The sequence below is a fragment of the Erythranthe guttata genome, chromosome 12 (assembly GCF_056151865.1).
Source record: "Erythranthe guttata isolate IM_541 chromosome 12, IM_541, whole genome shotgun sequence".
In the NCBI taxonomy this organism is placed as follows: Eukaryota; Viridiplantae; Streptophyta; class Magnoliopsida; order Lamiales; family Phrymaceae; genus Erythranthe; species Erythranthe guttata.
The window spans coordinates 7,423,369-7,567,547 of NC_142544.1; the positions used below are offsets into that span (position 1 = coordinate 7,423,369).

Below are 144,179 nucleotides of genomic sequence, written 5' to 3' on the forward strand. Positions count from 1 at the left end.
AATTTTATTAAGTCAAAGAAGCAAAGACGTTTGTTTCGAGAAATGCCACCTTTGTAGAAAGGGAGTTTCTATCCGATAGAAAAAGGCAGCATGATAGAACTTGAAGTAGTTCAAGAACCACAAAGTGAAGTTCAAGCGCAAGAACAAGTAATTGAACCAATACAACAATCCACTAATATACCTCCTGAACCTACAGTGCGTAGATCCGAAAGAGTTCGGAAAATGCCGGATAGGTTATTCCTCCTCGAAAATGATGAAGATCATGTTGATATTGAACAAGATCCAAGAACATACAATGAGGCCGTATCATATGCGGACATGGGACATTAGCTAACTACCATGAAATCCGAAATGGACTCCATGACTCCAACAAGGTGTGGACCTGGGTAGATCCACCTAAGGGAATAGTTCCCATATGCTGCAAGTGGATATATAAGAAGAAATTGGAGCGGATGGAAAGGTATCGACCTATAAAATAGATTGGTAGCGAAAGGATATACTCAAAGGCAAGGTGTTGACTATGAGAAAACCTTTTCACCAGTCGCGATGCTGAAGTCTATTAGGATTTTGCTGGCCATAGCTGCGTGGTACGACTACGAGATATGGCAAATGGATGTGAAGACCGCTTTCCTTAATGGAGACATTGAGGAAGAAATTTACATGGCGCAGCCGGAAGGCTTTATATCTTCTGGAAGTGAGCAAAAGGTTTGCAAACTCTAGCGATCTATTTATGGATTGAAACAAGCATCCCATAGTTGGAACATTAGGTTCGACACAACTATCAAAGAGTTTGATTTTGAGAAGAACCCGGAGGAACCTTGTGTATACAAGAATTTTAGTGGGAGGGCAGTAATATTTTGGGTGATTTATGTTGATGACATTCTACTCATTGGGAATGACGTAGGAATGTTGCAACAAACGAAAGCATGGTTGTCCACACGTTTCTCAATGAAGGATTTGGGACAAGCATCTTATGTATTAGGAATACACATCTATAGAGATAGAGCAAGAAAGATGCTTGGGTTATCCCAAAGCATGTACATAGACACAGTTATAAAATGGTTTAGCATGGAAGAATCCAAGAAAGGATTCTTGCCAGTGTCCCATGGGGTTCGTCTCTCGAAATCTATGTGTCCTCAGACACCTAGTGAAATCGAGGAGATGAAAAGGGCGCCTTATGTTTCTGCCATAGGAAGCATAATGTATGGCATGCTGTGTACTAGACCCGATATTGCGTATGTTGTGAGTGTCACAAGCCGATATCAGTCTAACCCCGGTCCAGCTCACTGGAAGGTTGTGAAAGATATCATCAAGTACTTGCGAAGAACTAAGGATATATTTTTGGTCTACGGGTGTGCCGAGTTGAAATTAGAGGGCTTTACCGACTCTAGTTTTCAATCGGATGTGGATGACTTAAAGTCGAACTCGAGATTTATATTCATGCTTAATGGTGATGCCGTTTGTTGGAAGAGTTCCAAGCAAAGCACGACGGCCGATTCCACTACCGAAGTTGAATACATTGCAGCGTCCGATGCAAAATAAGGGACTTGGATAAGGAAATTCATCCAAGAGTTGGGTGTCATTCCTAATGCTAATGATCCAGTACCGTTGTAATGTGATAACGCCGGAGCCGTGGCGCAAGCTAAGGAGCCGAGATCTCATCAGAAGTCTAAGCATATTCTGAGGAAGTATCATGTGATCCGAGATATCATTGATAGAGGTGAAGTTAAAGTAGAACGAGTCACCTCAGAAGAGAACGTTGCAGACCCTTCACGAAGCCTTTACCAAGGTCGGTCCACGAGAAACATCGAGAGTCGATGGGATTGCGATTCATGGGTAGTTGGCTTTAGATCAAGTGGGAGATTGTTAGAGTAGGTGACCAACAAGCCAACTTGTGGTTGTGGTCTTTCATATTTATTATTGTAATAAACAAACCTTTTTCGTATTAATGATAAAACACATTGGTATTCTATATCTTTGTCCCTTTGTCACAAGCATAGATATAGTCCTTACAGTTATTACAAGTACTAGTAATTGATCGTTAGGATCGTGACATATTTACTTTAGTATTATAACTGTTAAACGTGTTCCTAGTCGAAGGGTTACGCCACCAATGAGGATATCGGCCTTTCCCATTAAGAGACTAGCACTTAGTGTATGTGTACTGTATCTCATCAGCAAACAGTATTGTGGTATCGGCATGCATAAGTGGGTTCTCGTAAGTTGACGAGTTCACTGAACTCCCTCACCCTAGAAATCTCTAAGTGGTTCTAAATAATCGAGTAGAGATATCTATAGTATAGTTGTACACCATTAGTCCTTATGACCTATACATCACCGTGACTTCACTAGAGGACCAGTTGTATCGTTGCATGTCCATGAGTTCCACCGAGGACCACCCCAAGGGTCAGTGTTCGTCCAGTCCGATATCTACTGAGAAGTTTGTGCATTGTAGTCAGGGATTCGATCGCTAGAATAGTCTTGGATATAGCCAGAGCTGACTAAGTGATGATTAGAGAATTCAATTCTCTTAGTCATGCACGTACCGATTACAACACTTAGAACGACCGCACAGTCATTGAACTACTAAGGAGGTCTCGATGAACCAATGCCTCTAGTTCAATCGGGACATATGAATCGAAGGGATCGTACTATACGCTAACTATATCAAAAGGTTCTTGCAGGCACTTCATTTATATCTAGGGAATCATGATTCGTTGGGTGATTAAGGTAAAATGAGCTTCATCTTAATCGTAACTCTAAGGGACGAGTTTTGACCACAAATGGTTGTGGGCCCACGGCTAGCTTACACCTGAACCATCGAGGGTCACACTGCTCGTGCACATGAGATCTTTGAATGAACGGTCAGAGATAAAAATGTTTTATCTTTGCATGATTGGAAGTCAATATGATTGGGTTCAACATTCGTAATTTGGAATTAAGAATGAGAATAAGAAAAGGAAAAGAATAGGCGAACATCTTAGTGAACTTTCTAAATCGGGCAGTTTCCAAATTTAGAAAGGTGCACTGAATTAGGGTTTCCACTTTTAGAAAGTTGGAAATCGAGAATTGGCACTCGTAATGACGAGGACATTATAATGATTCCGAAAATGTAATCCTTACAATTTTCAAATTATAGAATTGAGAGAAACGAGCGAATAAAGAACTAACGATCTTAAGTTGTTGGGCCCTGTCCAACTTAAGCCCGTTAGGGCTTTTATACAAGACACTATAAATACTTGATTTATAGGTCTAGCACTAACACACACAACCCTAGAAAAACCCTAGCCACTCTCATCTCTCTCTCGGCCGATCTCTTCCGCGGCCACCACCGCCGCCGTCGCCGTCCATTCGCCGGAATCGGCCTCCCCTTGGCCGATTAATCGTGGTAGATCCTTTTCCTTTTTATTCTTTCCGTTTATTCTAACTATTGCGTGTCTAGTGTGTCTAGTGCCATGTTTTAGTAGATCGAATTATACGAGGTGAAATCCGAGAAGAGGATGATCGAAGAATCGAAGAATCGAGGAGCAGCCACCGAGCCAACGACGCACGCGCCGCCCGAAGACAACGCGTGAACCACAGACGCCGCCGTTGCTCATGCCGTCGCCACCGCCGCTTCGCCGTCGTTGCCTGGGATTGCACGGATTGGTTTCTGTGGCAGTCTTGCTTCGTTTCGTGCGCCTACCTCACGCTTCAAGAGGTAAAGTTTCGAATCCGTTGTCATTCGATTCGATTTAATTTAGATTAAATATGCATGTTCGTATAGTAAATATGTTGTATGAATTTATGTATATGATATGATTACATGAAATTCGTTATTTAGTGCGAGCATGATTAGTTGATTTAATGCGAGCATGCTATTTGATTAAATGTCGATTAAATAATTCGCATGTATATTGTTTTTAATTTCTCTAGAAGCGCAAAGGTACGCAATTACTTGTTTTCAATTATCGGGCATGTGATTATGTGTTTTAAATTCGTTTAATTCGCATAAAATTTTTGTTTTCCGTTGCGTACACGGGTCTGATTCCCAACATTTATTTATTTTTGTTTAATTCCAGTCATGATTTGTGAAGGAGAAAGTGAAGACAGTTGGAATTACTTCTTTGATTGCCTGAATACTTACTTGCAAGATCAAAGGGTTATCACTTTCATGATTGATAGACAAAAGGAATTGAAGAAAGCAGTGAAGTCCATTTTTCCAGTCTTAAGACAGAGATATTGTGCAAGGCATTTATATGCAAACTTCATAGCCAAATTTTTCCAGGCCCTAAATTGAGAAAACTCTTTTGAATTGATGTGAATGCTTACACAGAAGAAGACTTCAAGATGCAATGAACTCAATCAAAGCAGCTGATTTTGGAGCACACAAGTGGTTGATAGAAACTTGTAAAGAAGATCCAAGTACTTGGTCAAAACATGGATTTGATAGAATTATAAAGGTTGATCATATTACAAATAACGTGACAGAATCATTCAACGCTTGGATGGGGAAAATGAGGCAGAAACCAGTGATATCTATGTTGGAATGGTATAAGACAAAGGTTATGAAGAGTTTTTTTACTAGGCAACAAAAGGCACTGAGTTGGCAGAGTAGATTACCCCCTAATGTGAATGCAAAGGTTGAAAAAAATCAAAGACAAGGAAGATAATTTTTGGCAATTCCTACTTTTGCTTCTGAGTACTTGTTTGAAGTCTATGATGACAAGAAACATATTGTCAATATTAGAGAGAAGACTTGTCAATGCAATGAGTGGCAAGTGTGTGGAGTGCCATGTAAACATGCAATGAGTTGCATTTTGTACATGAGATATGATCCAGTAGACCATGTCAGTCCTTATTTGACTACAGAAGCTTATTTGAGAACCTACAGTGGTATGATCAATGTTATTCCTGATGAGTCTAAATGGCCAACCAACACTCAAATTCCTCCATTGAAGCCTCCAGTTCACAAGAGAAAAAATAGAGCATTTAAACAAGGCAGATTGCAAGTAAATAGAAGAAGAGAATTTAATGAGGTTCCCAAGGTACACAAAAGTTCAGTTCATGTCACTTGCAAGGTATGCAAAGAAGTTGGACATAACAAGAGGATTTGTAGAATGAAGGATGCAGATAATGTACCAATACAAGTGTCAATGCAATCCACTACAGAACAGGTATTATTTATTTCATTTTACATATTTCAGTCATTTTGATCATTCTAATTCTTTTTTTATTTCTTAATTTGCAGGATCTTGGTTCTCAAATTTTAAGTGTAGACAATGGCAGAGGCTCTCAATCAAGGATTTAACTTATTTTGTCTTTAAGGTAACTGAACAAAGTATTTTTGAATTAGTGGTTTATCTTTATGGAGTTCAATTAGCTCACTTTGTCTTTAACTGAATTTGGCCTATTTTTTTAGTTTGATTTTATGTGGTCAGATGATTTTTTGCTTGATATGATTGGCCTATTTTGTTGTTAGTTTGATTTTTGTAATCAGATAGTTTTTACTGGATATGATTGAAATTATTCTTTTGTTTTAATTATGAAACCATTGCTTAGAAAAATTACAGTGGATTTTTTGCTTCCAATATTTCATTGATGATTTCCTGTACTACAATAATCAAAGAGAACTTAGACATTAATACTTGAACAATACAACAGAGGCTACAAGGGCAAAAATTGAGCATGTAAAACAGACACGTGTTAAATATCGTAATCATCTTAAGAACTTCCAAACTCAGAGCTAAATGTGGACTGTGTAGTATTAGTTTCCATTGTGGCTAAAGGTATTTTAGCAGTTGCTTGGTTATTGTTGCTACTCATAGATATTTCTTCAGGCATGCTTGCAATACTTCTTTCTTTACTTCATCTTCATCTGGCTCCCAGAATGTGTTTAAAATTACACTTCTTGGTGTAACAATGAAAATAGAGTTTGTGGGGATTAAGTGTGGATTCAGATATTTTAACTGCAGCCTTCCTTCCACAGAAATAATTTCGATTTTTGAACTTGATAGCTTCTCCATTAATGCTGCTGTTGTCAGTTGAATTTGAAGAAGGCATTTTTTTCCTAGAGATTTGGTATAGAAATGGATTTTTTTTTTTTGGTTAGTTTCCCCTGTTTCTATTGTTATTCATGGATTTTATACAGCTTTTTTTTTTTTTGTCCTGTACATCTAAAGGTTGAATTTCAAACGGTCAGTTAAAAAAGTTGGGTTGTTGGTTGCAATTCATTTTAGTCCCTCTGGTTTTGTAAGAGTAGTGTGGGGATTTTATGAAAAAATGAGAATTTTGGCAGATAAATTGGCTTGCAGGGACGAAATTGAAGGAAATTAAAATCACACGGATGATTTTGCTTTTGAATGCAAAGGTCAGGGACGAAAATGAGTTTTACCCCAAATTTACCACTACTAACTAGACACGGATCAGAACATGTCCAGGTCCGAGTTTTAGATGGCCCATAACAGACGTGGGGGGAGGCGAGTCCGGGTGGGACAGGTCCCGACTGGTCTGGATCAGGTCCGGGTCCCAACCAGATTTTTCCAAAAAATAATTGTTAACAATAAAACACAATAGAGAAAAAAGAAATGAACTTGAAACTTTAGAGCACTTGAACATAACTTTAAATTGAAACTTACAAAAAAAACTGAATTTATAACGGTTACAAAAGTTGAATTATAGATCAACAATAACAATAAAAAAATTTAACTTCAAATAATTATTGCAGAAATCATCCACGTTTAGTACGAAATATTTTCTTTACACTGCATTGCACCGGTGTCATTTAATGATTCAAAAAAGCTTATATCAATATACATATATTTAAACATGTTTTAGATCGACGGTAGCATTTGAACTTGAGGGGAGACGAATACAATCTGACGTTTCTCTTGTACATACAGTAGTAATGAACCATAATCAATTGTGAATTCAAATTTGTATTATTTCTGTTAAAAGAAATAGTATGCAATAAATATTTTAGAAAGTAAATCAGTAATAAATGTAATTATCGTGCAATATTTGCATTTTGTTTGGATTTATCCGGGTGTGAATTGTATTTTGTCAAACCGAATAGAAGAACTTCTTACGGACATTTTTAGAAAAATTGAGAAATGTACTAAATAAAATGAAAGTTGTGAGAGTGAATTGATGAAGATTGGATTGAAGGTATTTATAAGTGAAAATAGTAATTGAGACTTGACAGATTTTTCAAACTTCAAACTTTAAAAAAATTCAAAATTCAACATTTCTTTTAAAGTACACAAGTCGTACCGTAATTCTTTATATTTTTCAAAATTTATTGTGTATACATTTATTATTAGTGAGGATATTTAATATTAATAACAATGAATATGAAAATTAATTATTTATCAAAAAACATTATATAACGATTATAATATTTTACACTTTCTTTTTCAACTATATAGATTTATGGTTAGCATAATTTTAATGAGTTTCTTTGTCTGAATTGTTAGTACTCTAGAAATGCAAGCAAATGTCTCGCAAGCAAATGTCTCAGGTTTGAACCCCAACTAATGAAACTTTTTGGAATACTTTCACATTAAAAATCCGGGTCCTGGGCGGGTCAACCAGTCGTGTCTCGAACCCTAATATATGGGAACCAAAATTGACCCATAATACAATGGATCCAGTTTGGGTCCGTAGTCAACATGTCGGGTTCGGGCGGTCAACGGGGGCGGTCTAGGGCAAAATGGGCCCGCAGCCATGTCTCTTATCAACTACTCATAACTTACTAATTGATGCATTTTATTATTTTAGTTTTTTCTTTTATAATTTTCGTTTTTATATCTATTAACTAGAAAATAATTTAAAATTATATTTTTTAGTTTCTTTTTATTTTCATTTTCTATTTTCTGCTTTTTCCAGAATCAACTATAAATTTTCAAAAACAACTATAAAATTTTCAAAATCAACTACAATTTTATTTTTTCTTTATTCAACCTTTTAGAATTAACGATAAAAATACCGTAAAAACCTACAAAATGTGGTGTTCAATATAAAATTGGAAATATTTGTGTACATGTTTTCTTCTTTTTTTATATCCACTTTTCTATACAAGTGCAACATATAAAATATGCTTATTTTTATATTACATGCCTAAAACTTCAAACTTGTTAACCCCCAAAATCGTTTGATTCTAAAATCTAAAAACCGTTATCGGTGCCAAAATTATTTACACCCGTCCAGGAGTGAGTCCAGCCCATGGCTAGAGTGGACAAAAATATTTTCGCTTCCAATCATCGACAAACATGCTCGCATATATAATTAATTTAAATAACATAAATTAAATTATTATAGCATGCTCGCAAAATTAAATCAAATAATAAACATGCTCAACGAACGATTCACATAAAAACATAATCGAACATATAAATTCATGTGATTCAATAATCAATTAACAAACATTAATCTCAATTAATATAAATTAATTAACATATATTAATTAGGGAAAACAATACTTTACCCTTGAAGCGTGAATCAAACCAAGAAACGAGAAGATGGCTAGCTGCTCTTCTCACTCCAACTGATCCAACCTCTTTTTTGATTCAAAATTACAGGCATGTTCCTACTTCAATATCTCCATGGTTATTGACTTTATGGATAATTCCTTCTATAAGATTGTGTAGCCGTGAGTTATAAAGCTTCTGTCAAAATTTCATGTCCATCTGATCAACGGTTGATTTATGGTGAATTTCGTCGCTGGACTGAGCAGAAAATCCGAGAGCAGTTTTTCATAATTGCCTTCTCGCATCACCGGCTTTTGGCGGCGCTTGCGGGCGCGTGGGGACGACCCTGGTGGCGGCGTTGGCGGCATAATAATCTTCCTCCTCTTAGGTTTCACCTCGTATATTCAATCTACTATCCACGCAGCACTAGATACGTGATAGGCTAAGTACAACGAAGAAGAACGAGGGGAAAAGGAAGATGCCGATGCGGCGGCGACTGGCGGCGGCGCGGCGGCTGGTGGCGGAGTTAGGGTTCCGGCTACAAGGTGGACGGCCGATGGAGGGAGAGAGGCTAGGGTTTCGAGCTTGTAATTCGGTCATTTTTTTTTTCACAAGACATATAAATATTATTTATATGCTCCTTGTGAAAACCCTAACAGGCCTTAAGTTGGGCTAGGCCAAACCGCTTAAGTACACTCTCTTTCTCGGCTCGTTTCTAACAAACGAATGCTCACAAAAATATAACAATTATATTTTTACAACGAGCACAAATTCTTGTCGATACGAGTACCACTTTGCAATTTACCAATTCGCGAAATCGGAAACCCTAATTTAGGACTTGCCAAATCGGGAAACTTCCCAATATAGAAAGTTTACTAAATTTCCGTCGGATTCTTTTCCTCTACTTATTCTCATCCATAATTAACAATTACGAATGTTGGACTCAATCAGATTGACTTCCAATTACACTAAGATTAACTAATTAATCTTTGCTCGTTACATTAAGGATCTCAAGTACACGAGCAGTGTGACCCTCGATGGTTCAGGTGTAAGCTAGCCGTTGGCCCACAACCCATTGTGGTTTAAACTCGTCCCTAGAGTTACAATTAAGTTGAAGCTAGTTTCAACTTAACTACCCAACGAATCAAGATTGACGTCTAGCAACTACGCGTCATGATTCCCTAGATACAAATGAAGTGCTTGCAAGAACCATGTGATATAGTTAACGTACAGTACGATCCCTTCGATACATATATCCCGATTGAACTAGAGGCATTGGTTCATCAAGACCTCTTTATATGTTCAATAACTGTGTGGACGTTCTTGATTATATAACCCATTCGTGTTTGACTTAGAGAAACACATTTCTCTAATCACGACCCTTTCAGCTGTGGCCACAGACTTCATGGATTATAAATCGTAAGAACACACAGGATATCCATGACTGATCAAGCGATCTAATCCCCAACTACAATGCAAAGACCTCCCACTAGATTTCGAACTGCACGAACACGGGCCCTTGGGGCGGTCCTCGGTGTAACTCAGGGACAGGTCACAATACAGCTGGTCCTCTAGTGAAGTCACGGTGATGTCTGAGTCTTAAGGATTAATGGTGTGCAACTATATCATAGAAACCTCTACTTGATTATTGGGAACCACTTAGAGATGTCTGTCTAGATTGAGGGAGTTCAGTGAACTCATCAACTTATGAGCACCCACTTATGTATGCCGATGTCACAACACCGTTGACTGATGAGACGCAGTACACATACACTAAGTGCTAGTCTCGAATGGGAAAGGCCGATATCCTCATTAGTGACGTAACCCGTTGACTAGGAACCACGTTTAACAGTTATTATACTTAGATAAATAATCTCACGATTCTACTAAATCTATTTATAGTAATTAAGTAATTCTAAGGACTATATCTATGCTTATGTAAGGGACAAAGATATAGAACGCCAAAGGGGGTATTTGTCATTAATACGGAATAGATTATATACGAGTAGCGTGAGAAACCATAACAATTAGTTGGCTCTTCGGTCACCTACTCTAACATCAATCCCCCATCAATTACTATTTTTCCGTTATATTATGGGGGCAGCTACAAATAATACATTTTTTTCCCATTTCAATACTACCGGAATAAAAATTCGATAATAAATAGGTAATGACATAAATACCCTTAATGAAAACCAATACCACGAAAACATACAAAATCTCTTTTTTCTTTATGCAATACCAACTACATAAAACCCTCAAATCTATTTTCCTTCTTCACAAACCCCTCAACCTCCCCCTTCTTCTTCTTCACAACAAACCCTGCTAAAATATCTCAAAACCAAAGTAATCAAAACGTCACACAAATTGCAAAATGGAGTCAAATGACAACAAAAAGGTATTTTACGTCCAAGGAGAATCCATTAAGGTATGTATCCATGTCATGTTTGAGCTTCGAAGTCAATTTTGAAGGTTTTCTTTTTTAAACCCGCCTACAATTTTCGACATATACAGGTTGAATTTTTGGTCAATTTTTGACACCAACTTGTCGAAATCTTAAAAAAAAAAAAAACACCAATTTCGACACATACATGTTGAAATTTCTCACAATTTCGACATGTATTTGTCGAAAAAACACTACGGCTTTAATTTTTTTTCTTGCAGCAATGATTCTTCGACATATGCATGTCGAAATTCGTTTTTTTTTAATATATTTTTCGACATGTCGGTGTCGGAAATTGACAAAAAAATTGACATGTATGTGTCGAAAACTGTCAACGGGGATGAAGAAAAAAAAACTTCAAAATCGACTTCGAAGCTAAAAAAACATGGATACATACTTTAATGTGTTCTCCTTCCATGTAAACTAGCATTTTATTGTCTTGTGACTCCATTTTATAAGTTTTGTGAGGATTGGTATTTTTTAATTTTGAGATTTTTTGGAAAGTTTGTAAGAAGATGACGAAGAAGAGAGGGTTTGGGTTTGGTGGAGAAGAAGAAAGTTTTTTTTATTTGTTTAATCATTGGTATTGAATGAGGAAAAGAAATATTTGTTTGAAAAAAAGTATGTTGTTTGATTAGGATATTGTATTTTGTTTGATTAGGATATTTTAGTACTTTGTTAATAAAAAAATAATATTTGTGTCATTAATCTAAGAACAATTTGTAAAAACTTCTGCAAAATATGGTATTAAACTTGATGGTATTGAAGTGAGAAAAAAAAATGATAGTTTTAGCCGCCCCTTATATTATACCTATATTGTTATTTAGCCCAACCAATTCTTATTATTTAGTCCATTAAAAATTCAAAATATGCACAAAAAATCCTAATTTTTTTCTCCTCCTAATTTATCCAACAAAATAAGGTCCAATTTTTTTTCAAGGGCGCTGCCCCCGAACCCTAGAAAATTTAAGCCCACGCCATAGTAAATTCCTAGAGTCGCCACTACACCCGTCAAATCGATATGCATCATTCGTAGGATTTGGTCCTATATTTTGAAAAACATCTATTCTTTTATCAATCTTAATATTGTATGATACATAATTCTCTATATGTACACTAGGAGTGTGCACCGGGTTGGTACAGTTTGGTTTTAATTTCGCGATAAACCAAAGATATACCGATAATTTCGGGTTTTCCCATTTTAAAAAACAGATATGTTGGACTGTTTTTGGTTCGGAGCTAATCGATTTTTCGGTTTTGTTGTCAATTTGGTTTATTTTCGGCTTCCATTTTCGCTTTCGGTTCAATTTGGTAGTTACATTAGCGATTCTCTATATGGTAAATTCTTTTGTTTTTTTTACCTGAAAATTAATCAACCTCCGTCGCTGATCAAATTTTGAAATGTTTCATATAATATTAAATACTTAACAATAAGCTCGCAGGCCCAATAATCTCGTCAGCTAGCCCAAGAAGTTCGCGGGCCCAATAGTCTCACCAGCCAGTCCAAGAAGCTCGCAGGCCCAATAATATCACCAATCCAATAAGCTCACGGGTCTGATGATCTCACCAACTGAATGAGTTCGGCCACATTTCGGTTTGCTTATTACTTCAGGATCCTCGACCAGGCCCAGTAGAGATAACAGACGTGCCCGGTCCAAAGACACTATATAAAGACAGCTCGCCAAGGAAAAGATAGTTCGCCCACCGGAGGACAGCCCCGCGAAAGGACTCTTGAGCCAATTAAACAAAAGATCACGAGGGATTCAGCAAAGACTAGAAGTTAGGACTGATTATGCGCCCATACCATAAATAACACCTGATCAATAAGTAAAGTAGTATATCAATTAATAACATAATTGTAGGATACTAATTGATTCTTAGTCTTGTATATAACAGAACACCAAAAACCTTAATGGGGACACGTTTTAAAAAGAATACATTAATACTCTATCTTATACGTTAATTATATTCCGTTCATGAACCTACCGTCGCCAGACCAAGATCTGGAGTTTTGTGTATGCTCTTACGGTCTTAAAGGAGTGAGTTTCGGTGTGAGGTCTTAAAAGTGTTGATCCTACACCATCAATATTAAAGAGTTAGACTTGAAATAAAAACATTTTTATTATTAAAGAGCTAGACATAAATTTTCTTTTAACATTTCCAAATTTAAGTCTTTCTGTGAGAGCAAAAATAAAATATTTAGCAATTTAGTTGCTCAAATTGGAACAAGTATTTAATGTCAAGTAGTATGTTAGCCAAATATTAATGAACCTACAATTAAGGATATGAAGTGTATGAATTTCAAAGATTTAATTGCAAATACCATCATGTGTAATTTCATAATTTGTAAATACCACATCTGCGTAATCTATAATTGGCAAATAGCTCTTATCAAAAAAAGACTCACCAACACCCGTTTTATGTTAACAAAAATTAAAAGCTCACTGCATCCACTATGCTTTTAGAAGTATTTTTTTTTTCACGAGAAGTGCTTATAGGAGTTTACTGCAAGTGCAAGTGAATGGACAAAAATACTATAGAGATTTTACAGTAATTAGTAAAGTATATTTGATTTACAAATTTTGTATGTATTTCTATTCTAATTTTGGGGTTATTTTACATACTCCCTAGCCACCAAATAAACTAGGGATAAACCCAAGCACAAATCATCTTTTGACATACCCCCTGGAGAAGCTAAAGTACTATACTACCCTTATATGCAATTTTCGGCCAAACCGCATTCAGCATTTTTGGTCCTGCATTTATCGTTTTCGCTTATTTATTTATTATTATTTTTCTTTTTCTTTTTTTTAATAAACCTGTTTGTTAAATATATATATATATATATATATATATATATATATATATATATACTAGTGTAGAGCACCGCGCAATGCGCGGTGCCGGGTGCATCGGAAGAATACAAGAACTTATCGTATTATGTATTTTCGACATACTTTCATAAATCGATTTTTAGGCTGCATTTTTTTTAATCATTTTTTACGATTAGGTAAAATTTGGGTGGAAAGGCTGGGAAGATGGAGTAAGTATAGGGGTGATTCTGCAATTTTCAAAACTGTGTCGGACGGGAGGTGGATTTGTTGTCTTAAATATCAACAAATCGATCAAATTTTACGATTTACGATTTATGAAAACTTTAAAGGTATTATATTATTTATGATAAACTTGTGATAATAAATGTGGCGAATATTTTGGATATTGAAAGAGAGATCCACTTTGGGGTCAAATTTGTAATTAGGGTGGAGCGGCTAGGAATATGGAGTAAGTATAGGGGTGATTCTTCAATCTTCCCAACTGTTTCAGCCAGGGATGTGGATTTTCGGAAATTACAACTTGATTTCCACTTGGGGGCATTTCCGGTTTAAAGACTTTAAAATGGTATATAATATAGGGACCAAAATAGTAATTATAACACGTTTATTATAAATAATATAATAAATTATTGTTTTCTTAAATCGTAAATCGTAAAATTTGATCGTTTTGTCGATATTTAAGATTTATTTTAACATTTGACTCGACTTAGGTATGAATAATTGAATCGTAAGATTTGAATCGTAAATCAAAAGATTTTAAACTCGGTATTGCGAATTTTCGTAAATGAGTCACACGCGATTATAGTCGAGGAGTCGAAGCATACTGCGTTGGTGGCAGATATTTCGGATATTGCAAGATGAGATCCACTTTGGTGTTAAATTTGCAATTTGGGTGGAACGGCTTGGAAGATGGAGTAAGTATAGTGGTGATTCTGCAATTTTTAAAACTGTTTCAGTCAAGAAATTACAAATTGACCCCCACTTGGGGTGCATTTCTTGTTTAAAGACCAAAAAAAAATGTATGTAATATAGGGACCAAAAATCAGAAAATTTGATCGATTAGTTTATATTTAAGATTTATTTTAACATTTGAAGCAACATAGATATGAATGAATTGAATCGTACGACTTGAATCGTAAACCATAAGATTTTATGCTCGGTATTGCGAATTTTCGTAAATGAGTCACACACGATTATAGCTGAGGAGGATTAGAAGCAAACTGCGTTGGTGGCGGATATTTCAAATATTGCAAGAGAGATCCACTTTGGGGTTAAATCGGCAATTTGGGCGGAGTGGCTGGGAATATGGAGTAAGTATATGGGTGATTCTGCAATTTTCAAAACTGTTTCGGCCAGGGAGGTGGATTTCCAGAAATTACAAATTGACCCCAAGTTGGGGTGGATTTCTTGTTTAAGGACCAAATTAAAAAAATATGTATGCAATATATAGGGACCAAAAATCGTAAAATTTGATCGATTAGTTGATATTTAAGATTTATTTTAACATTTGAATCGGCATAGATAAGAATGAATTGAATCGTAAATCATAAGATTGTATGCTCGTTATTGCGAATTTTCGTAAATGTAGCGGATATTTTGGATATTGAAGGAGAGATCCACTCTTTGGGGTCAAATTTGCAATTTGGGTGGAGCTGCTAGGGAGATGGAGTAAGTATAGGGTTGATTGTGCAATCTTCACAACTGTTTCAGCGAGGGAGGTGGATTTTCGAAAATTACAAATTGACCTCCACTTGGGGGCATTTCCGGTTGAAAGACCGATATTAAAAATGGTATATAATATATGGACCAAATCTGTAATTATGACATGTTTATTATAAATAATATAATAAATTAAAGTTTTCTTCAATTGTAAATTGTACAATTTGATCGTTTTGTCGATATTTAAGATTTATTTTAATATTTGAATCGACTTAGGTATGAATAAATTGAATTGTAAGATTTGAATCGTAAATCATAAGATTCTAAACTCGGTAATGCGAATTTTCGTAAATGAGTCACACGCGATTATAGCTGAGGAGGACTTGAAACATACTGCGTTGGTGGCGGATATTTAAGATATTGCAAGAGAGATCCACTTTTTGGTTAAATATGCAATTTAGGTGGAGAGGCTGGGAAGATGGAGTAAGTATAGGGGTGATTCTGTAATTTTAAAAAATGTTTCGGCCAGGGAGGTGGATTTCCAAAAATTACAAATTAACCCCCACTTGGGGTGCATTTCTGGTTTAAGGATGAAAATTAAAAAGAGGTATAGTAATATAGGGACCAAAAATCGTAAAATTTGATCGATTTGTTGATATTAAAGATTTATTTTAACATTTGAATCAACATAGATATGAATCAATTGAATCGCAAGATTTGAATCGTAAATCATACGATTTTATGCTCGGTATTGCGAATTTTCATAAATGTGGCGGATATTTTGGATATTGAAAGAGAGATCCACTTTGGGGTCAAATTTGCAATTTGGGTGGAGCGGTTAGGAAGATTGAGTAAGTATAGGGGTGATTATGCAATTTTCAGAACTGCTTCAGCTTGGGAGGTGGATTTTCGGAAATTACCAATTAACCTCCACTTGGGGGCATTTTCGGTTTTAGGACCAAAACTAAAAATGGGATATAATATAGGGACCAAAATAGTAATTATAACACGTTAATTATAAATAATATAATAAATTATTGTTTTCTTAAATCGGAAATCGTAAAATTTGATCAATTTGTCGATATTTAAGATTTATTTTAACATTTGAATCGACTTAAGTATAAATAATTGAATCGTAAGACTTGAATCGTAAATCATAAGATTTTAAACTCGGTATTACGAGTTTTCGTAAATGAGTCACCCGCGATCGTAGTTGAGGAGTCGAAGCATACTGCGTTGAAAAAACCTAAACTATAGCAATTCAAACAGTTTAGCATAATTGAGAAACGGGACGCGAAATCTTGAGACCTGAAAAGCCATATGTAATTGAGAAGTCGTAAATCTTTTTCCGGCAACAAGAACGGACCGGAATCGTTGTCGTCGCTTATATGTCGCAGTGACCACACCTTCCTCCTCCGCCAGACTGCCGCACCGGAAAGATGGTCAACGATTGTACGCGGAGAAATGGCTGGGGGAAAACAGATGGAGAACATATGACGAAGAGCATGAGGAAGAATTTTTGGAAAGGGCGGTGCACACCAAAATTATGAGTTATCCAATCCCGGATTTGATCGAAAAGGGGGAAGGCTGCAATTGGATGAAAAAAGAGGTGGAAAGAGATGCTGGCGGCAGGGGCGGTGGGCATATATCGGCCGGAGCGGCGGCGGGCGTGGAAGCGGCGAACGACGGAGGTCAACAATTGTTGGACATAGTTAGGCTCGGGCGTTCAACGACGTCGTTTTCCAGCAAACTGATTAAAAGAAAAGAGAAAATAAAGCACTCAGGACATGGTCGAGCTGCTTGAAAAATAAAGTGATAAGAAAAGAATTGAAGAAGATGATTGGAAGGAGGACAGGAACGACGTCGTTTCGTGTTAGAATGGGGCAAAAAAAAGAAAAATGAAATTGCATATAAGGAAAAGGGATTGTCCACATATATATATATATATATATATATATATATATATATATATATATATATATATATATATATATATATATATATATATATATATATATATATATATATATATATTATTTATTTATTTATTTTATTTTATTTTTTATTAAATAATAATTTTTTCTTATTATTTTTTTAATTTTCAAATCAATATGTTTACTGTACTGAAAATAACTACATGTAACTGTAGTAACTATAGTAATGCGTAGTTATATTCTTTTTTTTAGCCCATATTTTTAGTTTCATCAATTATATACACACACGAACACCGGCTAATACAAAAGAAATTAATAAACCCCAACAACAAAAATTTACAAATTTCAATATTTATATTATAAATCACCTCAAAATCAATAAAATACAAATAAAAAATACACAAATATACGCATATGTAACTACATGTTATTCTAGTAATGTATAGTAATGTACAGTAATGTATATAGTCTGTTGAACATAACAGATATAACTTCAAACAAATATTTTGACACCTTCAAGGAAAGGATCAATGGCCTTCATTAAGCTGCAATTGCAAAATCAAAACAAAAAAATATTTGAGTGCAAATGGACAAAAAATAAAGAAACATCCTCAAAAAACAACAAACACAAAGAGATCGAGAGAAATAAATCTGAAAATATAAAAATAAAATAAAATATAAAAATATAGAAATAAATCTGAAAATATAAAAATGAATGAATTGACATCAAAATATAGATCCCGACGCGAGGAATCCAACGGTGAGTAGCCCGTCAAATTCCGACTAACGAAAAACAAATTACACTTCTTGTAAGAACACCGTCGTCGAAATACGTCGACTAAAAAATTCAGAAACGGATCTAGCACTCCAAACTGAATGAAATACCCACCAAAAGAAAGAGCTCGACCGAGAGGAATCCAATGATATTTAAACCATCGAATTCCGACCACTGAAGAGAGAGTTCTCCGAGAAGCAAAATCGCTGGTTCCAGACCTTGGGGGGGGGGGGGGATTTGGATCTGGAAACTGAGAGAAGAAGATAAACACCGATATGGGTTGGGCCAAGGTTTAAAACTGATTTAAAAGGGTATTCTGCGTACTTCAGGATGGGCTAGGGGGTATGTCAAATTATTATTCAAATGAAGGGGATTTGCACTAGGGTGTAAACAACATGGTAGTTAGTTATATATATTTTCGAAAGGAGGGGGTCTCTAAAATAATCCCTTTAACTTTTTTTAAACTTTGTAACTAATTTTATTACACCAAATTTTATAACATAACTAACTTTAACCTTATAAGCATTATTTTTTATATAATTTTGTGATATTGAAATTTAAAAGTTTTTATATGTTTTTTCTTTACATTTTTATATTGCATAAAAGACGAAACAAACGAAACAAAACGACGAAAAGAGATGCGAGCTGCAGTATAATGAGGGATTTGTAGATCCAGGGGACCAACTTCCGTATGGTAGTTGGCTTAGAGCTTCTTTCAACAAGGAAGATAGCAACTCAGGACTTCCACTACAAGCAATCCGACCATCTACACGTCAACACCTAGGTCTGCCCCATCACAATTCCCCCTGAGGACCGAACATATTCGATCTTTCGACTCCAAAGAATGGTGCCACATCTCATGGCAGCAGATTAGAAGGGAAAGAAAACCACCCGCCTTTTGAGGTGGACGAATCACGGTTGGTGACTAGTGTGGTACTAGAGCAGCCTGGTAACTTGGAAAGTACACCTGCAAGACGATTTATTAAAGTGGCGGCTAAAAAAAAAAAGAAGAAAGTTGATGATAACATGGCTATCGATACCCAAAGAGCAACCAAAAAACCCCTCCTATCTCTTCGAGATGAAGACCCTTCCATATAGGTGGAGGTTGCGACGCAGCCCCGCCGGGGACAATGTGTTGTTTATTTTGGAATTGTCGAGGGTTGGGGGGACCCTTGACAATTCACGAGATCGAAGATATGCTCCGAAGGTTCGACCCCACATTGGTGTTTCTATCGGAGACGAAAGCAACACCACAGCTGATTGATAAACTTAAACGAAGATGGAATTGTTTTGGATTTGCTGTAGATAGAGTTGGACAGGCAGGTGGGCTAGTTATGTTATGGCGCAAAGAGACTAACGTTGATCTTTTGAGTTATTCGCAAAACCATATTTATGTTGAGGTATCTTGTTTGGCTACGAAATTCAAATGGCGATGCACTTGTTTTTATGGACAACCTGACCAAAGTAGGCGACACTTATCTTGGAGCTTGTTGCGCCATCTCCACACGCCCAGTGAGCTGCCATGGATTATCGGGGGCGACTTCAACGAGGTTCTATGCAACTCGGAAAAACTTGGGGGCAATACACGGTCACCATACTTCATCGAGGACTTCAGAAGCACTTTGATCGATTGTGGTCTATCAGTTATTGACTTCGAGGGTTATCCATTCACGTGGTCGAACAAACAAGAAGATCCGCAGCGAGACAACTCCCACGAGGAGCCAACTCGCCCGGTACTACAACCTGTAGCGAGACAACTCTCACGAGGAGCCAACTCGCTCGGTACTACAACCGGCAGCAAGACAACTCCCACAAGGAGATAACTCGCTCAGTCATATAACCCGTTGCGAGGCAACTCCCACGAGGAGTCAACTCCCTCGGGTCTACGAACCCACAATGAGATAACTCCTACGAGGAGACCAATCGCTCCATCCTACGACCCGCAACGAGAAAACTCCCACGAGGAGCCAACTCGCTCGGTACTACGAACCCGCAGCGAGCAAACTCCCACGAGGAGCCAACTCGCTCGGTACCACAACCCGCAGCAAGACAACTCCCACGAGGAGCCAACTCGCTCGATACTACAAATCCGTTGCAAGGAATCTCCCACGTGCAACCACCTCGCTCGATAATATTACTCACCGCGAGACAACTCCCATGAGGAGACAACTCGCCCGAAATTCACTATATAATCGCAAGCTCAAGTTAGCACAATTACAACCCTAGAAGCACTTAGAGATATTATGAGAATCTATATAGCCTGGCCAGCTTGATTACTCAAATTTATCTACTTGTTTTCGATGGGTCATTCATTAAAACATGGCCACGGTCCAAACATACTTAAGACCCACGAGGTCTAACAAGGGGCACGACCCCCATAAAAAAATCTTGAGAGTCTGATCCCCTCCTCAAGTACATCACGCACAAGGCTATATGTAAACACATATAAACAACGCGCCAAAACATTGACAATGTCGAAAAATAACAACTCCCACGAGGAGAATACTAGCTCTGTGCTACTACATTATCGTGAGACAACTTCCACGGAGACATAACTCGATCAACTCTATTACCCCAGAGACAACTCCCACGAGGAGATTACTTGATCCGTGCTACTACATTATCGTGAGACAACTCCCACGAGGAGATAACTCAATCAACACTATTACCCCGCGACGAGACAACTCCCACGAGGAGATAATTCGCTACTACATCGTCGCGGGACAAAACCGACAACTCAATTAACTTACATCGCGACAACTTGGTCGCGCTATGCACCAATGCGCATTCACGCCCCTCCGACACACGCTCCAACGCGTTATCGCACACCATCGACTACTACAATTTTTACTCTCGACACGACATGTCACCCATTTCAACATGGCCCCCACATCGACTCGAGTGTGGGGGGCTTAATGATATGCCTAATTGGCCCAACCCAATGGGCCTACAAATTATTTACCTACTGGGCCACGAGCCCAATATCGAAGACCACTATCACCGAGGCCCAATCACCTTCAAGCAAGGTTTGAGCCCGACAATCTCAAATTAAGCTATAAATACACATTTGAACTCATTCCATAAGGTACGTCCTATTAACTGAGCAATACTACAATACGTATTCTCTGGACTATTTCTATGATCGGCACGTCTGACTTGAGCGTCGGAGGGGTTTCCGCCGAATCAACCCCCGGCGTAGTTCACGTGTGTTCATTTCGCAGGTACCTCAGGATCATCAAGTTGTCAAGCTACTGATCTGCTTTGCTCTCCCAGTTCGTTTTCTACACTACCCCAGGTGATCTAAATAATTAGCATCATCATACAACACTACAATGAATAACGAAGAAAGGAAACAAGAGAGAGGGGCAATAAGAACAAAGTGATAGGAGAAGAAAGAATTAACCTACAACCTACTTCTGGCACAACGTCAACAGTGAAATGACAGATGATAGAAAAACAGGGCGTCAGAGGAGAAATTAGGGCGGCGGCCGAAAGTGAGCAGAGATGAGTTTTCTAGGCAAACGATGCCGTTTGTGGGAGTTTGTAAAAGGAAATGAAAAATTAAATGAAATGGTAATGACATTGTATAGCGCGTGAGAGCATGTCAATGGAGAATGCTAAAAAAAGGGATGCTATATGTATTATAGCTTGTGAATAGTATTTCACGTGTTCACTTTTACCCCTTTTATACTCCAATCATAGTAGCTATATTATAGCCTTTTATTATATTATATTACTTTTCAACCATTTCAACTTTACCGTGATAAAAAATAATATTAGTTTTTGTTACTTTTTAATTATTTTAATATTATTTTAGTTTAGCAGCCATGAATAGGAACAATTATAGATAACAGAGGTATCAATATACATGGCCATCTAAATTTTACATCCTCCCTCGGAGATGATTTTTTTGTTGATAAATGGTATAATTCCTAAATTATAACTTTTAACAGCCCAAAAAGGCCATGATTGGAGATGCACGGAGTGTGTGTGTGGTGAGAATATGAAAGAGAATGGGAAATTAAAAGGGCTCACCATTTTTGGTCCGACTATAAGGGCATTTCCAAGGTTAGAAGTTAAAATTAGAGATGTTATATCTATAATAGCTAATTAATAATAGTGTTATACCATCTCATTTTTTACTATCTTACTATAATCATATCATTTAAAATTTATCATTTTATTATATTTTATTAATGTTCAAGTATTTTATCAATTGATGTTTGTAAATAAATTATATTTGTTATATATATATATATATATATATATATATATATATATATATATATATATATATATATATATATATATATATATATATATATATAAATATATATATATATATATATATATATATATATATATATATATATATATATATATATATTATTTAAAATATATAGTTATTAATTTATTAATTTATTAATAAAAATATCTTTTATATATTTAATAATGAACCAAAATTCAAACATTGATAATTTATAAAAAAATATTAAATCGTATATGCCAAAATTGGATTTACGGCACGTGTCTTTTATAAAAAACAATTGAATATAATTACCTAAATAAACAAGGCTTTGTCAGGATAGTACTTTTATGTATTATTGTAATATTATCTTCTATAGGAAGAATAGAATGGGAGAAGGAGAGAAATAATAATACGTAATAGAAAACCCTCATTGTGTTATGGGTTGATTATATGGAGTATATATAGTGAAATATTGTAAGGTAATAGAGTTTGACTAGGTAACTAAATCCTAACTGATCTAGGTAACTCAATCATACTAGAATCCTAATATTACAAGAGTTCTATAATATAATATTCTCTAACACGCCCCCGCAGTCAAAACGTGACAAACGTGAAGACTGGACAATCACTTGCTAACACGCTCCCGCAGTCGGAACGAATATACTCCAAAAGTGAAGACTGGAAAAGAAGTCGCGAAACACAACGCTAGAGAATTCCTCTGTTGAAAGATTTGCCAAATTTAAAAAATAATAATAATAATAATGGAGATAATTTATTTATTTATTATATTTTTATATTTTTTTTTTATGTATGAATCGAGAGAGAGAGGGAGAAGATATGAGAGGGGTCGCCGGCCATGGAGAAGAAGAGAGGCAGTGGCTAGGTTTTAGGCCATGGAGAAGAAGAAGAAGAAAAAGATAGAGAAGATACACCACCGATAGAGGGAGAAAATTCGGTTTGGTGGTTGCCGGCCATGGAGAATAAGAGAAGCGGTGGCTAGGTTTTAGGCCATGGAGAAGAAGAAGAAGAAGAAGATAGAAAAAGATAGAGAAGATAGATACACCACCGGGGAGGGAGAAAATTCGGGTGGTGTTCATAAAAAAGATAGAAAAAAAAATAAAGAAAAAATATTAGAGTACCACCACCGGGGGAGGGAGAAAATTGGGTGGTCACCGCCATGGAGAAGAAAGGCGGCTAGGTTTTCACCGCCATGGAGAAGAAAGGCGGCTAGGTTAAAAAACCTAAACCTGGAGCTCTGATACCATATAGGAAGAATAGAATGGGAGAAGGAGGGAAATAATAATACGTAATAGAAAACCCCCATTGTGTTATGGGTTGATTACATGGAATATATATAGAGAAATATTACAAGGTAATAGAGTTTGACTAGGTAACTAAATCCTAACTAATCTAGGTAACCAAATCATACTAGAATCATAATATTACAAGAGTTCTATAACAATTCTCTAACACGCCCCCGCAGTCGAAACGTGACGAACGTGAAGACTGGACAATCACTTGCTAGCACGCTCCCGTAGTCGGAACGAATATACTCCAATTGATAGATAATAATAACGCTAGAGAATTCCTCTGTGGAAATATCTGTCCAATTGATAATAATAATAATAATAATAATAATAATAATAATAATAATAATAATAATAATAATAATAAATAATAATAATAATAATAATAATAATAATAATAATAATAATAATAATAATAATAATAATAATAATAATAATAATAATAATAATAATAATAATAATAATAATAATAATAATAATAATAATAATAATAATAATAATAATAATAATAAATAATAATAATAATAAATAATAATAATAATAATAATAATAATAATAATAATAATAATAATAATAATAATAATAATAATAATAATAATAATAATAATAATAATAATAATAATAATAATAATAATAATAATAATAATAATAATAATAATAATAATAATAATAATAATAATAATAATAATAATAATAATAATAATAATAATAATAATAATAATAATAATAATAATAATAATAATAATAATAATAATAATAATAATAATAATAATAATAATAATAATAATAATAATAATAATAATAATAATAATAATAATAATAATAATAATAATAATAATAATAATAATAATAATAATAATAATAATAATAATAATAATAATAATAATAATAATAATAATAATAATAATAATAATAATAATAATAATAATAATAATAATAATAATAATAATAATAATAATAATAATAATAATAATAATAATAATAATAATAATAATAATAATAATAATAATAATAATAATAATAATAATAATAATAATAATAATAATAATAATAATAATAATAATAATAATAATAATAATAATAATAATAATAATAATAATAATAATAATAATAATAATAATAATAATAATAATAAAATATTAGAGTACGGGGGAGGGAGAAAATTTGGGTGGATTTCATAGATCTGATAGAAGAAGATTTATAGAGAGAAGAGTACCACCACCGGGAGGGAGAGAATTGGTTTGGTGGTCGCCGGCCATGGAGAAGAAGAGAGGCGGCGGCTAGGTTTTAGGCCATGGAGAAGAAAAGACGGCTAGGTTTTAGGCCATGGAGAAGAAAAGAGGAAGAAGAAGAAGAAGAAAAAATATATATAGAAGATGCACCACCGGGGGAGGGAGAAAATTGGGTGGTGTTCATGGAAAATATAGAAAAAAAGAAAAAAAATATTAGAGTACCACCACCGGGGGAGGGAGAAAATTGGGTGGTCACCGCCATGGAGAAGAAAGGCGGCTAGGTTTTCACCGCCATGGAGAAGAAATGCGGCTAGGAAGAATAGAATTAATAATACGTGATAGAATAGAAACCCCCATTATGTTATGGGTTGATTACATGGAATATATATAGAGAAATATTGCAAGGTAATAGAGTTTGACTAGGTAACTAAATCCTAACTAATCTAGGTAACCAAATCATACTAGAATCCTAATATTACAAGAGTTCTATAACATAATAATCTCTAACATCTTCATTTAGCTTTCATGTACAGTAGATGGTATATTTAGCTGGTGGATGATTAATTTTACCTGCCAAACAATAATTTAACTTCTAGAGCATTTTTTTGTTTGCTCACAAATGCTATATGAATGGATTTTTAGCTGATACCATCACAAAGCATGGATGGTTGGAGATGCTCTAAATAGAGCATTAAATATAATTCGAAATTAAATTGCATTTGTGCTTTGCGCTGGAAATTTTCCCCTAAAACGACGCCGTTTCGTGCACTTTTGTTTGAAAAAAAATCAAAATGTTTATGAAGTTACTATTCATCAGCACACTACATCTTTATATGTTTGTGTATATACAAGTGAGGCACCCCGCGCTACGAGCGTTATGTGATGCCCGATGAATTTATTCAATTGTTATACAAAAGAGAACAAGACCCTAGTGAACATAACATAAACAGCAAATAAAAGCACATAAATTTTAATGACAATTAGCAAGTTCTGCAATAGAACCAACTCTTACAAATGTATCGACATCAACACCTACTAAAGATTCTAATTTTAAAAATAATATCGAATTAACAACACAAAAATAACCCATACATTATTCTGGAAAGCATTTAGATTCAACTGAAAAACAAACAAGAAGTTGAAAATGTATTTTGGAGAAACAAAGTTTGAATACCAAAAATGAAAAACATTAATGAACTACAACTGAAGTTTGAAGTTAAAATTCAAAAAATCCTCATAAGTCGTGCGTAAATGAATAAGAAAGAAAGACAAACATGAAGTGATAAAAACACTGCAATTGAAAATAGGCTTTTAGAGCTCTGGATACTAAAACAATCACTGCTCTCCAGGCTCCAGCCATACAAATCTAATCCGCTCGAGAGTCGAGATACACACTGCAATTGCAAAGTTGATAATTCTTTGGACCCTTCATACACAAGAAAACCATAGTACAAACAATAATTCCACCAATATAGAAAGGAAAAAAAATTGTCCTCCGCAATTCGGCAGTTCCCAATTAACTCAAAGCAAGAGTGTCTTTAGGCCTCATTTGATTCTTAAATATACTTTTAACCTTCATATTTACTATACATTTAATTAGAGTAATGTTCAATTTACCATCTTAATAATGTTACCCATTTCTGTGTTGTCACATGCTTCATTTCTTTCTGATGTTTATGTTAGTTTGTTGGAGTTAATGCACTTTCTAGAAGTGTATCCACATGCATGTACAATGTATGATAGGATACATGAATAGGCAAACACATGAATTGTTAGATACATGTATATCTAGGATTCATGATGAATATATTTAATATGATGCATGTACTACTTATGCCTATATTAGTATAAATAGGTGTAAGATTGTATTTGTAATTCAACATGTATTAGCAAGAGTAAAATATGAAGTAGGAGATACGTGCTCCTCGATTATTTCCTTGTTAATCTTGTTCACATATACTTCCGCAATATATCCAACAAGTTGTTCATCTAAAAAATATTCTAAATAACAAACAAAAGTGTCGAGCAACAAATAAATCAAATTAAAATTCAACCGATCAAAATTGTCCGAACTGATATTACCACTAAAAGGATTTTTAGAAATTAAAATTTTCTTAGAATAACAAACCATCAGACGGTCACACACGACTCTGATACAAATACAGAAAGACATGTGATAGAAATTAATTGATGAACAAAATTAATTATAAATAAACAAACCAAACCAATTACATAGTGATTACAAATACACATATTTCGGTGCACATCGAGGAGTGGTAAAGAAATTACCCAAACACGCATGGTGGAAATGAATGTGCTTATTTGAATGGCATCCCATAAGCATTTTCAAGGATTTCTGCTGAAGACGACATAAATAGTTGTTGGGTGCTAAATACCTAACACGCAAGTGCACGTATCGCAAACAAGTAGTAAAAGTGGACTCATGAGAGTCGGATGTCGATCCCACAGGGAATACTCAAATTATCTAATCCTAAATACCAAATTCTAACAATTATGATTTTTATCCAGCCTACGCAAAGTTGTCAAATTTAATCAACTAAATAATTAAACTAATTAAGAAAGTAAAGAATCACGAGAAAATATCAATATAAAACGGATTTAGGATTTTATCTTCCCCCCTATGCAAGAATTGCTCACCCAAAACCCCTCAATTATGAAATATATGATTCATGATTATCAACCCGAGACACTAATTTACTCATAACCCGCTGTCGCGTGTATTACGAGTCTATTATTCATAAACGATTCACTATATGTCTATGCAAACCAATTATAAATAAAGCATTAACTTACAAGTCTCGTAAATGGCTACCTAAGGTGATATCTGTATGTCTACGACACCACATGCAATTGACACACTCATCCGGTGAAAACTACTCGAAGGATCTTCTACTTACCGTCTAATTATCAAAATAGCTCTGGCGAGTCAATCCCAATAATCACAGATAAAGCACATAAATTGATCAAGTTCATGCACTAACAATCATAACAAGTAGAAGAAATAATCATAAAATCATAATTGCATAATCTCAAGAAAACGGGTTCACCATCCCCACATAGGGTTCCAACAAAATCCTAGATTAAAAACTTAGCTACTCATGTTCTCTACGAAAAACATAATAAAAATATAAAAACACATAGATTAAGAAAAGATAGAATAAAGAAGAATTGTGATGAAGAGTTGTCAATTCTCCGTCTTCGATTCTTCGTTCTCTCGCTCCTCTTGCTCCAAGGTTGTGTCAAAAGTCTACCTTTGATTCGTGCTTGGTTTGGGCTTAAATAGATGTCCCAACTTGGTAGATGATTCTAGGTTTCCTTGTGTGTTTAAAAGTCCAAAATTGCCTCCAACGTGATTTGGCACGGCCGCGCGAAAATCAGTGCAATTCTCGCACGGCCGCGCGAGAATCGCCGAACCTTCTGCCCAAATTCAGCATTTGGAACGGCCGTGCCAAAAATAGGCTAATTTTGGCACGGCCGTGCGGGCCTGTTTTCAGCCAATTTCAGCATATTTTTGATTATTTCACTTTTGGCCCAAATTTTCTCCAAAATTGCAGTTTTGACCCCAAACTTTTCCAATTCTTCAATTTGTACCTAGAATACAATAAATCAACTTTTTAAGCACCAATTATCGTAAATTAACACAAAAAACTCAAATAAAAAGATACGATAAAGTGTAAAAATATACACTTAACACACCCCCAAACTTGATCTTTTGTTTGTCCTCAAGCAAAAACTAGCAACTCTCACAGCAACACTCTCAACAAATGCCTCTCATCACATAGATTAATGGTCAACTTTCATTTTTTCAGAACTTGCAATTATCATGACAATGCTCAAAAAATTACAAGCTCGTAATTCAAAGATACGTATTCACTCACCATTGCTAAAAACCACAAACCATGCTATCGCTTCAAGTATCCCATATTTACAAATTAAAAATGGAGAAAATTTATACTTACATAATAATATTCAACTCCAAAGACTCACCAAATTTCTCTACTCGGCTAGTATCAAATAATTGAGCTATTGGGATCATTGGGACTTTTTGGCTTTCAAATGTTGGGCTTTTTGGTTCGAGGTAGGAGATATGGGTATAGGTGGCTATGCTTCTTGAATTGAGATGATTACGCCAAATTTTGAAAGATAGGCGTTTGAAACAATGAATTCACCTCTAAGGACTTTAATAAACTCGATTCTTAAGAGTTCAAAAGTCTCCACTTTTGCTCTTAAGACAATGGATCGAGCTTTCAAAACAATTCAACAACTAGTCCTTACTTCCCCTTCTAGTCTCTTCTTCTTCTTTCTCTTTCTCTTTTTTTTTTTTTTTTTTCATAAGAAGAAGGACCTTATAAAAAAAAAATTCGACCGAACTCCAAGGGTTAATTTTTCAAAAATCTCCACTTATTATACCTTATACACATTGGCTAAAAGAAAGAACACCGTTTCTCCAAGGCTCAATCAAGGTTCGAATGATAAAAATTTAAAGGTAGGCTTGAAAGGCTCAAACGGTTCAAAGATGGCCCAAATCACTTCCCAAATTGCTCAACAATTTAATATTTCACTTTGTAAATTCCTAAGGCAAGTTCTAAAATCGAATAGCATATGATATAGCATAAATTAATTCCACGTTTTAAAACACAAAACTTTCAACCAAAGCAAGGCATAATTCGTGATTCCTAACAATGGCTCATTCCTACGACACTTTGAATCAAAAGCTCACCAAAATTCAATCACAATCAAGATAAAGCAAGCAATTTCATAACATCAACCATCTTTCATCATCATGATTCATCGAAGCATTTATCTCAACACAATTTTTGTTTTTTTTTTTTCGAAAGAAAAAACTAAAATAAAATAACTCAAATAAAAAAAACTTAAGGCATGCAAACTAAAAAATTAAAGCACATAAAAACAGGCATGCAAACTAAAAAATTAAAGCACATAAAAACAGGTAATTTTCCACCCCCAAACTTAAAATTTACATTGCCCTCAATGTAATTAACACGAAGTTTAAGGATAGAATACACCTGAATAAGTCGTCTTGGTCGCCTCCGGTGTCCTCTCCACCCTCGCCTTTATTATGCTTCTGTTGAGTTTCGCACGGCCGTATGAGATTTTGAACTATTTTCCGCACGGCCGTGCGATTTGCCAAAATTGGGCAGTAGCTTCCAGATTTTTCACACGGCCGTGTGAAATTAAGCCTTGTTTGGGGACGGCCGTATAAGCTGCAAAATTGCGATTTGACCCCTGAAAATAAAAAAAAAAAAATTGCTTATTTAATTAGCTCGCATGCTTATAAAATAAATAAATAAAATAAAACAAGAAACATAAATAAACAAATAAAAACAAAAATCTCGGGTTGCCTCCCGAGAAGCGCTAAGTTTATAGTCTTCAGCCAGACTTTGTTTCTTCTCTTCAATTCCTTAGCTTTTGAACCCATCTCTTAACTTCCTTTTGGAGAAAGTCTTGAATAAATGGGTTGATCCGATTCTTCTTTCGACTGGTTCGCTTAGGAATGCCCTTGAATTTATTCTTCTTGATGTCATGAGGCTTGCCAACATCGTCTTTTATCACGGTGTTTTGAGTAGGTGTTGTAACCAACTCAACCTTTTTCTTTTGTTCTCCTACATGCACATTAGTATCCACAAAAAAATTTAAATCATGTAATTTAACAGGAAAAAGTTTAGAATCACTTACCTCATCAAGAAGCTAACATCCATTAGCCGTAATAGGCTTTTCATCCACCCGGTACACCTTGAAGATCACCGTTTCGTCTCCCACACTCATTCTTAGCTCTCTATTTCCTACATCAATAATTGATCTACCGGTTGCTAAAAAGGGCCGTCCTAAAATAAGGGGAATATTTTCATCTTCCCCTATGTCTAGTACTAGAAAATCGGCCGGGAGTATAAACTTATCTACCTTGACCAACACATCCTCCACTATCCCTAAAGGGTGAGTAAAAGATCTATCGGCTAGCTGCAAGGTCACGGAAGTAGGCTTAATTTCTCCTAAATTCAATTTCTCATAAATTGATAAAGGCATTAAATTTACGCTCGCCCCTTGATCACACAACGCCCGCCCAAAATACCTAGTACCTATTGTGCATGGAATGGTACAACTGCCCGGATCTCTAAGCTTCGGTGGAATTTTATTTGCAAGGATAGCACTACTTTGCTTATTTAAGTCTATTATTGTTGCACACTCCGGAAGCCTCATTTTCTTCGATACAAGTTCTTTTATAAACTTAACCCAATTCGGCATATGCTTAAGTGCCTCAACAAAAGGAATATTAACATGCAACTTTTTAAGATAATCCAAAAATAACTGAAATTGCATATCAAGCTTGGAGTTTTGAAAACGTTGAGGGAAGGGTACCTTAGGAGTAGATTCACTTACTGTGATCTTTGTGTTGCTTGGCCCGACCTCGGTTTTTTCCTTGGGCTCCTCTACAATAGGCGGTGGTGCAACGGACTTTTTAGGAACTTCCTCTAATTGCCTCCCATTTCGCAAACTCACTGCATTGCACTGCTCGATGTTGCTCTTTCGAGGATCTTCCGTATTCGACGGCAGTGCTCCCGACGGCCTCTCATTTAGTTGGGTTGCAAGTTGACCCATTTGTGTCTCAAGGTTCCGAATGGATTCTTGAGTCGGCGTCATGAATTTTGCTAAGATATCAGCGAGGTCAACTTCTTGGGGTGGAGCTTGAGGCGGATTTTGGAATCCGGGAGCTGGCCTTTGTCCTTGCTGATTTCCTCCCCATCCAAAGTTGGGGTGATCTTTCCATCCCGGATTATAAGTGTTGGAGTACGGGTTCCTCTGTTGTCGGTTGGTGTCATGCACATAATTCAGAGACTCCGTTTCTTCTACGCGCTGGTCGGGAACTTGGACTGCGTGGACTTGCTGAGTCTGCAAAGCCGCTACTTGCTTCGATAGCTTCTCCAATTGGGCCGTGATTGCAGTGACTCCGCCTAACTCCAAAATTCCCCCCGTCTTGACTGCTCCGCTATTCGACCGGTCCGATGCTCGCATGTATTTATTCCTAGCGATTCGTTCCAAGAGCTCGTATGCTTCGTCGTAGGTCAAACTCATGAACATACCTCCAGCTGCAGAGTCGAGCACTGTCCTCGAGTTGTCTTGCAGTCCATCGTAAAATATTTGCAGTTGGCGCCACTCTTGTAGTCCGTGATTCGGGCACCTCCTTACTAACTGTTTGAACCGCTCCCACGTCTCGAATAATGCTTCACCGGCTTCTTGTATGAAGTTTTGAATTTCTCTCCGGATTCTCTCAGTTTTTGTTGGGGAGTTGTATGTGTTCATGAAAAGTTGTGCTAGCTGGGACCAAGACGAGATGGAGTGCGGTGCGCGAGTTTGTAACCATTCTCGGGCTGCGCCTTGTAAGGAGTGCTTGAACAGGCGGAGTTGCAGTGCTTCGGGTGTTACTCCGTTCATCTTGTGCGAATCACACGTTTCGAGAAAGTTGACCAAGTGGAGATGTGGATCTTCGTGAGCCAATCCGCTGTATAACCCATTGTTTTGGAGCATAGTGAGGAGTCCCGCTCGAATTTCGAAATTGTTGGCTTCAATGGGGGGCTGCTGGATGCTTGATTGAAACCCATTGAGTGTTGGAACGGTGTACTCATGCAATGCTCGTTGACGAGGTGGATTAATTAGCTGGCGTTGCTCTTGCTCGTTGACGACATTTCCTGCCGCATTCGGTAGGTGCCCTTGGTCATCTCCCCTACGATTATTCTCTTCTTCAATTCGTATAAAAACTACCTAAAAAAAAAATAATAAAAATAAAATAAGCAAAAAGAATAATAAAATAAAATAAATAAATAAAAAAAACGGCTGAAGTAAGAAAAATTGCTCAAATTTAATATTAGGATAAATAAATAATTTAGCCGTATTCCCCGGCAACGGGGCCAAAAACTTGTTGGGTGCTAAATACCTAACACGCAAGTGCACGTATCGCAAACAAGTAGTAAAAGTGGACTCGTGAGAGTCGGATGTCGATCCCACAGGGAATACTCAAATTATCTAATCCTAAGTACCAAATTCTAACAATTATGATTTTTATCCAGCCTACGCAAAGTTGTCAAATTTAATCAACTAAATAATTAAACTAATTAAGAAAGCAAAGAATCACGAGAAAATATCAATATAAAACGGATCTAGGATTTTATCTTCCCCCTATGCAAGAATTGCTCACCCAAAACCCCTCAATTATGAAATATATGATTCATGATTATCAACCCGAGACACTAATTTACTCATAACCCGTTGTCGCGTGTATTACGAGTCTATTTTTCATAAACGATTCACTATATGTCTATGCAAACCAATTATAAATAAAGCATTAACTTACAAGTCTCGTAAATGGCTACCTAAGGTGATATCTGTATGTCTACGACACCACATGCAATTGACACACTCATCCGGTGAAAACTACTCGAAGGATCTTCTACTTACCGTCTAATTATCAAAATAGCTCTGGCGAGTCAATCCCAATAATCACAGATAAAGCACATAAATTGATCAAGTTCATGCACTAACAATCATAACAAGTAGAAGAAATAATCATAAAATCATAATTGCATAATCTCAAGAAAACGGGTTCACCATCCCCACATAGGGTTCCAACAAAATCCTAGATTAAAAACTTAGCTACTCATGTTCTCTACGAAAAACATAATAAAAATATAAAAACACATAGATTAAGAAAAGATAGAATAAAGAAGAATTGTGATGAAGAGTTGTCAATTCTCCGTCTTCGATTCTTCGTTCTCTCGCTCCTCTTGCTCCAAGGTTGTGTCAAAAGTCTACCTTTGATTCGTGCTTGGTTTGGGCTTAAATAGATGTCCCAACTTGGTAGATGATTCTAGGTTTCCTTGTGTGTTTAAAAGTCCAAAATTGCCTCCAACGTGATTTGGCACGGCCGCGCGAAAATCAGTGCAATTCTCGCACGGCCGCGCGAGAATCGCCGAACCTTCTGCCCAAATTCAGCATTTGGAACGGCCGTGCCAAAAATAGGCTAATTTTGGCACGGCCGTGCGGGCCTGTTTTCAGCCAATTTCAGCATATTTTTGATTATTTCACTTTTGGCCCAAATTTTCTCCAAAATTGCAGTTTTGACCCCAAACTTTTCCAATTCTTCAATTTGTACCTAGAATACAATAAATCAACTTTTTAAGCACCAATTATCGTAAATTCACACAAAAAACTCAAATAAAAAGATACGATAAAGTGTAAAAATATACACTTAACACACCCCCAAACTTGATCTTTTGTTTGTCCTCAAGCAAAAACTAGCAACTCTCACAGCAACACTCTCAACAAATGCCTCTCATCACATAGATTAATGGTCAACTTTCATTTTTTCAGAACTTGCAATTATCATGACAATGCTCAAAAAATTACAAGCTCGTAATTCAAAGATACGTATTCACTCACCATTGCTAAAAACCACAAACCATGCTATCGCTTCAAGTATCCCATATTTACAAATTAAAAATGGAGAAAATTTATACTTACATAATAATATTCAACTCCAAAGACTCACCAAATTTCTCTACTCGGCTAGTATCAAATAATTGAGCTATTGGGATCATTGGGACTTTTTGGCTTTCAAATGTTGGGCTTTTTGGTTCGAGGTAGGAGATATGGGTATAGGTGGCTATGCTTCTTGAATTGAGATGATTACGCCAAATTTTGAAAGATAGGCGTTTGAAACAATGAATTCACCTCTAAGGACTTTAATAAACTCGATTCTTAAGAGTTCAAAAGTCTCCACTTTTGCTCTTAAGACAATGGATCGAGCTTTCAAAACAATTCAACAACTAGTCTTTACTTCCCCTTCTAGTCTCTTCTTCTTCTTTCTCTTTCTCTTTTTTTTTTTTTTTTTTTCATAAGAAGAAGGACCTTATAAAAATTTTTTTCGACCGAACTCCAAGGGTTAATTTTTCAAAAATCTCCACTTATTATACCTTATACACATTGGCTAAAAGAAAGAACACCGTTTCTCCAAGGCTCAATCAAGGTTCGAATGATAAAAATTTAAAGGTAGGCTTGAAAGGCTCAAACGGTTCAAAGATGGCCCAAATTACTTCCCAAATTGCTCAACAATTTAATATTTCACTTTGTAAATTCCTAAGGCAAGTTCTAAAATCGAATAGCATATGATATAGCATAAATTAATTCCACGTTTTAAAACACAAAACTTTCAACCAAAGCAAGGCATAATTCGTGATTCCTAACAATGACTCATTCCTACGACACTTTGAATCAAAAGCTCACCAAAATTCAATCACAATCAAGATAAATTAGCAAGCAATTTCATAACATCAACCATCTTTCATCATCATGATTCATCGAAGCATTTATCTCAACACAAATTTTTTTATTTTTTTTTTTTCGAAAGAAAAAACTAAAATAAAATAACTCAAATAAAAAAAAACTTAAGGCATGCAAACTAAAAAAATAAAGCACATAAAAACAGGCATGCAAACTAAAAAATTTAAGCACATAAAAACAGGTAATTTTCCACCCCCAAACTTAAAATTTACATTGCCCTCAATGTAATTAACACGAAGTTTAAGGATAGAATACACCTGAATAAGTCGTCTTGGTCGCCTCCGGTTTTCTCTCCACCCTCGCCTTTATTATGCTTCTGTTGAGTTTCGCACGGCCGTATGAGATTTTGAACTATTTTCCGCACGGCCGTGCGATTTGCCAAAATTGGGCAGTAGCTTCCAGATTTTTCACACGGCCGTGTGAAATTAAGCCTTGTTTGGGGACGGCCGTATAAGCTGCAAAATTGCGATTTGACCCCTGAAAATAAAAAAAAAAAAATTGCTTATTTAATTAGCTTGCATGCTTATAAAATAAATAAATAAAATAAAACAAGAAACATAAATAAATAAATAAAAACAAAAATCTCGGGTTGCCTCCCGAGAAGCGCTAAGTTTATAGTCTTCAGCCAGACTTTGTTTCTTCTCTTCAATTCCTTAGCTTTTGAACCCATCTCTTAACTTCCTTTTGGAGAAAGTCTTGAATAAATGGGTTGATCCGATTCTTCTTTCGACAGGTTCGCTTAGGAATGCCCTTGAATTTATTCTTCTTGATGTCATGAGGCTTGCCAACATCGTCTTTTATCACGGTGTTTTGAGTAGGTGTTGTAACCAACTCAACCTTTTTCTTTTGTTCTCCTACATGCACATTAGTATCCACAAAAAAATTTAAATCATGTAATTTAACAGGAAAAAGTTTAGAATCACTTACCTCATCAAGAAGATAACATCCATTAGCCATAATAGGCTTTTCATCCACCCGGTACACCTTGAAGATCAACGTTTCGTCCCCCACACTCATTCTTAGCTCTCTATTTCCTACATCAATAATTGATCTACCGGTTGCTAAAAAGGGGCGTCCTAAAATAAGGGGAATATTTTCATCTTCCTCTATGTCTAGTACTAGAAAATCGGCCGGGAGTATAAACTTATCTACCTTGACCAACACATCCTCCACTATCCCTAAAGGGTGAGTAAAAGATCCATCGGCTAGCTGCAAGGTCACGGAAGTAGGCTTAATTTCTCCTAAATTCAATTTCTCATAAATTGATAAAGGCATTAAATTTACGCTCGCCCCTTGATCACACAACGCCCGCCCAAAATACCTAGTACCTATTGTGCATGGAATGGTACAACTGCCCGGATTTATGGTGACTTGAAGTTTTATGCACAAACGTCGGCGTTTTGTTGGAGTCTGTTTTACAAAAAAAAATAATACACGAATAATAAGGCATTAAATGAACGTGCAAATAAGTTCAACTTGCACTTGAAAAGTAACATCTGAACAAACGATGTCGTTTCGTGGTTAAAATGAAGTAAAAACTCGAAAAATATATTAACAAGCCTTATACATATTATTCCATCCCTTCCATAATAAGTGTCTCTTTTTAAAATTATTTTTGTTCCATATTATTGTCACTTTACATTTCCAACACTGTATTAATTGTGTAATTATCAATTTTACCATCATTAACTATCTCCAACACTCTCTCACGTTAATTATTAGCAATGGCATTTTAGTAAAGAAAATATATTTTTAGTTAAATAACTGCCGAAGACAGCAATTTAGCACAGTAATATTAATTAAAATATCTTTTTCAGAAAAAACAAAATTTCAAAAAAAAAAAAAAAAAAAAGTCAACGGCAGTTGACTGGTCGGAAAAAAAAATTCTGGAAAAAAAAAATTCAAAAAAAAAAGTCAACGCCGGTCTTCGGCGGTCAACGCTGGTCAACGGCGGCGACCGAAGGTCTCCGGTGGTGGTGGGTCAAAATTGAAATTAGGTTTAAAATTTGTTAATTGATGAAATTGGGCTAAATTCGAGTGTAAATTATGAAATTGGAATTAAATTGGGTTTCAATGAGTTGGGGATAATTTTGGTATATATAAAAGGAGGATTTTCCTTATTTGCAAATAAGTTTGAATGAACTGAATTTATTTGAAAGACAAAAAAAATTAGATGTTACTCTTTTAATTAAGTGCCCTTGTCATGGGCCTATTTACCATTTGCCCGCATAAATAATGGAGGAAGAGAAAAGGTTTGTGGGCCCCACATAACTAATTGACTTGAGTAGAAAATAAAATGAAAAACCATTCTGGGTCCCATGCATTTGGTCCGACCAAAAATATAAGCAATAAATAAAAATGTAAAAGAAATAGGATTTGCAGTTGGTTATACAAAACGACACGGCTAAAACAAATACCGTTTTTTTCCACTTTAATACCACCAACATAAAAATAGAAAATAAATAGGTAATGATATTAATACTCCTAATAAAATCAATACCACACAAAATTTGTATGGTTTTGATTTTCATTAAGGATAATAATGCCATTACCTATTTATTTTTTATTTTTTTACGTTGGTGAGATTGAAGTGAAAAAAAAAATAGTATTTGTTTTAGTTACTCCCTAAACAAAATGACAACCAAACAATGTTGTTCAGTGGTTAAATGGACGAAAAGAAAAGGAAAAATAAATAGGAGCGTCCTATTCACATTCTCGTGTACATTATATATATATATATATATAGAGAGAGAGTAAATTGTAAAAACTACTCCTGTGTAATTTCGAAATAGTAAAAACCCCCATGTGATAAATAAACTAGCAAAAACCTCCCATGTGAAATTATTTAAATAGCAAAAACCCCCCTATGGAACTATTTGAGGGTTGACTTGATATAAAAAGACACAAATACCCCTTGAGTCTTGCAATTAATAAATTCTTATATTTTATAAATATTTTAATTATTTTATTTAAAAAATAATCAATTTAGTTGTTTACTATTTTTTTTTAATTTCTAAACAAACAAATTAAAAAGAATAAATATACATATAATATGTATATATTTAAATACATTTTGAGGGACAATTTTGTCATTTCAAGTCTAAAAAATCAGCTAGGGGGGATTCTGCCTTTGACTAAATTTCACAGGGGGGTTTTTGCTAGTTTATTTATCACAGAGGGGTTTTCGCTATTTCGAGATAACACAGGGTAGTATTTGCAGTTTACTCTTTATATATATATATATATATATATATATATATATATATATATATATATATATATATATATATATATATATATATATATATATATATATATATATATATATATATATAATAGAAACATGTAAAAATTATTGAGGTCCCCCTCCTAGGCATATAGAGCATTTGCCCTGATTGTATTATCCTTGAACCAATTAGATCCACAGTTTATTAATTGAAAAGGAAAACATATTCACTCTATTAAATTGGGGAAATAATTTATGTCAAAAAGCTCTTACAAAAATCATTCATGCATGTCATTTACACAGTGATCGAGCATATGTAGTGTAGTGGTAAACCCCTAAACTATTCTCTAAAAGGCGGGGTTCACATGCCATCTCATCAATTTATTACTCTCTAAACGTAGGATCCACTTTTATCACCCCAAATGAAAATGTGCTGTGATGTTACATGCATCTTAATCCTTCTTAAAATTGGATTTACATGTATTAAACTATAATAAAATATATATTATGTTTATTTTAATCAATATAATTTTCTTATTAATTTAAGTTTAAATATTTCATTATCTTAATTATTTTTATAATTTTATCACATTTGTGTTATTACTATATACACTTGACTAGTAGCTTGAAAAATATTAATCAACAAAGCTGACATTTCTAAAAATAGTTTATGGATTAATTCTAAAATAGTACAAATAAATGAGATAAACCGAAGAAAAAGAATAATAATTATATAAAATTGAAATTTCAATGAAGAAAAGAAAGAATATTCATTAATCTTTATTTAGGAAATCAATAAAATCATAAAAGATTTTATTATTAATAACAAAGTCATACAAAAGCAATTGATATTTAAGAATATAACATAATTAAAAAAATATTTCGTTTAAAGGAAATTGAGATAACATAAATTCATGAAATATATAATAATATAATAATGATAGAGGTTCACCAATCTCCATCTCTCTCCTTCCTAAAGGAGAACTGACTATGGGGACCAAGGTGAAGATTGTCTAAAATTGGACAACTTTTAGGAAGCTACTAATCTCCCACTAAATTCTACAGTTTCTCTAAAATTTGAGGAGCTGACTAGCTCCACTACATATGCTAGTAATGTTGCTATTTTTAGAGCCAACAACTCTCTCTCTCGTGTGAAGAGATGCAGATTTTCTTTTTATTCCTTATTCAGTTTTTTATTTAGTTATATTGCCCAAAACTCATCAAATATGGCCTTTTTTTTTCTCTTTCTTCACTTGCATGCTGGAGCGGATGTAAGATTACCCCCAATAATTTTGACATGTTTCCATTAATTTTATATATATATATATATATATATATATATATATATATATATATATATATATATATATATAAAAGAGGAGAGAGTTCTAAATTTTATTGTATTTATATAAAAATTCAAACCCCATTCTAAGGAGAAATTTTTTAAAGAAAAAGTAATAATAAAAAATAAAAAAGACGAAGAAGAAGAAGATGAATTGTCAGATATGGCAGGTGTACGTGTTGTTACTCACAGTCTTCATGTTTCTCATGGCCGGCTCAGGTATAATTTATAAGGCTTTTTTTTCTTCTTTAATATGTAATATTATGATTTGTAGTACAATATTGCAAATCACACTTGTATATACTGTGTTTTGGATGAATATTGTAAAGATATATTAATTCTTTTTATCTTGTGTTTTTGTAATTGCTATCATAAATTAAAAACAGAGGTCCGTACATTAGTCATGCTATACTAAACGAGCCCGTAGTAGATTATATAACTATTTATTATTTAACATTACAATTTTCAATGTTATGTTATCTATGTGTATCACCATTGGGATATATTTTTTAAATTTTTAATTCATTTTGTATATCTTTTATTATTTCAGGCTCAGATGATCAAGATGATTTGCGATATGTTATGAAAAGCGACCATGGAGGTGGGAGAGTAGTAAACATAAATATGGTAAGTTTAGTTTCTTAGGTCTTAAGTTGTTTTAATTATTTTATTTTTTTTCGCGAATAATACTAAATAGTTGTTAATGGTTCATTAATTTGCTGAGCTTTTCTTCATTTTATTTTTTTTTTTTTTTTTTTTTTTTCGAGAAAAAACAAGGTTGTGCATGCACATCATTGATTTAAAAGAAAAAAGAATCTTTACACTTTTAATTATTCACTTACATCTGATACTTTTTAATAATTGGGTTGTTGCTCGAGTGGTAGAGCCGTTTTTTTACTTGTTTGAGGCGCATAGTTCGAAACCCTGACCTCTTACTTTTCTCGACTTTGACAATTTAATATTTTTGTTTTATCAAAAAAAAAAAAAAATATATATATATATATATATATATATATATATATATATATATATATATATATATATATATATATATATAATATTTTTGTGCAATGATTTTTGGCCATTAAAAATCTAGAACCGGAAAAAGATAACCTGCAATCTTGAAGATTTAAAATATGGGATGATAAAGTGTTTGGGAATTAAAGATATTTCGGAAATATATTTTAATGGTTTGGAAAAATCTGACAGATGGTTACATAGTATGAAGAATTTTCGGTTTGGTTTTTGGTAAGAGTTTTTAAAACGACAATAATACGGTGATTGTGGGTGAATGTGGATTGTGGTGGAATATAAATATAATAGCCGTTAAATAATTAGATTAATATTTAAGGGTATTATAAACATTTTTTATCAATTTATTTCAAATTTTAAATGAATGAGGTATTTTTCCACTTTTCTTTAAATTTTATGCTTATATATAAAAGAGATAAACTTAAAAATTTGTTTTCATATTTTTCTTGGCAGTTTTTATTTATTTTTGTATAAATATTGTTATCGTATTGAATTTGTTTTCGTATTTTTTTGGCAGTTTTTATTTAGTTTGTATAAATATTTTTATCTTATTAAAAAGAATTCAGTGATTCATCACTATATATATGTTTACTTCTTTTTTATTTTTATATTTTTAGTATTTATTTTGAATATGTTTGCAGGTTAATTCACATAACCATAAGAATGAGAGTCATCTAGTTTCTTTGTTTGGGATATTAGGTAATTAGTAGTTTAATTCCATTTAAAAAAAAATGTTCATTTTTAACTAATTTATATTTTTTTAGGTACTATTGGCTCCGTAGTGGTTTATCTTTCTTCTGCGTAAGTTATTTCTAATTTTGGTATAATATATTATTGTTTTAATAATACGAGGTAGATACATGGTATTGAGCAATATATTTGATAACTTTACCGAATCTATCCCTACTTAGAGTATTTCTAGTCATTTACCCCAAAATCACCTCCTAAATAGTGAGACCCATATGACACATCATCAATTTATTCAATCCCTAAAAAAATAATCCATTTTTATCCCCCTAAAATAAAAGTTGTTCTAAAATAAAAGTTGCTCTAGTGGTGAGTCTTAGTATTCCCAAAAACTTATCATCATATATATTAAAATTATAATAAAATATTTATTAATTAAATATAATATTTTTTTATACTTAATTATAATATTTTTACAAGATACTTTATCAATTTAAATTTAAATAATATATTATCTAAGTCATTAATAATTTTAAATTTAAATTTAAATAACATACATATAATATACTTAAGGTATATTATTACAAGATACTTTATCAATTTAAATTTAAATAACATACTATCAATTTAAATTTAAATAACATACATATAATATACTTAAGGTATCAAATAATTGATTTTAATTTAAAATAAATTAATGAGATAAACTAAAAAAATCAAGCATATTTTTGTAGATTAAAGATTTTCAATAATTTACAAATTAAAATAAAAAAAATTATACATTAATATTCATTCAAAGAATGATAAAAATCATGATTAATGTATTTATAATTTTCTGATATTTATTACAATGAATTACTATTTAAAAAATTAAAGAAATAATTATTATTAGAAAAATGTATATTTTATTTAATTACAATTTATAAAACAATAAATAATTAATATTATCAATTAATTACTATTAATAAAACCCCACCACCTTTTCTCAGTTATGGTCACCATTTTCTCTCTCCTAAAGAACTCCCCAATTATGAGGTGTGTGCTAGGGTATCCCAATGGTTAAGGGAAATTATAGGGGTTCTATAATAACCCACTACAACATTATTTTTCCCAAAATTTTAGGGATTAATTGGGAAAGTGGATTTAGGGGGTGTGACTAGAGATGCTCTTAGACCTATAGAAATCCTTCTGCTGCCAATACATTTGCAACTTAGTTTTTTCTCCCTGAAGATGTGGTTAATGTTGTTTAATTAAATTGGCAACATAAACCATATATATCTTCCATAGTTTGTTCCAAATAGGAAATAACCAATAAAATTGGTTCTTTGTTTCTACAGGCTCACATTTAAAAAAATACGCCAATTAAAATCAACGACGGGGTATCCTTTGATACCTTACGTCGTTACACTATTTTCATCAGTCATGTGGCTTTACTATGGCGTGCTTGATGTGAAAGACGTCACGCTTATCTCCATCAATGCTTTTGGCTGTCTGGTTGAGTTTGTGTACATTTTCATGTACTTCTACTACTCAACATATAATTATCGAGTAAGTAATTCATAAAATTAATAATGAAATTAATTCAAAAATAATCAATGAATATTTTGCTAAATAATTTTTTATTTGGTGGAAGGTTTATACTGTCAAAGCGATAGGCCTCGTATTTTGCACTTTATGCGCATTGATCCTTCTCACGAATTTTATGTGGAAGGGTATCACGAGGTTAACCATAACAGGATGGTTTTGCTTGGGAGCTTCCGTGTTAGAGTACGGGGCCACACTTGGCACGGTGGTAAGAAATATTTTAGATTTACATCAATTTGAATTTATTTTATTTATTTGTTAGTATTTATATATATAACTATTTTCCCTTTTAAAAAAGGTTCGAGCTATTAAGTCACATAATGTGGGGTTTATCCCCATTACCGAGACGTGTGTTTTAACTGGGAACGCAATCATTTGGGAAATTTATGGGTTTTTATTAGGAGATAGCATGATTCTGGTAAGTAAAAATAAATTTCAATAAATAATTAAACTTTTTTAAATAACTAATCTAACTTATAAATTGAATTTGTAGGCTCCCTACGCCATTGGTTTGATACTTGGAGTGGGACAGATCATTGTGTACTTGATTTATCGTACACAATCTGCTGCAGCTGGGGAGGTAGCTGCTACTACTGCATAGGCTAGGATAAGACAACTCTAATAATTGTAGTCCTTTTTCTTTTCTTTATAATTATTATAGTCTTTAGATAGGGATAGATGTAAATTTTTCAAAGCTTTTAAATTGTTGTTATTAATAGTTAAACTTATTGATAAAGAAAAGAAATTATGTATATATATAACATTAACGTTTATTTTGTAAGTAATAAAAATAGAAAATATATAAAAGAAACTAAAAAATTATGTAAACAAACATAATGCAAAAGGAATATACTAAATATAAACACTTTTTTTTTTAACTATTTTGAATTTTAATTGTGTATTTCAAAAAAAAAAAAAAATATAAAACTATAAAAAGAAAAAAAGAAATTAAAAAAAGTCATCTCTTCTTCAATAAGGCACGCTGTCTGTCCACACCACACCCCCCTCTCCGCCGTCCACACACACCCCCTCTCCGCCATCCACCATCGACCGTTTCCACCGCCGATCTTCCCCAACTTGCCCCCTCTCAATAAACAACCATCTTCTTCTCCAACTCTCTCCCTCTCACAAATGATACACCATCATCACATCACACCACCGCCGCCGACATTTTTTTCGAAGAAGAAGACGAATAGGTGTACCTCTCAAACTTGAGCGAATTATATAATATATAAATTATTAAAATCTAACGTTATTAACATCACTTTTTTCTCTCAAATTTTCATTTATAATCAGATCGATACAATCTCCCTCTAACCTTCGATTAGGAATTTTCTCTGAATAATGAACTTCTCTTCGACGCCGTACCTCCGCCGCCGCCTCCGCCATTGCCGCTAATGCCGAGCCGACATCTCCGTTGCTATTTCTTCCCTCACGATCGAACTCATCATTGTGAAGACAAATTGAAAAAGGCGAAAATCCTTCAACATTGCAGGTGTGTTGAATCACCCGTGGATTGCGTGACAACAGGTTAGCCTCCTCTGTTATTATTTTCCATTTATTTTAATTGATCTCATTTTTTTAAAGGTTAATATGATTGCTTGAATTTAAGGGGTCAAGTTAGGATTTGAAACAAGAGTTTGCAGATTGTGAGAATCTATGACTGGATTTTTAGAATGTACTTAATTACAATTTGCTAATTTTCCATAGGTTTCAATTTTCGACTCTTCCAACTTTTTTGTTTACTAGTGTTGTTAATTTCTCAGTTTGTGCACAATGACAATTTATTTTACTTTTCTTATGGTACCAATGATTGTTTTGAAGGATGCTTTGGAAGAGTTTGGTTACCGAAATACTTGTGCAATCTCCCCCAGACAAAAATGGTAAAATAAACCTATCTAGAACTCTTCAAGTTTGAGATTTGTTTAGAAAATCTATGTATCAAGCATGTAATATGATATAAAATCCCATTGATAATGTGCAAATTAATTTGGAGTTACGGCTCAAAAATGGGATAGTATATACACCATGCTGGGGACTATTTGTCTTCTGATTTAGCTCCGTTTCTCCATTTCAAAGTATCAGCACAAAAAAAAAAAAGGAATTTTTGTTTAATTTCGTGAATTTATTGGTAATATGATTTAATATTTTTTTTTTTTTTGGTATTTTAATGAGCTTATGTGTATATAAATATGTGTGTATAGATACAAATATAGTAAATTGAGTGTAAAAACATAAAAAATATGGTGCAGCCATAAAAGCAATTAAAATTGAAAAAAATCAACTAGCCACATCATCACACACAAACGGATTGAAAATGGAGGGGCCATTTTGTTACGTTTTGTAGTTTAGGGGTTGTGACAAGCCACATAGTTCAGGGGTGCAAACTGTATTTTTTCCTAGATAATAAAATCAAACTTCTAGGTGTTCAATCGGTGAGCCGACTCACGAGCCTTGTTGGTTTTGAGTTCCAAAATTTTAGGCTCGAGCTAGCTCGACAAATTTTCACTTCCAAATAGTATTACTTCATAGTTAGAGTGGAAATCGAACGAATCAGAATTAGAACTTTCAAAAAATTCTCATTTGTTTCAGAAGTGGAAAAATTATATCAATTTTATTCCAAATAATCTGCAAATCAGAATTTCGAAGTTTTGGAAATTAAAACGAAAAAAACTGATTTTAAAATTAGAAATTTTGGAATTGGAGTTGACGGAATTCGGTAAAATCCAAATATTTGGTCATGTATAATTTCAACTCGTTAGCTAGCTCACGAGCCTTTATGGTGAGTTGGAGTCCTAAAACAATAGGCTCGAGCTCATTTACACTCCTGAATAGTATTACTTCGCTTACAGGGGTGCAGATCGGACGGATCGGATCATACTTGGTACTTTAAAAAAAATGAATGCTTCCTGAAAGTTGAAAACAAATTCAATTATAAAAATAATAATAAAAAAAATTCAGAAAAATAAAAAATTGGAAGTTTCAGAATTTTGGAATTTCAAATATTATTACGAAATCCGAAATTTTTAAATCGAAATCGGTGGAAATCGGAATTTCGATTCCAATATACACCTTTTTAGTTATTTAAACGTTTGTCATTACCTTCAATTTTGAACAATGATGAAATATTTTTTGATGCATTATTCCATCAATGAAATATCTACATGAGATGAAATTGAGGACATATGTCATAATAAAATTGACAAAGATTAACCAATTGTGGTGAAATTCATCTTTTATATATTATATTATAGATTATATAGATATAGATTAATGTATTAACAACTTGCCAGCACAAATTAATTGAATTACATTATATAATTAACATAAATAATAATAGACAACCATTCTAATTAAAGTCATGTTTTACAGCACAAATATAGGCATACGAAATATAAAGAGGGGTCTTAAGATATAAGTCCCTGGTGACAAACCGTATTAGAATTAAATGACAAGTCTAATTAAAATTTGTTTCACATCATTTAGTAAATTTATTCCAAAAATGTCCCTCTAGTCATAAATTCAAAATTACAGCAGATTATAAATATACTATAATGAACTATGATATTATTTAACATTTTTAAGTTTGCATCTACCATTTTTTTTAAATTTTTCGTGGAACACGTTTTTTTTTTTTTTTTTTTTTTTTTTTTTTTTTCATTTTTTTCATTATATAAAAATCTATTTTCCCCTTTTCTACATAAAATTAAAAATTATGGTTTCTTTTTTTTTTTTTTTCTTTTTTTTTTCTTTTTTCGTATTTTTCATTATATAAAATCTATTTTTTCTCCTTCTTTTCTAGATAACTTGAAAATTATGATTTTTTTTAAAAAAAATTTTGCCGTAGACATCTACAGAAACCCGTAGAAACCGTAGTAATCCGTAGTAACCCATAGACATCTTAAAACCCTAACTCTTTCAACCCTAGCCATCAGACACCATAGACACCCATAGACACGCATAGACATCTTTAGACATCTAAATCGAAAAATCTTAAATTTTCCCCAATAAACCCTAAATTCGATCCGCCGCCACCAGCACCGCCACTACTCCCCCAGTCCATCCCTCCACACCCAGACGCACCTTCTAGATTCATCCATGTTGGTTGCAAAGAAAACAACGAGCCTGTCATCACAGAGCCTCTCGATGCAACTCCTACACCGAGCGTCGCCATAGCCGTCGTCGCCTACTATAACCGACGCCATCATAGCCGCCGCCATCTACCATAACCACCATCATAGCCTTCATCATTTCACTATAATTGAAAAGAAAAAAAAAGAGGGGGGGGGGGGGGGGGTTAGAAAACAGAGAGAGAGAAAGAACGAACCAGAACATGTTGAGCGGCGATTGGAGCGGGATGTGGAGCGGCGTGAGAAAGAGAGGGGGAAGAGAGAGAAAGAAAAAAGACACGTGACTTTTATTAGGTATTGTAAGGGTATTTTTGGGTTAAATAAAAATCAAAGGATGTGTATCAATTTTTATTTTAAAATAGGGATGAGTTAAAATATTTTATTTTAGTTTGTCACTCATATCTAATTAAGTTTGGTTTGAGGGTGTGAGGCATATTAACCCATATAGATAACATTAAAGTCAATTAATGCAATTAAGGTGAAATTTTTTTTTACAATAATTTAGGAAACGTTCATGAATTGAAATTAAAATAAACTAGCATTTTATTTCCCGTGCGATGCACAAATGACATTTGAAAAGTGAAAAAAATTAAATACATGAAAATAGCAATTATAATAAAATTTATTAGTGATATCGGTAGCGATCGAGGTATTCTTGAGGTTGGGATGGTGTTTGAGGACAAAAAACGCCTTTGCGCCGCGGTGAGATACCATTCGATTCGATTTGCTAAACGAATTCACGGTTGTCGAAAGTAAGCCGAAGATATGGAGTGTCAAGTGCAAGCATAGCACACCTGAAAGGCCTTGTAGATGGTCGTTACGGGGAATTGAAAAATCGGGCAAAGGATTCTTCCTTATTACGAGATATGGTGGGCCCCACAATTGCATAATGGATGAAATGTCGACTGAACACAAGAATTTGGACAGGAACTACATTGCTGCCTTATTGGTTCAGTCCGTTCGAGATGATCCAGCTTGCAAAATATCACAAGCACAGAATATTGTGAGGTCTCAATTGGGATTTCAACTTTCAAAGATGCAAGCTTGGTATGGTTTGAAGCGTTGCAGAGATAACTTGTTCGGGAGTTGGGAGTCCTCAGTGAACAAACTGCCCAACTTTATGAAGGCACTTCATAGAACGAACCCGGGTACGGCAATTGAGTGGGTTTTCAAACCAACAGACATTCCAACACGGAAGATGATCAAGTACTTCTTCTGGGCCTTCAAGCCATGCTTGGATGGATTCAAGTTCTGTCGAAAAGTTATTAGTGTGGATGGAACTCATCTGTACACTAAGTACAAGCACAAGTTACTAATTGCCGTTTGTTTGGACGCCAATAACCAAGTGCTACCACTAGCATTTGCTCTTGTTGACAATGAAACCACGGCGGCTTGGAGGTGGTTTTTTCAAATGCTACACAGACATCTAATTTCTCAAATTCCAGATGGAGAAAACGTTTGTGTAATTTCAGATCGAGCTCCGGGAATTTTACGAGCTTTAGCGGAGTTGCCCGAATTTGCTCCCCCTAATGTTTTTCACAGGTTTTGCTTGAGACACGTGTGCTCCAATTTCAACAAACGTTTTAAGAGTGTAGATTTGAAGGATCTATGCTACAAGGCGGGAGCGGAGTCTCAAATTTGGAAGTTTAACCACATTCTTAATGTGATCAAAAGTCGGAGTGTTGAAGCTTATAACTATTTGAAGGATATTGATCAAGAAAAATGGGCATTTGCACATGATGGGGGCAAGCGTTGTGGTCAGCTTACTACAAACATGTCAGAGGCTCATAATGGTGTTCTCAAGGGAACTCGAAAACTTCCCATCTCAACAATTGTTGACCTCACATTCAACCGCATTCTTAGGTATTTTTTTAATCGTCTCGAACAAGCCAATTTGATGGTTCAGAGAGGACAGTTGTGGTCCACATATGCTTATGGCGTTTACCGGAAACATGAAGCCAAGTCTGTTAGATGTTTCACGACTCGTTTTAATCAGCAACTGCTCTCTGCCGAGATGATCACTAAAGCTCGTCCAAGTGGAGGTGGAAATAACAAACACACCGTGAGTTTAAGGGACCAAACTTGTACTTGTGGAAAATGGAAGCTAACAGGAATCCCCTGCAGTCATGTCCTCCACGTGTGCCGTGAATGGATTGTTGGGTTTCGGGCACGCATACGCAGCGGAAAACAAAAATTTTACGTGATTTAAACGACTTTAAAACACACAAGTACATGCCCGATGAATTAAATCAATTAATTGCGTACCTTTGCGCTTCCAGCGAAATTAAAAACAACATACATGCTAATAAATTTAACCGAATTTAAATCAATTAACATGCTCGCATTTAAACCAAATAACATGCTTGCAACGATTTAATCGATTACACATAATCACATAAAATCATACAAACATAAGCATGAAATCATAGTTTAAATTAAACCCTAAAACGAAACTAGGGTTTCGTGTATTTACCTCTTGACGCGTGAGGTAGGAGCGAACAATACGTCGTGATTACTACGGAAACCAATCCGTAGAATCGGGGCAGCAACGGAGCAGCAGCAGCGGCGGTGTGGCAGCTCACGGCGGCGCGTGTAGAGCACGCGCGGTCTTCCGGGGCGGCGCGTGGGGCAGCGTGCGGCTTCGGCTCGTGCGTTGCTCCTCGATTCTTCGATCTACAGTCTTCCTCCTCTCGGATTTCACCTCGTATACTTCGATCTACTAAATCGTGGCACTAGACACGAAGTAGTTAGAATAAAACGGAAAGAAAATAAAAGGAGAAAGAATACCGAACAAGAACCGCCGACGAACGGCCGGTTCCGGCGACGGAGCGACGACGGTGGTGCGGTGGTGGCCGCGCGGGAGAGGGGGCGAGAGAGAGAGGGTCGGCCGCTTAGGGTTAGGGTTTTGTGATGTGTGTGCTAGGGCTATAAATCATGTATTTATAGTCCCTTGCATAAAACCCTAGCGGGCTTAAGTTGGACTGGGCCCAACAGCTTAAGCTCGTTAGTTTCTTTACTCGCTCGTATCTCTCAATTCAATGATCGAAAAATTGTAACGATTACAATTTCCGAGTCATTATAATTTTCTCGTCATTACGAGTGCCATCTCTTATTTTCCAACTTTCCAAAAGTGGAAACCCTAGTTCAGTGGACTTTCCAAATTTGGAAACTTCCCGATTTAGAAAGTTCACTAACACGTTCGCCTATTCTTTTCCTTTTCTTATTCTCATTCATAATTCCAAATTACGAATGTTGGACTCAATCATATTGACTTCCAATTATGCAAAGATAAACTATTTTATCTCTGACCGTTTATTCAAAGATCTCATGTGCACGAGCAGTGTGACCCTCGATGGTTCAGGTGTAAGCTAGCCGTGGGCCCACAACTCTTTGTGGTCAAAACTCGTCCCTTAGAGTTACGATTAAGATGAAGCTCGTTTCATCTCAATCACCCAACGAATCAAGATTGGCGTCTAGCAACTACGCGTCATGATTCCCTAGATACAAATGAAGTGCCTGCAAGAACCTTCAGATATAGTTAACGTACAGTACTGTCCCTTCGATTCATATGTCCCGATCGAACTAGAGGCATTGGTTCATCGAGACCTCTTTATATGTTCAATGACGGTGCGATCTAACTAAGTATTGTAATCGTCACGTGCATGACTTAGAGAATCGAATCCTCTAATCATCACTTAGTCAGCTCTGGCCAGAGACTTAGAATGATTACAAACTTTCAGAACACACAGGACATCCAAGACTATTCTAGCGATCGAATCCCCGACTACAATGCACAGACCTCCCACTAGATTTCGGACTGCACGAACACTGGCCCTTGGGATGGTCCTCGGTGGAACTCAGGGACAGGTCACGATACAGCTGGTCCTCTAGTGAAGTCACGGTGATGTCTAGGTCATAAGGACTAATGGTGTACAACTATACCATAGATATCTCTACTCGATTATTGGGAACCACTTAGAGATTTCTAGGGTGAGGGAGTTCAGTGAACTCGTCAACTTACGAGCACCCACTTATGCATGCCGATATCACAATACCGTTTACTGATGAGATGCAGTACACATACATTAAGTGCTAGTCTTAATGGGAAAGGCCGATATCCTCATTAGTGGCGTAACCCTTCGACTAGGAACAGGTTTAACAGTTATAATACTTAAGTAAATATCTCACGATCCTAACGATCAATTACTAGTACTTGTAATAACTGTAAGGACTATATCTATGCTTGTGACAAAGGGACAAAGATATAGAATGCCAATGTGTTTTATCATTAATACGAATAAAGGTTCGTTTATTACAATAATAAATACGAAAGACCACAGCCACAAGTTGGCTTGTTGGTCACCTACTCTAACAATCTCCCACTTGACCTAAAGCCAACTACCCATGAATCGTAATCCCATCGACTCTCGATGTTTCTCATGGACCGATCTCGGTAAAGGCTTCGTGAAGGGGTCTGCAACGTTCTCTTCCGAGGTGACTCGTTCAACCTTGACTTCACCTCTATCAATGATCTCTCGGATCACGTGATACTTCCTCAGAATATGCTTCGACTTCTGATGAGATCTCGGCTCCTTAGCTTGCGCCACGGCTCCGGTGTTATCACAGTACAACGGTACTGGATCACTAGCATCAGGAACGACACCCAACTCTTGGATGAACTTCCTTATCCAAGTCCCTTCCTTTGCAGCTTCAGATGCTGCAATGTATTCCGCTTCGGTAGTGGAATCGGCCGTCGTGCTTTGCTTGGAACTCTTCCAACACACGGCACCACCATTAAGCGTGAATATGAATCCAGAATTCGACTTTGAGTCGTCCACATCCGATTGAAAACTAGAGTCAGTGAAACCCTCTAATTTCAACTCGGCACCCCCATAGACCAAAAATATATCCTTAGTCCTTCGCAAGTACTTGAGGATATCTTTCACGGCTTTCCAGTGAGCCGGGCCGGGGTTAGACTGATATCTGCTTGTGACACTCACAGCATACGCAATATCGGGTCTTGTACACAGCATGCCATACATTATGCTTCCTATAGCAGAAGCATAAGGCGTCCTTTTCATCTCCTCGATCTCACTAGGTGTTTGCGGACACATAGATTTCGAGAGACGAACCCCATGGGACATTGGCAAGAATCCCTTCTTGGATTCTTCCATGCTAAACCGTTTCATAACGGTGTCTATGTACAGGCTTTGGGATAAGCCAAGCATCTTTCTTGCTCTATCTCTATAGATGCGTATTCCTAATACGTAAGATGCTTCTCCCAAATCCTTCATTGAGAAACGTGTGGACAACCATGCTTTCGTTTGCTGCAGCATTCCTACGTCATTCCCAATGAGTAGAATGTCATCAACGTAAAGCACTAAAAATATCACTGCCCTCCCACTAACCTTCTTGTATACACAAGGTTCCTCCGGATTCTTCTCAAAATCAAACTCTTTGATAGTTGAGTCGAACCTAATGTTCCAACTACGGGATGCTTGTTTCAATCCATAAATGGATCGCTGGAGCTTGCAAACCTTTTGCTCACTTCCAGAAGATATGAAGCCTTCCGGCTGCGCCATGTAAATTTCTTCCTCAATGTCTCCATTAAGGAAAGCGGTCTTCACATCCATTTGCCATATCTCGTAGTCGTACCACGCAGCTATGGCCAGCAAAATCCTAATGGACTTCAGCATCGCGACTGGCGAAAAGGTTTCCTCATAGTCAACACCTTGCCTTTGAGTGTATCCTTTTGCTACCAATCTAGCTTTATAGGTCGACACCTTTCCATCCACTCCAATTTTCTTCTTATAGATCCACTTGCAGCATATAGGAACAATTCCTTTAGGTGGATCTACCAAGGTCCATACCTTGTTGGAGTACATGGAGTCCATTTCGGATTTCATGGCAGTTAGCCAATGTCCCATGTCCGCATCCGATACGGCCTCATTGTATGTTCTTGGATCTCGTCCAAGATCAACATGATCTTCATCATTTTCTAGGAGGAATAACCTATCCGGCATTTTCCGAACTCTTTCGGATCTACGTACCGTAGGTTCAGGAGGTATATTAGTGGTTTGTTGTATTGGTTCGATTACTTGTTCTTGCGTTTGAACTTCACTTTGTGGTTCTTGAACTACTTCAAGTTCTATCATGCTGCCCTTTCTATCGGATAGAAACTCCCTTTCCAAAAAGGTGGCATTTCTCGAAACAAACGTCTTTGCTTCTTTGACATAGTAGAACTCGTATCCCATCGAGTCTTCGGGATACCCCACAAAATAGCACAAGTCGGATTTACTATCCAACTTATCTCCCACTAACCGCTTCACATAAGCGGGACAACCCCATATCCTAATATGTTTGTAGTTGGGTTTTCGGGAATGCCAAAGTTCATAAGGTGTGGATTTAACTGCTTTGGTGTTAACTCTATTCAGCAAATACGCGGCAGTACGGAGTGCATGACCCCACAAGTATGCCGGTAAGTTTGTGAACCCCATCATCGATCGAACCATATCTAATAGAGTTCGATTCCGACGTTCGGATACTCCATTAAGTTGAGGAGTTCCCGGTGGAGTCCATTGGGACTGTATCCCATTTTCTTTTAGATAGTCAATGAACTCGATGCTCAAGTATTCCCCACCACGATCGGATCGCAGCTTCTTAATACTTCGTCCGAGTTGTTTTTCTACTTCGTGTCTAAAATCTTTGAACCTTTCAAATGTTTCAGACTTGTACTTCATCAAGTACACATACCCATACCTAGAATAATCATCGGTAAAGGTAGCGAAGTAGTTATATCCACCCTTCGCACTAACACTTAGTGGACCACATACGTCTGTATGGATCAAATCCAAAAGACCCTCGGCTCGTTCCATTACCCCTTTGTAGGGTGACTTGGTCATTTTCCCTTTAAGGCAAGATTCACAAGTTTGTAGTGATTTCACGTCCTCCAAAGAGAACAATCCTTCACTAACAAAATCGTTCATCCTTCTTAAAGAGACATGACCTAATCTAGCGTGCCAAAGTTGTGCGGGGTTTTGATCTATCTCCTTACGTTTTGCTGATATAACGTTAATAGGTATTTCACTTGGATCTAGTTCATATAAGTTGTTTAATAGTCGTCCTTTGCAAATTAAATTCTCATTCTTTTGTATAATGCAAATCGAATTTCCAAAAACAAAAGTAAAACCTTCAATATCTAATACAGGAATAGAAATAAGGTTTCTAATGAGCGACGGAACAAATAAACAATTGTTCAAAACAATAGGAAAACTAGAATCCAAAACATTTAAGTAAATCGTGCCAATGGCTTCAGCAGCAACTCTTGCTCCATTCCCCATCCTTAGGTAGGTCTCACCCGCTCTAAGTCTTCGACTTCTTGTCATTAGCTGCAAATCATTGCACAAATGTGAGCCACAACCCGTATCCAATACCCAAGAAGAAGAGTTGACAGACAAATTTACGTCAATGAAATACGTACCCTTATCAGAACCTTTCTGCTTTAGGTAAGCCTTGCAGTTGCGGCGCCAATGTCCTTTCTTTCCACAGTGATGGCAAGCATCATCAACTTGTTTGCTAACCTTTGCTTTGGGGCCCCCACTGCCTTCACCCACTTCGAACTTGCTGTTTGGGAAGGAAACTCTTTCCTTTCTCTTCTTTTGGAAAGAACTCTTCTTTCCAGAAGGAGCAGCAATGAGAACAGACTTCTCTTTCTTAATGGTGGACTCGAAGCTGACCAACATGTTCATTAACTCATCCAAGGGAGGATCTAGTTTGTTCATGTTGAAGTTCACTATGAACGATTCATAGGAACTAGGAAGAGACAACAGGATCAAATCCAATGAGAGCTCGGCCGGGAGGGTGACATCGAGATTCACTAGCTTTTCAAGGAGAGTGATCATTTTGAGACAGTGCTCGTGGACCGAAGTCCCTTCGCGCAGTCTCGCCGTGATCAACTCCTTTGTAGCAGCGTACCTCGATGCCCTAATATTCTCACTATACATGCTATCGAGATGAGCCTTTATATCGAAAGCATGCAAGTGAGACTCATATTTCCTCGCAAGCGCGGGCTCCATGGCGGCTATCATATAGCACCTAGCATGAGTGTCATCTTTCTTCCAAACTTCATAAGTTTCCTTTTCAGCATCAGTCGCTGTGTCAGGTATAGTGGAGGGAAGCCTCTCGTTCAAAACATAGAGACGCCCCTCAACAGTTAGCACAAGCTTAAGACTACGCAACCAATCTAGGTAATTAGGGCCATTGAGTTTATTGTCGAGGATTGACATTATGGGATTCTTAGACATGATTATCTGAGATATATAGAGAAGAGGATTATTAGAGATTCGCGTTAAATGATTGTTACAATTAAATGTTTGGACTTATGTTATTTAATTGTTCTCCCACTAATTTTATCGAGTTCCACTTCCCTCTAGTAGACAAACGAGAAAACTGATTTTTCTTAGTGGGTTTTAGGTCCAATGGACAAATACAACCCGTAGTTAATCTAGCCCGATTATATTTGCCCAAAGGTAGATCACAATCAATCATATCCACAATATGACCCTAAATTAATTTTCCTCACACTTGATAATGACCTAAGTTAATCTCGCGAATATCAAAATCGTCGTGTGTCAAGTCTAACCTACCAATCAAAGATGCTCATAGAACTCGATTATGCCAAACTAATGCAGTCCCTAGTTAATCTAGCCGACCACGTTAATTCAACATAACCCTTTTCTATGGCTACCTTCATCAATATGTCAATTGAATTACAGCTTACTCTACCATAGCACTCCCCGCTAACACGGCTTACTGCACTATAGTAAAGGGCTACACATAATCCAACCGTTGGCAGAAGGAAAGAAATAACTCAACAGATTGGGTTTTTCTTTATAGCTTGAAATGATTCTTAATTAAAAGAATGAGGGATTTTTAATTAAAATGTTTTATCTCATCAGAAGGTTTTGGATTGGTCTATGTGATTCCTACATCTATGTTCTCTAAAGGTATATGGAAAACGCATATTGTCCTAAGAGGAACATACGACCTAATTTCATAATTAATTACATTAATTAATTATCGGAATTTCAAAATAATTATAGGACCTCAACTAGCATAAATCATTCAAATAATGTTGAGGTACTACTAATTAAATTGAATTTATAATCAATATTATATATGTGTTCTATTAATTGAAATCAATTTAACAATTTAAATTAATTAATTAATCTAACACCTATTTACTAAAATAGATGATTGTCGATCCAATTATCTAATTGGGATTAATTGAAAATAATTTTCCAAAAATTAAAATCAATTTGTTTTAAGTTTAATTTTAGAAATCTGAAATAAATTATTTATTTTTTTTTTTTTTTATTTTTTTTTATTTTTCAGTGGACCGGTTCGGCCCAACCGGTCTGACCGGTTCGGACCGAATCGGGCCGGTTCTGTCCGGTCCAGCTGACCCAAATCAGTGGGCCGGGTCAGTCGGACCGAGAACCGGTCTGACCGACCCGAATCCACTTGGATTCGGTCAACCAAATCGCACACAACCATCGAACCGGCCGGTTCGACCGGTTCGATCCGAATATTTAAAAACCGACATTTTAAAATAATTTCAGATCCGATTTTCCAATTTTAAACAATTTTAAAGCTGGAAAAATTCTAAACAATATTTCAAAAATATTTTAAACTTACGAAAACTCCCAATTACATAATACGACAAACACTACTTTAATAAATCGAACATGCATATTAAAACGAACGCAATTAATTGCGCAACGAGCTCTGATACCACTGTTGGGTTTCGGGCACGCATACGCAGCGGAAAACAAAAATTTTACGTGATTTAAACGACTTTAAAACACACAAGTACATGCCCGATGAATTAAATCAATTAATTGCGTACCTTTGCGCTTCCAGCGAAATTAAAAACAACATACATGCTAATAAATTTAACCGAATTTAAATCAATTAACATGCTCGCATTTAAACCAAATAACATGCTTGCAACGATTTAATCGATTACACATAATCACATAAAATCATACAAACATAAGCATGAAATCATAGTTTAAATTAAACCCTAAAACGAAACTAGGGTTTCGTGTATTTACCTCTTGACGCGTGAGGTAGGAGCGAACAATACGTCGTGATTACTACGGAAACCAATCCGTAGAATCGGGGCAGCAACGGAGCAGCAGCAGCGGCGGTGTGGCAGCTCACGGCGGCGCGTGTAGAGCACGCGCGGTCTTCCGGGGCGGCGCGTGGGGCAGCGTGCGGCTTCGGCTCGTGCGTTGCTCCTCGATTCTTCGATCTACAGTCTTCCTCCTCTCGGATTTCACTTTGTACTTTGTACTTATTATCTGAGTTTATCTATGTATTATCGTGTTTGACTTTGTATTTATTATTGCACTTGTACTTATTATCTGAGTCTATCTATGTATATTTTGTGTATTTGTTATTACACTTCTGCTTATTATCTGAGTGTTCTATGTATATTTTTATACAGGATGGATGTCAGTTATGTTTATGGTCCGCGGGACACTTCATTGCTATACCGCCAGTCAGAGCACGTATCCAGATCGATTACATCGGCAAACGTGGATGATGTTGTGCGCGGGAGACGTTGTGATGGTTGGATTTGGGGTTTATATGGAGATGATGGTGATGATGATCCACACCCTAGAGTGATGCAGTACTTAGTTGATACTAGGTTCTATGGAGTATATCGATGTGGTCGTCTCGTAGTCGATTTGCATCTTATTGCAGCTTTAGTGGAGAGATGGCGTCCGGAGACACACACGTTTCATTTTCGAGCAGGGGAGGCGACAGTGACACTTGAGGATGTCGCACTATTATGGGGTTTGCCTGTTGACGGACTACCTGTTACTGGACAGGATATTTCATGGTCGAAGGAGCAGTGGCAGGATTATTGTCAGACGTGGTTGGGATTTACTCCTTCAGATCGAGCTTTCAAAGGGAGACGGCTCTATGCAACTGATCTGGCCATATATTTACGAGGATGCAAGATTACCGATGACAGCACGGAGCAGCGTGTTCAGCAGCATACCAGGTGTTTACTGTTTTTGCTACTTGGGGGGGTTATGTGTCCTGACACATCTTTAAGTGCAATCTCGTTGTTGTATCTTCGTCATTTCGAAGATCTTGAGGCGGTGCGTACTTTCAGTTGGGGTAGTGCAGTTCTTGGATATTTGTATCGTGAGCTATGCACTGGGGCTTTACTTAGGAAAGTTGTGGAACAAGACGGCACTGTTGAGTTGGATAAGAGGAAAACTAATCTAGGTGGTGCGCTTACTCTGTTATAGGTAATAGGATTTTTGATACTTTTAAAATTTAAATTAGTAGTTTATTATACTTGCGGTTTTTTATATTTTTTTTATGTTCAATAATTAGTGTTGGGCATGGTCGATGATCCCTTTACTCGCTCCAGCAATAGTACCAGTAGTAGAAGATGATCCCCGTCGGCTTGCATATCCCCACCCTCCTTACGGTGCACGGTAAACATCTTAGTACTAATAATTTATTTATATGAAGGTTAATATATAGACTTAGCAAATTTTCATATGATATTACAGTTGGATCAGACCTACAAGTCACACTCGGTCCTCGCGAAACAATATACGTGTTTATCGTACGACGCTCGATCGGATGCTCTGGGATCAGGTTATTTATAAGTTAACAACAATTACGTTAATGTTTGTGGTCTATTTAACAATATATTAAAAAGTATTTTTTTTTTCTAGTTTACTTGGATGCCTTATAGTGAACTAGATCCTGAGTTTGGCGCTTTACTTGAGTATCCTGAGATAGTGCATCCACAGCTTTGGTTGTCGAGTTGTCCCCTTATATTTTACGAGAGAGTTGAGATGCATCGTCCGTATAGGGTGCTACGTCAGTTTGGGAGGGTACAACATATACCACCACATCCTACTGATCACGATATTGAGATTAAGTTGCATTCTTATGATCGTCGAGGTGCAGGGGGTAGAGATTGGGCTCGTTTTCACAGTATCTATGTTGATAGATGGCATGGCCGACTTGATTCTCCCGTTGACTATCCATTTATTGAGTTTAGGGGACCTCAGACAGATCCAGGATACTACGAGTGGTATGAGAGGCACACACGTCGTTTGATATCACCGATTGACAATCTTGATGATATCGGTTTTCAGGTCGGAGACCTGATTTTACTGGATCTTGTGGTTAGTATTTTTCTCAAAACAACCATTACTTTCGATGTTTTTCAATTTGTTTTTTCAGTTTCTTAAGTTCTTAAACTTGTAATGCCTTTTATTTCAGGGTAATCAGCTTATATCCATGAGTCTTGCTGCTAGGGCAGTTTCTCGAGATGACGATCAGATATATGATCTGTTTCAGGACAACGCTACACGGATGTATGCAGCTGGGACTCAACTTCTACGTAGAGATGGTGCTTCGTCCAGCTTACCTCTGATACCTGCCATACCTCCTATACCTTCTCCGCAGCGAGATAGACGTACCAGAAGAAGGTCCAGTGCCAGCGAAAGAGCTACTGAATTGGAGGATGACGTGAGACAGACGAGAGAGGGGAACTATTATGCATCTACATCTCGGGTACCTCCATCTGGAGATGTTGCCGGTCCATTTGCTTCCCATACACCCTTTTATGCAGATGTTCCTGTGCACGGAGGTATGGACGATTTATCTACTACACAGGGATTTATGGATATGTTCGGTGCGTCTACATCTCAGGTACCCATATTTCCAGATTTAGTTGGTCCATCTACGAATGATTACGTTCCAGATATGCCATGGTCCGATTCTCTAGCTACCCCACATCCTCCTGCTATTGATACCCGGTTCTCTTCATGGGGTCCACATTTGGAGCTCAATTTGGGATACTCAAGTCCCCAAGCGCGGATCCGACCACAGTATAATGTTTCCCCTGTTCCATATCCACCGGATGACACCCAGTTTGTTGATGATGTACCGGCAGATCCTGACATTCGTCGAGATGGTAGGCCGCGTAGGACTAGACGGGCACCGGCATGTGGCACTGGTTCACATAGGCTGTAACACCCCGTAAATGTGTAATTTGTTTAAGTCCGGGGATAATTGAATTTATTTAGTTAATATTTGTCGATATGGAATTATATATATTTCTAATTTGATGGGAAGTCTAGAAATGTAATTATCTAAAGTTATGGCATCTATTGGTAATTAAGAAAACAATTTGGCCTTATAGCCAATTTTCATAATTTATAATGAGATATGGATTGACGTGTGCATCATCAATTGGAGCCACGTTTCTTCATTCTCCCCAACTCTTCTCTCTCCCTCACCGTCTCTCTCTCTCTCTATCTTCTTCTCTTCATTCTTTCTCTCTTGCTCACGTATTCTCTATCTTCGCCATTCTCTTTATCGGAGTCTTGGCTGGAATCAAATAAATTGATCGGAAATATTGAGTTTCTAAGTGAGGGTTTGATGTAATCAAGTTTGGGTTGAAGAATTGAGCGGTGAAAGAAGAAAGCCCAAATTGATTCTTCAAAAGTGCTGCAACGTTTTATGAACAGAGTTTCGAAAATCCGGTGGCACTGGTATAAACCATAAGATATCAGCTTCACATCGGTGGTGGTGGTCGGAATAGGTCGAAGAAGACAAGTTCACTTACAATTCGAAATTCAGCCGTTAGGCCTTCAAAGAAATAATTGTTTAGGGGCCTTTGAGATTGAACCTCGTTGATCAGGATCCATCGTTAGAAAGCTAATGAGTTTGGCTCTCTATTGGTCGTGGTTCTTGATGGTTTGCACGGGCGGCGGTCGCCGGAGTTTGCGGAGAAGTCAGCCAGCCCGCTGGGATTTTGGGGAAATAAAATCTGCTGCCGCACCTGTTTTCGGAGCCGAAATCGAAGGGTTTCGAATGCGAATTTGGAATCGGTTCCTTCAGGAAACTCGTAGAGGACATCGTAAACTATATGTAAGTGTTCAATTGTATCGAATTAGAATATTTAATATACATGTTTTAGAGGTCGGAATCCGATGACAGTAATCTGCCGGAAACAGGGCAGTTTTGAGTATCTTCTTGCGGGACTGTTTTCGATATGTTGGGATCATAATTTGGGCTATGTGCCTTCATGAAACTTGTAGATTAAACTTCCCGGTTTCATTTGATGTATTATTTGGACAATTTGGATAACCGTATGATTTGTTATGATTTTCCAAAGAAACTGTGACAGCAAACGAAATTATCCGAAAATCTGGCAGGTTTATGTATTTATCTTTCGGGGTTGTTATTGACGGGTTATGTTGTTAATTTGGGATTAAAGTCTCCAGTGAACTTGTAGGTACAGATGTTATCTTTAACTTTATATATCGTTTAGGTCATTCGGATAAGTATGACGATCGCAATGATTATTTGAATAAATTGCCGCGAGAAGCAATTCTTAGTATATGTTTAAGAAATTGACTATGTCATATAGTGGGTGGTAATATGGCTATATTACTGTTTGAAATCTTATTTAGTTCTAATATTTGCATAGGTGTTGAGCGTAGTAAAGCTCTGACTCAAGGTTTAAGCTTAAAGATGCTTCTATAGCACTTGTATAACACTAGCGTTGGACTCCAGGTGAGAAACTATGACTCCTTATCCGATTTCTTTCCTGCGCTTAATATCTCCTTTGTTTGAACCAAATATATTCTCCATCTTGAATCCTTTGATGCATTGATTATATTTTCTTGGAATATGATCCTTAATGTTCTGCCGTTTCCTTTGCTCGAACTTGGAACCTTGATCTTGTTCTTGAAATCTTGAACTTGTCAATTCTCTTGGTTGCTATGTTCACGGCTAATTCCTATACTTGATTCCTTGGCCTGAACATTTTCCTTGAATCGATATTGAACTATATTTATTCTCAAAATCTTGTCTTGAATGCTTTCCGAGAATAAATGTTTTGTTGGCTCGAACTTGAATCTCATGTTTATTAAATTCATTGAGATCTTGATATACTCGTTCTTGGAACCTGACATGGAATTTATTGTTCTTCTTGAATTCCATATTCACGACAATTCTTCATTGGCTTGAACTGAATTCTCGAACATGTTCATTATCCTGAGACTTGATGTTCGATTATCGTGATCATGACTTATCTTGTGAACGATTGAATTGATTCTTGAAATGAATGACTTGATATTCCTAAAAGGAATGATATTGATTCTTGAACCTATTGTCCCCACCCTTGAGGACGCTCTTGGGGGAGCTGGGCCCTAGGACCATTTCGGCAAGACGATCGGGCAGTATTGGGCTGACGATGACTGGTCTCCCGAATGGTACCTCCTGATGGTTCGGACTCACGTTCGTTTGGAGTTAAATGTTCTTGAGCCGAATCGGCACGTTCCGGTCGTGCCTCTTGCTTGTTTCCGACCGAGTGGCCACTCGGGACGGAGTGGAGGGATAAGGATGTGATATGATTTTATTTGTTGGGAGTTACAAGGTTGGAGACCCCACCAAATATTGAACTCAAGCCGTACATGTTACACTCTTGTACATGTTACACTTTTGTTAATGAAATTCTTGTAAAGTCTCTCGTTATATGTTCTGTTCTGTTGATTCTCATCATACTCATGGATCATATGTTTTTTACTAAGTCATTCGGACTTATTCGTTTCTCCTTTCTGATATTAATGCGCAGGTAAAAGAAAGATTTATACCTAAATTTTCATACCAAGTGTTAATGCTCGTGTATGCCTCCGATTAGTCTCGTCGAGAGGTACCTCTAATGATGTACCGTATAGGCATCTCTTGATCTAGAATTTTGTAATAGAGTAAGTGGTGTCGAAGTCGACTTGTAATAGAATCCCCTTTTGTAAACAAGATGGTATAGATATTGCGGTTTAATGTTTTGATCGTCGAAATTTTGAGGAGCATATTTGGGGTCATTTAATGTACTGCATGTTGAGTGGTGTTCCGCCACGAGGTGCCTGCTACTCGGGGCGGGGCGCTATATAGGCACTAACTTCATAGTGCCAATTTTATTTTCTTGTACTCATTTTGTCTTTTAGTCATTTTGGACCTATTTATTTTGTATAACTCTTTTATTTGACCTATTTATTTTATATAACTCTTTTATTTTCTAGAACTTCTTTTGTTTTTGTCTACATATTTTATTGTGTTGATTAGATAAATATATGCACTGATTAATTTAACACTAATTGATAAAATGTAATAAATCTAATTGATAAAATGTAATAAATTTAATAAAATGTAGTTAGAATTGTTTTATTTGTAAAAAAAAATTTAAAATCAGAAAATATTAAAATATTAAAAAATAAAAAAAATAATAAAATATTAAAATAATAAAATATTAAAAAATATTAAAATATTAAAAAATTAAAAAATATTAAAATATTAAAATATTAAAATAATAATTTAAAAAGTAGAAGACGCCACCGGTGGCGGCGTCTCCAGCCGGTGCCGCCGTTGACAGTGGCGTCTCCGGATGGTGCCGCCGTTCCCGGTGGCGGCCAACACCAATTTAATTACTCCTTCAAAATTAACCCCATTTTGAAAACTCGAAAACAAAACAACCCCAAAAAAAAAATTGCCCCTTCCTGATTTTCCTTAACTTCTCGAAAGTCCTGAGGTTTGTTATGTGGTGAGATGGTCACATGGGGATGGTGCTGAGATGGAAGGAATCGGGCCCACATATTTTAATCGTAAGAAGAAAAGAAATAAAATATAAAATATATATTTGGACCCACACACAGTTGCAGACGCACAATCTATCATAGGCAGCAAATAACCAGGTGCAAGTGAATAATAACCCAGAAGAAAAAAAAAAGGTAATTAAAACATATCTGGTATTTTGCCAAAAAATCAGAGTTTTGAACGACAACGTTTATCGAGACTAGAGACAAATGCATATGTTGTAAGCATTTATGTTCTCTGATCATAATTATTTTCAAGAACTGGCACACCTGGCCCATATATCAGCCGACATCTGTCATTGAACGAACCCACAAGCCGAGAAACCACATCCTTGAAGAACATATTCACAATCTGCAATCCAAAATTATTTAACCAATTGATTTTATTCCGACACTTTATAGTAGGTCATCGTACATAGATCAAATGGGGCTTAGAAGCCAACCAGAGAGTTGATTCACATATATGAATACTAGAGTATATATCCACTTTTCCCCAGGTTTTCACACATGCTATTGATTGTCAATAGCAAGGATTAAATTTAAAATAAACTGAAGAAACTTACCAGTCGATAAAATTGTGATTGGAATTTGAAGTCCACCAAGAAATATAGGCTGCAGGTTCCTGGAACAGGTCCAGGCCCAGGGCTAAATTCCCAGACATTGATCAAATGATCGAAAAGGCTACTCCGTGTTGAATATGTCTGCAATTAAACATAATAAACGATATGATAAATACTACCATGGCTAAATAATCCTAAAATCAACTAAGGCCTCGTTTGGTTACCAAGATAAGATTAAATAATCTAATGAAACCCAATTGTATTATTGGACCTTGGAAGGTCCAATTAAAAACATGTCTAGAAGGCAAGATAAGCCATGATAATATAATTTTTGCGACAAGTTATCGGTGATATCAAACATCAAACAAAGTCCAATTATTTAATTAATAATGGCTAATCTTCCCAACCAAACGAGGCCTAAGTGTTTGTGTGCAGTATAATATGCACAATTGCAAATTTGCAATTCCTTCGTGAAATAATAATGAATCAATTAAACCTATTGAGGCTTCCATCATACTTACCAAACCTTTAGACAGTTACTACCTCTTAATATTATCAAAAAATATGTTTTCTTTCTATCGATAAAAAGAAGAAATTCAAAATTAACCGTATATTCAGACAATAACCAAAAGAAATTTCATCAACAATTAATTATCTATAGTCAAGAATCCATATTCCTATACATTAGATCTACCCCGAAAAAAAAAAACACAGTTCTATCAGTAGCAAATCAAAGTCGCCTATCCGGTAAAAACTCCCAATACAAATATTACGGATTTACAAACAAAGATTCTTCTTCCATCTCCCTTAAGTTTTGTTGGAATTTTCATGATTTCCAATAATTAATATTGAGTAATATTAATTAAATTATTAAAAGATTAATTTCATTTATTTACTTGATCATAATCATGAAGTAAAGTGAATGAAAATTGTCTTGAGTAAATGGTTAAAGTTCAAAAGATGTGCGCTCGATGTGATCGAGTGATAGGACTAGTTTGGGTTTAAGTGTCCACAAATATTATTTTTGGGGACATTTAGTAATTAGTCAAATTAGTTGACCCAAATTCAAATAATAAAATATTTGGCCCAAACCAAATATTTAATTAATTGGCCCATAACCAATTAATTTTCCTACGTTTTTTTGAACTCAGTAAAAAGAACAGACACATCTCTCTGCTCTTCTTCAACCATTGCATCCCTCTGTGAATGGATCTCTACAACCTATAAATAAAGGCAGAATCTGGCCAATTCTGTACTGAATTTGATCGGCAATTACGAGATAGTTCTTCATATTCTTCTTTCCCTTCGTCAAAGTTTCGTTCGTTGTTCAAAGTTCGCCGTGGGTCGAATATTCGTGCAAATATTTGACAACCGATCGTTGTACCTTGGGAGACTACCGGGAAGAGACTGTGCACCGTTAACAGCCCGGAAATATTGTCTTAAGGGAATTGCTTTGGCAAGCCTCGATCGTTCTTTGTGGTTTTCACAATTCCTCTTTTCGACAAACAAGTAAGTATTTTCCGTTTACGCAGATTGTTATTAATTATACCAACAAGTTTTACATTAACTATGGAGCAGAGACTACAGGTATGTACATTAGAGTACAGATGCAGTGAAAAGATTTCTTCAAGTTCATGCCAAAATAGTGAAAATACTAACATTCCTATGCTAACGACTATCACCATTTCAAAAGATGGTATGTGTATATATAAGACAAAAAGAGAAGTCTACGAGTCCTCCCTAATCTTCTATAAGAAATATAAGCACAATATATTAGCCACAAGTGCATTACTTTATAAATATTGATAACAGTAACTATAATCATGAACTGTTTCTCACAATCTTTAAAAATCTATACATTAAGGGCTCGTTTGGTTGGGGAGATTAGCCATGATTAACTAAATAAATGAGACTTTTTTTTATGTTTGGTATCCCCAATAACTTGGCGGGTCGACCCGCAAATATTATATTATCATGCCTAATCTTGCTTTTTAGCATTTTTTTTTTATTGGATCTTACAAGATCGAATAAATACAATTGGGTTTCATTAGATTATTTAATTTTATCTTGACTAATCTTATCTTGGCAACCAACGAGGCCTAAGCCAATAAAACAACGATACAGTTATAGCTAAATTCATCATTGACCAGATAATTAAATTTCTCCCAGATTATATCCTTCAATTTAACCAAGTGTTGTTTGATCAATCAGTTCCACATTAGAGAGATAACTTTCGGTTTGCTTAGCTCACTTAATGAAAAATGAAAGGAAGGTCACTTAATATTCAGTGAACAGAGTAAGGCACGGAAAAAAGAACTAGCTAAACCAGCTGCTGGGAATAAAACTCAAATCTTTTACCTTAACAAATTTCGGTTTGCTTAGCTCCACATTAGAGACATAAATTTCAACCAAAAACTTAAAGCCAATTTCTAGCTCAGCATCAAAAGTACCATCGGGATTGCGGCGAAGTATTTCGGATCGTTGACACTGTCAACCATGGACGAAAATCTTGATACATATCAACAGCAGCAACAACATCGAACAATATAATTGTTCAGGCGAATACCTAATAATCAGAAGATTAATGAATGATTCCGATAAAATTGTGGCTCTTCAGACTTATCAACCAAAATTTGAAGTTCAAGACAATATATTAAAGTTTCAACAATTACTTAATTCACATGCATTACCACCAAAAATACACCAATTCTTCACGGAAAAAAAAATTACACAATAAATTAATATTAGGGGCAAAAAGAAAAAAGAAGCAATTTAACGATAAAATAGGTAAGTAAAGGAGAAAGAAATTACCCTAAAACACGTCGTTCTTCTTAAACTTTTGACAGCATATTCCCTTCTTGCTAGTCGAACACCGGATCTCCGCCGCCCCGCCCGATGCCCACCGCCCCTGCCACCAGTGTCACGTCACTTCCCACCGCTTTTTTCATCCAATTGCAGACTTCACCCTTTTCGATCACATCCGAATTGGATAACTCAGAAATTGTGGCCTTTGATGTCAGTTATTTCCTTTCATCCCATTTCTTTTCCAAGCTACTGCGTATTGTTCTTTATTTCATGGCAACGAATATATGCAAGACGAAAATTACTAAGTGCAAGACCTTACTTCATGCAAGACCAAAATATAAATAAACTTACTAAGATCAAGACTAGAAACTACAAATATAACCCCAATATTAATTTAGATATTATTAATTCAAATTAGGCTAATTGCTATTGCAAGACCAAAAAAACAAAAAAAAAATAAAAAATAAAAAATAAAAAAAAAGGGAAAAACGGGAGGGAACTCACTCCCCCAACAAAATCCCAACATCTTCTTCTTCACACTCATTTTACACACTTTTTTCCACAAAAAAAATCTTCCATATTCTCCAAAACCTTCATCACACAAAACCCTCAAATCTTACTAAAACTTGAAAAGAATGACATTATGGGTAGACAAGACATAAATATGGAAGATTCTAAGGTCGAAGAACACAAAGAGGTAAGAAATATTGTACTTTGTGATCGTTTTTCTCGTTTTTCGCACCTCATTTCACGTACAAAAAATTCGACGTGTACAGGTCGAAATATGCTCCGAATATCGACACACTAGCGTCGAAAATTTCAACATAAATCGACACTCTTTTACTGTCGATTTTTATTGAATTTTTCGACATTCTGGTGTCGATATTCGGTGCATATTTCGACACTCGTGTGTCGATATTCGGAGCATATTTCGACCTGTACACGTCGAATTTTTTGTACGTGAAATGAGGTGCGAAAAACGAGAAAAAACGATCAACGGCGACGACTGCAACAGCGACAGTGGATATTTCTAGTGCTTGTCGACTGCAACGGCAACGGGGGAGGTGGTGGACTTCAACGGCGACGGCGACGGCGGCGGGGCGACGGCGAAGGGCGATGGCGAGTGCTGCAATTGAATTTTTTTTTCTTCCCTTCTTCCCTCCTCTTCGTTTTTCAATTCTCGTTTTTTAATTTGTTTTTTCTCTTTTTTTTATTAAGTTTTCTTTTTTAAATTGGTCTTGCAAAAGTAAATATTTAATAAAATTTTTTTTATTTTGTTTGTATTTTATTAAGGTTATTATAGTCTTTTTATACTTAATTTGAAAAAAAAAATTAATTTGGTTTTGCCCGAAGTAAATTTGTGATTGCAAATCGCTGCCTTATTTCATTCATGGAAAGATGATATGCAGAGATAGAGGTAATTTCTATTTGGTTTTGCGATTTATCACATGGAGTTTTATATTAATGGCTCATTACAAATAAGTGAATAAAACACATTAATGGGTATTTATTTATTAAGACAAAAACTCCTTTACCAAATAAGTACACATATGGTTCAGATTTTTTGTAAAACACTAAAATAGCCCTTCATGCTTTAATATGCTCTAATTTCTCCTTAATTTAATTTAACCTCAATTTGATCCCAAATTTCACAAATTATTCAATTCTGATCTAAATTTTTTTTTTTCAAATTCTTTTTTTGCCGCCGGATTTCGGTTTTTTTTTTCCTCCGGATTCTTTTGCCGATTTCCAGCGTTGACCGGCGTTGACTTTTTCGATATTTTTTTTCTTCTTTCTGTAACATTTTTTTTCGTTTAAACAATAATATTGTTGTGATTGACAGTAATATTAACTATATTACTGTTAAACACAGTAAAATTAACTAAACTACAATTTAACACAGTAATATTGCTACATTAATCTCTAGCACAATAATATTAATACAACAAAACTCATTATTATTGTGTAATAGAGTAATATTACTATGTTGACCGTTCAACAAACGTAAACATAATAAAAAGTCAAAAGAATTAATATTACTGTGAGTGACAGTAATATTACTATAAAAACAGTAATATTACCGTCAACCACAGTAATATTACAATAATAGACAGTAATATTATTACGTTACTCCCTGAATAACTCAAACAAACAAAAAAATCCAAACAAAATAATAATATTGATGTGGTTGACAGCAATATTATTATAACAACAATAATATTACCGTCAACCACAATAATATTATTGTGTTTACAGTAATATTACAATAATAGACAGTAATATTATTACGTTACTCCTTGAATAACTCAAACAAAACAAAAAATACAAAAAAATAATATTGACAGTAATATTATTGTGTTTACAGTTATTTTACTGTCAACGACAGTAATATAATTACGTTGACTTTTCAACAAATCAAACAAAATAAATCAAATAACAAAAAATAAAAAAATAATAATATTACGTTAATTTACTGTCAACGACAGAACAATTACATAAAATGTATTGTCAACGGCAGTACAATTACGTTAATTAACTGTCATTGACAGTATACTTACGTTAATTTACTGTTAGTGACAGTACAATTACGGTCAACGTTTTATTTTTATTTTTTTTTTTTTGAAAAAAAAAAGTCAAAATTGAATTTTTTGTGGTCAAAATTGGATTTTTTGTGGACAAAATTGATTAAATTGGGGTTACAATTAAGTATTGGGTATAAATGGTTGGAGGTAATATTGGCATATACATGAACGTTTCCTTTATTTGTAATATATATTAAAGGGATGGGTTGATTGGTGAAAGAGATATAGCCCGTAAACCTCGAATAATAAAGATGCTTGGTCGGGGACTTATGCACAAAAACCCCTTCTATTATATCGAAATTACACAGGAGTACTTTTGGCAGTTTACTCTAGAAATAGCTTATGAGATATTTAGCAGCTTATAAGCTCAAAGTGTTTGGTAATTCTTTTTAAAAAGATCTTAAAATTCAACAAAAAAACTGTTAGAGAGCATTGAAGATTTAAAAAAAATATACATTTACCTAAATTTTTTATTTAAGATCTTATACTGAGTAAAAACAACTTATACACTCATTATCCAAATATTTAAAAAATCAAGTCTAAAAATAAGAAGTAACAGCTTATCAGCTCTTAAAATAGTTTATCAATGCAAGAGTTTATTAGTTGTTTAAAATAAAATTAGCCAAACGAGCTCTTAACCTACTGAAACCTCCTTCGTCTTTTAACTTTTGATAAGATTCGATGCCAAGTTTTTCCGAAGTATTCCTAACTTTTCTTATCTCGTAATGGATTTTGGTACGTGACATAATCTAATTTTGAGTAATTTCCAGTTTCCTAACTACCTTTGCATTAAATTTTAGGGTTAAGTGCACTTTGGCCGCCGTACTTTGGCTGTTTTTGGGTTATGCCTACCAAAAAAAAAAAAACTTACACTATCATATCTGAACTTTGCTAATTTGATGCATCGGTGACGTAAGAGTCTATTTTTGGCTAAAATGTTGCACACATGACATGCACACGTAGAATTGAGAGGCAACTCCGTCAATTCACAAGGTAAAAAGAAAAAAATGAAATTGAAAAATGAAAACAAATTTGGCCTGCTTCCTCTCCCCGTCTTGGTAGCCGGACAGGAGAGGGAGCTTTTCACCTTCAACAACTCTTCTTATAACTTTTACAAGTAAAAAAACCATCGACAATGTTTTTCTCGATGGTTTGAAAACCGTCGGGTATACTTGTATATTTATTTATTTTCATATTTTGCTTTTGAACCAATTCACTAGTACTGAAACCTTTCAAGAATATCCAATATAAAAAATGAATTGTAATTATTCCAAACACGAATTCTATATTTAAGAATACATAATCCCAATTTCATTCACAAAACCTATCACTAATTACATCCAAATTTGAAATTCTTTATATTACTAAATAATCAAACTTATTATTTATCCAATGGTTTAAAATTATATATATATATATATATATATATATATATATATATATATATATATATATATATATATATATATATACAACATAAAGTTAATTTATATTTTTCCAATCATCTATTCCATGGTTTAGTACTTGTCAGGCTTCCTACACTTTACGCGCTGTAGTTTTTCTAATATATCGACGAAGAATGTTGCAACCCACAATTACAACGCTAATCCACAATTACAATGCTAACTTAACCTACAAAATAAGAGACATCAGTGACCTGCAGTTCAAGGACTTGCGCTTGCATTAAATCGTAAAAGCTACAGCTTGTACAGTGGATAAAAACACCAACGAAATACTATATGCTATTTTTATCATGAATGAATTTAGCAAGAACGGGTACCTGGATATAAGCATATATGTCATTAGCAATCCAATAACTTTACTACGTGAAACAGAACATTTCGATACAATAGAGCAGGCCCAATCTTTGATCTTAATCCCCTAATCTGTAAAGTTCATCATATAGTTGTCAGTGATAAAGTAGCAGTCGGCATAAAAAAAATGAGATTAAATAGCAAGGCTGAATAAAATGAACTCATTATATATTTCTGAAAAGATATTGAAATGGCGTAAGATATATCAAACCATTCCAACAACTGAACCAGGGCAAGTCCTCCCTGCACATAATAAAGGTATGTAGAATGAGTTTAATCATTTTTAAGGGTATAATCAACCCAACCTTTATAATTTGCTGCACAGCTAGGAAGTAAAGAGATTCTTAAAAAGGAGAAGTCACCATACCATACCATGTGCTATAATTAGAGCATTGTATGTAAAAACATCCAGATACATGTGGAAAATGGAACAAAATTTACGAAGCAATCCAACTTTTATTTTTATAAACCGAGCAAATGAGTATAGAACGACAAGTTGGAAATAGAGTTTATATAATGAACATAATAACATCGAAAGCTAGCGGTAGACCTGGCTTAATTGCTTTCGCTCTTCTTGACCCTATATTTTCTGCCATCCAACAACTACAATAACAAACAACACATACAGAGAAATGTAACGAAGTTGATGAAGAAAAAATGAATCTAAAATCTGAATAATCAAGCATGCCTGGCAACCCCATCTCAGAAGAGTAATGCACTAATCTATATCCTCTTGATTTTCCCAATTACATGGTCATGTATTACCACTACAATAAATCGAGCCATATGGCGGAGGGAGTGTTATGGTTCGATAAAAATTTACCTAAAATCAACACATCACAATTCAAAAAACAACTTCCCAATTGTTACAAATACATGATTTACGCTAATATATATATATGAGCATCTAACTGCACTGTATAAACACCCGTTGAGTAAATGAGATGCAACATGCTAAAAAATACAGCATGGTTAGATGGCTTAATTCCACTTTGCAATTTGCATCCTTGAAATGGAGCATTTTGGCACTTTGCAACCTTGAAAAATAATAATAGCACTTTGCACCCTTAAAACACAATAAATACATCACAATGCACCCTGAATTGAATAATAAAGACACTTTCATTTTTATTGGTTATTTTTATTTTCAAGGTGTAAAATAACAAATTAAAATTTTATTTTCTTCAATCTCCAACCTAATTTCGAGCAAAGCCATGTGGAAAAAAATAAAAACCACATCAGATAACTGGAAAAAGTATATTTTCTTTCAAAACAAAATAAAATAAACTTTTATCACTTACTTATTCGAATGATGGATCTTTTATTGTAAATATTAGGTAGAAATACTTGGAAGAAGATATCATTTTTCAAATAACTTAATAACGAAATAGCTGAAGGATTCTTTTATTTTTATTTCATAAAATATTTTTTTGTGATAAAAAATATAATTTTTAAATATGTTGATGAGATGTATTTTTATTTTTGCAATTTTATAGTTTCAAAATGATTGATAAATAAAAAAAATTATTTCACATTTGTCCTATTAAAAAAATACCACTAAAAATATTAATCATCTTATTAGCTTTAGAATTCCATTCAGGGTGCATTATGCATGATTTATTGTGTTTCGAGAATGCAAAACGCTATTAATTTGTTTCGAGGGTGCAAATTGTGAAAGTGGTATATTTCAAGGGTGCAAAGTGGGATAAAGCCTATGTTAGTTCAACTAAAACTTCGAACCCAAAAGTTCTTTTCAATTTGAGCATCTGTCCAACATAAATTAGAATTCAATATTAAATTTAGATAAACTCACATAAATTTCGAAAGATTATACATGACCATCTACATCCAATAAGATTCCACTTGCAAGAAGGTGCAACACTGCTGAAAATGATCACGAACTCTTCTTGCCGGGTTGATGGGATTGCTCTCGATTTTGGATTCTCTCCATTGTTGGTTTCTCTGCTGGTCTGCATAAGAAAAGGCAAAGTTTGAGAGAAACGAACTCAGAAGAAGACAAATCGGCGCCATACCTAAATCAAATGCAGGCAAGTAGAGCAACAAATAGTTTCATGAGCAGCTCTAAGGCGAATCAAGATCGAGATCCACGAAGTTGTCTGGAAATTGTCACAAAAGATAATGGTGAGAGATTAATAATGATGGCTAAGAATTTTATAAACAAAAGCCATAGCGGTTGAATCAAAAACTGATGGGAGAAGAACATGTGATGTCAAATCGTAAGAAAACTACTAATATCGTGGGAAGTTTTTTAACCGGTCAAGCACCAAGAATTTAAGAAGAAAAAAAACTGCTATTTGGTATGGACGGATAAGCCCCTAGGGCAACAAAAAATTCACAAAAATGGATCTAAGGTTTTGGGACAAAACCTTTATTTTATATATAAAGATAAGAATAATAAATTGAATATAGAATATTATAAGATTACGATTTTAGAAAAATGACACTTTACAAATACGCCCATCAATGGTACTTACTTATTCATAAAGGGGTCCAAATAAAAAGTTCTTTTACAAAAAAGTCCACACATTGTCCAGAGGTTTGTTAAAGCTAAAATAGCCTCTCACATTTTAATATGCTCTAATTTCATCATTTAATTTAATTTAACATCAATTTGATCCTAAATTTCATAAATTATTCAATTTTGACCCAAAACACAATTCTGAGTACAATTTCGTTCGTCGCCGCCGGTCTCTAGTGTTGACTCTTTTTTTTTTGTTTTTTCTTTCTCTCTTCTTCATGATTTTTCCGCGTCTCCAGCAATGACTTTTTCGGTTTTTTTTTGCTTTAACATCTTTTTGCCTCCCCGTTTAAACAACAATATTGTTGTGGTTGACAGTAATATTAACTATATTACTGTTAAACACAATAATATTAACTATACTACAGTTTAGCACAGTAATATTGCTATATTAATCTCTAGCACGACAATATTAACACAACAAAAGTCATTATTATTGTGTAATAGAGTAATATTAATATGTTGACTGTTCAACAAGGGTAAGCATAATAAAAAGTCAAAATAATTAATAGGGGAAAGTACAGTTTGCACCCTTGAACTATGAGGTTTGTCTTAAATACCACCTTGAACTGCAAAACGTAACAAAACGCCCCCTTGTAATTTATGGTCAACTTTAGAAAACTAACACCGATAACTTTTATGTGAATTTTACTTATTTGCCCTTAAATGTATTTAAAAAATTTGTACCAGCCCTACCCAACGTTTCTTTCTCCCATCCAAACACCTCCCCACATCACACCCATCACAATTCTCTCTCCAATTCTCCATCTAAAGCTAGTGATATCCCAAAATTGATTGACCGGCCAAATACAGGTGCAAGAACCGCATGTAGGTGGAGATCGGCGATTCCACCACATGATACACGAAAGGAAGCGGTGGAAGTGGCTGAAAGGCTTGCTGAGGCCGCCTTTGAGAGGTGCCTTTTGGAGACGAGGAATGAGCTGAGGGGGACAACTGATAATTTGGGCGGGGAGGGGGCAAATCGTCTGGAAGCGAGAGGTGGCAGGTCTGCATTTGGTTATAATCGTTGGCGGCGAGGGTTTTCGGCGGTGCCACATACCTGTTGCTTGAATTTCATATGTGGTGATTCTACTTTGAGAGGTCGAGTAAGAGGAACAAAAGAGGAAAGAGTGTATGAAATGGGAGAAAAGACGTTGTGAATAATGGTAATTGGCTGAGATATTGAAGCAATTGATGCATGTAAGGGGGTTTGGTTGGTCGAAGATGAAAAAACACTATTTACGTTTTTTTTTAAAGTTCATTTTGGCTTAATTTAGTGTATTTGTTGAGGCTAAAAATGTCAAAAGATATGGCAATATTAAAAAGTAATTAAAAAAAAGTCAATTCGCCACGTCATTACAAAAAAAGGATTAGAAACGGAGGGGGCGTTTTGTTACGTTTTGTAGTTCAAGGGGGTGTTTAGGACTATTAGCGTATATATTATTATTATTATTATTATTATTATTATTATTATTATTATTATTATTATTATTATTATTATTATTATTATTATTATTATTATTATTATTATTATTATTATTATTATTATTATTATTATTATTATTATTATTATTATTATTATTATTATTATTATTATTATTATTATTATTATTATTATTATTATTATTATTATTATTATTATTATTATTATTATTATTATTATTATTATTATTATTATTATTATTATTATTATTATTATTATTATTATTATTATTATTATTATTATTATTATTATTATTATTATTATTATTATTATTATTATTATTATTATTATTATTATTATTATTATTATTATTATTATTATTATTATTATTATTATTATTATTATTATTATTATTATTATTATTATTATTATTATTATTATTATTATTATTATTATTATTATTATTATTATTATTATTATTATTATTATTATTATTATTATTATTATTATTATTATTATTATTATTATTATTATTATTATTATTATTATTATTATTATTATTATTATTATTATTATTATTATTATTATTATTATTATTATTATTATTATTATTATTATTATTATTATTATTATTATTATTATTATTATTATTATTATTATTATTATTATTATTATTATTATTATTATTATTATTATTATTATTATTATTATTATTATTATTATTATTATTATTATTATTATTATTATTATTATTATTATTATTATTATTATTATTATTATTATTATTATTATTATTATTATTATTATTATTATTATTATTATTATTATTATTATTATTATTATTATTATTATTATTATTATTATTATTATTATTATTATTATTATTATTATTATTATTATTATTATTATTATTATTATTATTATTATTATTATTATTATTATTATTATTATTGTTGTTATTATTATTGTTGTTATTATTATTGTTATTATTATTGTTGTTATTATTATTATTATTATTATTATTATTATTATTATTATTATTATTATTATTATTATTATTATTATTATTATTATTATTATTATTATTATTATTATTATTATTATTATTATTATTATTATTATTATTATTATTATTATTATTATTATTATTATTATTATTATTATTATTATTATTATTATTATTATTATTATTATTATTATTATTATTATTATTATTATTATTATTATTATTATTATTATTATTATTATTATTATTATTATTATTATTATTATTATTATTATTATTATTATTATTATTATTATTATTATTATTATTATTATTATTATTATTATTATTATTATTATTATTATTATTATTATTATTATTATTATTATTATTATTATTATTATTATTATTATTATTATTATTATTATTATTATTATTATTATTATTATTATTATTATTATTATTATTATTATTATTATTATTATTATTATTATTATTATTATTATTATTATTATTATTATTATTATTATTATTATTATTATTATTATTATTATTATTATTATTATTATTATTATTATTATTATTATTATTATTATTATTATTATTATTATTATTATTATTATTATTATTATTATTATTATTATTATTATTATTATTATTATTATTATTATTATTATTATTATTATTATTATTATTATTATTATTATTATTATTATTATTATTATTATTATTATTATTATTATTATTATTATTATTATTATTATTATTATTATTATTATTATTATTATTATTATTATTATTATTATTATTATTATTATTATTATTATTATTATTATTATTATTATTATTATTATTATTATTATTATTATTATTATTATTATTATTATTATTATTATTATTATTATTATTATTATTATCATTATTATTATTATCATTATTATTATTATCATTATTATTATTATCATTATTATTATTATCATTATTATTATTATTATTATTATTATCATTATTATTATTATTATTATTATCATTATCATTATTGGCATTATCATTATGATTATTATCATTATCATTATTATTATTATCATTATTAGTATTATTATTATTATTATTATTATTATTATTATTATTATTATTATTATTATTATTATTATTATTATTATTATTATTATTATTATTATTATTATTATTATTATTATTATTATTATTATTATTATTATTATTATTATTATTATTATTATTATTATTATTATTATTATTATTATTATTATTATTATTATTATTATTATTATTATTATTATTATTATTATTATTATTATTATTATTATTATTATTATTATTATTATTATTATTATTATTATTATTATTATTAAAGTGCTCATATACGTTATTTGATAGCGTTATTTAAATGCTATTATCCTTTTTTATTGTGTTGTTTAAATGCTATTATCCTTTTCTATAGCGTTTTAGTTGTATTGTTTTTCTATTTATTTGTGCTTTATAAATGCTATGTTAGGTTATTTTATAGCACTTTTCATGTGCCATTGTTACGTCTATAAAGCATCTTTATATAATAACAATAAATATAAAATAACATTTGTACAAAAATCAAATTAATATATATATATATATATATATATATATATATATATATATATATATATATATATATATATATATATATATATATATTTGTTTGGTAAAAAAATGTTGATTTTTGTTTTTATGTAGTTGTGTTTTTTTTTTTGTTTTTAGTAGTCAGTTCCTTAATTGACGCTTCATCATGGTCGATTAATATACCTGATAGAGAAAAAAAGTTAAAAACTAAGAAAAATAATAAATAATAAAAAGGAAATGGAAAAAAACGGCTAATGGGCGGTGGTAGTGCTGATGAGGTGGAATGGACGTAATTGGAAAATGGATGGTCGAAATTATGAATGGACTTTTCTCAATGGTACAAAATAGTTTGGACATCACCTTATTAAAAGAAGTATTGATGAGGTAATGGAACACTCATTTGATAACTCCATTTGAATTAAAAAATTATATCTTTTAGTGTATAATGGTAGTTCAATGTTTGAATACTATATTTGACTATCCCATTAGAGTTGTTCTAACAAAAATATAATTTAAACATAAAATTCCAGACGTCAACAATAGGGAAACCTCCATCACATAAGCAAGATAATAATAGGATGTTTTGAAGAGGAACAATTCCACACCAATTTACACGAAATGCATGCACATCTACCAAGGTTAGGGATGAAACTTGGATAGATCGGATCGAAATTAGTCTTTTCGAAAAATTTCCAGAAAAAATCAGAAGTACAAAGTGAATTCCAATTCCAATTACAAAATTTTCGAAATTTAAAAATTCATTACAATTCCGAAAGCCCCGAAAATTTCGGAATTTTAGAAAAAAATCGAAAATCACATAAGTTTTAAAATTTCAAAATATAGCGAAAATTTTCAGAAATTTTCCAAAAATAAGAACATTCACGTCCATAAAAGTAAAACTAATAACTACTAAATTTCAGCTCATAAAATGAAGAAAAATAAACCACATCGTGAAATCCCAACATAACTTCTAACAACAATTCAATTGGTCAAATTCCTAAAACAAAACTTAAATAAAATTATTGTTTTAGAAAATAAAAAAAAAAAATTAAAATAAGTATTATAACATATATATTAATAATACGTGTATTTTTCGGAAGAAAAAAAAACCCATAATTTTTTGAAATTAATTTCGGCAATTAAATCAGATCGGAATCGAAAATTTCAATTATTTTTTCTATTATTCCAATTCAAATCCAAAAAAATCGGAAATCAGGATTTTGAAAGTCGAAATGAAAAAAATTTGTTCCAAAATCATAACTTCTCGGATCAGAACCGACGGAAATTGAAATTTTCGTTCCAACTTGCACCCCTAAGCAAGGTTATAGGCTGCAAAATTAATACTTATGTAGACATATCTTAAACTCTCTCATTTTGGCTCAACAAAGGGTGCTTATCCCCCACATATCAATCTCATCGTGTTTCCCATACAAGTACCCTCTGTTGGTGAAAATACGTACACGCAAGTGCACATATCGTATAAGTAGTATAATGGACCAAAAGTTCAAGTAACAATCCCACGAGGAATATTAAACTTTCTAACTCTAAGCGCTGGATTATATCAACTATGTTCAAACCCACCCTACACAATCTAATATTGAGTTGATATAACTAAACTAAAGTAAATCAATAATAGCAATCAACTAAGCAAGCAAAAACAAGTTCGCAAATAACACAAAGAGTGACCAAATTAAAAAGCCCTAGGATTTTATCTACCCCTTATGTGATTATCGATCTCCTAATTCCCTCAATTATGCAAAGAATTAACTCTGATTACTAACCTGACATGCTAAATTAATCATAATCTACTTTTGCGTGTAATATTCAAGACTAAATTATTGTATTCCTACGCAATTCAATCAAGGACAAAGTATTAAGCACAAATCTCAATAATGGCTACCTAAGAGGTTAACTATATTTCTATGATCACATAACAAAGGCTCGTCTACCACAGTTCTAATTGTTAAACCGATCTTCCGAGTCTTGAATTCAACAATAACAATAAAGCAGATAAAGTGATCAAGTTCATGCACTTAATAAATCAAGTAGAAGAAATAATCCAAAATTAATACTTGCATAAAATCATAGAATTGAGTTCACAAATCCCACATAGGGTTCGAATAAAATCCTAGAAACTAAAAACCTAGCTACATGTAATTCTTATGATAAACAAAATAAAATTTGTAACAGAAATAAGAAAAACTACGATTGAGTCTTTGATCTTCGTTCTTTGCGTTTTGTGGTGTAAAAGTTTTTGTTCATGGTGTAAAGACTTGTTGTTTTTATAGGCTTTTCTTGGTAAGGAATTAGTGTAAACCTAAAAGGATTCAATTTCCGCCACTTTGCCACCCCACCAGAATCTATTCTGATTTTGAGCATATTAGAGTACCAATGTTGGAAAATTGCATGAAATAAGAATTATAGCCCTTGCAAATAGCTACTTCGAAGTCGCTGGAATCAGGTGATTTGGAGTTCATATGGAAGAGATGTGCTCGAAATTATAGACACTGCCAAAGCTGTTGCGAGATTCCTTCTTCCAATTTGATTTATTTCCTTATTTGCAACTTTTTCATTTATTTTTTATCAGTTTTTCCTTCATGGACACCTATTTTTGGGTTGGCACCTATAATTAAATCTAAACAAAAGATCCACTTAAAGTAAGCATATTGAGTATAAATTATACACTCAACACCCTACACCCTTTTCTCATTAAAAAAAAAAGAAAAAAAAAAGAAAACCCGCCTGACACCCTCATTTCCAATGGAAAATGAATGCGGATTGTTGCTTTGAGGATGGCATTGCATTTACAGTCCTCTTTATTCGTACAATGAGACACCATTGTGTCAATAATTTGGCTTATGAATCTTTTGCTATTTCTAGAGCCTGCCATTTAGCAACTAAAGCTATAGCCTGTCGTATCACCTCAAAGCCGATTGCCTCAATGTGGTTACGTTTGTTTATTAAAGATCCTTCATCCAAAGCTCAATCGACTGCCAAACTAAACATTGTTGTTATTCGCTGCTATTGGCCTCAATGGCTAGTCAAAGTCCCTAACATTAGAATGTATCTTCACCTTCTATTAATATAATTGACTGAACCAAATTTAAGTTCATCATTAGGTATACCTCTTATAAATTAGATCACTTTATTATCCAAACTAACTATATTTTAAAAATATTTACCTAAACCTTAGATTTTGATCTATCTATAATAACAACAACAACAATTATTATTAATAAAAAAATAATAATAACATATTCTCATAATCTTGTAGCACGCAATATTGTAATTTAAATAATTCATTTCATTCATAGAATAACCTTTATGAAATATTTGAGAATATTTTTAGAGAGGGCTAAAACAAAGGCACTAAAATCACTATGGTAAATATGACACAATCAACAATTGCTTTCATTTATTATTTTCCAAAATTAATCGAATAGTTAAACTGTTGGGTGGTCGTTCAAATAGCATTTAGATTACAGACCATAGAAAATAACAAATGATACAAGAATTTGAATACCTATGGAAGTAGGGGGGTTAGGAATACAAATTATATCTAGAAATAAATAAAATAAAAGAGAAACAAAGAAATTAACAAATCTTGACAGATCCCCAGATCTGTATTGAGAAGTGGTTGACAACGGCTCAGTCCTCCGATCCCGAGTCCACATCCAAGGCCCAATTGGCGGCAGCTCCACTTCCGGTGTCAAGTTTCCCTTCCTCTCACAAGCCACGCAGCCAAAGTACACTCACAATCTCAGTCTCGACCCAACCCACGAAGGGTATGGTTTCCCACGGTGTATAAACCCCAGATCAGATTTTCCCTCACTCACAAAGACTTTGATTTTGCTCACAACAGAGAAATCGAAAACCAGAAGGAAGAAAGAAGGGTCGTATCACATGTATTTTTCCATCTCTCAATATGTCAAGAATATATAGGCTTAGAGACGAGATATCGAAGGCAAGAATCATTGATGACTTGATTCTTGCCATGGATCTCGGAGAGCAGATCGGAGAAGATAGGAAAGAAGAGAGGCATTTGCGGATAGAGAGAGAAAAGAGAGTTAGGGTTTGAGACTTAGCTGGAGAAGGAGAGAGTATATAAGTGAGGGATGAACGGTCCAGATCGTCCCCCGTCATTCAACGGTCAAGATCACAAGTTGCATGGGCTTAAGTGAGAATGGGCCGACTCCTTGGAAATGGGCCGCCAGGTGGGTCATATGGCTTTGGCCCGATAGGACATTTGGGCCCCCATATTAAACTAAGATTTCTCCACCTGGGACCAAATGGGACATCGGGACAAATTTGGGATACGAGGTCATCATTGCCGTTTTAATTTTCCTGCACTAAAAAACACAAAGTCAGTATAGTACAGAAATAATAATCACAAAGATTAAATAATCACAGAGATTAGGGAGCAGTCACGAAGACAGCCCAGATAGTACATATAGGGATTAAGGTTGAGAAATTAGGCTCAAGCTTTTCAAGCATGAGCGAAACTTCTCGAGTGGAAGACACTTAGTTCCCATGTCAACTGGATTAAATTGTGATGAGATTTTTTCCAGCTTGATAATACCTTGTTCCACAATATTATGAATGAAATGATACTTAATCTCAACGTGATTAGTACGATCGTGGAAAACAAGGTTTTCGCATAGTTGAATTCCGGATTGGCTATCCGAAAAAACAGTGACATTTTTTTTAAGAAAACCAATTTCGTGCAGGATGCCTTTAAGCCATATGGCTTGTTTATAGCCTCGGTGGCAGCGATGTATTCAGCCTCGGTTGTAGATAGAGCCACAATATGTTGTAATTGAGATTTCCAACTATACATGATCCACACAAAGTGAAAACGTAAGAAGTGGAGGATTTCCTACTGTCTCTATCATTCGCAAAATTGGAGTCAACATAGCCAATTAATTTAATTTCAGATTCAGATTTAGAAAAATTTAGGCCAACATTCAACGAATGTTTCAAATAACGAAGTAACCATTTTAAAGCTTCCCAATGCTGCATACCTAGGTTTGACATGTAACGACTCAAACAACTTACAGCATAAGCTATACCAGGACGAGTGCTTACCATTAAGTACATCACAAAACCTATCGCATGGGCATAAGGAACATTTTGCATAGAATCAATTTCAGTTTTTGTCTTGGGAGACTGATCCTTACTTAACTGGAAATGGGCAGCTAAAGGCATGTTTGTGGTTTTAGAATTTGACATGGCAAATTTTTCTAATATCTTTTTCACATAAGAAATTTGATTCAAGAACAGCAGATTATTATCACGATTTCGATCAATGTTCATGCCCAAAATTTTCTTAGCATCTCCCAAGTATTTCATGTCAAATTGTTCACTTAGACACATTTTCACATAGTCAACAGATTTCACACAAGGGCTGATTATGAGCATATCATCAACATATATCAACAAGAAAATAGGCACAAAGTGAGTATCTTTGAAGTAAAGACAAGGGTCATAATCACTTTTCTTAAACTTCAATGAAAGCATGCAAGAATCGAATTTCTTATTCCATTGCCTAGGTGATTGTTTCAAGCCATATAAAGATTTTTTCAGCAAACACACACATTCAGGCTTTTTAGTATCCACGAAGCCATCGGGCTGTTTCATATAAATGTGCTCATCTAACTCACCATACAAGAAAGCAGTTTTTACATCCATTTGTTTTAATTCCCAATTAAAATATGCAACTAATGCAAGCATAATACGAACAGTGGTAAATTTAACAACGGGAGCAAAAATTTCAGTATAGTCTATACCTTCCTTTTGCGTGAAACCTTTAGCAACAAGACGGGCCTTATACCTAATGGAGTCAACTTCATCCTTAACCTTAAACAACCATTTGTAGTCTAACAAAGAGCAATTAGCTGGTTTAGGAACAAGAGTCCAAGTTTGATTAACATGCAAATAGTTCATTTCTTCTTTCATAGCATTTAACCATTCAGCTGATTTATCAGATTTTAGGGCATCCCTAACAGTTTTAGGTTCATTGCTATCTATAGATTCAAACATGAGAAACACATTGAAAACATGAGAAGCAAAATGAAAACTATCAAAACGTTGTGGAGGCCTAGCCTTTTCATGTCTAGGTCGATCTCTAGCAAGCTGATAATCAAACAACTCATCCACATTAGGCAAGTCATGTTCAACTTTTTGGTCATGCAAACTTTTAGGTATTTCAGATTCAATATCAGGCAGATTTCAGATTTAACAGTAGGGGGCTCCACCTCATTTGGAGTAGCCTCTGAATTCACAGCATTATGCACAACACGACAAGAAAAATCAGATTCATTAAAAATCACATCGCGACTAATAGCAGTTTTATAGCCATTTTCCCCTTTAACCCAAAGTCTATAACCTTTAACCCCTTTGGGATAACCCAAGAAAACACATTTCACATAACGAGGTTCAAGCTTATCACTTTTATGAGCACAACCAAAAACACGTAAGTTGGACAAATCAACCTTTTTACCCGACCAAACACATTCAGGCAAATCACCATTTAAAGGTACAGAGGGAGATCTATTAATCAAATAAGTGGCAGTCAAAATATCCTCACCCCAAAACATAGTTGGTAAACCCGAAGTGGCGAGCATGGCTTGAACCCTCTCTAAAAGAGTTCGATTCATGCATTCAACCACCCCGTTTTGCTGAGGGGAGTAAAGAATGGTTTTGTGCCTTTTAATACCAGATTCAGAGCACATAGCATCCATTTCTTGATTACAAAATTTTGTACCATTATCTGTCTTAAGGGTTTTTATCCATTTTCCAGTTTGATTCTCAATATAAACTTTCCATGTTTTGAACTTATCAATAACCTCGGATTTTTGTTTCAACAGGAAGACAAACACCTTACGAGAGAAGTCATCAATTATGGACAGAAAGTAAGGGTTCCCACCATGTGTCGGAACACTGGCAGGACCCCACACATCAGCATGCACATACTCAAGAATATCAGAACATTTAGAGGGATTAGGGGAAGGGGTTGGTTGAAAAGAAACACGAGATTGCTTTCCAACGATGCAAGAGTCACACATAGTAACCTCAGACACTTTATCATTGCCAAAATAGTGATTGTTATGCAGAATGCTGAGACCTTTATTACTAATGTGACCTAGTCTATTATGCCACAAAATAGAATGATCACTTTGGACAGCATCCACAGAAGCAGAGGATTCAGAATGACATACATACATATTTTGCATTCTTATGGCCTTAAAGCATAGTAGATTACCCCTCATAATTTTCATGCTACCATTACCCCAACCACCATGAAACCAATCATCTTCTAAGTTAGCACATGAAATCAGATTTTCATTCAAATTAGGAACGTGCCGCACATTTTGCAAAGTTAACACATAACCAGTTTCAAACTTTAAGCAAATAGTTCCAATTCCATGAACTTGGCGTTTTGTGCCATCAGCCATAGTCACATTGCAATTATTCAATGATTCATAGTGTGAGAAAACATGTTTCATAGGAGTCATATGATGTGAGCATGCAGAATCTCAAAACCAATCATTTTCATCAAGAGATAATAGCACAGAGTTCACACAAGCATGTTCACCAACCATAAACACATCACCAAGATTATTATTAGAAACATGATTAGCATGATGATCATTAGAGTGCTTATTAGGCGGCTTAGTACAGTTCTGAGCATAATGACCAGGTTCACCATAATTATAGCACTTACGATTACTTACACGAGTTTTCGACTTACTCCTGCCCCTGCCCTTTTTCTTTTGAAAACTGTTTTGATGAGAACCATTTTGAGAAACATTTTGGTTAGTGGATGAAGTCTTATTTGAAAATCGGTTTTGTTGCCTTCCTCTCACAAGTTCACCTCACCAAAACTCTTATTGCTTTTGTTAACTCTCAAATCCAGTTCTTTACTCTTTAAACCATTTATGACAGTGTCAAGAGAAATATTATCCCTGCCATACTTAATAGCAGATTTTAAATCATTGTAAGAATCAGGGATTGCATTTAACAAAACAATGGGAGTATAGTTATCAATACTTTTGTCTCCCGTCAGTTTAATATCCTGAACAAATCTGGTAAACCGATCTATGTTCTCATCAATATCTTTGGTTAGATCCAATTTGAATCTAAAAAAAATTTCGAGTAAAAATAATTTTGAGGGCAGAGAAGTTTCAGTGTACAGCTCACAGACCTTTAGCAGAATCATGCATACCTATCTTTCTAATCACAGAGTCGGAAAGATTCAATATAATGGCAGAGTAAGCAAGTTCATCAATTTCTTTTTTCTTAGTAGCACTAGTGTCAGCAGCATAAGATTTATCAAGAGCGACATAGCATCTTTGTTGAATTAACACACCTTTCATTTTCTGTTTCCAAATAGAAAAATTACCCTTACCATCGAAAGGTGTCATAAAATAAGCAGCCATAGTAATTTTTGCACAAAGGAGAATATTCCACCAGTTTTTCACAATAAGCCAGATATGCATATACAACTATAAGGAGTAGTAATCTCAGAGATCCTCCCTCACAGGATTCCAGGGCACTAGCGGTCCGGTCAAGTGAGGTCGAGAACCCAAGTTATACTGCCCTTCAATATTTATATATATATATAAGTGAGCAGATTATATATGCAGCGGAAGAACAAGATTCACACAGAAACAAGAGTGGCACACATACCACAACATAAAACACACAGTGTGGCACACAGACCACGAATCACACAAAGTGGCTCACATACCACAAAATCAAAAAATAAGGCAGTACCAATCACAACAGAAAATTAAATCCTAACCATAGGAGGTTTAGGGTACAATACCTGAGCGGAATCCGGTAGGATTTCCGTACGCTCTGTTTGAACGAGCACCACCCAACTTGACGATGCTCTGGTACCACTGTTGGGTGGTCGTTCAAATAACATTTAGATTACAGACCATAGAAAATAACAAATGATACAAGAATTTGAATACCTATGGGAGTAGGGGGATTAGGAATACATATTATATCTAGAAATAAATAAAATAAAAGAGAAACAAAGAAATGAATAAATCTTGACAGATCCCCAGATCTGTATTGAGAAGTGTTTGACAACGGCTCAGTCATCCGATACCGAGTCCACGTCCAAGGCCCAGTCAGCGGCAGCTCAACTTCCGGTGTCAGGTTTCCCTTCCTCTCACAAGCCACGCAGCCAAAGTACCCTCACAATCTCAGTCTCGACCCAACCCACGAAGGATATGGTTTCCCACGGTGTATAAAACCCAGATCAGATTTTCCTTCACTCACAAAGACTTCGATTTTGCTCACAACAGAGAAATCAAAAACCAGAAGGAAGAAAGAAGGGTTGTGTCACACGTATTTTTCCATCTCTCAATATGTCAAGAATATATAGGCTCAGAGACGAGATATCGAAGGAAAGAATCATTGAAGACTTGATTCTTGCCATAGATCTCGGAGAGTAGATCGGAGAATATAGGAAAGAAGAGAGGCAGCGGCGGATAGAGAAAGAGAAGAGAGTTAGGGTTTGAGACTTAGCTGGAGAAGGAGAGAGTATATAAGTGAGGGATGAACGGTCCAAATCGTGCCCCGTCATTCAACGGTCAAGATCACAAGCTGTATGGGCTTAAGTGAGAATGGGCCGACTCCTTGGAAATGGGCCGCCAGGTGGCTCATATGGCTTGGGCCCGATAGGACATTTGGGCCCCCATATTAAACTAACATAAACGAATAGCCATACAACCAAAACTCATCAAATTAAATCCGCGAATTAAAATTGCAAAACAAAATGAACCTGATTAACAAAAAATAAATCCTGGACATATAATGGGTTTATATGTCACCATAGTCCAAGTGTTTTTCGTCAGGCCGTACTGATCACCTTTCAATGTAAGCTAGCGAAGAGAAAAAGAAGTCGAGGATGACTGAAACTCCCCTACCACCGGTGTACACCTCCTGCCGCCAAAGCTGGTGGTGATCAGCATCACCTATGTCTTGAATATTTGTTCACCTATTATAAAGTATTTGACATAATCAAATTATTTTGCCTTTCGCTGGATGATTTAAACGACAATCGTTTGGGGTATTACCAACGTACACATTAAAAACTAAACTATACAAATTCGCAAATCAACAAAATTAGTGCTAGCTAAATAGCAACAAATATTCATAATCAGGGGAAAATGTGTGCATGCCGACTAAATATTAATGAATGAATGAATGAGAGCCATTTTATTTATTTTGGGCAGTATATGTAGTGTGTGACGGGTGAACCAAGTTGTGGTTGAGGCACGTGTAAGGTCAATGTGCATTAACATTTCATAAGTGATGAAATTGAAACGCTGTTTTCGAAAAAAAATGGTTTAGTTAATTTCATCGGTTATAGATAGGAATTATGGTTTGATATTGGTACTAATTTCTTTTTTTTTTTTTGAACACACAGCATTTTGATATTGTTATTAATAAATATAATACTACTCATTTGTCTTTGTATGCCCAACAACTGTATCGGTTACAAATTAATATGGGTGTTTATATATTCTTATTAAGATATTACCCAATTATCCTTGTATGCTCTTATCTTCTAGTCTATTATTAAGGACTTTTTAGTCCTCACAAAAAATGGAAGAAACTCAACTAATATTCATCATTTTATAGATAGTATAGATAAATAGATTATTTCTCTCTCTTACACACATCAATGTGGGTTTATTTTAGTATACAATTTAACTATCATATATTTAATTTTTCTTCGTTTTTCCAATCTCATAAAAATGAGGCGTTAAATCGAGCAAATGAGTCGTTTAATCGAGCAAAAATGAGGAGTTAAATCGCACAAAAACAAGGCGTAAAACCGCGCAAAATGAGTCGTTAAATCGAGCAAATGAGTCATTTAATCGAGCAAAAATGAGACGTTAAAACGCGCAAAAATGAGACGTTAAATCGCGCAAAAACGAGGCGTTGAATCGCACAAAATGAGTCGTCAAATCGAGCAAATGAGTCGTTTAATCGAGAAAAAATGAGGCGTTGAATGGCGCAAAACGAGGTGTTAAATCGCACAAAATGAGTCGTCAAATCGAGAAAAAAATGAGTCATTTAATCGAGAAAAAATGAGTCGTTAAATCGAGCAAAAATGAGTTGTTAAAATGGGCAAGAATAACCTATCAAATCGAATAAGTAGATCGCTAGAGACATTCAAGCCAATACGGCGAGATAATCGCTAGAAACATTTAAGCCAATACGGCGAGATAAGCGCACGAGTCATACAATTTGAGAAAAAACGATGTAAGGCGAAAAGACAACACATGAATAATACTCCTAGTCTAATCACGACTTTTAGATTTCGGAGTATGGGGGAGTAGTTGATACGGATCAAATTGTCCTCACGGGATTTCCTAACCCTTTATTGGGCTGTGGATCGGGTTTTCACTTGTATTTGGCCCAAAGTCATAGCAGGCCCAAGAAGAGAAGTTAGGGCAAGTTTGCTTATTTCTTGCCCACCAAGTATCCTCACATATAAATAGGGAGTTATTTTCAACCTTTCACTGATATGCTCTCTCTTACATATCATACTCGATTATCTCCGGATAGAAATTGACTTGATCGTCGGAGCTTCTACGCTGGAAACCCCTTCCGGCGTTGCAGGTACCCTCCAGCGAAATCTTCGGTAAACTATCATCCAAAATATCTTCCAAGGAGGACACCGGAGGACACGTCATCATTTCGATCATCTTGGGCCAAAATCACAAACTATGAAATCCGCTAATCTCTAGTTAACGAAACGTCCATTTTTTATTTTATCTCAGTCGAGAAACATTCTGAAAGTTTTGAATAATAATTGCAATAACCATTTGAGCGACAGTAGTGAGAAGGGAATGGATAGAAATATGCCTTCATTTTAAGAGAAGAGGGTGAAAAAAATGGCGGACAACCATATGTCTATACATCTCACATGAATATAAACATTATTATAAGAATATTAGTATATGTGCGTCATATTTGAATTGATTGAGATTGTATTAAATTTGAGTACGAGAATGAAAATTAAATATGATATACTATGGATGATATTGTAATTTGTCCGGATAGTGTTTTTTAATATAATTATTTCTCTCTCTTACATACATCCATGTGGGTTTATTTTAGTATACAATTTAACTATTATATATTTAATTTTTCTTCTTTTTTGCAATCTCGTGCGGAGAGAAATGCTGGTTACAATAATTAATAAAAAAGTTATATCACCATACCACTTAAGTCTAACTTTATTGCAATTGGAAACACATATTTATATATACCAAGTAACTACGATCAATTAAGAAATAGTTATTTCATTTATTTTCATTTTTATTTGTATCTAGCCAGTAAAAAAATATAAATATCACAATATAATCATTAATCATTCTATTCTCATCAGTGAAATTTCACAACTCAACTCATTACATTAATACCAATCATGTATTTGTTATTCGAAAGAAGGTGTGCTCTTTCCACCATAAAATTCCTTCTTTTCACAACCTTATTTTAAATTTTTAGAAAACTCTTATATCTAATGTCTCAAACACCCTTACTAATTTATTTTATTTCAAATAATAATTTAGAGTCAATTACAAAAAACCCTTCTTTTTAGAAATTACATTCATACCCCTTCAATTCGTAAATTTCTTACATCCACGTTCCTACAAAAGGGTGTTAATGTAAGAAATTTACAAATGATAAGAGGTGGATGTAATTATAGGAAAATGAGGAGGGTTCGTAAATAAACCTTACCTCTGGATGGTGATTATAATTTACCCTAATAATTTATTTTCCACCACCATTATCATCTTCTACCAAAATTCATCATTGTTACAATATAGTAGAATAAAAATGACCATCAACAAACTATAAAGCCAAACGATGAACAGATATGAGAAACAAACAATGGAGGGAAATGGCTTAAGTCCACATTGCACTCTTAAAATATAGTTTTTTGGCACTTTACGTCATCGAAAAATGTTTATAGCACTTTGCATATTCGAAACACAATTAATCATGCATAGTGCGCCCTGAATGACTTTTTAAAACTAACGATGGTAATTTAATAATTTTAGTGGTATTTTGCAGGATGCAAAATGTCAAATCAATTTTTTTTTTATTTATCTATCATTTCGAAACTACAAAATGCAAAATAAAAATACATCGATCTCATCAACATATTAAAGTATTTTTTTCACAAAAAAAAAAATGTCTACGAGAAATAAAAAGAACAAAAAATATCCTTCAACTATTTTGGTATCAAGTTATTTAAAAATTATATTTTCTTCCATCACCAGTTACAAATAAAAATCCATCAATCGAATAATTAAATGAGAATTTTTTATTATTTTTTATAGTTATCCAGTAATTGGTAGTACTTTTTTCGCATAACATTTATTTGTATATGTTGCACTATGGGAGTAAAAAACCAGCAAAAAATTGAAATTACCCTCATTAATGTTTAAATATTTAATTTAGGGTGCATGATTTATTGTCTTTCGATTGTGCAAAATGCTTTTGATTTTTTTCAAGGATGCAAAGTGCCAAAATATCACATTTCGAGGGTGCAAAGTGGGATTAAGCCGGAAGGAAATGTCGAGATTTACCGCAACAACAATGTAATTAAAACAATATAAAAATTATATGCGCAATTCTTGACAATTATTGATCATATATATGTTCTGCAGGAAATGTTGAGAACATACTCTGAAACTTTGATGTTGCAGAAATCCAAAGCAAAACAAGTAAAACCATGGGGTTGGGTGTTTGTACTCCATCATTTTTCTCACCGCACTCTAACAAGTTAAAAGATCAATTTGCCCTTTTACTTAAAAAAATTAATAATGTAGACACAATTTGAATATTTCTAAATCCACTACACAAACCAAACACACTTGCACAAACAACACGTATAATCAACATTTTTTTCTTGAACCCGTGTTCATCTGCAAACCCTACAATTTTGAGAATCTACCAAATAATGCAAAATGGAATCAAGAGACAATGATTTTGCGCATTCTTCTCCAGTTAATGCAAGAGAAATAATGAGTATTTTATGAGTTATGTCTTTTCTATTCGAGTTTATGAGTATGTAGTTCGAGTTTCGAAAAACACCATTGTTTTCGCAATGGGATTTTATGCCCTTATAAGCTGAAAATTGTAAACATTTTCAGTTCTAGAATTTCATTATATTTTCAAGACCAATAGTTTACTAATGTTTTTGTATTAAAAGTTAAATAAAATTTCGGTACCGAAATTCAGGTACATTTTCTGCATGTGAATGTTGAAATTATGACTATGTACATTTTGTTTTATCATTTGTACAAATCCTCGAGGAGTTTGTATAAATATATCTATTAAATTTTTTTTTATTCAATTTTAGTTAAATATTAATATATTTGATACTTATAGGTTGGAACAGAAGAATTTTTTTAAAGTATTAAAGTATTTTATATCAAACATCAATTGAATGTTTGATAGTCACCTATCCATTGGAGTTGCCGTGGGGAGAGATTAGAGATTCTAGAATGGAATATTTCAAATAATTAATTTTAACTAGTTTCTATAATTCAAGAACTAGAATATAAAAGTTCTTAATATCAAAGTGAGTTTTTTAAATTAATTTTGCATTTTTTTTCTTTTGTGGCTAAATACAGTTTGCACCTTTACACTATAAGATTAATAATACTTACTCCTTAAAATTATTAATGCAATACTTACCTCCTTATTAATAAATTTAGAGGTAAGATTTTGACTTTGAATGATGTGGCATTCCTTCTTCCAAAGTCTTCTAACTATTAAGCAGTTTGCCCCCTAAACTAGTGTCCGTTTTGCACTTTGCCCCCCAAACAAAAAAATTTTGCACGTTCTTACCTGAAATCCGTTTGCACGTTCTTCCAATGTGGCAATGGGTACTCATTCATAAAGAGGTCCAGACAATAAACTCTTATACAAAAAAGTCGACACATGGTCCAAAGGTTTATAAAAGACTAAAATAGCCCCTCATAATTTAATGTGCTCCAATTTCATCATTTAATTAAATTGAACCTAAAACTGACCCCATATTTCACAAATTATTCAATTTTAACCCAAAACACATTTTTATGGACAATTTCGTCCGTCACCGCCGGTCTCCGGCGTTGACTTTTTTTTTTCCTTCCTGATTTTTCTGCCACCGATTTCCGGCGTTGATCGGCGCCTTTTTCGATTTTTTTTTCCTTTAACATCTTTCCGCCCCGTTTAAATAGCAATATTGCGGTGATTGACAGTAATATTAACTATATTACTGTTAAACACAGTAAAATTAACTATACTACAGTGTAACACTGTAATATTGCTATATTAATCTCTAGCACAGTAATATTAACACAACAAAACTCATTATTATTGTGTAAAAGAGTAATATTAATATGTTGACCGTTCAACTAAGGTAAACAGAATAAAAAGCCAAAAGAATTAATATTATTGTGAGTGACAGTAATATTACTATAACAACAGTAATATTACCGTCAACCACAGTAATATTACTGTGTTTACATTAATATTATAATAACATATAATAATATTATTACGTTACTCCGTGAATAACTCAAACAAAATAAAAACAAAAACCGAAAAAAACTAATATTGATGTGGTTGACAGTAATATTATCGAGATTACAGTTATTTTATTATTAACGACGGTAATATAATTATGTTGACTTGTCAACAAATCAAACAAAATTAAAAATAAAAATAACAAAAATAAAAATAACAAAAAAGAAATAATAATATTGTCATTGACTCTAAGTATACTGTCAACGGTAGTACAATTACATAAATGTATTGTCAATGACAGTACAATTACGTTAATGTACTGTCAGCGACAGTATAATTACGTTAATTTACTGCTAGTGACAGTATAATTACCGTTAATGAAAGCACAATTACGGTCAACGTTTAGCGGCAGGCGTAAAAAAACACTAAAAAAAATCAACGTCAAAATCCGACGGCGGAAAAAACAGACCAGAAAAAAAATGTTTAAAAAAAAATCAACGCCGAAATCCGGCGGCGGAAAAAACTGACCAGAGAAAAAAAATACAAAAAACCGAAAAGTCAATGCCGGAAATCGGCGGCAAACAAATAATTTTTGAAAAAAGAAGTCAAAATTGAATTTTTGTGGTCAAAATTGATTAAACTGGGCTTACAATTAAGAATTAGGTGTAAAGGGTTGGGGGATTTTGTCATACACATGAATTTTTCCTTTATTTATTATAAATATTAAAGGGATGGGCTTATTGGTGAAAGAGATATAGCCCCTAAACCTAGAATAATAAAGATGGTTGGCTAGGGACTTATGCACAAAAACTCCCGGTCAACGCCGGTCTTCGGCGGCAAAAAAAATATTTTCTGAAAAAAAAATTCAAAATTGAATTTTTGTGGTCAAAAGTGATTAAATTGGGAATACAGTTAAGAATTGGGTGTAAACGGTTGGGGGTAATTTTGTTGTATACATGATTTTTTCCTTTATTTATAATAAATATTAAAGGGATGGCTTATTGGTGAGACAAATATAGCCCCTAAACCTAGAATAATGAAGACGGTTGGTTAGGGACTTATGCACAAAAACCCCTTATTAAAAATATTATTTTGATTTATGTTTAACTTCACATTTTAATTACTATACGACCCTAATATAAATAAAAATCTCGATTATTTAAAAAAAAATTAAAATACGTTAAAAATTTGCTAGAAAAAAATATTATTTTCAAAACCTAAACGTCCAACCTTTTATAATAATTATTGATTTGGAAATTTATTTCAGTTACTTAAATTTAAATTTTCACAATAAAAAATATTTAAATATTTAGAAGTTCAAATTGTTATTTCTTATTAACTTTTGAATTCATTTTGTGATTCTCAAAAGTAAAAAGTGGGATTATTATATTAGAGTCATATACTATTTAAAATAACTAGATAAACTATATAATCATAATTAAAATTCGAATATTAATTGCACTTTTTATCAACTACAGATGAATATAAAGTAAAAGAAAAAATATTCGTAAATTTACAATACTGAAATAATAAAATTAAGTTTTTGAAAGGTTGTCGAAATTTTTTATTATTACATATTCATTATTTGGCTAAAAGTATATTTTGGGAAGAAAATATGTCACATCATTAACAGTCAAAGTCTTACCATTAAATTCATTAATGAGGGGTAAATGTTACATTTGTAACTTTAATGTGTGTGCGCTTGTAACACGTTTTGTACTATTCATTTGTGAAGTATTTTCGGCTATCAAACCGAACAATTTGACTGCCTACCCAGAAATCTTGCGTTATCTCTACTGAAGATTGTTGATTAAATTTGATTTTCTCAATATTTCATATAAAAATACGTAAATGATTTCAACCGGCCCACGACGTGCCCCTCACTGTTCGAACGACGTGTAAATGTTGACAATCGTGCTCACATTATTTGCATATAGTTATCCTTAACGTCAATAATAATGTGATAAATACAATATAGTTTTTTATTTTTATTTTTGTGATCTATGAAGAAGAATAATAATGTGATGTGCAAGTTGTGTTTTACAAAATACAATACATCATGAACATCAAATGGTATAACTATCTCCTTAATGCACTTGGATCCTTAATGTGAACATTAGTTCTCAAAAGGATTTGCATATCATTTATAATGACATTGTATATAGCACACCGAACACTATGACATCGTGTATAATGTACTAAATACCTCGTAAGAAATACCCAAATTTTTATTATTCGTCTACAATCAAGCTAATTTTTACTGAAACAACAACCACTGAAATGTAATTTACAAATCCAGAAGAAAAAAATGTATTTGCAATATTGTAAGAAAAAAAAGTGCATTCATGATTACGAAGAACAATAATGTGATATGTAAACTGTGTTATACAAAATGCAATACATCATGAACATCAAATGGTACAACTATCTCCTCAAATGCACTTGAATCCTTATTGTGAACCTTATTCGTGAATATTACTTTTTATATCTTGTGCATTACATTGTATATAAAGCACCGAATTCCGTGATATCATGTATAATGCCCCAAATACCATATAAGTTGACTTTAAATTTTGATTGTCCATCTACAATCAGTGCTAAATATTAATGCAACAGCAACCACCGAAATTTGTCAAAAAAATAAATACGATTCATATTAGATTACATGATAAAAAAAATAGCATTAATTACGTGAGTAATACTATCATAAAGTGCAAATAATACTAACATTGCAGAATAAATATACATATAAATAATAAAATATGTTAATATTGACGAAGAAGAAAAGCAGAATAATGATTTTTCATTATAGGATATACTTTCATATTCATTGAAATACAGTACTTCATAATATACAGTATTGTTGGTAATATAAGGAAATAATTTTCAATGAAGTCATAAAAATATAAAATGCTAATTTTTGTATACTATAGATTAGTACATGTTATTAACTAAGCCGAGCATTTGTGTGAGGGGGAAGAAATGTTGATATTTGGTTACTAGATTGAATTGTAAAATGTGATGTAGTTTGTATGTGTAAATGTATCGTGAATGTGAGAGAAGATGTTTTTAAGACTTGAGACTGTACAAATAACATCATTTTGTCGATGATCGATTGCTTTATTTTTTTGATAAATTATATTTGTTAGCAGGAATTTGACATTTTTTTAATTGCATAAGGAAATGCTCCACTTAATAGAGGTAAATAAACATGTTGAATGCTTCTTAATGAAGTAATGACTGGATTTGCTGAAATGAGAGCTTTCACGCAACAACTTTACTTTTAGATGACCGTATTTAGGTTGTTCTTATCAAACCTATCAAAGTTGAAGAAGTATGCAATTTAGTTTGGTTTTTCACTTAAGTAGATTTTTATATTTCAAGTGATAAATCAATAGCCTCATTAAGCATGAATTAAGATCCATAATAATTTTATATGTCATTTGCATTGTATTAATTTAGTATTTCTCTTTACATGCGTATTATCTGATACATTTATCGGGACCAAACGAGCGTGCTTCATATTTATGTACTTCAGCTATCTCCACTCGCCAAGTGCCAACGGCTCCATAAATTTCCATATATGCCTTCTGGTACATGGTTGAAGTCGTGTACATGTACTTTGTTATGCACAATCATAGAGGCTTAACACATCTACATTTCTTTTATAAGATATTCATTTAAAAAATAATTAATTAATAATTATTATATATTCATTTTTCATATTCGAGCTATAAAATGGGCGACCATTTTGGTGGTCTGTTTAGATACATGTACCATTGGACCGTACATCGGGAGTACATGTGATCTGAGAATTGAGATAATATAATTTATTTATCACTTTGGTTGGTTGGTGGTGATCATGATACCGTTAGGCAACACGATATGATCATAACTTAATTTTTAATCGTTTATTTAAATTTCACGTAATTAATTCACTCATATGATGTATCTTTTTCAGCGGGAACTTATCACAACACATAATCTGAACTTGTTTCCAATCATTCTGACATGATTCCGATCATTCTGACATGATTCCAAGTATATTGAATAAGTGCAGACTATAGGTGTATAACGTATCGGATTTAGAGTTGCATCAGCTTCCATGTCCGTCGGCCGAGCCTAAGGTTCTTCTACTGGCAGAGGAAGTGCCTCCGTCACTGGCTTCTTTACGAGGCGATGAAATGGCTTTGTCACTGGCTCATCTACCAGCCGAGAACGTGGCACCACCAATCGATGCTCCGATGCTCGAGCTAATGGCATCGCGATGCCCGAAGACCAGCCATATCAAGAGCGCAAGCCAGAAGAAGAGTCGAAAAACTATTTATGGATTTTTTTATAATTTCCCTGGTATTCGAGACATATTGTTTTTCCTAAGTTCTTTTCGTAAATTCTTATTTAATTGTTTTATATACTAGTAAGTGACACGTGAATGCACGTGATTCCTATGATTTTAATCAATAAATAAAATTTATATTTAATTGATGAAAGATAAATAATTTTGGATGTTTCATAAATTAATAAATATTGACTTTGAAATTAAAAAAATATGTGCCAATGAGTGATCACAATATATGAATGATAAACTAAAACTATTTGAATCGCTAACAAATTAATAAAAATAAATAAAATCTAGACATTATAATTAAACAATATTTTACACATGAGTTATTATTTATATGAATTGTTCTTTTGTTCAATTATGATGATGGTTGGATTTATTTTTTTATTTAATTTAGTTTCTTTACATATATTAATGATGACTTTACAATTTTATCATTACTAAAATCATGTCCAAGTCATGTGCAAATCACGTGCAAATTTCTTATGAATTATGCATAATATGCAATTGATGATTTGTCAAAAGACAAATAGAGGGATATTTAGAGTTATTAAATCATTCATATAAGCAAATAAAATTTTATTAGAAAGGTCTTATACTCTAATTTATTTTGAAAAAAAATATTAGAATATATAAAGTCACATATTTTATGAATAAATAAATAAAATCGAAGAAATAAAAATATAAGTCGTACATGGTATAATTATATATCCGGGTCTTAGGCTTGGTGTTGGATGCTAAATACCAACACGCAAGTGTACGTATCGCAAACAAGTAGTAAAGTAGACTCGTGAGAGTCGGATGTCGATCCCACAGGGAATACGCAAATTATTTAATCCGAAGTACCAAATCCTAACAATTATGATTTTTATTCAGCCTACGCAGGGTTGTCAAATTAATTAACTAAATAAATTAAACTAATTAAGAAAGTAATTAAACACGAGAAAATATCAATATAAAACGGATCTAGGATTTTATCTTCCCCTATGCGATAATTCTTCACCCAATTAATCTCCTATCATGCAAGTTACGATTCTCGATTATTAACCCAAGACACGAAATTACTCATAACCAGCTGTCGCTGCGCTATAAGCCTATTATTCATAAAAGATTCATTATATGTCTATGCAAACCTAGTATAAATAAAGAATTAAATAACAAGTCTCGTAAACGGCTACCTTAGGTATTATCTATATGTCTACGATAATACATGCAATTAACACACTCATCCGGTGAAAACTACTCGAAGGCTCTTCTATCCCTGTTCTAATTATTAAAACGATCTGTCAATCAATTCTAACAATAACAAATAGCAACATAAATTAGCTACGTTCATGCGCTAAATAAGATCAAGATAGAAGAAATAATCGAAGAATTAAACTTGCATAAAAGTAGAAAAATTGGTTCAAATTACCACATAGGGTTCCAATAAAATCCTAGATTAAAAGCTTAGTTACTCATAATTCTTATGATAAACAAAATAAAAATAAAAGAAATAAGAAAAACTATGCTTGAGTCTTCGTTGATCTTCGTTCTTCATATTTTGTGGTGTAAAATTTCGTGCTTATGGTGTAGAGACATGTTGCTTTTATAGGCTTTTCTTGATAAGGAAGTAGTAGAAACCTAATAGGAATTAATTTCCGCCACTTTCCCCCATCAGGACTTGTTCTTCGATTTTCGCCATGTTGGAGTCCGAATTTTGGAATATTGTGTAAATAAGAATTGTAGCCCTTGAAATTAGCTTTCCAATGCCGCCAAAATCACCTAATTCAGAGTTCGTATGAGAGAGATATGCTCGAAATCGTGGACACTGTCAAAGCTGTGGCGAGATTCCTTCTTCCAATTTGATTTGTTTCCTTATTTGCAACTTTTTCCTTTCTTTTTGATCTTTTTTCCTTCATGGATACCTAATTCTCGTTTTTCACCTATAAAACACAAAATCAATCAATTAAAGCACAAATATAATTAAATCTAAACAAAAGATCCACGTAAAGTAAACGTATTGAGTGTAAAATCTACACTCAACACACCCCCAAACTTGAACTTTTGCTTGTCCTCAAGCAATATCTAATCGTAAGCAAATAACTGAACTACCACATCTTATCACATAAATTAATGACCAACCTCACATTTTCAGAACTTGTAATTATAATGAAAATTCATAGGCATTCGCAAGCTCAAAATTCAAAAGCACTTAGTCACTTACCATAGCCAAAAACCACAAATCATGCAATTGCTTCAAGCATGCAATATTTGTAAATTAAAGATAGAAAAAAGTTATGCTTACATGTATATGTTTGACTCCAAATACTCACCAAAATATATTACTCTACTAATATCGAACATTAAGCTATTGGGATCATTGGGGCTTTTTGGCTTTCAATTGTTAGGCTTTTTGGTTCGAGGTAGGAAATATGGGTATATGTGGCTATTCTTCTTGAATTGAGGTGATTACGCCAAAATTTGAAATATAAGCGTTTGAAACAATGAAGTCACCTCTAAGGACTTTAATAAACTCGATTCTTAAGAGTTTAAAAGTCTCCATTTTTCCTCTTAAGATAATGGATCGAGCTTTCAAAACAATTCAACAATTAGTCCTTACTTCTCCCTTCTAGTCTCTTCTTCTTCTCTTTTTTTTTTTTTTTTTTTTTTTTCGGGGAAGAAGAAGGACCTTATAGAATTTTTCAACCGAACTCCAAGGGGTAATTTTTCAAGAATCTCCATCTATTCTACCTTATACACATTGGCTAAAAGAAAGAACACCTTTTCTCCGAGGCTCAAATCAAGGTTTTAAGGAAAATTTCGATAAAAAGGTCGGCTTGAAAGGCTCAAACGGATCAAAGAAGGCCCAAATCATATCCCAAATCACTCACTAATCAATACTTCGTATCATAAATTTCCTAAGGTGAGGTCTAAAACCGAACATATCATGATCTAACACAAATTAACTCCAAATTTAAAATACAAAACATTCAACCAAAACAATGCACAAAGTGTGATTCCTAGCAATAATTCGTTTCTAAGTTCCGTTGAATCGAAAGCTAAACAAACATCTAATCCTTAGCACAACAAAACAAGCAATTTCATCATTAAACATTGATCATCTCTCATCATCATAACTCATAGATGCGTTCGACTCAAGCAAAATTTTTTTTTTTAGAAAACAATAAATAAACGAAAAAATAAGATAAAATCCTAAGGCATGTAAACTAAAAAATTAAAGCACATAAAAACAAGTAATTTTCCACCCCCAAACTTAAAATTTACATTGTCCTCAATGCAATTAGAACAAAGTTCAAGGATAGAATACACCTGATTAGTCGAAAGGTCCTTCTCCGGGATGCACTCTTTGATGTTCGTTTAATCCACATTGAACTTCCGATCCCTTAGTTTTTGATTTTCGACCTAAAAATTAAAACAAGATTAAATTATTAGTTTGCCCATGCTAAAATCCTAAGAAAAAAAATAAAAAAAATACGAAAATCGATAAATGCTTGGGTTGCCTCCCGAGAAGCGCTAAGTTTTAAGTCTTGAGCCAGACTTTGCTTCTTAAAACTGTTATGTCCAATCCAAAGCCTTGTAGATTGCGCATCCATCCATGAGATCTATCACTTTAATTGCAACCAAGGCATGGATAGCATTGCAATATATCAGGGTCCACCTTAGCTTGTAGTCTTTCTTGGTTGTAATCAATCGGTACGAAGCTAAGATGGGATCTTCATCACCCGCTCCCTCAAATCGGTACACAAAAACCTCACGTCCGCGTATAACCTCCACTTCAAACACCTTCGTCTTCTCGTCAACCTCTATTGATGCCTTCAAATCTACATTTAGAGCAACGACAGGGTCCACAACTAGAATATCTTCAATCATTACATCCATCTCCTTCTTCTCTTGTTCTGAGGCATCTTCGTGGTTTAGCTCGATTGCCTTCTCAGATTCATCATGCTCAAGTGTCTTCGTAATTTCTATTTCTCTCACATCGACACTATTTTCCAGACATAGAAGATTTATCTCACCGCAGGCTTCACCCGAATTTTCATTGATATAACCATTGCCGATTTCGTCTGGAATATTCTCAAGAGATTCAAATTTTAATTTGAGCGTCATCTCTTCCAGTTGTATCTCCATGTTTTGAAATGATGTTTGAGTGGACTTCATGAATTCGGCAGTGAGGGATACCAAATCAACTTGTTCATCGGTGGTCTGCTGCTGCTGCATTGATAATAATTTTGAAAATCATCGAATTGTGGCTCTCAATGTTGAAACTCGTTCAAATCTTGGTCTTGAAAGCTTTGCTCGTATGTGTTGGTGTAAGTGTTCCAATAACCTCCGTTGGTAATTTCGACAAAATTTGTCGCTTTTGGTGATCCCCAACATTGATCGGAATAATGATTTCCACCACATGCGGAACAAAACAGAGGCATATATATCACATGTGTTTTGGAGGTATTCGTCAGATGGAAGCCATTCATATCCCGTTTGAGGTGCCCCAGCATTGTAACCAGACATGTAACAAAAAAAACAAAAAATCAAAATTAAAAATGAAAATAAAAATTAAATGGCTGAAGTAAGAAAAATTGCTCAAATTTGATATTAGAATAAATAAATAATTTAGCCGTATTCCCCGGCAACGGCGCCAAAAACTTGTTGGATGCTAAATACCAACACGCAAGTGTACGTATCGCAAACAAGTAGTAAAGTAGACTCGTGAGAGTCGGATGTCGATCCCACAGGGAATACGCAAATTATTTAATCCGAAGTACCAAATCCTAACAATTATGATTTTTATTCAGCCTACGCAGGGTTGTCAAATTAATTAACTAAATAAATTATACTAATTAAGAAAGTAATTAAACACGAGAAAATATCAATATAAAACGGATCTAGGATTTTATCTCCCCCCTATGCGATAATTCTTCACCCAATTAATCTCCTATCATGCAAGTTACGATTCTCGATTATTAACCCAAGACACGAAATTACTCATAACCAGCTGTCGCTGCGTTATAAGCCTATTATTCATAAAAGATTCACTATTTGTCTATGCAAACCTAGTATAAATAAAGCATTAAATAACAAGTCTCGTAAACGGCTACCTAAGGTATTATCTATATGTCTACGATAATACATGCAATTAACAGACTCATCCGGTGAAAACTACTCGAAGGCTCTTCTATCCCTGTTCTAATTATTAAAACGATCTGTCAATCAATTCTAACAATAACAAATAGCAACATAAATTAGCTACGTTCATGCGCTAAATAAGATCACGATAGAAGAAATAATCGAAGAATTAAACTTGCATAAAAGTAGAAAAATAGGTTCAAATTACCACATAGGGTTCCAATAAAATCCTAGATTAAAAGCTTAGCTACTCATAATTCTTATGATAAACAAAATAAAAATAAAAGAAATAAGAAAAACTATGCTTGAGTCTTCGTTGATCTTCGTTCTTCGCATTTTGTGGTGTAAAATTTCGTGCTTATGGTGTAGAGACATGTTGCTTTTATAGGCTTTTCTTGATAAGGAAGTAGTAGAAACCTAATAGGAATCAATTTCCGCCACTTTCCCCCATCAGGACTTGTTCTTCGATTTTCGCCATGTTGGAGTCCGAATTTTGGAATATTTTGTAAATAAGAATTGTAGCCCTTGAAATTAGCTTTCCAATTCCGCCAAAATCACCTAATTCGGAGTTCGTTTGAGAGAGATATGCTTGAAATCGTGGACACTGTCAAAGCTGTGGCGAGATTCCTTCTTCCAATTTGATTTGTTTCCTTATTTGCAACTTTTTCCTTTCTTTTTGATCTTTTTTCCTTCATGGATACCTAATTCTCGTTTTTCACCTATAAAACACAAAATCAATCAATTAAAGCACAAATATAATTAAATATAAACAAAAGATCCACGTAAAGTAAACGTATTGAGTGTAAAATCTACACTCAACACTCTGTCATCGCAATAAGATCAATGCACACTACACTGGGCGGGCGTGCTTCGGCCGTGTCTCAGGGCACAGTTGAATATACATATCATGAACGAGAAAAATCCTAAAGCTATATTATTAATTTGTTTAATCTTATTAACTTTTATATAAATTTGATTTCCTCACTACATATAGTTATCATAAATATAATACGTATCAAAAACATATAATATAGTTATTGGAAATATAATATATTTGAAAAATGTGACTATGACATATTATAAATAACTGTTTTGCATTAGAAGACTCAAATTATGACATACAATGTCACCAATATAGACAAACGATATTTCATTCTTAAGCTTTTGAGATTAATTTTAATATAAAATAATATTATTTAAACATTAAAATTTTTGAAAAACAATGATAGAAAAATAAAATATGATTTTTTTAATTACAATTTTTAATTGTTGTGCAATGTGAATGAATTATTGCCTTTCAAGGGTGCAAAATGCTATTAAGTATTTTCGGGTACGCAAAGTGCCAAAATACTACATTTTGAGGGTGCAAAGTGGAATTAAGACTTTTTATCGAATTTGCTGAAGATAATGTGGAGAGAGAGGGAAACTCGGACCAGACCGGCTGGATGGACACGTTAAACCGTGAAACTTGCCTTGTCCGGTCCGATTTGGTAAGTTGAACCGTAGAATCGGAGTCGGAATGAAAATTGGATCTTTGGCCCAAAATTGTGCCCTTTCAAAATGACTTAATAAACGATATTTTTTTTACTGTTTAGATGAAAGAAATAAAAAAAAAAAAAAAAAAAAAAACCCTGAAATTTGAAGACATTATTTAGATAATAATTTCTATAATATTTGAAGTGAGTAGGTATGATGTGTGTGCATCAATATGTTGTGTGTAAAAGAAAAGTATGTTCGATTTATGTTTCAAAAAAGACAAACAAAATGAATTAAACGACGATTTTTGACTGTTTAGTTGAAAAAAAATTAAATAAGAAAACCCTGAAATTGGAAGACATTATTCAGATTATAATTTCTATAATATTTGAAGTGAGTAGGTGTGATATGTGTGCGTCGATATGTTGTGTGTAAAAGAAAAGTATGTTTGATTTACGTTTCAAAATAGACAAATAAAATGACTTAAGCGACAATTTTTTTACTGTGTATTTGAAAAACAAACTTAAATAAAGAAACCCTGAAGTTGGAAGACATTATTTAGATTATAATTTCTATAATATTTGAAGTGAGTAGGTGTGATATGTGTGTGTCGATATGTTGTGTGTAAAAGAAAAGTATATTTCATTTACGTTTCAATCGGAGGGGATTAATGAATTATTGTGGGAAAAATAAAATATGCATTATTTACTTAAAAATTAAATATAAAATTAAAGATGAAAAAAAGTCATTTAAGCGCTCGAACCATGACCCAATAACTTATTTGGGTTAATATCCGGTCTGATTTATAAAACATTGGAAATGAGGAGGAGATGCTCAAAGTAGTTGTGCTTGCGGAAGAACCATGACCCAATAACTTATTTGGGTCAATATCCGATGTGATTTATAAAACATTAGAAATGAGGAGGAGGAGATGATCAAAGTAGTTGTACTTGCGGAAAAGATGTTTCAATGCCTAGATATTATATATACACCAATTATACTTATATATAGGTTCTAGCAATCTTTTATAGGCTTATAGCTCAATAAAGGTTTTGGTCGGGAGAATTACATTTTTGGTCATTCATGTTTGGTACGGTTCCACTTTCGATCCCTATTGTTCTTAATTGAACAAAGTTCACTTCCAAGGTTCAATTTTTTAAATATATTTTGCCCCCGCCGCCACATGGCTGTTAGCAATTAACGAAAATCATTATTTTGGGGCAAAATTGAATTTTAATTTTTTTTAAGGGGGCTGAAAATTAATTACAAATTTAAAAAATACTACTTATAATTAATTTATTAATAATAAAAAAGGAAATTAACTAAAAAAAATATTTTTAATAATTAGAAACTCTCTGTCAGCATAAATACAAACTCTTAAAACTCCTCAAAAACCGAACTACACACAAAAAATCATAAACCAAAAAACAAAAAAAAAATAATTACAATATTTTTTGGGCTGGAAATAATGAGAAATTTTAAATATGTTACTTATAACCAAGGCCTTATTTGATTGCTCTTAATGGACCTAAATCTCTTCTTCGGTCAGTAATTTATAATTCAACATGTTTGGTTCAATCATCTGAGTGGATCCAACTTGTGCTGACCTATTCATGTTAATTGTTAGAGCTTATTCATTCAGTGACAAATCTGAATAGATTTGTCACAAATGCCCCTCTTTCCAACCATCTGGATAAGTGTTTGATGAAAAAGACAAAAAAAAAAATTAATGGAGTTTTTTTAGTAGCTTGTGGCAGAAAAATTACAGGGAGTTCCCATATTTTTGTAAGTTTTGATTTAAATTATATTATTTACATTGAGAAGAAATATGATATTCCTCAAATTTATCATTTCATTAAGAATTCTTCATTTTATTTTTCTCAATTTTAATGTCATATATTTTTAATGTTGGAGTAGGATGAAGTTCAATAATTTTACTTTTATATGTGTTTCAAGAATTAGAATTGATTTACCTCAAGCCATTTATTTTATCAAAGTAAATTTGATGACATGTCATAATTTATTTTTACTTAGATATTTTTTAGATTTAAATTAGTAAATAAACTTTTATATTAAAAAAAATTGAGCGCTATAGAATGAAAATGTACGAGTTCACACATATTTCTCCTTTCACTATGGTATTATGGAATTTAATTTCTCACCATTTTTTCTTTTATCTCTAGGTATTTTAGTGAAATTGAAACGAAAATTTTACTTATATATTTTCCAGAAATATATAGTTTATATTTACACATTCATTTTTGTCGAAAGAAATATAATAATATAATAATTACAAGAGCCATAGTTACATTTTTTTAATTAAAAACTATTAATAATTTTGTTGGTAAATAAAATTGTGTTCGATAATTATGAAGGTTAATATAGTAAGACAATATTATTCAGATACAATATATTTTTAGTTATCAAACAAACTTAAACATTCAACATTGAACATTCAGACACTGAGCCTCTCAAAAAGTATACATGAGATTTCTAATTATTTTCCAGCACCAAACATATTTTAATTATTTTTTTTTTTCATATTATAAGGTTCGAAAAGTAGTGTCCTTTGGAGCAAAAGGGTACCTTTTGTTTGAATGGTTGCACCATTTCGAGTTGAGCCAATTGGGAGTGGTTGCACCATTTCGAGTTGAGACGAATGGTTTGCATTGGTTCAACCGCACCAATTCAGACCAATCGAAATGGGCTTCGAGTAATAAGGGCCCAATGGGTTAAAAGCTCATGACCTAATGTTTTTGGCCCAAAAAATTAATGTAGTGATTTGGGCCCGAGCCCAAATCCAAATCCGATCCGAACGAACGAGCGAGACGAGGCGAGGCAAGCCGAGCCGGCCGGTCGGACGGCGGCGGGGGCACGATTTGAAACACATAACATATAGGCCTTTCTCCCAAACAAAGTTGAATGTCCAAAGGGCGTGACCCTTTGTCCCAATATTTTGATATATATACAGATCAGTACTTCTCTACTTTTCCAATGTGGGATAACTCAAAATCCCACTTTCCTTATATTTTGGACTAGTAATTTTTTCATTCACCACAAAATTGGTTCTAATCCAAAATTCATTTATACACTCAATTAGACCGTACAATAACATTGATAAAAAATTGTTCATGACTCAATTTTTAACCAATTTTCCCAACAATCCCCCACATGAGTGAAAACGAGGGCGTCGATTCTCTCTAGAGTTCCCACGAATAGTATTGCATCGGGATAGGTAGCATATAACTTTGAACCTTCCGTAGTGGAGTTACATCGGATTTACTAGGCTGAGTAGTGAACGCGATGTGTTGAACTGTCAGCCGTTCGTGTAAACCAAGACAATGCAACCCACACAATACTATTCTCACATTTCCTTAGTTCTCATGATTGTGTCCGTTTTGGCCATGGACACACATTTTGGATTCATAAGTGTTTGTCAAGTTTTTGAAGCGGCCCTCACTTCATACACTTACATAGGTGATCTCCTATTAAAGGTATCCTGCCAATACCTCACCTTTTGTTATAAGGTTTTGGAATCATTAAAAGCTTTCGCTTATCCTTTACCCTCTCTGCAGGCAGCACTAATGTCTATCACGGGAATGAGTTGGAAATATATTATTCCATAGGAATATATACTCCTTAGTGCATCACTGAATTTTCCATAATTTAGTTGTCCCTTTTGAACCAGTTCTTGGGATCTCCAGTCATCATGGTTGGGTTTCCACTATAGAAATTCTTAATTTGTGGGTTTTGATCTCACTCCCCTAGACAGGCAATATGTTTGATCTCTTTAGTTGACTTTTAGTCGCGGATCCGCTATTAACCATTGATTTTCATAATCAATGTTATATTATTTCTTTTGAGATCAATTTCCTAATGGTCTTATGTGTACGAGTGTATCGATACTTGCCATTATACATGTCGTTTGTGCCCTTAACGTAACCGATTGGTTATCACAATTTATTCATAATTGTAGACACCGGCTTAGTCCAACACGGAACATCCTCCAATAATTTTATGAAGTTTATTCAACTTCTTTTCTAACCTTATCTCAAGTTATACATTCGAATTCGACCATGAATCGAGCTATTCAATTTTGTTTGAGGATTTCCAAGATACATAATCTTAGTGGACTCATATATCCAATGTACTTTCCTAATACAATAAGATATTTTCTTTAATGTAATCCATTTAAAGGCGATACTTAGATTACCTAAGAACCCTTATAATATCATTGAATGATTATTTATTTTGGAGTTACATATTTACTAGTTTGCAATTCATTATGCTGCCAAACTATCCAAAAATATTTGTAATTGAACCATTGTTCATCATTATTTTTTGGCAAGGTAAACACTTGGTTTTTTAGACAACTAGATCAATTTTCTAGTAGTGTCTCAACATGAGACTTTCAATAAGACTATCTTTGTCTTAGTGACTTTAATCTATAAGATTACATCGTCTAGACCATCGTCTTTTGACATCAAACATAATTTTATTTTTATTTTCAATATTTTCTCAACGTTCAAAATAATATCATGATCATTATCTCATGATTATAATGTCGTCTATGGACATGCACTTCCATGTGCTTTTAATATAAACACAATGGTCACACTTGTTATTACGAGAACTATTTGATAACACAATTTTATCAAATATTACTTTAGAAGGACTTAACGGACTCCAATATCTTGTTATAAATAACCAAAAAATTCCATTGCTACTAATTTGGCTTTATAGGACCACCATTAATCCTTCTTTTGAATAGTCCATTTAAACCTTAATGGTTTACTACTTGGAAGAAGACAAACTAACTTCAACGTACATCATTCCAATGTAGACAATATTTCAATAATTGTCCTTTGTTCATTTTATAACTCATAAGTTATAAAATCAAATCAAAATCAAACATATTAATTTTATTTGTCATCTTGTTGTATCTTGGTTGTTTCTCACTTTATGATTTACCACTCTTACATATTTTAACTTGGTTGTTCATCACTTTGATGATTTACCACTTACACATTTATAAGTTCTCTTGTTTAGAACTTATTTATTTTCTTATTTTACAAGAAACCACAATATAATCAATTTGCATCAAGAGTGACTATCTCGTGCACAGTCATTAGATATATTCAATATTTATCCACTTGACTATAGTAGGCCTTATATTAACTTAGGTACTTTTTTACCTTAGCCCTAAACACCCCCACATTTCTAAATATTAATGTGGTTACTGGTTAGGGCCTAAAGACCTTCACATTTCTAAATATTTATGTGGTTAGCTTGGAATAGTTAATTTATGTGGTTAGGGCCTAAAGACCCCCACAAATTCTAGACTATGTATTCTAGAATTTATCAATATGATATCCATAAACTTTTTCCAAGAGTTTCAGTACTCATTTTTTATTAATTCATTTGTCAAAGTTGGCATTTTCCAACTTTCATTCACATTGTATTTAAATGCTTTGAATCATTATTTTTATTTATTAATAAGGATACACGATGTAACAAAATACATTTCTTCTTTAGTTAGAGAAATATATTGAATCACCAATATGATTTAATTACAAAGAATTGTATTTCTTTCTCTCAAGAAAGCACAAAAAAGATAAAAGGAAACTTCTCAAGATACTTAAATCTTGTCAACAAATAAGATAATAAGATTTCTTTATTTTCCTCAAAAGAAAAAACTTGTCAAGATACTTAAATCTTGTCAATAAACAAGAGAATATTAATCTCTTCAAATGGTGGTTGATATCCACTATTCAATATTTAATTTAGAATATATAAATCCTAATCTTAATCATTCATAATTTAGGATTGTATGTCCTAAACATACCGTTCAAAATTCAGCCAAATCCAACGATTTAATTCTACAAAACGAGCTCTTAAGTAAACTGCTCGAATTTTATTTCAACAAAGCATTCATTGTTGTTTACAATTATTTCGGATGTTTGAAAATTAAAATCGGATCTCATCCATTCACATTGTAGATCATCACCTTGTAAATGTGATATCAAAAAAATCAAATCGAACCAACAATTCGATCTTCTCTTATGTTCTTGAGACAAGAACTACTCATGTGCTCTCATGAATTGAGCTTCTCTTTCTTTCTATTTTATTTCAAATCATGCGTTTAATTAAACCGTAGTGTGATTCATATATAAAACATATGTACATCAATATTATAATAAATATAATATTTGACATGTGAGCACGTCTTTCATACTAGTTGATCATAGAAAGAAACAATATATCAAGCATATTATATCAACATATACATAGTATACACACGAGTATATAATAATATCAAATTTGAACATAATATTTCATGGCATAAATAAATTGATGTCCAACATAATGAATTGATAAAAATTCTATAGCACGTAATCAATGCATGTCCATGCAATAACAATTTTCTAAGGAATTAGTATGGCTTACGCAAATAATAATATGTATAATAATATTCCTCTTACTAAGTAACTCATACTTAATATACGAGACAAGTCTAATCGATCATGACAATAATAAAAACGTTAATAAGATCATGTACTCACATATTCGAAAATCAATCAACCGGACAGTTCCACATCAAATGAAAATTGGGAGAAAGTTAATCCCATATCAAACTATAACCAATTTATGCAAATAAATATTGCATTTTCATGAGAAATGTCATTAGTATAGCACTTATCATGCGGTTTATGATAAACTTATTCAAATAATTAGCACATACGCTATCACTTTATTTTATTTAGGATAAAAATATTTCTATTATTAATGTACATACACAAACATAATGAATATTCATTAAGCATATATATTGTATATGGTTTACCATGCTTCCACATAGAAAATTAAACTATCATGCAATAATCCACCATTATATCATATAGCATTATCAATATATTTCACAAATAAATATCTTATAATTAAAAAGCGTACCCGATAAATTATATGTTCGTCAATTCAAAATTTTGTGGGTAGCACCAAATCGTGTCAATATTATGGCAGTGCTGAATGATTTATTCATATCTCTTCCGTCCCAAGTCCGATTTTGTTGATTGAATATGATCCGAACAGCCAACAAACTTTTCTACAACTTTTATGTTTTACGTTTTTTGAGATTCAGACTGGATCATGACCAAAATAAGCCTCGAAGTCGGAATAGGTGTGCTGTAAATTTGCACCTAAAATGGAACCAAAAAAAATATTAAATAATATTCATGAATCAAAATAATATAAAACCTCATTGTTGATCTTCGATTCAGTCTTCTTTCACCAAAATTCCGTGCATTGGACATTCGTGATGCGTTAATATGCGACGAGTTGCATTGGTCACGAACGGTTGTATTTTTCATGAAAAGGTGCATCGGCAGTTCTGCCACCCTTTCGTGTTTTTATCATAACTTCCTCGTACAATCTCCGATTGTGACGATTTAACATGTTCTGGAAAGCTAACTTGATTATCTACAACTTCTATGAAATGTTAATTTGCCATATTCGGATTTTAACACCTTCAAAAATGGGCAAGAATGTGGACTTCATGTTCTGTCCGAAAATGAACTTTTTCCAATTGTATTTTGTAACTTCTTGATTTTTGGTAGACTATCTTCTTCTCCATCTCGTTTACCAACGTGTGCAGAAAACACAATTTACTAAATCACAAAAAAATCGTCTTAAGATTGTTGATCTCGATACATAAAACGGGTAGTGAATTTAGTAAATTGGTTGAACAAATTAATTAGTGAAAATACGAAAAGATTAGCCGAGGCGAGTTGACTCTGTCCTTAAGATGAAATTTCCCCGCAACGGTGCTAACGAATTAAATGGAAATCGTCTCCCAAGATACAACGGCAAAACTTGGAATAGGAGCACTCCAAATCCCAAGTACGACGAACTGTACTTTGTGTAGAACTTTTCGAGAGAATCTGTGAAGGGTAGGCTTAATATGTAGTAGGCTTGTGTTTGGATTGAAGTGAGGAATTTTGGGAAAGTTAAGGTCTATTTATAAGGTTCGAAAAGTAGTGTCCTTTGGAGCAAAAAGGTACCTTTTGTTTGAATGGTTGCACCATTTCGAGTTGAGCCGAATGGTTTGCATTGGTTCGGCCGCACCAATTCAGACCAATCGAGATGGGCTTCGATTAATAAGGGCCCAATGGGTTAAAAGCCCATGACCTAATGTTTTTGGCCCAAAAAATTAATGTAGTTCCAAATCTGATCCGAACGAACGAGCGAGACGAGGCGAGGCGAGGGACGATTTGAAACACATAACATATAGGCCTTTCTCCCAAACAAAGTTGAATGCCCAAAGGGTATATATATATATATATATATATATATATATATATATATATATATATATATATATATATATATATATATATATATATATATATATATATATATATATATATATATTTTCAGGTCGAAATTATGGAATAATTATCAACTCAATCTTGAAATCAATAAATCATGCATGGATCATTTGTGTTCCTTTTGTTCTTTCGGAAGACCGAAATCCTTAAGCAAGCTTGACGGGAAATATTGGAAATTAATCTGCCAGATTTGGACATATATTACCTTCAATACAATACGAATTGACCTCATAGCACCAGCAACGAGCAAAATAACCGGGCATGCGAAAAGAAATAAGAACTCGGTCTTCTTTCTTTAACCACTGCTCCCAGGGAAACAATCTCCAAAATTATAAACGGAACAGTCATCACTCTACATGTAGCCTCCTCGACACCATCACCGTGATGTATGACGATGTCCACTTATAAAACATGCTGCAATAAACCAGACAAGAAAAAACAAGTCAACTCTCCTCAATACTTGGATAGAGGTGATCGGACTATAGCTCGTCAAATAACACTATCTAATGAGCTGTGGAGGAATTGTCTACATAATTATGTTGTGACAGAATAACAATTAAAGAAAATATATATTATATAAGCATACTAACAAAACCACCAATTGTGTAGCAAGGAGAAATGGAGCTTACATGTTTATTGAAAATGGCCAATCCATATATGTATTTATGAAATCCAGAAAGCTGTGTCCTGTTAGAACTTAGTATTTCCTCTTTCCAAGACCCTACTTTTTTTCTTCCTCCTACACATAGGGTTTAATGGATCAAGACAAGAGTTAAAAAATAATAATATATATTGGTGAATTGAATTTGGGTAGAAAATTGGAACTTTGCAGAATAGTAAATTGATAAAATAGAAGGTGAAAACCAACCTGCAGAGGAGTTGAAAGAGTCATCTCTGGGGTGGGAAAGAGCAGGAATTGAGCTCAAGAAAATGGAGACACAGAACAGAAAAACCCTAATTTCCATCTTCTTCTTCATCACTAATATTTCACTCACTACACCATATAACGTCATCTATAGCGTTTGAAAAACGCTATGGAAAGCTATTATAGCGCTTTTGAAAAGGCTATGTCTGCCGGAGCTATAATAGACCTCGACTTTTCAATAGCGTTTTTTGAGCGCCATCATATATGTTCTCGCTTTCATAGCGATGTTTTGATGCTGTCCAATAACCTTCTTTCATAGCGTTTCTATTATATTATTGTACTGCCACTAATAGCTAGTCAGAAAATGCTATGTTCGGATAATTATAATACTTTATTAGCGCGCTATTATTCTATGAATAAATCTTTAACATAAATGCTACATTATATTCATTTTTTATGCTTGTTTGCTGCTACTAATATTACAGAAAACACGAAAACAATAATGAATATACAATTAGATTATTATTATAAACTTCCAATTGATGTACAATATGATAATAATCAAAATTGTCTGAAGATAACAAAAATTATAATCTTAACATATTCAGTTTGATAGAATTCACTAGGTTACACGAGTCCTAAATTTGAATTTAGATAGTTATTTGAAAAATGCTAGAAATACGCCCAGAAGAATAACATCAAAACCACAAGTAGAGCATCCAATTAGAATTGCTATGACGTTTTCCACCGTCTCGTTTTTCTTGCCATTCCCTGTTAAGAAAAAAAATTAAAAAAATAGTGAATGAAGGGAGTATTTGATAATCTTTCATTATTTATAGTAAGTTACTTAACTACATAATTTAAAACTATATTTTGTTTAATCTCCGTTGCGGGCAAATTATATTATCATAAGAGAAGAAAAATATGAGAAGGTGAGAATAGTGTTGCAAATTACCTGTGGAAAATAACCAAGTAGAATATCTAGTCCCAAAGTTTGTATCAAACCATTCTGCAAGAAACATATCATAAAAAATAAGCAAAGTTATATGAAACAGAGACTTTTTGCCTACGCCAAAGATGGTATAATCTTATCTACATGCGAAAATATTGGTTCAAGATACAATGTGCGCAAATTAAGCAAATAATACATGTATATTGGTCATATCCTATATTCGTATAAGCATTTAACTTACTGATGATTGTCGTTTTGAATCAATGATATTAACGGAATCAAATACAATAAAGAACTTCTGCACCTCATTAAATTTATTTCCAACAAGGAGACCAAATCTCGTATCATCTCATCGAATGCCTTTGCCGTCAAGTTTATAAGTCTTCCTGCAACATGAATATAATTATAGTTAGAACCAACAGCGCTAATAACTAAACGAGTTCAAACATCCCAATGTTGCATTTAAGACAATATATTTGTCCTTCGATAACTCTCTTTGAGTGTGTAACAAACCATAATATTACTACTGAATATCTAAACCATTAATCAGAAACTAAACCATAACTAATATGTGAAACTTTGATCTCATCCAGTGATGTGATAATCAATAAGAGAATGTACCTCAAATTGTCTAAATTCTAGTGCTGCTTCTGATATCTTAAACCCTTCAATTTTCACAATTGATAAAATATCTATAGGAAATACAAGGTTGAGAGATATGTAAAATTGGGAATTCAAACGTATTGGGAAATGGAAAACTTTTTCATATTCACCGAACAAAAAATCAAATGACAGCAAACTACTTATTAATGACTTGAATAATAATAGAAAATTAAAATATAAAAAATAGGTGCATAAAGAAACAAGGATAGTATGACTATTGTTAATCATAGTATTTGGTATTGTTGCCAATACATTCAATAATTTTTACATCACTATCAGATTTCAACAACCCATACTTTATCGAATAAGAAAACCGAAATCAATAGTAAAGATAAAACCAATTTAGTAAAATTAGGGCTTTCATAAAACAATTGAAATTAGGACAAATGTTCACATAGTGAGAAACAAACCGTGAGAGAAAAGGGAGAGAAACTGCAAGAAGACGCGCCGACGTAGAGATGGGTTTCTTTAGGCTCCATAGAGAGATGACTTTTCCTTTGCACGCGAGACAGAAACGATTCGTTTCTCAAAGAAGACTTCAAATATTTTTCGAGGGTTAAATATAATCTTAATTTTCTTTTAATTACTCACTTTAAGGAGAGACCAGCGGAAACAAAATTTCTTAGTGAACCCACGGGCCCTATAATTGTTATAGCGTTTGTTTAAAAATTTCGGCAAGTAGTTATGATAACAAGATATAATAGCACTTGCGCCAAAAATGCTATAAAAATGTGCTATCAAAAGTCAAAATTGTTGTAGTGACTACTGCAAAAGAAGGAGATGCTTCCCAATTGAATGATTGATGGAAGGGTCCAAACAGGGAGGGGAGGCTAATCCGCTCTCCAATCCAACCTAATTAAACCGGAAACTCTAAGTACCCGGGTCAGATGATTATTTACCTTTAATGTAAATATTTATTTTATAAACTCCCTCTATTAAATAAACTCCCTCTATTAAGCTCTCTTATAACACTTAAGTAATGTTTGCAAAAGATTATTTAAAAGGGGTCTTTACTAATAAGCTCATCAATGGATACTTATTAATAAAGAGATCCAGACAATAAACTCTTTTACAAATAAGTCTACACATGGTCCAGATTTTTGTGTACCGTTAAGTGATTTCATCCAAAGGTTTAATACAGACCATAAAGTGTGGTACCAAATTCCCAAACATGTTTCTACTTTTAATCGAAAATTACAAAACGGTATATTCTAAATAGTTGTCAAAGCTGGCACTCACTTCACCCAAGGCTTCTGTTGAAATGCCCGTGCAAACCACTGCCATTGACACCACAAACCAGCCTGCATCTGTAATACAAAGGCGGTGGTATAGTCGACGACGACAATATTCGGAGGTGATGTATCAACGGCCCTGATTGATTGTAATAACTGGGAGAGCAGGGGATGGATTGGAATTGGCAACAGAATCGACAAATGTATTGACTATGTTTGCAATATGGTTGACCTTGACCACTTGTTTAGTCTTGAAAATAATCTGATTATATTAGTTGTTTTGTCGACACAGGGAAGCATATTATTGCTTAATTCAGCTTCTCCAGGAGGATTCCCCACCCAGCCTACCGTGCCCATGCACGTATCTCCTATTGTACTAATCCATCTATAACTGATGTCTAATGTTTGTTTGTCAATTTCTATTTGAACTCTAACTAATTACAACCTCTAACTAATTTATGACTGTTAATTTGCCAAACTCTCTATCTAAAATCGGTATATCTAAGCTCTTATTTATAATTCTTAATTTTTCAAGCTCTCTAACTAGGCTATCTATCAAAACTATAACTTAGAAGCTCTTGAGATGCCGCGCAAAGACATGAAAATCTCTCATACTTTGTTATAAGTATGGGTGTTTCTACCATGAGATCCTGTGTTCTAAACTTATAATATGAGATACCCCTTCAAATTGCGACACATGTCCCACCAAAAAAACCTATTTTTTTCCTTGTTTATGTATTGTCACAAATACCCTTTGTACAATAATTATTTTAAAAAAATCGGCAATTATAAATTATATATAAAATATCAATTTTACCCTCTCTATTTTAATGCAATTTTAAATATAAATTTATTGTTGAATTAAAATTTATAAAGTCAATTGTACTATTATTCATAAAAATCTTTAAACCACCCATCCAAAATTGCATCAACCTGAAATCGAACTTGTGACCATCTGAAAACATACAAGAATACTTACCATTAAAACACAAAACATAATTGACAATAAACTAACAATACAGATATATATCACAAAGCTACAATTTATAATGGTTATAAAACTTATATAAATAATGTTAAATAAATTACTAATTTACATATAATTATTATTATATATTAAAAATATCCCATACTAACAAATCTTTATATAATATAATTTAAAAATCTAAGGAAATGCTGATCAACTCGTGTAATTTAAAAAAGATTTTCAAAAGAATTTGAAGTTTGAGTTGAATCGTACATTGTAAGATTTAATTAAATCGTAATATTTGAATTAATTAAACTCATGTGTTTTCAATTCAAAAACAATATTCAAAAATTTGATCGATTAAGCTCAACTCATTTCAATTCGTAGCCAATATTCAAATATTTGAATCGGTTAAACTCAATAATTTACAATAGCGTATTAATTAAACTAAGTATAGTTAAAGTTTAGTATTTTTTTTATTGAATTTTATCATAAAAAATAAAATTTAATTCGTAAAAATCGTAAGATTTAATTGGTTCATGGTTAGATTAAATCTTACGATTTACGATTTGATTCTTACGATTTTACGAATTAAATTATTATTTTTTGTTAAAATTGAATTAAAAGGATAGCAGACTTTAATTATAAATAGTTAACTCGATTAATACGTTCTTGTCAGTGGTTGAACTTAATCGATTCAAATTTTTGAATAATATTTACAAATTAAAAGGATTTGCGCTTAATTGATTCAAATCATGCGCTTTAATTAATCTTATGATTTGATTCTTACGTAATTTAGGAATTTTTTTTTATGATAAAATTGAATTAAAAATGTATTACACTTTAATTAATTAATAATAGTTAATTTGATTGAGACGTTCTTGTCAATAGTTGAGCGCGATAATTAATCGATTCAAATATTTTCATAATATTTACGAATTGAAAGGACTTGAGCTTAATTTGTTCAAATATTACGCTTTGATAAAATATTACGATTTACGATTAGGTTCTTACATGTGTTAGGAATTACATTTATTATTTTTTATAACAAAATTGAATTCAAAAGATATTAGACGTTACTTAAAGATAGTTAAATCAATTATGTAACACGTTATGTCAATAGTTAAGCAACCGATTCAAATATTTGAATAATGTTTACTAATTGAAAGGATTTGAACTTAATCGATTCAAATCTTACGATTTGATTAAATTAAATATTAAAAAGAAATTCACAATATAGTATTTGTATATAATTTTATTTTAAAGTAAGAAAATTATTAATTGGAATGAGTTTTAATTTTTTTCTTCTTCTAAATAAATATATTATTTTATTTTTTATTTGGATTTGTCACACTATCGATTTAATAACATAAATGAGTTTGAATTAAGCTATGCATTTTTTTATATTTAATTGAGCATTCTTTACATTGTTAAATGGTGAAGTTTATTAATAATTATAATATTATATAATTAATGATAGATGTTTGGCGTATTGAACTGCAATTCTTTATATTTTTCAAACTTTATTATATTAAATGTGTTTATAATTTATTTAATATCATTTAATAATAATGAATGTTGCAATTAATATTTTAATTAACAGTATATATACAATTATGGTTAAATATATCATAATAAGTTAATGTGCTTGGATGGTTAAGAGTGATGAATGTATTAAGATGTCACAAGTTCTATCCTTAATGAATGCATTTTTTCGATTATTTATCAAATAAAACTCGGTCACAATAGATTTAAATTAATTATTTAATTAAAATATAGTAGGGGGTAAATTAGACAATTCAATGTTAATCAATTTTATATTAATTTAATAAAAAAAATAATCGAACGATAATTTGGTAAAGTACTTCATTTTGTACATGACTGCCTTATGGTATGAAATTAGGCACATAACCCACTTGTGGTTTTGACATTTTGCACATGACCCCCTTATGGTATGAAATTAAGCACATCACCCCTTTTTGGTTTTGAAATTTTGCACATGACCCCCTTATGATATGAAATTAAGAAATAACCCCCTTGAATAGAAAACTAGAAAAATACTAAATTATCCCTGTCAAGTCAAAAATTCTTGTTTTAATTTAAAAATAATTATTCTTTAAAAGAAAAGCTTAACATACTTTCTTGTAAAATGAGAAATATAATATATTATTGTATTTTTTAATTTTATAGCACATATATTTTTATTAAATTAATTTTCATTTCAATTTTAAAAGAAATGTTTTTTTTTTAGATTTTTCCAAAAGAATAATGCAATTATTAAAAGAAATGCCTTCTAATGAGTTTTATTTTGTCTTTCAAATAATTCCATCTCATTCAAACTTATTTGCAAATTAGGAAAACCCTGTTATATATACCAAAATTATCCATAAATCCTTGCAAACCAATTCAACTTCAATTTCATGATTTACACCATAATTTAGCCCAATTTCACCAATTAACCAATTTTGAGCCCAGTTTAGACCCGCCACCACCAGAGACCGGGTCTCTGCCGTTGAATTTATTTATTTATTTTTTGTTTTTTTTTCGATAGGTCAACCACCGTTGACTCTCAGGTCCCCGGCGTTAACTTTTTTTTTTAAATTTTGTTTTTTCTTAAAAAAAAAATATTTCAATTAATATTACTATCTTGGCTGCTAAATTATTGTCTCCAATATTATTTTAATTGTCGGAGACAGTAATTTAACTATTAATTGACTTTTTTTTCTTAAAAAAATTATTTTAATTAATATTACTGTCTTGACTGCTAAATTACTATCTCCTGTTCGATACATTAAATTAACAGTTAATTGACTTCTTTTTTTCTTCTTAAATTTTGTTTTTTCTTAAAAAAATATTTTAATTAATATTATTGTCTTAGCTGCTAAATTACTGTCACCAACAGTAATTTAATTGTCGGAGACATTAATTTAACTATTAATTGACTTTTTTTTTTAAATTATGTTTTTACTTAAAAAAAAAATTTAATTAATATTACTGTCTTGGCTGCGAAATTACTGTCTCCAACAATAATTTAATTGTCGAAAACAATAATTTAAGTGTCTCAGACAGTAATTTTACTGTATTAATTAATTTTATCGTCTTGCCCTGCAATTTTGCTGTCTTCGACTGTAATAATACTGTTTCCGACTGTAATATTACTGTCTCATGCAATAATATTACTGTTTGGGACAGTAATATTAGTAATATTACTGTTCGGGAAAGTAATATTCATAATATTACTGTTTCAAACAGTAATATTACTCTGTTTGAGACAGTAATTTAGCAGTCGAGACAGTAATATTAATTAAAATAATTTTCTTATGAAAAAAATTAAAAAAAAAAAGTCAACGTCGGAGTTTGGCTGGAAAAAAAATTATTTTCTGAAAAAATTATTACTTTTTCAAAAAATTATTAAAATGGGGGTTAATGTAATTAATATATTTGTCTAAATTCTAGGTCAATGTGTAATATTGAGGAAGTATAATGGATGAAATTGATAAAAATTAGATTATGGAGGGTTTTTGGCACAAAAAAGACATGGGGGTGAGTTTATTTGAAAAACTGTTTTTTGTGTGCACCAATGTGCATTTAAGTCGTTTGTCATGTCCATATTTACCATTTGCCCTTAATATATTCTCCAATTTGAAAATAACCTACAAATTATTAATTCTATAATTAGTTTTTAAGTTTAATAATTCAAATTTGGTTTATACATAATTGATTTTCTGATAAAATATTTAAGTTTAATAAAAAGGTTTTTTTTCTGTAATTTTACTTATAAGGTAGGCTTCGTACTTTTTTTATTGGGTACGTACTAATCCTACATGGCACAATTTTATTGGTTGGTTACGGTCCGAGAAGTACAATCCTCTCAGACCCTGGACAACCCCAAATAAGTATCCCATGATAAACTTATTTGTAATGTGCCCTTAAATAAATTGATTAGTTAAGAATATTAATTATAATAATTGTTAATATATTATTAAGATTCATTGACGCACAATTCTAGGGATGACAACTTAACCCTCACCGGGTACCCGCCCCGCCCCAGAATTATCAGGTAATCTCCGTGGACCCCGCCCCGTTAGCTAATGGGATGGATACGGGTTTTAAAAATTTCACACGTAGCAGGCCCGGGCGGGTACGGCTTTAAAAATTTCACCCGTATCCCACCCGTTTATATATTTTTCATATTATAAAATAATAATTCTTAGAGATATTTTAATTAAATAAAATTTAAATAAAAAATATATATTTTGTTACCGGTACAAAGGCGGGGCAAGGGTAGGTTTAATATTACACCCGGAACAGTTGTGTGCATGAAAACTCCATACACGTCCCATAGCCATTCCTACACAATTCCCAAAAGAAAAAATAACAGTTGTGTGCATGAAAACTCCATATAATTTATACATACAAGCTCATGAATGAATTACTATAAGGGCGAATGGCAAAAAGGCCCATCACATGGGACTTAAATACATTTTGGTCCACAAAAAAATAGTCTCTCAATTAAACCCATCCCCATATCTTTAGTCTAAAATACCCTTCATAATATAATTCTTATCAATTTCACCCATTATGCTCTAACTTCCTTAATATTACACATTGATCCCGGATTTAAACAAATATATCACATTAACCCCCAAAAATATTTTTTTTTTCAGAAAATAATTTTTTTTCTGAAATGTTTTTTTTTCCAGTCGGATTCCGGCGTTAATTTTTTTTTTTTTTAAACTTTTTTTTTTCCTGAAATTTTTTTCCGGCTAGTCTCCGGTGTTGACTTTTTTTTTCTTAGAAAAAAATAATTTAATTAATATTACTGTCTTGGCTACTAAATTACTGTCTCAGACAGTAATATTACTGTTTGGGACAGTAATATTATGAATATTATTTTCCCGAACAGTAATATTATTAATATTATTGTCTATGACAGTTAAATTACTGTTGGAGACAGTAATTTAGCAGCCAAGGTAGTAATATTAATTAAAATATTTTTTTAAAAAAAAAAAAAAAAGTCATTTAACAGTTAAATTACTGTCTCCGACAGTTAAATAACTGCTGGAGACAGTAATTTAGCAACGAATACAGTAATATTAATTAAAAATATTTTTTTTAAGAATAAAAAAGTCAATTAACAGTTAAATTACTGTCTCCGACAGTTAAATAACTGTTGGAGACAGTAATTTAGCAACGAATACAGTAATATTAATTAAAATATTTTTAAAGGAAAAAAAAAAGTCAATTAACAGTTAAATTACTGTCTCCGACAGTTAAATAACTGTCGGAGACAGTAATTTAGCAGCCAAGACAGTAATACTCATTAAAATATTTTTTTTAAGAAAAAAGAAAATTATAAAAAAAAAAGTGAACGTCGGAGACCCGGCGGTCAACGGCAGTTGACCGGCCGGAAAAAAAAAATTCAGGAAAAAAAAAAGTTTTTCAAAAAAAAAAGTCAACGCCGGTCAACGGCGGCGACCAGCGGTCTCCGTGTGGTGGCGGGTCAAAATTGAAATTATGGTTAAAATTGGTTAATTGATGAAACTGTGCTAAATTGGGGTGTAAATCATGAAATTGGAGTTGAATTGAGTTTCAATAAATTGGGGATAATTTTGGTATATATAGAAGGATTTTCCTTATTTGCAAATAAGTTTGAATGAGCTGGATTTATTTGAATGACAAAAAAGTTGAATGTGCCTCTTTTAATTAAGTGCCCTTGTCATGGACCTATTTGCAATTTACCCTTATTATAATCCACATTATGAATCTAGACAGAGCACACAAATGAACTCAATATTATATTTATAGTGTTACTCCATATAAAAGTACTATTACTTAATTGAATTGTTTTTTTTCTTTTTTTTTCCGAAAACCAGACATTTATTAGGCCACAGTGGCCAGGATTTGAGGAAGGGACGAACCCTCATTACAAATATTGCTAAACAACTTAGCTATCGTATGAGCAAGATTGTTGTGCGATCGTTTAACAAATTGAAAAATAACCCTATCAAAAGAAGATGCAATAATTAAACACTATTCTATATACACCGAATGAAGACGAAGCAAAATCCTTCTTATTTAGCGCGTCAATAACCATGAAATTGTCCCCTTCAATAATAATCCTTCACCAGCTCTTTTCCCGCGCCATGACCATCGCTTTTAGTGCTGCATGTGCCATACTCTCTACCGCTTTCACTCTCCCGTGAAATCTCTCCGTCTTCCATATATACGATACACTGTCCTTCCATACTAGTAGGCAGGATGTTGGAGCATATTCTCCATAGGAAAATACGATTTTTTGGGGGAATTTGTATCTGCCATAATTCCTTCCATTCCATTGCTATTGTCCCGCTACTTAACGCCTCATTCTGGACCCTAGGATTGCCCAGCATACTTCCTCTAGCTAATAGATTATGATAGCATGAGTTAACCGTAAACTTACCTGTATTCGAGAAATTCCAAATCCATATATATCTTCCGCCAACGAACTTCCAATCGGGATTGAACAAATTCTTCCGTGATCGATTGGCCAGAAAACTTCTTCGATCATCTCTTTGTTCCATATACATTCTCCCGGGACGAGCAAATCCGCAACCGTATTCGGGTAGGCCGTATTAATAGGCCTCTTTGTAATGATTTTGTAACTCCCGTCATCTTGAATCCATGGGTCCGCCCACATAAATGTACCTTCGCCATTGCCGATTCTTTTTCGTAGTCCCGTGGCCAAATAGTTTCGGACTTGCCAAATGCATCGCCATGTGCAGTGGTTGAAGGCCGTGTACGGATCGCAGCTGTAGCCAGATTACCGTGAGGAAAATATCAAGCTTTCATCAACCTCGAAAGAAGAAGGTCCGACCGAGTTAAAATCATCCCAGCTTGCTTCGTAATCAAAGCTATATTGAAAGTTCTCAAGTCGCGAAAGCCCATCCCTCCGTGCTCTTTCGACTTGCACATCTCTTTCCACGCTACCGACACCTTCTTTTTATTATCTCCATTTCCCCACCAAAATCTCTTGATAATGGCTTCTAACTCTCTAATGAGCCCGATTGGAAGAAGGAAGCAACTCATCACATAAGATGGAATTGCTTGAAGTACGGACTTGATAAGAACCTCCTTCCCCGCGTTCGACAGTTGCTTCTCCCCCCATCCTCTAACTCGAGCCCAACGGTCTCTAAGGTACCCAAAGATCTCTTTTTTCGTTCTTCCTAGTCATGCTGGCATCCCAAGGTATTTGTCGTGGCGATCGGTGATTTTGAATCCCAGGATATGATGATTTCTATCTCTTTGAGTCTCCACGGTAGTCAGGCATAATGTAACAGTTGATTTTATCATAATTCACCACCTGGCCTGCAGACACTCGTGCGTACTTGTTTAAAGTATTTTTAAGCATATTAGCGTCCTCCTATGTTTCTTGGGTAAAAATCAGCGTATCATCGGCAAAACATAGGGAAGTAAATGGTTGGTGCTGATGGCGCAATCCGAACGCCTTTAAGCTGCCCTCGTTCCTCCGACTTGGTGATCAACGCTATGAGAGCTTCGGCACAGCATATGAACAAATATTCAAGAACACATGAAATTCCATAACAGTACATAAGAACATACAACACAATAACAGACTGAATTACATAATGAGATACACAAGAACAAGATGGTGGAACAATACATAAAAACATAAAAACAACATTACATACGAACATAAAAACAATACATAAATAGCACCAAAATCTCCAACATAATTTGTTTTCAAGAACATAACAACATATTACATAATGAGATACACATACGTCCATGAGATTATTAGTGCAATTCACGACCATTTTTTCCTTCAACTCTTTTTCTTCAATTCCTCTTCACGCATGTTAATATTTCGAAGCAAGCCATGAGTAATTTGATGAGATCTTTCGCACATTCGGGGATCAATCCAGGAAAAGTAGCTACCACCTCGAATCCTCTAAAACGTCATTTTTTTTCCAAACAAATTACTGGTTAATTTTCTAAAATTGTAACTAAATAAAAACTTATTATTAACACTACTTTGTAGTTGTCACATGTCGCGTAACGTCTCCCCGGATTAAAGCGGTCCATGAAGTTTCTGTGACCACCGTACTTGCTTCCATTCTTCAGTTGACAAAGAAAATAGAATGGAAATTCCAGGGTAACGGCAACAAAAAAAAATTGAGGGAAATATTGAACCATACCACAAAAGAACAGGGGAAAAGAAAATGGGCACAAAATGGAGGAAAAATTAAATACGTGGTTAACAAGTTTGTGAAGAGACGCCTTTGCCCCTGCAAAACTCGCGTGAATCGTGTGTGTGTAAGATTCCGGGGAAAATGGCCGAAAAATGGCAATTTTAAAGCACCGTGCAACGAAATATTGAGTTTAGGTAAACTCATGCAACTTTTTTTTGTTTGGGGGCAAAGTGGAAAATGACCCTAAGTTGAGGGGGCACACTGCAATTTACCCTTCATAATTTTACTTGCAATATATCTCCAGTTAATTTTCTCTCATTAGCTTACAGCATTTTTATTCATAGGTTCTGGCCACCAACTATTTTTATTATTCTAATTTCAGGGCTGTATCTTTTTTGCCAATAAACTCATCCCTTTAATATTTAATTTTGATTTTTTCTTTTTTCAAATTTTATTAATATTTTTTTGCTGCCGGTTTACGGTGTTGACTTTTTTTTTATATTTTTTTTTTGCTCTTTTTTATCCGCCCGCCGCTGACCGTTAACAGTAATTGTATTGTCGTATTGTCAACGACAATACAATTATTGTAAACACAATAATATTATTGACAACCACATCAATATTACTTTTTTTTTTTAGATTTTTCATTTTGTTCGATTTGTTGACCGGTCAACATAATAATATTATTGTCTACTATTGTAATATCCCCATCGTTGACAGTAAAAATTATTGCAACACAATAATATTAATATCAACCACATCAATATTTTTCTTTTGGTTTTTTATTTTGTTCGATTTGTTGACCGGTCAACGTAATAATATTACTGTCTGCTATTGTAATATTACTGTCGTTGACAGTAAAATTACTGTAAACACAATAATATTATTGTGGTTAACAGTAGTATTACTGCGGTTGACAGCACTATTACAATATTACTGTGGTTGAAAGTAATATTACCGTCAACCACATCAATATTAATATTTTTGGTTTTAATTATTACGGTCAACATATTAATATTATTGTTTACACAATAATAGTGATTTTTGTAGGAGTTGTGCTATTCCCACCCTCAAATTTTCTCACTTCACCACCTTATTTTTAAAATAGGGTAAATAGAACTAACCCCCTTATGATTTGGACATTTTGCACATTACCCCTTTATGGTATGAAATTATGCACATAACCCCCTTGTGGTTTTGATATTTTGCACATGACCCCATTATAGTATGAAATTAGACATATAACCCCCTTGTGGTTTTGACATTTTGCACATGACCCCCTTATGATATGAAATTGACACATAAACCCATTGAATAGAAAATTGAAAAAGATTAAATTACCCCTATCAAGTCAAAAGTTCTTGTTTTAATTTAAAAATAATTATTTTATAAAATGAAAAGTTTAATGTATTTTTTTGTAAAATGAGAAATATAATATATTATTGTGTTTTTTCTATTTTACAGCACATAATTTTTTTATTTAATTTTCATTTCGACTTTAGAGAAATGTTTTTGTTTTAGATTTTTCCAAAAGAATAATTAAACTACCGATACTTTTGCAATTTACAACCTCCTACCTTTTAAACTATCGATACTTTTGCATCCATCTCTTTATTTAAATGAGTTCAATTTCAACTTTTACACACTTAATTTCTCTCGATTAATTAAATGTATTCAATGTTCTCAATCGTTTCTTGTTTTCTCTCGCTCGAAATCATACAGAAGTTTTTCACATATTTCTCAAAACAACGATCTTTGAAATTGTGTGTGTAGTATTGATTTTATATATATTTGTTTCAGACCCATGGAGATTAAAGTGGTATGTGTTCAATTTTAAAGCCTGTTGTTCTTAATATCTCTTATATTCTTATGTATTTCTTGATTATTTGTCTATATTTTGCAGATTAAGATGTTCATCAATTAAACACAAGAAGTTGTCTCTGCCACGATTCACTGATTAATACAATAAGTTTTTTGCATCAAGTTTTATTGTTTTTAGCTAATTATTTTTTTTTTTTTATTAATAGTTTGCTGGTTCTGTGTTTTTTTCTTCTTGTGTGTTACTTTTATTTGGATTTGAGCTTTTAATTTACTTCTCTAAGCATGAAACAATTATCTGGATAAAAAAAAAAAAAAAAAACAGAAAAAGAAAAGAAAAGAAGTAATTGCCAAAAGTTTGGAGTATTCTTTGAACAGATATTTTGGTCCTACAAATTTAGTTCGTAATCAACAAAATAATTTTGATGCAAATGAAGAATTACTAAATAATGAAGATGACACAAATGCTGAATTTGTTGAAGATGAGAATGTTGTGAATGTTGAATTTGTGGAAAATAAGAATACTGTGAATGCATAATTAGTAGAAAATGAGAATAATGTGAATGTAAATGAGAATGTTGTGAATGCGTTAGTAGAAAATGAGAATGATCTAAATGAAAATAAAAAAAATAAACATATTGGTTCTTCTTGCAATACAGAACATGAGAATGAAAATGGCCATTTGAAAACAAGCTACGTGTTAGACATTTTTGACCCAAGAGTGTGGGATGGTTTAAATACAACAATGAGAATTTTGCTTGTTGAAAAGGGTCCCAAAAAAGAATACAATCTCAAGTTTTCTTTGGATAAAGAATCTAGACATTTTTCATATACATATTATGTGCAGATGCTACCAAATGGTGAAACTCGAGATAGAAAATGGTTGGTTTACTCAAAGGAGTTAGATAAAATATTTTGCTTTTGTTGCAAGTTGTTTAAAGTAATGCACCCTAGAAGTAATTTAGCAAGCGATGGGATTAACGATTGGAAACATTTAGGTGATAAGTTGAAACAACATGAACATAGTGTTGAGCACCTTACTACTTTGAGAGCTTGTGTTGAACTAGAAATGCGATTAACTAAAAATAAGACCATTGATAAAGAATTACAAGAACAAATTAGAAAATATAACAAACACTGGAAGCATGTTATGTTGAGAATTATTGTTGTTGTTAAATGGTTTGCTACACATAATTTGGCATTTCGTGGTACACATGAAAAAAAATTATGAAGATAGTAATGGTAACGTTTTAGGCATGCTTGAAATGATTGCGGATTTTGATTCAATAATGCAAGGGCATTTTCGACTAGTTCGGGATAAAAAGAGACATTATCACTATCTCGGTCATAATTCGGGATATCTATCTTATCCTCTAAGTTGAAACTTGGGAAAAATTACATTTTTCGTCCTCATACTTTACCCACTTTTTCAAAACTGTCCCTAAACATTTTGGAGTTACAATAGTACTCCTTATTCATGCCATTTTTTGACATAATTGGTCTGCCATTAATTTTTGCAGTTAAGATGGATGGAAAATGGCATGTGCCTCTCACATGCCTTCAATATACAACACTACATGAAAATGGACTTTAAACAAAACGCATTGCGTCTAGCTAAAACATATTTTTCATAATTAAAACTTGATTGAAATTCGAAATTATATAAATTCCAAAAAACAAAATCGATATATATTGTTTTAATTAAAATATTTTGAGAAATATTCTTTAAACAATTGAAAGATTGTTTAAAAAAAATGAAATATTGCTTTCAAAATCAACATTTTCGGAATTCGAATGAAAACATTGTTTGAAAATAAAATAGAAATTCGATCCAATAGGCGGGATAAGAAACCTCCATTTCAATCTTCACCCTAATTTAATAATGTAAAACTTGATAAACTGTTTCAAAATATTTTTAGAAGTATTTTTTAAAATAATAATATAATGTTTTAAAATCGGAATTTCTTGATCCAAATGAAAATTATTGTTTAAATAAAATAAAAATCTGATCATAATAGGCGGAGTAAGAAAACCCCGTTCCAATTTTCACCCTTATTTAATAATCTTATAAAACTCGATATTTTTTTTCAAAATAAATCCAGAAATATTATTTAAAAAAATCATAATATTGTCTAAAAAAATAATATTGTGTTTTAAAATCGGCATTTTTGGAAATTGAATGAAAATATTATTTTAAATAAAATAAAAATTCTATCAAACTAGGTAGCATAAAAAAATTCCTTTCCAATTTTCATCCATATTGAATGATTTAAAACTCGACATATTATCTCACAACTAAGATTTTTAGAATTGACTAGAGGTGAAAATTGGAATTGAGATTTCTAATTCCCCAATTTCTATTGGATTTTTTATTTTGGTTTGAAACGATATTATTTAATTGAATTCCAAAAATGCCGATTTTGGAACAATATTTTAAATTTTTAGACTATATTTTGATTTTTAAACAATATTTCCGGAACGAGTTGATTTTTTGAAATTTACGTGATTTCGATTTTATATTAAATTTTAATTAAAAATAATAATTATAAAAAATATGTTTTAACAAGGCAATGCATCTTGTTGAAAGTTTCATGTAGTGTTGTGAATTGAAGGCATGTGAGAGGCACATGCCATTTTCCATCCAACTTAACTGCAAAAATTAACGGCGGACCAATTCTGCCAAAAAATGGCATGATTATGGACTACTATTGTAACTTCAAAATGTTTAGGGACAGTTTTGAAAAAGTTGGTAAAGTATGAGGACGAAAAATGTAATTTTCCCTGAAAACTGCAATAGTTAAAAAAATTAAAAAAGCAATGTATTTTTCATTGATTCTTGATTGTACACCGGATGCAAGTCATAAAAAACAGATGACTCTGATATTGAGATGTGTAGATGTCTCACCTTCTCCAATTAATATAGAAGAGTAGTTTCTAGAATTTTTAAATATTGATGATACAACAGGATTATGACTTTTTATTGAATTACAAGTTGCCTTATGATGTGCCTAATTGGGTTTTAACCCAAAAGCTCAAGAAGCTCATTAAAAGGAAATGCCAACACAAACGCCATTAATTAGGAACTTTATAAGAAGCTTATGGGAAGAAAGCTAATATTTTTTATCCCACATTGGTTTTCTACAAGAAAACCATACCAAACTCCACCTATAAATATGTGTTATCAAATCACATAACAAGGTAGGCACTATTTATGCAATTAATTAATATTATCAGCTTATACTGTGATAGTTTTATGACTTGAGCGTCGGAGGACAATCGCCGGGTTAACCCCGGTGTGTCACCTAGTGTTTTCAACTGTTTTGCAGGTTATCAAGTGAGGCCGTCCCTTTGACTACCTCGGACGCATGTCAATGACTCTTGGCATTCCTGATATTGGGCTTGAAGATTCCCGGACTTAGGAGACATGTGGGCTTCAAGACCATTGGGTTGACCCAACATTTTGGAGCAGTATCATTTTGGCGCCGTCTGTGGGAATGAAAACTAGAGTGCGTGTCGCGAACGGAGGTGGTCAAGGCGATCTCAACAACTAGCCGCCTCGAGGTAGCGACTCGAATGAAACAACTACGGGAGCGGCCAACGAAGAGGGTCAAGGCGATCCCAATCAACCGCTTCAAGGTAGCGGTGGAGTCTCAAAGCTACCTCGAAGGAAAAGAGGCCAACGAAGAGGGTCAAGGCGATCCCAACCAACCGCTTCATGATAGCGGTGGAGTCTCAGAGCTGCCTCGAAAGAAAAGAACTACGGGAGAGGACAACGAAGGTGGTCAAGGCAATCTCAACCAGCCGCTTCAAGGTAGCGGTGGAGTCATAGAGCCGCCTCGAAGAAAGAGAACGACGGGAGCGGCCAACCTTGCGGGATCTTCAGCGCCGGTCATCTAGATGACTGTAGAGGAATTACAAGCCTTACCGGAGAAGACGGTGGCCAAAGTAGCAGCTTGACGAACGCTGTAGCTCAGTATATCAATGCTCAAATTACAACTGACTTTGAAGAAAATATTCATATGGGAAGCGATCCTACGAATTCGGTGCATGTCCGTACCAATCCGCCAATCGTGGGGCTCCATGACTCAGAGGAAAGAGTATCGTTCTACGACCAAAATTATTCCTCTGAACGGGCTCCTCGAAGATACGCTCACTACCACTCGCCTCAGCGTAGCACATCTTCAGATCGCGCGCCTCGAAGATACGCTCACCGCCACTTGCCTCAGCGTAACATATCCTTAGAGCGCGCCTCGAAGGGAAACTCGTCGCTAATCACAGCGTCCACTAAGTCAAAGAGCCCGAGCCCCTTCAAGGGAGAGAGCGACGCAAAGCCGTCGGACGAGAAACGGCTATTCCCGGTCGTATGACTATCGTCAAAGGATTCAAGGCGGAGGACACCGCGAAGATGCGCATCACCACGAAAACTCTCCTCGAAACCAACTCGGAAGTAGAGCTTCCCGACACCAGGAAACAAGAAGGCATCGAGAAGGGTCCGACGGCTGCAACTAAAGGAGTCCTCGGCGAGAAGTCTCGAGGTCAACGGCCGCTCACTTTAGGGCATTCTCCACCCGAATTACTTATTTATTCCTCATATTATGGAAGAAGTGTTGCCTCTCGGATTGAGGATCCCAATCTCCCCCAGTTCGACGAAACCGGGGGTCCCAAGATCACTTAATTAATTTTTACGCCAAGATTGACCTCTACGGTCTTAGTAACGCAGCTCACTACAAGATTTTTCAGACCACGTTAGCTGATCAGGCACAAATTTGGTTCAACAGCTTGCCCGGATGGTCCATAGACAATATGGACCAACTAGCGACGGTTTTCCTTCACCAATACTCTATAAGTAAGAAAACGCCAAAACTGGATCGTATCTCTTCAAGGTCATACGGCGGGACGGAGAGTCGCTCATGAATTACCTGTAATGATTTGTCAAAGCAGTACATGAAGTGCTCATGCTTAATCACGAAATGTTAACCGACATAGCGCAACACAATTTGAAGCATGTTTGTTTTCAAGAGTACATCGCAAGCCGACCCCCTATGACCCTAGAGGAGCTCCTGAACCGCACTGAGAAATATGTTGAGGAAACTGCAGAGATGAGGGTCCTCCTTAAGTGAAAGCGCAATGAGGGAAGCCACAACTATAATAGAGAATAAGAGAGTCGTCCCGCCAAAAATCGCACCTTCGAGAAGTTCTCACCTCTCAAGGATAAGCTTGTTGACATGATGATCATCGCAGAGAAGAAATTAATTCTAAAACCACCGAGATGGATGAAGGAGAATCCAGAACGACAAAATTCGGATGATTACTGTGAATACCACAGAGATTGAGGTCACACTACTAATGAGTGTTTTCAGCTTATGCAAGCGCTCGAAAGACTTGTCCAAAACGGGCACTTGAGAGAATTCCTAGAACAATCGAAATCCTGAAGAAACACTTTACTTAGTATTTACTATTGCCCCACGAGGGCCCCATGTTTTTTCTTTTCAGCAATAAGTCGGTGGCATACCGCCCCGCACAATATTTTCAAGGCATACTGCCAGCCGCATGATTCTTAATAAACTATTTTAGTCGGTGGGATATCGCCGCCGTGATTTCTAAATTAACCATTTTTCTTCTCTACGCGTTTTCGTTCAAGGCATCTACAATCGATTTAATAAAAAATCAATAGACTAAAACAATAGCTGAAGGGGAAGATATCAAGGATCACAAAGCGTCTGGCCAACCCGAACCTTGGTTTCTCGCTCCCCAAAGCTAAAAAAAAAGAGCAACTAAAGTTGAGGGGAGTCTTACCCGCCACAAAAAGCTTAGGTAAACGGGCAGACTTTATGCATAAAAAACTTGAGGGTTCGATAAACCATCAAGTGAAAAAATACGGACTTCCCACTAGGCGTTAAAGCCAAGGGTTGCAGTCTTACCTAAAAAGATAAAGTAAAAGTTTATTCTTTACGAGAGCCGAGCCTCCCACTAGGCGATATAGCCAAGGGATACTATCTCACTAAAAAAGATGAAGCATAACTCATTTTTTATAAAAATAATGACTTCCCACTAGGCGTTAAAGCCAAGGGATACCGTCTTACCTAAAAAGATAAAGTAAAAGCTTATTCTTTACGAGAGTCGAGCCTCCCACTAGGCTATATAGCCAAGGGATACCGTCTCACCGGAAAAGATGAAGCATAACTCATTCTTTACGAAATGCGTGTTTCCCACTAGGCAATAAAGCCAAGGGATTTCGCCCCACTAAAAAGATAAAGTAAAGCCCATTCTTTATGAGAGACGGACCCCCCACTAGGCGATATAGCCAAGGGATACCGTTTCCCCGGAAAAGTTTAAACATAACTCATTCTTCAGGAAATGTGCGATTCTCACTAGACAACAAAGCCAAGGGATATCACCCACTAAGGAAGATAAAATAAGTCCTCGTTCCTGATGAGGAACGGACTCCCAATTCACAAAGTCTCGAGATATTTTCTCCTAAGCAAATTGACCATGGTATTTCTTTTTTCTTTCCAAATAATAATAATAATAATAATAATAATAATAATAATAATAATAATAATAATAATAATAATAATAATAATAATAATAATAATAAAATAATAATAATATAAATAAATAAAAAAGAAAAAAGGTGAATTGGGGTATGACCGCCCAGCACCTCATCTATCCCCACCCTTTCAACCTCGAAGTCAGCGCCACATAACTTAGGCCTCCACATGACAGACGTCACAACTTCCTTAAACTACACTACAGCTCCCGTTTCGATCCTTGAGCCGCATGACATCACACTTCCCCCAGCTGACGTCACGCCACCACTCAGCCCTCTTTTTTCGAGCAAGTTGCAGTCCTACCCGAGTTGACCCGGAGCCGATCGAGTTGACTCACTAGCTGCAGCTGACCCAGCCGCACGAGTTTCCTTGCCGCGTGACGTCATGCTTACCCCAACCACCCTCTATAACTTTGCCAGGGTGCTCGCGGCTCAGGCCCTCACAATGTCACAACTTCCTCCAATAATTTTAGCGACTGATCGCCGCCGTACAACAAATGGGCGTCCATTCAAAAAATATCATCGCCTAACTGCATCGCCTGCCTCGTGCAACTATCTTCTTTAGCAGAGCCGTCAGTATTTAACTTATATCCAGCCGCCTCCAATTGCAACCTTTGAATCTTAGTGGAGGGTTGGCGAGGAGCGTGTACTATACCCAAATGTTGAATATTATGGAAAACTCGTCTGCTTATGGCTTCAAAAGACATACTTCCTCCGTCGTAAACCACCTTACACTGAGCAAGCCAAATTTCTCGAAGAATGTGACACACCGCCGACGCTCGGATTATCGTGTAATTGGAAAGCGCATTTGGCTTTGGGTTCCACGTACTTAAAGCATATTTGGTAGAAGAAAATTCCGATGGGAGATTGAATAAATCACCCAAGCATGTCCATAATGCCGTGGCAATTTCCAATCCAAAAAAATAAATGTGGGACGTCTTCTTGCTTTGGATTTTTGCAGCATAACACATCTTGATACCGGAGGGATACCCCGAGAAATAATGCGCTGATCTATCGGAAGCGCATGGTGAATTAGCTTCCACATAAACCATCTTGTCTTAGGGGGTAGATATTTAAACCAAATCCGATCCGTCCAACTTTCCGGGTCCCCCCGAATCCAAAGATGATTATAATATGCCTTGATCGAGAATTCTCCATTTTGAGAAAGAGTAAAAATTCGCCGATCAGGAATATTTTTATCTAGCCTGACACGTCTAATTTTATCAAGTAATTGCACATGGATAAACTGCATAAACTCCGCAATATTATGAAAAGCGGCTACCACATTGAGATTATTATCGTACGACAATGGGCCTATCAATTGCTCTCGAAGCCAATTATATGTCCAAAATTTAATTTTCCACAGTCTACAATACATTGGGTGAATTCCTCCATGCTCTCAACATGCTTATGAATCAAATTCCATAGCGGTGAAGCCGTCCGTCAATTAATATTAAACCTCTCCTCACAGTATTTTGCCTTAGCAAAACAAGCCCATAATGATTTTCCTTGGAGAACTTGCCACCAAAGTTTACCATGAAGGCAATCCATCTCTTGTTTTAAAGGTCTAACCCACGTTCCTCAATGGGTGTACATACTGTTACCCATTTGACCTAATGGGTTCTTGCTTCACCACCAGAGCTCCATAGGAAAAATGCCATAATTTGTTCGATATGGGCAATAATCGATGCTGGAACTTTCATACGGGCCAATGTGTAAGCGGGAATACTGGCTAGTTATACCTATATCAAAGTAATTTTGGCAAGAAAAGATAAGAGTTTCCCTTTCCATCCAATAAGCTTGCCTCTGATTTGCTTCACAATATATTCATAATACTCCTACTTGCTTATACCAAAATAAATAGGCGCCACAAGGTAACGAAGGGGAAGAGCTTTTCGTCGAATCCCCGTCACTTGTACAAGAAACTCATACTCTCCTTCCGCCCCCTTCCCAACGTAGAGCTGGCTCTTCGAAACATTAACTAACTGGCCGGAGAACCGTTCATAACATCTGATTATTTCCATAAGGGCCTGTATAGAGTGTCTTCCACCATTCGTAAAAACGAGAATGTCGTCCGCTTAAAGTAGGTGGGAAATAGCCAGCTCATGTCTTCCCACCTTATATTGGTCAACTTGCTTCGCCGCAATGGCCTTATGTATATTATTCGTCAAAATTTGTCGAGCCAATATGAAAAGAAGGGGAGAAAGAGGGTCACCCTGGCGTACCCCGCGTGAAGATTTTAAGTTACCTACAATATTGCCGTTAATGCTAAAAGCATACAATATATTGCATATATTGCGATAAATAAGATTGCATGCAGAGTGAGAAAATCCAAATATTGCATATATTCCATATATTGTATATATTGCATATATTGCCATTCCAGGCGGTCATATACTTTGGCCATATCAAGTTTGAGGACCATGTTCCCCCCTTAACTCGGACGATTAATATCTCTAATAAATTCTCGTGCCATAACAATGTGCGACGATATTTGTCGACCATTAATGAATCCAGCCTGCTCCTCCGATATGATATTAGGCAGTATTTTACCCAAACGTGTAGCAAGAATTTTAGAGACAATCTTTCCAGAAAAATTACCCAAGCTAATAGGGTGATAGTCTGCAATACTACGAGCATTCTCGACTTTCGGGATTAAGACCAAGGTAGACCGGTTCATCTCTTTCAATAAGTATCCCCACGAAAAAAATCACTTACAACTCTCTGAAACAAGTCACTCCAGCCATGCTGCAATGAATTTTCAAAACCTTGAATATTATCTTGGCAGTCCTTGATATTTCTATGAAGATTAACTGTAAGGGGGAAGACTTAAATACACATATGTTCAGATAAAAAATATTGTCTTAAAAAAATCAATTCCCAGTGTCTTTTGCCTATCATACCCGTCATGATAGAATTTAAATTTTTTCATCCATCTAACTTAACCAATATTATAAATTGACCCCCGATTTTAACAAATATATCACATTAACTCCTATTTTCACAATATTTGAAAAAAATATATGTTTTGTGACACCCCTCTCTACGATTACTCTTATTATATGTAATCTCAGCGGAAGACTTTTAAAAATGATTTTTTTGTGGATATAAATTTACGTAAAAAAAATTTATTTTTAAATCAGAGGGAGAGAGGTCACAGTATACTAAACCATAATCAATCGATTAACACCAATGCATGCTACATGCAAGACTAGAAAATAACTAGGCATGATGGACTAAATACAAATGCGGACAGATTCAATGCAGAAGCTTTAAAAATTAATACTTCCTAAACTACTCGTGCAAATGACCCCAAATTAATACCATACCATCTAACACGGGTCTAGATCACTCAGTTAAAACAGTTTGGAATGATGCATGGCCATTTAGGAGAAATAAATAAAATGGCACAGTCACTCGGTTTAAAATCAAGAACAGGGGAGGGGGTTTTGAAAATTCATAATAAATTCCTCACTGACCCAAAAACAACCAAATTTTACCCCAAGGCAGAAAAATAAGTTTAAAACGTTTACCAAGTGGAAACAAGGCATTTGAGTGAGTAAAACTCCAGTTATACCAGAAAACACCCGAATGGCCCTGTTTCAATGCAGTAGTGAGAAATAAATCATAGCTAAATGAATACTTACCCAAATCATGCACAAATATAAATATGATGAGAACAGAGAGATGCAGAGAATCCTAAAGTTTCATGATTTTCTAAGCAGAGCACCTATATGAAAATAATTTTAGAACATCGAGACAAAACACGAAGAAGTTACTAGCCGAAAAGCATGCATGCATATAGATGGTGAAAATTTGCTTTCGCTTACAAAAGAATACGGATTACCGATTAATTATCCAAAATAGGGTAATCCTAATTACTATTACACATATCGTCTTTTAATAATTCCCATCGATCGGAGGAAGCGAACGGTAGAAAATATTCAAAACCACATGACTAAATTAAGAGCCAACACAATCCACAACCCCTCCATACGATCTCCTTCCGATTCTCGAGCTCGATTCCCAACTTCACTCCTTGGGCCCTAAATCGGGTATACCTACAAACATACAACACCTATATGAGCCTTTGAGGACTCAATGAGAATCTTGAAGTATTATCGAATACACATAGCACATAGAGCATACATATATCTATACAGATATATATACATACATATATCTTATTCATGAACATGCAACATAAAGTAAAACAATCATATAGTTCCCTTTTTCATCGGCGTTCTTCATTCACATAATTGCCACACGCATAGAGTGAGATAATTTCCACTTTTATAACCCTATGATCCCAAGACCATAGAGTGAGAATATCCCACCTTTATAACCCTATGCCATGACACGTATTGAACATTATAGAAGGAATTTCCCACCTTTATAACCCTACGATCCCAAGACCATAGATTGAGATTTTCCCACCTATATCCTCAACACCATAATGCAACATGTATGACATGAAAACTTGTCGGGAATCCCTCGGAAGAGCCAATCTAAGTTACCGGTTAATAACCTCACATATATATTTAATCATGTCTATCTACGTGGGATCAAACCACCCCTACCCCTACGGTACCGACTCGCCGTACCCGGGAAATTTACCGTAACCTCGAAAGACTTTCCAACATAATTTTATCTTTTAAAAGTTCATGACACTAATGCACCCACCCATGCACCCTTCTACTTACCTTTCTCTCATCCTCACACCCAATGATTCACATAAGCAAGCAAGAGCACATAGAAAATACACATAAAGTTTCACAAAATCATTTAGCCATAAAAAAACATAAAGTAGCCAAAATCTTAACATGCAAAGACAATCTAACATCAAAGTTCACTAAATCTAGCATTTTTACAAGAATAAAATTCAAGACTTCCATCTTTACATTTATTCAAGTAAATACACTAGATCTTCACATGCAAGAGTATTTTAAATCAAGTTAGCACAAGTTCTTAGTTCTTTCATCATTTTACATAGAAAACACTAGATCTTAACATGCAAGACTTTAGATCAACCATCAATCACTAGATCTTAACATGCAAGACCTTAGATCAACAATAAATCACAAATCTTAACATGCAAGGCCTTAAAACAACAATCAACACAAGATCAACACATGCAAATACCAAATAAACCAAATAAGCAATTTTAAGCATTTTATCTCAAAAATTCGAAAGTTCCTTAGCTATGTCAAAAATTCAATTTCTTTTCACAAATCAACAATCAAACACGATTAACACATGCAAGGCACTAATTAAGCCAAATAAGCAATTTAAAACATTTTTCCCCAAATTTTCGAAAATTCATAGAACTTCAAGAACAAAGTTATCTTTTCAAAACACTAACATGCAATCATCATCTAAAACATATAATCACATAATATGCAAGAATAAACAATGAAAACACATAAAAACACATAAAAACAGAAAATACTAGTAGTGTTGTAGGTTTGAGCAAGAATTCAAGAATTCTCACCTATACTCTTTAGGGGAAGGATTTGTTAGCTCTTTTCTCTCTAATACAAGAAGAGATTAAGAGTTAGATCACAAAACAATATGAAGAAGGAAGAGAAGAAATTTTCGAATAAGAGAGGAGATGAAGCTCTTACATTCAAATTGAAGAATCTCTTGAAGAAAATATTTTGAGCTTCCTCTACTACTAATTTCGAAAATGGAAGAAGAAAGAAGAGAAGAGAGATTTCTTATCAAGAACTTAAGATTGTAGTGGGGAGATGAGAAAATACTTGGCAATGGGTTCTATTTATAGAATGGGGAGGCTTGCAACCTTAACGGGTAAGTATTGAGGAGGGGCTTCTTGGCAATTAAATCTTTGGGTTGGCGGTGATTCAAAGCCAATGGAGAAGAAAGGAAAATACATCTTTTTGTGGGGGTGATTTTATAATTTTTGAAAGTTGAGGTGGTGGTGGTTCTTGGGTGGTTCAAGCTTGAGAAGGTGGTGGCTATGGTGGTGGGGGTGAGGCTGCCGAAATGGAGGAGGAAGGGAGAAGAAGAAAGACCTTTGGTCTTACTTAAAGTGGAGTGAAAAGCATGCCTAGTCTATAGAGTAGAGAACTAGGCTTGGGTATTTCTTTCTATGCTCAAAGTACAAGCACACTAATGCATGTCTATTCCTAATTAATATGCAACTTTTAAATCATGTGTGTGTGTGTATTGATGTCCGAAAATTCAATAAAAATATGGGGAGGATTTTCTAATTTTCTACATTAATTAAAAATCCTAAAATGCATGATAAAAATTCATTTTCTAAAATTTTGTGCATGATGAAATGTTCATTTAAATTCATATGCAAGAATAAAATCCTAATTCATGAAAATAATTTATTTCGAAATAATATCTCGAAATATTTCCTAAGCACATAATTCTCATAATCACATAATTCACATAATCACATAATTCACATAATCACATAATGCACACAATAGTTCACATAATCACATACTTCACATAATCACCTAATTCACGTAAATACTAACCATGCAAGAATTATTATAATTTCTAATTTCACAAATATGCACATAAAGGTGGTAAAAATTATTTTACCGAAAATGCGGAGTGTTACATGTTTTGCAAGTTTTTCCATCCAGTCAGCGACGTTGATTTTTATTATTTTCTGTTTGAATTTTTTTCCCGGCCGCTGAACCCTAGTATTCATAGTACTATTATGGTATTCACAGAATATTTATTATTTTCTTTTATAACTTTTTTCTTCAAATTTTTTTAACAACCAACACAGTAATATTGTAGGTTGGGACAGTAATAATAATATTATAACAGTAATATTATTGTATGAGACATTAATATTGCATGACAAGACAGTAATGTTAGTTAATACAATAATACTACTAAAAAGAGTTTTTAAAAAAAATCAAAAAAAGAAGGGTCAACACAGAGACTGGTTAAAAACATCTCGGGAAAAAATCAATAAAAAAAAAAAGAAAGAAAAGAAAAGGTCAACGGCGGAGACTGACAGTGACGGTCAAAATTCAGTTATGGGTCAAAATTGAGTAGCTGGGAAAATTGGGGGAAAAAGTAGAGTTTAAATCATGAAATAGGGTGTGAATTAGGGTTTGAAGGAGATATGGGTCATTTTGGTATCTACAAGAGAGTTTTTCGTAGTTGCAAATAAATATTGGACAGATTGATATATTTGTGAGAAAGAAAAGTAAAAGATCCCTCTTTTTTAATTAAGTTTTCTTGTCATGGGTTTTTTGGCAATTCCTCAAATTTAATATTACACAACTAACCAATTAATTTTTTAAACGCCACGTATCGGTTGTCACAAGGGTGGACTCAAGCCTACCCTCAATTTAAAAGTACTCTACGGTATTATATGTATATTTACTTATTCCACCCAACTTTTATTAATTAGGCCAGGCAAAGCTCAAATTAATGCAAAAAAAAAGTCTTCTATAAAAAAAAATTAATGCAAAAAAGTCTTTTTTTTTCCTTTCCCTATTTTCTGGTTTTGTCAACAAAACAATCATATATGGAAAAAAAGAAAGGAAAAAAAAAAACAAAACAAAACAATCATATATTTTTTTCCGAAAGTGTTGCATCTGAACCTCTGAAAAATGAAACTCACCCTATAACAAATTTTTGAACTGCATATAACAGACCATAGATGATAGACCTACTTAAGCAATTGTCTCCCAATATTAATTTTATGTACTTATTTTCATTCCGGTTTAATTAATAGTCCGGTCAAATTCAACTTATAAGGGCAACTCCAATGCTAAATACCAAAATTGAATTATCAAATATTTATTTGATATTTGAGATAATATTTTAATATTGATTAAAATTCATCTAATCCAACCATGGTTATCAAATTAATTATCAATTGGAAGTTTATGGTTACTTTATTTGAAATTGCCACATGTCCACTTTTAATTGGATGTTTAGATAGTTACACATTTGATCACTCGATTTCAGCAAGTATTTTTACATCCCAAAACTTGAATTATCAAAATAGATTCCTAATTTGATAACCCCATTGGAGTTAAAAATTTCTATTTTTTGGTGTATAAATAGTGGTTAATGGTTTGAATACCATGTTTGATAAACCCGTTGGAGTTGCTCTAAGATTAGTATTACAATAGGAATATATTAATTTGAATTTGATTTGTAATGAGTAATGACAATGTTTTATTAAAGGGTCATATTTTCGGGATCTTTACTTTTGCAGTTTCCGACTTCTTTCTTCACAGTCGTTTTGAAAACCTTTTAAACAAACAAAATATAATATTGTTTCAAAGACGAACATCTCAGATTCCTAGGGTTTCGATTCTTCTTTGAAGTCCTCAATTTTGTGAAGAATATTGATAATTCTCTCTTCCTTATGATTACTATTGTTTCATTAAGTCTAATTCTAGTAATCGAAATAATTATATGGCAGTCAAGTTAGACATTAGTAAAGCATACGATTGGATTGAATGGTTATTTTTGAGAAAAAATCTTTGTCGTTTGGGCTTTTGTCGGGGTTTGTTGATCTTATGATGTTGTGTATCTCTTCTGTCTCGTACTCATTTCTCTTTAATGGTTCACAATTTGGCTCGCTTCGCCCATCTAGAGGTATTCGGCAAGGCGACCCTTTGTCCACATATATGTTTATATGTTGTGTAGAAGCTTTAATTACTATGGTTCACAAGGCAGTTAATGAAGGTAATTTTCATGGAATTAAAATTGCTCCATCAGCTCCCACAATTTCCAATTTGTGCTTCGCGGACGACACTCTCCTGTTTTGTAAAGCTTCTGAAGCCGATGCGATTACTATGAAAAACATTCTAGATCAATACGCAAGGATTTCGGGACAAGAGATTAATTTTGAAAAGACTAATGTGTGTTTTTGTCAGACAACTTCCGCGGCTTTGAAGGAGAGTATTTGTAATATTTTGGGTTTCCAAGTGGTGGATCGACATGAAAAATACTTAGGTATGCCTGCCTCGATGGGAAGAACAAGAAAAGAAATTTTTAGTTTTCTTCGCGATCGTATTTGGGCACGTATTAAAGGATGGGGTGAGAAACAACTCTCAAATTCCGAAAAAGAGGTTCTTATTAAGGCTGTTTTGCAAGCAATTCCGTCATATATGATGAGTTGCTTTATGTTACCGGTGGGCCTCATTAATGATCTGGAATCGGCTATCCGAAGGTTTTGGTGGGGAAACGGAAAGGACAGGAAGATGCCGTGGCTAGCGTGGAATAGAATGTGCATGTCGAAAGCTGATGGTGGTCTTGGATTTCGGGATTTGCGTAGTTTCAATATAGCACTATTAGCCAAACAAACCTGGAGAATTTTAAATTACCCTCACCTTCTTTTATCCAAAATTCTGGAAGCTCGTTATTTCTCCAATGGTGAAGTTCTCACGGCTGAATTAGGTTCGCGGCCTTCAGCGACTTGGCGGAGTTTAGTTAAGGCGCGATCTCATTTGTTCAAAGGTTTAAGAAAGAGAATTGGTGATGGCTCAAGCACATCTATTTGGGCGGACCCATGGCTCGGTGACGATGGAAATTTCAAAGTTATTACTCGAAGACCTATGCACTCATCTTTCCCAGATAGAGTCGAAGACTTAATTGACCCGACTTCAAAGTCGTGGGATATTTCGATTATTAATGAGCAGTTTTGGCCAGTGGATCGAGAACGTATTCAGGCTATACCAATTGGATGTTCATATGTAGCGGACAAATGGATTTGGCACTACACGAAGGACGGTTTTACGGTGAAGTCGTGTTATCACCTC

General features: G+C 33.7%; 4 protein-coding genes, 1 long non-coding RNA gene and 1 pseudogene across 5 annotated transcripts; 3 read left to right on the top strand and 3 right to left on the bottom strand.

Annotated features, from left to right (window-relative positions):
• Positions 1–30,610: 30,610 nt before the first annotated feature.
• LOC148766354 (uncharacterized) lies at positions 30,611–31,526 on the bottom strand. The gene has a single exon (XM_088827252.1). It carries the CDS (start codon positions 31,517–31,519, stop codon positions 30,611–30,613), a length of 909 nt encoding a protein of 302 aa, XP_088683378.1. The 5' UTR covers positions 31,520–31,526.
• A 4,079-nt stretch (positions 31,527–35,605) lies between these two features.
• Positions 35,606–36,529, bottom strand: LOC148766355 (uncharacterized). Its single transcript, XM_088827253.1, has 2 exons — positions 36,182–36,529; positions 35,606–35,731 (listed from the first exon to the last, which is right to left on the bottom strand). Exons 1-2 carry the CDS (start codon positions 36,527–36,529, stop codon positions 35,606–35,608), a joined length of 474 nt encoding a protein of 157 aa, XP_088683379.1.
• A 3,442-nt stretch (positions 36,530–39,971) lies between these two features.
• LOC148766356 (bidirectional sugar transporter SWEET15-like) lies at positions 39,972–43,726 on the top strand. The gene is made up of 7 exons (XM_088827254.1): positions 39,972–40,041; positions 40,373–40,449; positions 41,496–41,553; positions 42,962–43,089; positions 43,175–43,333; positions 43,424–43,543; positions 43,619–43,726. The coding sequence occupies exons 1-7, from the start codon at positions 39,972–39,974 to the stop codon at positions 43,724–43,726; spliced, it is 720 nt and encodes a 239-aa protein (XP_088683380.1).
• A 4,273-nt stretch (positions 43,727–47,999) lies between these two features.
• On the top strand, positions 48,000–50,792 carry LOC148766357 (uncharacterized). The gene has a single exon (XM_088827150.1). It carries the CDS (start codon positions 48,145–48,147, stop codon positions 49,462–49,464), a length of 1,320 nt encoding a protein of 439 aa, XP_088683276.1. The 5' UTR covers positions 48,000–48,144; the 3' UTR covers positions 49,465–50,792.
• A 9,761-nt stretch (positions 50,793–60,553) lies between these two features.
• LOC148766358 (uncharacterized) lies at positions 60,554–61,882 on the top strand. Its single transcript, XR_016034904.1, has 2 exons — positions 60,554–61,232; positions 61,795–61,882. It is a non-coding gene; the product is annotated as an uncharacterized LOC148766358 (long non-coding RNA).
• Positions 61,883–64,121: 2,239 nt separating this feature from the next.
• LOC148766359 (uncharacterized) lies at positions 64,122–67,367 on the bottom strand (annotated as a pseudogene).
• Between the last annotated feature and the right edge of the window lie 76,812 nt (positions 67,368–144,179).

What these genes read in the sequence shown, in the direction of transcription:
- LOC148766356 (XM_088827254.1), top strand. Translation starts at nt 39,972, where the DNA reads ATGAATTGTCAGATATGGCAGGTGTACGTGTTGTTACTCACAGTCTTC. An exon ending in ACTCAACATATAATTATCGA is followed by an intron (nt 43,090 to 43,174) that starts GTAAGTAATTCA and finishes ATTTGGTGGAAG; the next exon opens with GTTTATACTGTCAAAGCGAT. An exon ending in TAGGAGATAGCATGATTCTG is followed by an intron (nt 43,544 to 43,618) that starts GTAAGTAAAAAT and finishes TTGAATTTGTAG; the next exon opens with GCTCCCTACGCCATTGGTTT.
- LOC148766357 (XM_088827150.1), top strand. Translation starts at nt 48,145, where the DNA reads ATGGATGAAATGTCGACTGAACACAAGAATTTGGACAGGAACTACATT.
- LOC148766355 (XM_088827253.1), bottom strand. Translation starts at nt 36,529, where the DNA reads ATGCCTTTATCAATTTATGAGAAATTGAATTTAGGAGAAATTAAGCCT. An exon ending in GATGTTATCTTCTTGATGAG is followed by an intron (nt 35,732 to 36,181) that starts GTAAGTGATTCT and finishes TTTTATTTTCAG; the next exon opens with GGGTCAAATCGCAATTTTGC.
- LOC148766354 (XM_088827252.1), bottom strand. Translation starts at nt 31,519, where the DNA reads ATGGGTCAACTTGCAACCCAACTAAATGAGAGGCCGTCGGGAGCACTG.